This window comes from Spea bombifrons, chromosome 2 (genome assembly GCF_027358695.1).
Source record: "Spea bombifrons isolate aSpeBom1 chromosome 2, aSpeBom1.2.pri, whole genome shotgun sequence".
Lineage (NCBI taxonomy): Eukaryota > Metazoa > Chordata > Amphibia > Anura > Pelobatidae > Spea > Spea bombifrons.
In genome coordinates this window covers 65786588-65930766 of record NC_071088.1, presented here as the reverse complement: position 1 = coordinate 65930766, position 144179 = coordinate 65786588, and the positions used below count along the sequence as shown (strand labels likewise).

General features: G+C 37.8%; 1 protein-coding gene across 1 annotated transcript; it reads right to left on the bottom strand.

Moving 5' to 3' along the window:
- Window positions 1–28464: 28464 nt before the first annotated feature.
- Window positions 28465–89893, bottom strand: TBX4 (T-box transcription factor 4). The gene is made up of 9 exons (XM_053454582.1): window positions 89576–89893; window positions 81164–81319; window positions 65122–65216; window positions 46956–47075; window positions 43060–43207; window positions 31920–32072; window positions 30660–30748; window positions 29932–30176; window positions 28465–29512 (listed from the first exon to the last, which is right to left on the bottom strand). Exons 2-9 carry the CDS (start codon window positions 81314–81316, stop codon window positions 28896–28898), a joined length of 1620 nt encoding a protein of 539 aa, XP_053310557.1. The 5' UTR covers window positions 81317–81319; window positions 89576–89893; the 3' UTR covers window positions 28465–28895.
- Window positions 89894–144179: the final 54286 nt, after the last annotated feature.

Here is a 144179-nt window from a genome sequence, read left to right as displayed (position 1 = left end):
ACCAGGGCACTCACAGCGCACATTCAAAGGCCAATGAACGGATTTCCCCTGCATGTGGATCAAATCAGAGTTATCTTATAATTGACTGTTTACAAGAACAGGCTACTATGTAATGGACTAGATATTAAAAGCCTTAAGCATTTAAGGCCTGTTTCCGTCTTTGTTTCAGAAAACCTTTAATGTTAAGAGGTATTTTACAAGTGAAACAGCTTATCTGCATTATTCTGATATACAATGGATTTTGATTCAACAGCATGGACTCCTTAATTTGTTTGATGATTAATGATGTTCATCGATTAGTGAAATACATGGAGAACAGTCCCAAATGGTGGAGTAAAAAAAACCATTTCATATGTTTTGTGTAGTGGGCATCCTACTCATTATTCTGGCAGAAACACTGGAGTGTGTATGCTTTTTAGGTTGTGTGTTCCCTAGTTTGTATATTTTGAATGCGCGTATTTGCTGGCTCTGACCAAACATTAGGGTTGAGCTGCCCCTCCTGCTACACAGGTGGCTCATTAATTGTGTCCAGAGAAGACTTGCTTGAGAATCTTATTTGGGTTAAAATGCAGTGGAGCTCCACCAATTCTGCTCCTTGGTAAGGTAAACAATACAGCCATGAAAAATTATATATGGCTCGCCAAACTTGGGGTACTTTGAAGCAGTGGTGGTGTAAACATGTGTCTTTTGGTATGTGTGTGTGTCTGGTTGTGTTAGTTTGAGTGTCTGTGTGTGTTAGTATGTGTAAGGTCAGGTTCTGGATCTGCTCTTGGTGCCAGCAGACTACATCCCAAAGCATGCAGCGTCTCCTGGCATGCTCTGTGCATAGAGCAGTAAGAAGTGGCAACAACGTATTTCCAGCCTCTCTCTCTCTCTCCAACCAAGTGGCCATCATAAGTGGCTGCTTTATCTTTATATGGTAGTGTGCCACTGTTTCTGATGGTTACCTTAGCAATGAGGCTACCACGATTTAGGAATGATTATAATTTTGTTGCCTAGGAGCAATGCTGGCATACAAGTTTTTTTTTTAATTACACACAGTCAGATGTGCTTTTACCTAGGTATGTAAGCGGCTCCGCATGTAATGTAAAACGGCCATTTCCTATATCCCAATGAAACACACTGCCCAAAAGTGCTATTCTTATTTCTTTATTTTTCATTCAATGTCATTCAATTGCCATTTAAACTGAGGTGAGGACTTAAGGGTGTGCCAGATCATTGCTGAGTAGATGCTGAAAAGGTAAGATATGATGATGATGGTTGTACCCTTTAAGTGCAAAGTGGGTAGACAGATAACTTTATTCAACAAGAAGGTTCCACTTTATATATGCATCCATTAGTATTTTAGATTAATTGCAACTCCCATTTACTAGAAGGAGTACTATTACATTATATATTAGGTATATTACACCGGAACAGGGAGTGGGAGTGCATACATGAGCCTATACCACCACAAGGCTTATTTTACCTTGCATTTGGGTAGGGGAAGAGGGAAGCGATTGCCCCACCGTTTGGTTAATTAGGACCTTGGGGACCTTCAGATCAGTTGTATTTTTTTTTTGTTATTATTATTTATGTAGGGGACGTTGTCTTTTAACAAGTTGTGCAAGTTTAACATGAGGAAATGCAAGATATTATTCAACTTGGCTGCCTTTGCCTATAACTTGTGTGACATGTGACTTCAGTTGAGTATAGTTGGTCGTGTTACCCCATAATCCATTCACTTGACTTGTTAGAGAACAGAACCAAATGTGTTTATTCATACACTATTTGTTACACATGCCTAGAAGCACATTATCAGATTATTCTACACTCATTAATAGACTTGGGTGCCGGCCAACTCTTTGCGTTCTTCTTCGTGTTTGTCTTCGTGGGAAAAAATCTTCGTATTCCACGAATCTTCGCCCATTACTGTGTTCGGTTCGGGTGAACATTCGTGTACGTTCTTCGTGTTCATTTTTTTACGCAGGATTTTAAAGGTTCGTACGAGCAACTCTATTGGTCGCCGGCAGGGGCCTCCTCTGCCATCAATCAATGAAGTGCAAGTGCAAACTCGGCCTGGAAGACCAAGCGCTAAAGGTTTGTATGAACATCTGAGGCGGCAGAGGATGGCGCCTGATAATGCAGGTGGAGTCTGGAATGCAGGCAACGCAACCGCTACTAATCAAGAACCAGAATCAGGGGTAAAGCAATAGTCAGCAAGCCTTAGGAATAGCCAGGGTCTGGTACATGGAGAGTCAGCAAATATATATATATAACAACGGCAAGAGGGTCTAAACGGCATAATAACTGAACACTGAATGAATCTCAGTGCTCAGTTTTTAAACTGCCCGCTAGTGGAACGCCACGCTCATGGGCGTGACGTCCCGTTATCTTCGCAGCATTGCAGGGGTTAGTAGGAGCGGAAATCCATAGGTTCCTCGTCAGGATTTAAATGTCCAAAAATAGCGACTCTATTGGTCCCCGGCAGCGGCCTCCTCTAGCATCAACCAATTGGTTGATGCCAGAGGAGGCCCCTGCCAGCAACCAATAGAGTCGCTCGCACAGTCCTTTAACTCCTGACGGCGAACCTACGGATTTCTGCTCCTGTCAACCCCTGCGATGCTGCGTTCATTTCTTCGGTATTCGGCTTAACAACAAAGACGCACCATCTGTGTTCTTTTTCATGTTCGCCTGAATACGAATGCACAAGTCTACTCATTATTCTGACTTTTATGGCTGTGATAGCCCACAAACATTCTGAGCTTTTAGAAAAAACATGACTGTCCCTTCTAATGAGGGATACCTGATATGGACAAGCCTATTAACAAATCAGATGGAACACCTGCTACAAAACCACTGCCCTTTATTCTGATTCTCACAAACATTTTAAGAATATAAGAGGATTTGAAATAGGAAACTAACAGAAGCTAATTAACATGCAGGGTTTGACACCCTTTGCCACAGATCTCAGCTTCCCTGATGTAAAATAATGTCTTACTTTTAAACCAAATATCTCCAATATAATAAAATAAATTAGAAAAAAACATGGTGCCTTTAAATTAAATAGAATAACAATAAACCATTTATGCAGTGACTCTTCACTTTGAGATTTACTATGAATATATAATTTAAGTATATCTTGAACCCCTTACATAACCTTGTTGACAGTACTCATTATGCCTCCATCAAATAGTGTTTGAAACAGTTTGGGATTAATAGCTGCCATATTACTGAAATGGTACTGTCCTTAGACTAATAGCTAAAGAGACCCTGCTTATTTTGGTCTAATTGATCCCTCAAAAGCAACTGCACTGTGTCATATAAAACTAAAACCTTTCAGGTTGTCCTTTCTGACCCCGCTAACTTCCCGTCCCCACTTTGCAGTGACACTAATGGCTCTGCTACCCAAGAGAAAATAAAAAAAGAAATCCATTGTCGTACATCTGATACTGTGTAAGTATGATTGGTATACGATATGAATGCTTTCAGTTAATATTGCCTCCTAAAGGGTCTGGGATATTCATATTTCTGACTTGTTCCAAGGGCAAAATGATGAGTAATACATAGGTTATGACATCTTATTGGGACGTACCCAAATACAAATGTATTTTAAAATCTTTGATGTGAAGGGTATCAATAATACAATTTGAATAGGATATTGTTGGGCTAGAATGTTTTTGAGCTTTATTTCTCAGTTAAACCAGGGGCATTAGCCATACTATTGAAGTTAAAATATTTATTAATATCATTTAAAGGCTAATACAGGAGGTCTCCATTCATACATCAGGCTAAGTTCCAGGCAAAGCTGAAATAGATAATATAAATGAATTTATGTTCCTGACTGAAACTCTAAGGGTATACCCACTTAACACTTCAAATTAGCATATATATATATATATATATATATATGCCCCCGAAAATGACCCTCACAAAGCAAGGGGGGGCGAGAATGAAGCAAAAAGCTCAGAATTTTTATCCGAAATTCTCGGGCCCTCTCAATCACACTCTCTCTCACGCTCTCATCCTCGTTCAATCTCTCTAAATGTTTCCCTACCATCTCTGTCAACTACTTGTGTTCTGCTGACCACTTTCGCATCTTCTTGTCCATTATCTTCTCTCTTCCACCATCTGTCTTTTATATTTTATCTTAGTCCGCATTCCCGCAGACATAACCTGGTGCAAATTTCCGCCAAAATGGTGGTGCTTTAGGGCAGAAATTTCACAAACTGACTTGGCACCTTATGACAGTGCTATGTTTATAATCACTGAACTCTACAGTAGAACCCATTCTACTGCCAATGTTTATCCATGAAGATAGCATGCCTATGTGCTTTATTTTAATCAAATGTTAGAAATGGGTGTGGTTGAAATACCTAAACTCAATAATTAGGAGGGGTGTCCACAAACCTTTTGCCATATAGTGTATAATCCCTTTTTCAGAGTTAGAATTGGAGGAGGAACATGTTACTAAAACAAAAAGAAAAGTCAGAAAAAGCTAAAATCTCCATTATTCCTTCCTGCTGGTTGTAGTTTCACGAGTGCCTGCACTGTGGATCCTCCTTCCTGGGTCTGTTGAGGTTACTAAGGTTACTTTTAGGACCTCCATCACCCACAGTGGGATTAGTGGACCGCTTCAATAAAACCGTTAAAAAGCATGTTAAAGCAACTAATTGAAAAGGATGGGAAAACATCTCCTATTTCTGCTTTAAAGATATTGATTGACATTATTCATCCTGCGGTCAGAGGAGGTAATACACTTAGCAGACTATCCCAGAAGAAGTGTTTTGGATATATGAATTGCATTCACAACATCCTGATGATATAAACCCTCAATTTAATGTCTTTTTTCTAATTATTATTTGCAATATTTTTTTATTTATTTTACTATGTAATATTGATATTTAAGTATTTTCATAAAGTTGGCCTTGATGAGGGATATTTAATATACTGCCACAAATTAGGCATGAACCCCCAATTTGATGTCTCATCTTTTTTTCTAATCATTATTTAAAAGTTATATTTATTTATTCATTTTACAATATAGTATTGGTATTTAAGTTACATTATAAAGATGGCCTTGATGACCCCAAATGGCCACAAATGATCTATAACTGTCTCATAACTTTATGATACATTCCAGTAGAAATAATACAGACACATTTTAAATTATTAAAATCATATACCGTATTTGCTCGATTATAAGACGACCCTGATTATAAGACGACCCCCCATATCTGAATCTTGATTTAGGAAAAAAAGAAAAAGCCTGAATATAAGACGACCCTAAAGGAAAAAAAGTTTTACCAGTAAATGTTAATTCATGTAAACAAATTTTTTTTTATAAAAGCTATGATTGAGAAAAATATTTTGGTTTTATTTCCTTCTATTTTCCAACCTGCCCCCCCCAGTTATGCACATCTGCCCCAGAAATGCCCTATACCCCCTATATGCCACTGTGCCCCATTATATGCATTTAACTTTCTAAATGCCACTGTGCCCCATGATATGCCTTTTAACCCTAAATGCCACTGTGCCCCATGATATGCCTTTTGACCCCCTATGTGCCACTCTGCCTCCAGAAATGCCTTATACCCCTATATGTCACTCTGGCATTGAGGGGGTTAAAAGACATATTATGGGCAGAGTGGCATATAGGGAGGTTTAAGGTATTTCAGGAGGCAGAGTGGCGTATAGATAGTTAAAAAGGCATTTCTGGAGGCAGAGTGGCATTAAGCGGTTAAAAGGCATTTCATAGAACACTCTACCTCCAGAAATGCCTTATGCCCCCCATTTAACACTCCCCCCCCAAACTTACCGGTGCTTCTGACTCCCCTGTCATGCAGCCGGGCAGCGTGTAGACAACTTACGCTGCAGCCGGAAGGAGGTGTGGCTAACAGCGGGGGTTGTCTGCGTCCATCGCGCAGACCTTCCCCGACTGTCAGAGAGAATTCCCCGCACCGGTGCAGGGAACTCTGATCTCTGACAGCCGGGGAAGGTCTGCGCGATGGACGCAGATAACCCCCGCTACTAGCCACACAACTCCTTCCGGCTGCAGCGTAAGTTGTCTACGCGAATCGCGTAGACATCTACACGCTGCCCCAGCTACACACCGGGGACTCAGAGGCACCGGTAAGTGGGACGCGGCGGGGAGAGACAGGAGGATCCAGGTCCCCTGCAGCTGCGGGGGATCTGGATCTTAGTCGTCTCATGGTCAGACCTATTTGAGGTCTGATTATAAGACGACCCCGATTATAAGACGAGGGGTATTTTTCAGAGCATTTGCTCTGAAAAAAACCTCGTCTTATAATCGAGCAAATACAGTATCTCTCTCTAGATTTTTCACATTTACATAAATTTAAGTATTTCAATTATAAAACCTTTTTACTTCTATCCATAATGTCATTATAGTTTTATTGTATTACTAATCATTATTCACAATACTATTTATATTACATATTTTTTTACTTATTTACTCATTAATCACATAAGACTTTTCTATATGTTTTTACTTTATTTTCAATATATTTGATTCATCATACATTATTTATACAACTATTCATTTAGATTTGTGAGTGGATATTTTTTTCACAGCTCATTAGTGCTAATTTAGTGTAGTTTCCACTTTTTTTTGTATCACCTTATATCTGAGTAGCACATTAAGCAGCCCCCTTTCAGTGTAGATGTTCCTGAATTGGACAATCAAGCTTATGATTAAGCACCTATGTGCGAAACAGGTCTGAGTCCTTTTTGTATACTTTAATAATAAAAGAGATTTAATACTTTCTTTGCTGTTGTTGACTGGCTTTGTAGTTTACTTGTCTCTGTGAAGCGTGTGCCTTCTTGGCGAAGGGGTCTGAATCATTGCCTTCAGTTTGCTAAGCACCACCCTCTTTCCTTGAGGACTTGGACAATTACTTGGTTTGGAGAAGCCTGCCATTTGGCAGCACACATGGTGAAAGTGGTTAGAGATGGGGACTTTATGGGTTTGCATTGCACAGCACATATAATACACCTGATGGTTAGGGCAGCTATTCTAACTGACGGGCAGTGAAGGTTGTCAAAAAGTGCCTTAAAGTTACTGGGGACATTAACACCAACGTGAAGGAAAGCCTGCAGCTGACGGAGGAACGGAAGAAGGCAGGTCTTTATCACCTGCTGGTACTGCACTTTGGACATCATGGAGCATATACCAGAGCAGAGGCAGGCTCTTCACTTCTTGTCTTCTGAGCAGAACATTAGGGTGCCCAGCCCATTGGAATGAGGGTAATGGCCATTAATGGGGCAAGTGTGGCAATCTTGAAGCCACTCAAGCATGTGGCTGAAAATTAAAGTCAGAGCAGGTCATCCCATTACTTACCTACCTTAACCCCTTGGTGACAATTGACGTGCCAGGCACTTAACTGGCACGTCAATTGTCAACTTAAGACTGGTGGTAAAATTAGTGCATGAAAAGAGTTAAAATAACATTATTTGAAATACCCTGGGGTGTCTAGTTTTCAAACATATATGGTTTGATAGGGGTAAATTGAATTGACCAAGATCAAAGATGTCCCTAATAAGACACTGGGGCAGAATTCCAAGTTGAACAACTGAATTGTACATGTCCCAAATTTTGTTTCAAATATTTATAATTTGAGGGGTAAACTAAATTGGCTAGCTTCAGAGATATCCCAAACAACACAGGTGCTGGATGACCACATGTCAAAATTTCAATTTGAAAAAGGCATACCTTCCAAATACAGCCTTTTAGCCCCAAACAACCTGGTAAACCCATGCATAAGTGGTATCACTGTACTCTGGAGATGTTGCTGAATACATATTGTGATGTTGTTTTACAATGACACATACCAAGAGCAGTAAATTTATACCTAAAGTACTAAGTGTGTGAAAAAAAAATAATTTAATTTAGAATTAGTGTATGGAAAGGGTTAAAATACTAGTATTTGAAATACCCTGAGTTGTCTGGTTTTGAAACATACATGGTTTCATGGGGGTAAAGTAAACTGACCGGCTTCAAAGATGTCCCAAATAGGACATAGGTGCAGTATGACCAGATTTGAAAGAAAATGTTTTTTTTTAAATAGCAATATGCTATTGTACTTATTTTCCTATAATTTGCATAAAACATTGGGTATTTCTAAACTTAGGACAAATATTAGATCTATGTCTAATCTTTCTATATCAGATAATATCATCTATTTCACAGATTTTTTTCATTAGCTTTTGTAAGATTGTTCAAGTAAGAAGTATTTTTTTTCTCAATTTTCACTTTATGTTATACTTTTTAATAGTAAATTATATAATAATTGTATCTAAAGAAAGCCGATCTTGTCCTGAAAAAACAATTCATAACTTGTGCGGGTACAGTAAATGAGAGAGAAGAAAATTACAGCTAAACATGAGCACTGCAGAAATGTTAAAAATGTGTTTGTCATTAAGGGGTTAAACCAAAAATGCCTGGAAGGTAAGTGAACTTCAAAGGGGGGAGAGGGTAGATAGTGAGACATGGGGAGAGAGGGTAGATAGTTAGGAGGGGGTAGATAGGGAGAAGGAAGTGAGACGGGGGATAGGGGGTAGGTAGGGAGAAGAGGGTAGATAGGGCAGAAGGGAGTGAGACAGGTAGTAGATAGGGAGACGGGAGTGCTGTTTCCATGTGTTGTTTATTTGATCTATACCTTCAGTGCTGAGTTTACATGTTATTGACAGTTGAAGGGAGTGAGAAGGGATAGATAGGGCAGAAGGGGGTAGATAGGGCAGAAGGGAGTGAGAAGTGGTAGATAGGGCAGAAGGGAGTGAAAAGAGGTAGATAGGGAGTGAGAAGGGAGTGAGAAGGGGGTAGAAAGGGCAGAAGGGAGTGAGAAGGGGTAGGTATGGCAGAAGGGAGTGAGAGGGGGTAGATAGGGCAGAATGGAGTGAGAAGAGGTAGATAGGGCAGAAGGGGATAGATAGGGCAGAAGGGAGTGAGAAGGGGTAGAAAGGGAGAAGGGAGTGCTGTTTCCATGTGTTGTTTATTTGATCTATACCTTCAGTGCTGAGTTTACATGTTATTTTCAGTTGATCTATACCTGCAATGCTGGGTTTGTGTGTTATGTTGATTTAGACCTGCAATGCTATGTTTCCATACATTATTTATGTATACCTGCAAATACAGGGTTTTTATGTCTTATTCAGTTGCACATGCTGTTTCCACGTGTTGCTGTTTCCATGTGTATGTTTATCACGGTAGTTACTTCAAAGAGATACATATTATTAGTTAAAAATGGATGTCTAACGCATATATATATAGGGTTTTCTCTGTGACAGGCAACATACTCAACCCCCAGAGAACCCACCTCTCCCCATATCTGTTGGAGCAGATGGCTTTCTTAAAAGTCAAGTTTCCCAAATTAGCTTACCCAGCACTCAATATTCAAAGTGAGTGAGTGAGCTTCTAGTTCTGCTGCTCCTTGCTCAATTTTCTTCTCTATCATTTAGTGTACCCACACAAGTTATATATTGTTTTTTTGGGACATGAAGGGTTTTCCTCAGATTTTTTTTTAACATATCATTTAATTTCCTATAAAAATTGTTCACTCATCAACAAAAGCTAATGACAAAATCTGCTAAATAGATTCTACTATTTGTTCTGAGTTTAGAAATGTTTTTTATGTTTTTTTTTTTTTTGCATTTTTTGCAAGTTGTAGGGCAATAAGTAAAAGAAATGTTTTGCTATTTCAAACCATTGTTCATTCTGCCCCCTGTGCTATTTTTGAAAACTAGACACCCCAAGGTATTTCAAATGCTGGAATTTTAACCCTTTCCGTACACTAATTCTACTACCACCCTTTGCCAAACATTGTGGTAGTTATTTATTTTGTATCTTTCTTTTCACACAAATTGTACTTCAGGTATGAATTTATAGCTCCTGTATTTCTCATCATCACGGGATTGTCCGTAAAATTATTTTTTTCCCTATAGGTTTTCACCCTTTTAATTTAAAGGATTAATTTGATTTGATTTCTATTGTCGTCTATGCTCTCCAAAGGCTGAAAGGAACGAGACAACCCCCGTCACTCCATCTGGACTGGAGGTCACCTCCACAAGGGCACAGGAGCCTCAACCCTCCAACCGACTCAGGGATCCACTGATGATGACATATGTGCACGTCCACAAAGTCTTTAATGGCCGCACAAAGGATAACCAAGAGTCCTAATCTGGGCACCTGTACCAGATGACTCTAGGACTGCCCACTCCAGTGTTGGGACCTCTACCTGTGAATGACACCTACACGGGACAAGCCAGGTAAGTCAGGTTCCGCTTGGAAGCACGAGTCCACATACATGTCTACGTCACTAACCCAACTAAGAGAAAGGTTTTTTCCATCTCATTCCATAATCACATGCATTTCCAGCTCCATTCTGAGACTAGAAATAAGAATGGTCACTCCCTACTACTTGAGAGCACCATTCAAAAAAGTCTAGTAACTGAATATGTATGCCCTCTCCCAGATGGATAACCAGTTCTATGACACCCTCAAAGCATTGCTATAGGATGTCCCTCGCTCGTCATATGTGTTTGCAGGGGATGTAAATGCAATCTTAGATCCATTCTTGGATCAAACAGGACTTACCACAGGTGGTTCATCCTATCTGAACTATAACGACTTTAAAGACCTGGTAAACTTGGCTGGCCTGGTCTTGTGGATGCTACACCCCTCGACCAAGGACTACTCATTTGTCTCACATCCACACACATAATATATCAGAATTGACTATGTCTTCCCCAGCCAGCATGTGCCACTAACAAAAAAATCACAAAACCACGTGGTCAAACCATACATAAAGACCAAGTAACAATGCCCATGTAGGTGAAGTGGAGGCTTAATGATTCCCTCATATCCTGAATGGAAGTCCTACCATATCTCCAACCCACTCTTAATTCGTACTTTGTGAAAATCAATACTCCACCATGCAGCTGCACACACTCCGGCAAACACACAAGGCACTCATGAGGGATGCAGCCAAGCGTCCTACTTGAAACAGGTGAGGGAACATGCCAAAGGAAATCTCCCAAGACAAATAATTGCTCTCGAGAAACAACATAAGATTTCTTAAGATAGAGCCACCTTTGTACACAAAGAAGACCCACGGGCAGCAACACCTTTAAATGCATCACTGGGTATATTCTTCTTCCTCCTTATTTTTGCTGCCATTTGCACCCACCCATTTCCCAGCTCCTGTCCTTCTTTCCTCTTACATTACTTAATATTTTTAACACGCGCTATTTTGTTATCCATGTGTAATGTATTCATTCAAAATGTCCAAAATATTTGCTTTATGTGAATACAAAATGATCTGAAAACCCCCAAAATACACACTTTTTGTGTTTAATTACATACTTACCATTTGTGATCATAATACTTAAAAAATATTATCTTATAATAACTAATAATAAAAATAATGTATTTAATAGTATAGAAAGAAAGGCTAAATTACATACACTCAAATTAAATAGAAATTATTATTATGATTTATTAATGATATTGTTTAGCAAAGTAACATGAGTTGGTGGCTTTTACACCAACTTGCAGTGCTTCCTTTCCCATTTATTTTGTTAGATGAATAGTCTGTAACTCCCCCATCATAAAACCTTCTAGGGACTGAATGGAGGAAATTAAAGGATCAACAACACCAAGGGACACAGACAGGATTGTTCCAGGCTGCAGCCAGTACCCTAGATGTACAAAGGAAATTACACTCATCGAAAGCTGATGATGCAGAATTTCTGCTGATGATTATAAATATAAAATTGATGATTCTGACTTATATCATAGCATGAAGAATACTTAGTTTAGGTAATATTTCACATTTCACCAAATATGACTAGGTTTTATTAAGTTTGTTTTGTTTTAAATCAACCAGATTTATAGGACATCTTGTACAAAGACAGCAATGTGTATTGCAGAACACATTGCATCCAAGGTCAAAAGGTACTGTCACAAAGATTTGAGAAGTAGTCTACTCTAGCATGATAGCGTGATCAAATATTATAGATAAACATATAGATAAATGCAAGGTGGCCAATGGGAATCTCATTATTTCATGGTAGCAACTCAATGCATATATTAGAGTATATGATCTAAAAAGTATTTTGGAGTTATTTGTTGTACATGCTAGGCACTACCAGAAGAGAGGGACTTGAGAGTAATTATTTCTAAGCGTAAGTAGGCAATGCCACAAATCGTCAGGAAAAACAAGTAGAGTGATTAGTTGTATAACTAGAGCCAGTAGTAACATTAGATATTAGGCATTAGAAGAAATGGTTATGCTACCGTACAGAGAACATATGTAATGTTAGTATATTTCACTTTACTGGGGGGGGGGGGCGTGGTATTAGATAAGCGAACCAGCCTTTCAACAGAAGTGATGGAGGTTAACACAGATAAGGAATGTTAACCTGCATGGGATAGACATATGGCTATACCGAGTCTAAAACAAAGACTGATTAAAGAAAAAAAAATTCGTTTTTAAAGCAGCAAGATGGGCTGAATGATTTGTATCTGTTGTCAAATTCTACGTGTCTCTGTGTCTATGTTTACTATTGCAGAAAACACTGGTTTTGCATTGTATCTCTCAAGAAAATGATTTTTAAGTTGGTTGGCAAGTATAGCATGACTAAGAAAAGGCATGACTTCTATGATGATTTCTATGATTAGTAGTGGCTGTAAATAAACTGCTAAATTACAAAGGATCATTTTAATGGCAGTTCCTCATCTACAGATTTTCTCTTTGTTTGCCTGAATGATGGAATGATGACAGAAACATGGCCAACAACTAGATGTGACAGGCCGCATGTTACGTTTTGGGCAGTGGCCCTGCTAAGGGATTTTTTCATTTGATGTATGTTTTCAACCATGATTGGGATGTTTCCGTTGCAATGTATGAGATTGTATTGTTGTCTCTCAACTGTCTTAACAGAAAAGACAATGATAAAATGTTATAGAAAAAAAATCAGTGATGTAGTAGATTATTCAGGCATTCTGAAACTGAAGGTGATTCGGCCAGCTTCACTTGTAGCCTGCTTCCCATTTATAAGCTACTAAGTGGAATCTGGTGCAATGGAGAGAACTAGAAGAGGTCATTGATGTGATTGAGAATGCACTAGAGTGTAATCAATTCCTGACCTATTATGACAGTATTAGTAAATATCACCACAGTCTATGAAATAAACACATTATGTAGACACTCCATATGTCTTTTCCAAGTTCTTTGGCTTGTGTGCACCCATTTATCTGACAAGTTTGAATTTGAAAGCTAACAATTAAAAAATGACCATGTCTTCAGTTCATACATCAGTGTGGTTAGATCTACAAAGCCTGGGTGTAATTTACACTAATGCAAGTACTAGAGTATGTTAACTAAGGAGGGAATTGTTGGAATCGAAAAAACTTCTACAACCATATCATCCTGTGGACACTTTTAACGTAAAAGGATATCCCATAAAATAACATTGGTGATTTTGCTAACATTACACCTCTTTGTGAATATACCCCATTGTTCGGAATTAATTGACAAAATATCAAGAAACTGCTATTTTATATATTTAAACATCTACTATTGCCAATTACACACTGTAGGTGGGTGTGGTGCTATAATTGTGTGGTTGTAATAGAAAATAACAAACACAAAAAGATGAGAAAAATATATATATGAAAAAATCTCAACTCAATGTATGGTGAAATATACCAATAATAATGAACAAGAAAACAATAAACAAAAAAAAATGATTTCTTATATGATACTGATATTAAATAAAAATATATACAAAAAAAGTCCAAATAAGGTAGAAATGAGTACTCTGATATTAGCATTATCATACCAGAAATTATATATATTAGAATCACAATAGATTTGGTTGAGATTTTTTCATATATACCGTATTTCGTGCTGACTATTTTTGTGTTTGTTTCCTATTTGATTGTGGGTGGGTTTTTTTGAGGTTTCTAGCAGTTTTTATTTTGTTTGGAAATATTACATGTAACAGAATGTAAACCAAAACATTAAAAGGGGTATAACTCTTTCCTGTACCAACCTCAATCTGAACACAAACAAAACAGGTAAAGTTATCTCGCCATTGGATGCAAGGCTCTAATGGTCCTTACTTTGAGTAGACCAAAAAATAGAAGATAGAAAACTAGAGAAAAATAAGCAATAAACAAATACGCACTAAGCAAATAATAAAGAAATACATATCGTGTATTTTGTCTGGGAGTGAGCATGAAGCCTGAGTGAGACGAGTGTCTTCTTACGACAACTGAGAGGACTTTCTTTGTGTATTTGCAAAAAGTTTAATACTTGAATTGACCTGGAATTAAGGGACTTGTCATGCAAAGTAGGCAGCCCTCTTCATCACCACTTTAACCTTATCATTAGCAGAAGAGTTGAACCCTAATTTCAAGACATTTTGTGTATTGTTTACAGTATATTCCAATTTTACAGTTGTCCTATTGTGATGCATGAACATTACATTTTTGGAAGAGTTGGTGAGAACATTGAGTGGGCAAAATACATAATATGTGACATTATTCCAATGTCTAATAGAAATAAAATACCAAAGTAAGTACTACATTGTAATATGTAACCTATGCTTTGCAGCAGTTTCATGCCTTGCTGAGACATTGTGAAGGCAGTCACTACATGGGTGATGCCTTATTTTCACTGCAATAAATGATGTGGTTAACAGGTGTGTTGGGTGTATTTTAATTCTTCTTTCTATATATTGAAAATGTATAACCTGCCCCTTTTCATGCTGTATATCTTTGTTAGCCAGATATGCACACAACCAAGTATACTTGGTCTGATAGACTGAACTAGTTTTTTTGGAGGTATACAGGCCTTGAAAACGAATAGTAAGATCTGTGTTTTGAAACCGTGTTTGTATGGTAACATGAGACTTACTTCTGTACAACGTTGAGTCAAGAAATGTCATGATATATTATTGAAACACCTCGTATGAGTCATATGAAATAATCTTAGCATTACTGATAGGTAACATATGAACACATTAAGACTATTTCACAGAGCTTGGATTAATAACTCCAATGTGATTTGAATAGCAGATACCCTATGATCGCACATGAGCCTGAAACATGAATTTTGTGACACTAACCAATTACCCAGTCAGCGCTTTGCAGTGTTGCTAAATGATTGAAAATCAGTCTACACTCAATTGTGTGAGAGAAATTTGAGACAGATTTAGGTATTTTTACTTTTCAGAGGCTGTGATACTGTATTTATAACAGTTGTCAGATTATCACAGCTTGTTGAATTTTAGATACATTGGCAGACAAAGAGTTTTAATATTGATATCTCACTAGCTTTGGTTACAAGTTTCACAGATGTGTCTTGCAGGGGGATAACTTCCAGGAAGAAAAAGAGATGTGCACATGTGATTCATGAGTCACTTCCCTGAAACATTTCAATCTGTGTAAAAAAATATATATAAAATGTTAAACCAATATATACAGGTATACCACAGACTCATAGAAACAGCAGTCATAGAGATAATGGAGGGCTTGATCACAGTAAAATACTTTATAAACAGAATTTTAGTAGCGTTCATGGTATACCATACACAGTATGTTTCAGAGTACATAACACAAATTTAAATTGATTTCTGTTTAACATTTCAAATTAAATTTTGATTAACCACCTCTTGAACAAATGTAATTTGCACCCTATAGGCCAAACTTTCTTTTCAATTTTAAGCATATAGCAGCACTATGAAAGGATGTTGATCCTGGTCAAGATAATAAACGTAGTCAAGGCTAAATATCCTGTACAATTAGTAAGGTTAGTTGCTGGTGATTAACCTGTATAGTAAGGGTAGCAAGTAAATAAATGGAAATCCGTCCACAGGAGAAAGAAGTAGGGTAAGCAACCAAAGGTAACTGGGGCACAGGCAGGAGACCGGGATAAGGAATATAGACTTGAAACAGGACAAAAAAAGGTAAGGGCCCAGAACTAAATGCCTAGTCAGATCACACCACCTTAAACAACTGAACATACCTAAACAGGAACACTTTGACCTATAGCACATGCTTACTAAGAGTGGAGCCTTTAAAAAGAGCAGAGCACACACCACTATGCAAGGGCATAACTAGAAACCACCGGGCCCTGGAGCAAAAAATTGCCCTAGGTCCCCCAACTTCAACAGCTGGTCTGTGTCATCATTGCCCCCACACAACTGGCCCCCTTCAAACATACAACAAATGTAAACACTTTCACAAATTACACACACTTCATCATACTCACTAACACTTACACAACTCTTACCCCACCTACACAATTACACATCCATGCTTATACAAACACACAAGTACACATCCATGCTCACACACCCAAGTACAAATCCATTCTCACACAAACACACAATTATACATCCATGCTCATACACACACACCCAAGTACACATCCATGCTCACACACACACAAATACACATCCATGCTCACACACACACATCCAAGTACACATCCATGTTCACACTCCAAATACACATCCATGCTCACACAAACACACAATTACACATCCATGCTCACACACACAAGTACACATCCACGCTCACACACACACACACATAACTACACATCTATGCTAACACAAAGATATAATTACTCATCCTTACTGACACACACATCTATGCTCAAACACACACAAGTACACATCCATGCTCACACACACACTCACACACACACTCACACACAAGGACATATCATGCTCACACACGTACACATCCATGCTTACATACACACAAAGTCCACATCCATGATCACACATACACACACAAGTACACATCCATGATCAAAGCCTGGCCTTGTGTTTGTGTTTGGGTGTCGGCGTGGCAGAGCCTGACCTGGTGTGTGTGTTAGGGTATCGGTGTGGCGGAGCCTGTCCTGGTGTGTGTGTATTTGAGTGTCAATGTGGCAGAGCCTGTCCTGGTGTGTCGTTGTAGCAGATCCTGTCCTGGTGTGTGTGTGTCTGGGTGTCGGTGTGGCAAAGCTTGTCCTGGTGTGTGTATTTGGGTGTCAGAGCCTGTCTTGGTGTGTGTGTTTGGGTGTCAGAGCCATTCCTGGTTTGTGTGTTTGGCTGCCGGTATGGCAGAGCCTGTCCTGGTGTGTGTGTTAGGGTATCGGTGTGGCAGAGCCTGTCCTGGTGTGTGTGTTTGGCTGTCGGTGTGGCAGAGTCTGTCCTGGTGTGTGTGTTAGGGTGTCGGTGTGGCAGAGCTTGTCCTGGTGTGTGTGTTAGGGTGTCGGTGTGGCAGAGCCTGTTCTGCTGTGTGTGCTAGGGTATCGGTGTGGCAGAGCCTGTCCTGGTGTGTATATTTTGTGTGTCAGTGTGGCAGAGCCTGGTGTGTGTGTTTGGGTGTCGGTGTGGCTGGGCCTGTCCTGGTGTGTGTGTGTGTGTGTGTTTGGGTGTAAGTTTGGCAGAACATGTCCTGGTGTGTGTGTGTGGTGTGTCAGTGTGGCAGAGCCTGTCCTGGTGCGTGTGTTTGGGTGGCAGAACCTGTCCTGGTGTCTGTGTGTTTGGGTGTCGGTGTGGCAGGGCCTCTCCTGGTGTGTGTGTTTGGGTGTCGGTAATGCAGAGCTTGTCCTGGTGTGTGTTTGGTCATCTGTTTCCTGGCACTTAACTTTCTGAAGGAAAAAAATTAACAAGGTCATTTTTACGTATCCAGAGATAAAACACCCTCCTGAATTTGTAGTCTCTTCAGAGGACAAAACATCCTAGGCCCAGAAATCAGTGAGAGGAAAAGTAAAGGTATTGTGTTATTTACTCTATTTTAATAAACAGATCTTATCACAAAGGTATAGTTGCAGGAACTTGGATGGTGGTTGAGATTTTCAGAGTCTGTGAAACCCAATTTAGGGCTGCGTGTGGGTACAAGAGCTCAACCACAAGATAAAATATATTGGGCTGGTGTCCAAATGTTTCCAGGGCTGCTTTTCATTCCCTGTCCGTCCCTGGTGCCACTATGTCACTTGATGGAACAAGTCATAAAAACACAAGTCATAAGTAACACCACTGAAATACCCTGTGGTGTCTAATTTTCAAAAATACATGGTTTGATAGGGTAAATTGAATTGGTTAGCTTCTAAAATGTCCTAAATAGGACATGGATGAATGCTGACCACATGTCAAAATTCAAAGTTGAAAAACTGAATTGTGCATGTCCAAAATGTGGCCTTTTAGGCCTCAAACAACCCGACAAAACTATGCAAGGTGGTATCACTGTACTCAGGAGATCCTACTGAACACATATTGGGATGTTGTTTGGCAGTGATATATACCAAGAGCTGTAAATTCACACCTAATGTACAATGTGTGTGGAAAATAAGCAAATAACTACATGGGTGCAGCATTACCATATTTGGAAAAAAATGGTTTCAAAAAGGTAATGTGTTACTTGTGCTTATTGCCCTATAACTTGCAAGAAAAAGTAAAAAAACATAAAACATTGGGCATTTTTTGAATAAAAGTTAGATTATTTTCTTTGTTATAGTAAATTAGATGATATGATCAAAATAATAGTATCTAAAGAAAGCCCTCCTTATCCTGAAAAAAAACCAATATATTTGTGTCAGTACACTAAAGAAGAAAAAAAGAAGAAAACTATAGCTAAACACAAACCGTTAAAACAGCCTTGGTCACAAAGAGTACACAATTTAAAAAAAAACCCGGGTCCTTAATGTGTTAATATGAGTAAATATTACTTAATGTCAGGAAAACTTCACTGAGAACGTGGAACAGCCTGAAGATTCAGGGGACACTTTGTTACCTGGTAGTCACATCTTTCTATAATACTGGTTACTAAAGCTAAACATATGCTTTATGTGGAGAGGAACAAATGTAATCAAACCAATAAATCTTATAAAAACTACCTAGCAGAGCATAATTATTATTATCCAAATGAAAATTAACCATGTATGTGCCTGTAATGAAAGCTGTGCATTAATTTACTTCTGCAGACAAACCCTGATTATATTATAATTTAGTGTGCAGGAGAAGTGACATGGGTACCAGTACAAACAATATCGTGTTATAAATGTGTAAAATTTTTTTCTACCAACAAATATATATAAAACTTAAATACTTCACCTATTTCACCGCTGCAACCCTAGAACAGCATTCTCTGGATGCTGATATCAACAAAACACTTCCACTTAGGGGCGCTCGTGTTAATTCGGGAAGGAAAAAGAAAATAACAATAGTGTAGCCAGTTATTACTGGTTACTGTATTTTTATTTTCTTTTTCCTTCCCGAATTAACACGAGCACCCCTTAGTGGAAGTATATTATAATTTAGGAGCTTAGGGATGCACCATTAGCTTTGTATTGAAGGCACTATGTACCCGCAAATACAGGATTTGTATGTCTGATTCTGTTTATTTGATATATACCTTCAGTGCTGAGATCACAAGTGAATTTCAGTTGATCTATACATGCAAAGCTTGGTTTGTGTGTTAATTTGTTAATCGGCAGCAGGGACTAATATTAATATATATCGGCAACTGGGGCTAATATATATGGGCAGCAGGGGCATCAATACACAAGGGGCAAAAACACTAATGGGGGTATAAACGACAATGCAGTATGAAAAATCCATCCTGATGTAGACGCCTTTGACGTAGATTGTGTCTTGCTGTTTGTGTGTTTTTGGTTATCAGTGTAGCAGAGCCTGTCCTGGTGTGTGTTTGGGTGTTGGTGTGGCAGAGCCTGTCCTGGTGTGTGTGTTCGGTTGTCAGTGCGGCAGAGCTTGTCCTAGGGTGTGTGTTCGGGTGTCAGTGTGTCAGAGCCTGTCCTGGTGTGTGTGTTTGGATCTGGGTGTGGCAGAGCCTGTTCTGATGTGTGTGGGTGTCTGTGTGGCAGAGCCTGTCCTGGTGTGTGTGTGTTTGGTTGTCGGTGTGGCAGAGCCTGTCCTGGTGTGTGTGTCTGGGTGTCGGTGTGACAGAGCCTGTGTTGGTGTGTGTGTTTGGTCATCTGCAGGGGAGGGCTGGCAGCCTAAGGCCTGGGGGGCAAGTCAACTGGCCCATTGCACCATCAAAGCGGCTGCGAGCGACATTGAAAGTGGCCGTCGTGCGGCAGTCACTCCACCAGCGCCTAATGAAATTAAAGTGGCCGGCGTGCACACACCGCATGCCTCAGCTCTTCATCACACCCCTTTTAAGACGTGGGAAGAGGAGCTGAGGCATGGCCGTTGGGTCTGACAGCCACATGATGCAGGGGCGTACCTAGAGTATTTGGCACCTGTGGCAGACCCTGTATGTGGCACCCCCCCCCCCACACACACACACACTCTAAAACTGCATAGTTTCTATGGTTAGGCAAACATTGACAGAGGTACAGCAAAATTGTTATCATTATATGCTTAGGGATTACGCGGTACCACCGTCAATGTGTGCCTATACATTGAGCCAGACACTGACAACCCCTATCACTATATACTAAGCCAAACATTGATGTGGTGTAGGCTTACCACTTTAGTGACTGGCATAGTATATAGTAGGGATGCACCAAAATGAAAATTCTGGACTGAAACTAAAAATTCAGCATTCACTTGGCCAAAACTGAAAAAAAAACAAAGAAAAACTTTAAAATACTTTATTAAAAGTAACACCAAAATTAGACAAAAAAATCAACAACAATATTAACATATATATATATATATATATATATATATATACACACATATATATATATATACACATATATATATACACATATATATAACAACAATCACATAGGATCACATAGGATAGGAGTGTGATTGCTGTTTGCAATTATATATATATATATATATTAATACTGTCATTGAATTATTCTGTCCAATAAAAGTGTTAACACACCGAAGTTGGACCAAAAAATAAGTTATAACAGCAATCACACTCCTATCATGCCTAGGCAGCCACTACATGCTGGAATCTGGGCATGAAAGGAATGTGATTACGGACTCCCTATGCCAAGCTATCCCCCAACACTTACACATCCATGCTATCTGAAACCCTCATTCACAAACATTCAGCATAACACCCATCACTCTCACACACTTACATTCAGCATAACACCCATCACTCTCACACACTTACATTCAGCATAACACCCATCACTCTCACACACTTACATTCAGCATAACACCCATCACTCTCACACACTTACATTCAGCATAACACCCATCACTCTCACACACTTACATTCAGCATAACACCCATCACTCTCACACACTTACTAATCCACTCTCTCCTACCTTTTCTTCTTTCACTCTCACTTTTCCTCCTCTTCTTCTTCTTCTTCTTCTTCCTGTCCTGTGCACTGAGCGCGGAAGGCGGTGGACGTGGCTTCAGTGTTGTGCGCCGGGATTTGACATCAAGTCCCGGCGCACAGCCACAGTTGCTGCGCGCATCGTTTCTGAAGGCGTGCCGGCATGGTGGCACCCCTCAGATGAGCGGCAGCCGGGGCGGACCGCTCCCTCCCCCCCCGCCAGATACGCATGACGGCCGCATTCAATCCTGCTCGCGGCCGCTTAGTTTTTAACTTTGCAGCCACAGCCGCATTGAATGCTCGTCTGCCGGTCGTTCGTCCGGCCCACCGGCCCGGATTTAAGGCGGTCTGGGGGGCAATTGCCCCCCTGCCCCCCGGCCCAGCCCGCCCCTGGTCATCTGTTTCCTGGCACTTTACTTACAGTAGGAATTATTTAATTTATATTTATCCAGAGATAAAATGCCCTCCTGAAGTTGTAGTGACTTCAGGGGACAAAATGTTCAAGGCCCGTAAAATAATTTAGTGGAAAAGTTATTTATTGTGTTATAATATTTATTTCAAGGATTAGTCGCACTCTATTGTGGCTTCAGGCTTCCCATGTTGAATGATCAAGTATTATTTTAGTCCAATAACAAAGTATAATTCCATAGCACATATATATATAGTTTTTTCAGTGGAATGATTTAATGGTGGAAATTACGAATGCCCCCCCCCAGTTTGACTGTGGTATCTTGTGTGCCCGCCCCTATATATTGTTTCTAGCGTCGCCACTGAATATGTCTAATCTGTGCTCCTGGTACAACCAGATACTTTAGTTTTCTGGTTCACATCAGGAAGATTAAAGTCATCCATGATTATAACTTCACCCTTCAATGTCATGTTAGCTACTTCCTCAATTAGTAGATTATCTAACTCTTCTACTTGCCCAGAGAGTCTATAAATCCCACAAATACACAATGAAACACAAGGTGCTTCCTGTTAATGACAGCCAGGATGAAAGATCTTCAATTATGTATTGATACATTCATACAGGCACGTGGCTTACTGAATCTGCTTGCCACTTCAGGTCACTACTACTCCAAAAAGACCAGAAGCACAAAGCACTTTAACAAAGGCACACAGTAGAGCCCTGTGTGGGACTGCTTTTTAAATCCCGCTCCCGCCCGCTCCCGCCCGCTCCCGCTAATTTTTTTACCAATCCCGCCCGCTCCCGCAATGTGGGTGTTCCACTCCCGCTGCCGCCACATTCGTTGCCAATCCCACCCGCTCCCGCCACATGTGTGGCCAATTAAGCCCAACCTCCTTACCTGAACTGCAGATTTCCCGCACAGTCCCGCAAGGCTGCCCTTGAGTTGCTCCCTCACAGCATCTCTTCTCTTGCTCCACCCAGGAACAAGGCGGAGTCACGGGAAGTGACGTCACATCACGTGACTCCGTTTTGTTCCTGGGCGGAGCAAGAGAGGACACACTGTAAGGGAGCAGCGAGAAGGCAGCCTTGCGGGACTGCACAGGATTACCGGGACCTGGAGGTACAGTGCCTGACACAAATGGGGGGAATGGTTCTTATCTATAGTCATATGTTATGTCTCTAAAACATCTCTAAAATATGCTTTGCTTTCTGAGATATTGGATACACATAGCAGGGTTCCAAGGTGTGCATGCTGGCTGGTGCTGGAAGTGATTCTGGGGACAACAGGAGGATACTGGGTGTTCTCTGGGAGTTACTACAGCTCTCTTGGTGAACCCGTTACAATGTCTATCAGCCGTGTGGCGGGGTTATGGGGAGGAGCTCCTTAGCAAACCCCATTTTCTATCATCTCCTTTAGACCAAGGTTCATTAGCTGCAGATGTGGCGCCTCTGCCCTGGTGCATTACAGACTGCATTACAGACTGTCCCGGGGAACTACTGTCACTCTGGGTCCTGACTCCGGATCACGTTGCCCAAAAACATCTTTGAAATGACACTGGCACCCTCTTCCCAATCCAATCGGGGGAGGGGATGTGCCCAGAAGCTCCTCAATGTTGCAGAAGTTCCCTTGTGGTCATGTCCCTGTCCTGTTGTCCACAGAGAAGCAGACGAAGAACAAAGATATTTGGAGCAATGGACAAAAACAGAAGAAACAATAAGATGTGTGCATATGTTTGTGGGGGGCAGAACAGAAGTTACAAAAAGCAAGAAAAATGAAAAACCAGACAAGCAAGATAGAATAAAAAGGAAAAAAGACAGAACACCCCCCGGTAATGCAGGGGCTGCGGAGGCTTCTGTTACGCCAGTGAATACAGAGAAGGGACCCTTCCTGTATAATTGCACCAGGGCCCAAAACTCCTTAATCTGGCCTTGTACACATTTAGATGGTTTGTATGGATTGATCCCCCAGGGTAAGAAAAGTGATACAGCCACATCAACAGCCATAGATTCACAAGTCTTAAGACACAGATTGATATTGTGCATTGTTGATCTACGTAATGACATAATTGTATTGGCCAGTAGTGAGTGGGATTGATATTTATGGATGGAAGAACTTGGCACCAAGTTGATTTGTTTGCAATCAACAGATTTGGCTCATGTTTTATAACAACCTGAACTTGAATTATTTTTTAATCATTTTTATCTTATTTAAAAGTCAAAAGTCCTTCTAGGAATTATTCACTTAATTATTTAATCAAAATTTTTCAGGGTTGTGGGTTTGACATATATTGTGTAATTATTTTTTATTCTATTTTGTTGCCTTAGATATCTGTTTGTTATTTGGGAAATCAAAAGCTAGCTTGCTTTTTCAACTCTTAAATGAACAAATGATTCATTTTGCTAAACAAGTTTGAGGCTATGAAAACTTTCTGTGACTCACTTGGTGGATACATACTCAAAGACTGTCATTGAGAGAAATAAAATGAGATATAAAAAAACCACACATAAAAGCAGAAGACAGGAAAAATCACATTAGCAGTTTAGCAGCCAAAAGACTTACTGCACAAGAATTTGGATTGTAGACTTAGAGCCCATAAATTGTTCAAAGGAGGCTGGCAGTGGTAGTCTAGTCGGGTGTTGATACAGTGTCATTTTGACAAATGAAACTGTGCAGTTTCCTCCTAAAAAAGGCCCGTATTACTCTTGTACAACATTATTGAGTATTTTATACTCTTCAAGATATCCTTTTAATTGCTGCTGCTATGTTACCATATATCACTAAGATATATTTGATGTACTTTAACACTTGAGATCTTATCTACAGCAGAAGAAATTATTTTTACAGGAGAGAAGTCTATCATTTTCTATTTTTAACTTTTTTTATTCCAAGCACTGTTTGTTCAGGAGGTTTTTCCACCCGTGTCTTTCTTTGCATGTTCTACTTTTTATGGCTTTCTGGGGTTTTGGCAAGTTCACTTTATTCTTGAAATAACGCAGCGTACGTGATCTTTACAGGATTGGCGTGAACTTTACTGACTTGTTCCACAAAACGAAAGGACACACAATGGCATAAATGAACAGCTCCTCAGATCAGGGTTAAACTCATTACAGGAAGTAACCAAAATAATGGGTTACATGTGTATTTAAAGCATAGGCTGCTGGTTTGAAAATAGCATTGAAGAAAATATGCATTCCTTAAAAAATAAGGCCCTTTGGTAGAAAGTATTTTTGTAATGTTGTTAGAATAAAGGTAAAATTACATAAATATAATTTAAAATGCGTCTGGGATGCAGCTTTACATTTATTTTGTGGTTCAAAGCATAACACATTAACCAAACAATAACACATTTGAAGCCATGTCTTTGAGGTCTCTGAGCCAGAGACCAAGGCTTCTTACCTGCCCAAAGTGGTTGACTCACAAAAGAAAGAGAAAGCTTACATGAAACCATTCTCAAAAAGGTTGCACCAACTCAATGTATCATTTACTTACAGTTAAAAAATCTGCTATTTGCATTCATGTTCAAAGAAGTTTATAGTTTCATCAAATCACAGCAGAACCTATTCTCTTTCTCCACAAATCCGTCGTCATTATTCTGGCCTGGTTCACAGAGAAACGGTTGAAGAAAAAAAACACGGGTAGAAGTGAAAGAAGAAAGAGTAAAAAAGTGGTCGACGGAAAAGGTAGGGAGATATTGAGCGAGAGTGTGTGAATAAGGGCATGAGAGACCGTGAATGTGAGCATGAGGGAATGTGAGAGAACATGAGAGAGTGTGTAAGAGTGAGAGAGAGCATGAGTAAGTGTGAGTGAGAATGAAAAACAACGAAATGCAATAAAAAATTTGGAGCTCTCTGCTGTTAGTTTCATTGGGGTCACCTCCTCTTGAAGAATGTACAAAGAATGTCAGTAAAGAGAGAAAAGAGCAGTCAAAAAAAGAAAAAACAAATCAAATTTAAGGAAATCAAAGTTAGGGTAACATATATTATACAATTCTGCGAAAATGTTTTTTCCTCTTTTAAACGATGACCATGTATAGAAGGAAAAAAGTTACTAGATCAATTCATGACTCATGCAGGAGGTCACAAAAGAACCCTGACTAAGGTGTAAAGGACTATAGGCCACACTTGCGTCAGTTAAGATCTGTGTTCACAATTCCACAATAAGAAAAGAAAATGGCATGCATGGGAGAGTTGCAGTGCGAAAACCGCTGCTGACCAAAAAGAAGATAAAGGCTTGTCTCATATTCGCCAAAAGTACATCTTGATGACCCCAAGACTCCTGAGATTATATTCTCTGAACTGATGAGTGAAAGTGGTCAACATGCTGGTGGTAGTTTGAGGGTTTGAGAAGAACACAAGCAAGTCCACCTCTGAATGGCTCAAAAGAAACAAAATTAAAGATTTTGAGTGGCCTATTCAAAGTCTTGAATCAGATTGGGATGTGGTGACATGACCTTGAAAAGGCAGTTAATTCTTGAAAACCCTCCAATGTAGCCAATTTAAAACAATTCTGCCTAGAAGAGTGGGCCAACATTTCTCCACAGTGATGTAGAAGACTCATTGGCATTTATTACAGACGTTCGATTGCAGTTGTTGCTGCCAAGGGTGGCACATCCAGTTATTAGGTTTAGGGGCAATTAATTTTTCCACATGGGTGATATAGGTTTTGGTTAACTCTTTACCTTCAATAAATGAAATGATAATTTAAAAACTGCATTTTGTGTTTATTCATGTTGCCTTTGTCTTATAAAATGTCTTATAAAATGAAAATTAGTTGGGTGATCTGAAATATTTAAATGTGACAAATAAGCAAATATAGAAGAAATCCAGAAGGTGGCAAGTACAGCAATGTAAATTAGCTGTATTTGAGAATGAGAATGAAACCCGGTGCACATGGTATTAGGGCAGGAAAGGGTTAACCCAGCAAGGGTTAGCACGAGGAAGGAATGCACAGGGAATGTGACTGTAGGGGGAAGGGGACAGGACTATAAAGCCCCTCTAAACACATGTGCGGGGGCAATTACTAAATACCACAGAAGCAGTTTAACGCCCACCCTCCCCCTTGTTTTTTGTCTATGCGTTTCCATGTTGGCTGGTGTTTTCTTTCCCCCTTTCCCTCTCTTTTTTCTGCTTCTTTTGCAGGGTACATTTTCTTTGCTGATGGCGGAGGAGTTCCCTGGAGAAGTTTGAAGGATAATGGGAGTGGAGAGTTGATTACGCAAAAACTTAAGGTGGAGCTCCCCATATCCGACCCGCGGTCATTTGGACGATTGCTGGAATCCGGCAGAAGGGGTAGTGCGCCATTATCTGTGTTTAGGATGGGAACCCTCAGTTGATTGTTTGTACACAGATGTACAGAAGACTGGATAGTATTTATACAGAAGTATTATTAAAGTGGTTTTAAATAATTTATAAGATGTTAAATAAATGTCTCAGCCTTTTCTAAATCCAATCCTGCTGGTGTCTCACTTTTATTTCTGGGTATGGGCAGTGCAAAGGTCATGAATGGTGTTATTGAGTTAAGTAAAAGCATGATATACAAATCACCTTACTAGATATGGCCATTGTCACAAAAAATAACTGTTTCCCTGTGATAGGATTGGTAGTATGGACATCCACAGCCCTTATAGAAATAGTTTTACTAAGAGTCCCAAAACACAGGGCAGTAGCAAATTTAAAGCACAGCCCTGCTGGAGGTCCTCTTCTGCTGCTTCCCCTTCACACATTCTACCTGCCCTTGTATCTATCAACGTATCACATCTGTGGCTCGCAGTTCCATCATTGACTCTTTGTATGGGGAAGTACAAGGCTTTTTTGTGACACAGAAGTAAAGATCTCGATTCCTGCCCCCCAACTAAACACTATTTTGTCAGAGGAGCACAGGGATTGGACCCTCCCTGTGATCCCTATAGTTATGCTTAAAGTCAGTGCTTGGGCATCAAGGTTTGAGGGATTCCAATGAAGACACCATATTTCTTTTATTGTGAAATCTCAGTACATTTACTTTATATTTTAAATCCATTTCGTTGAATACACTGGTCATGTGGTAATAACTTATGAGCAACAGAAATGTATCTAGATTCTTGTTTGTAGAAAGAGTCAGTAATAGGCAGCTCTGTGGTAGACAACCCAGTAAATGTCCATAGGCCTCAATGACTTCAACAATCCTTGTCACAGTACCCTAGTCTGAATACTTTGCCACTGCCTAAAACCTTAGGCATCCATAAAGTCTATATTAGACTTTTTCCAAAAATAAGATAATACAGTTTAATGCCTTTTATATTGAACACGGTAGTGACTAGAGAAGCCTGTAACCACTTATGCCCTTGCCACCACTGTATCACAAGAAGTGGTGTTCTTCATGAAGGGGAACCAAATAATAAATTAAACACACGAACATATAAATGAAAAAAAATAACAGTTCTAGGCTGGGAAAATGACTTAAGCTAATGATACCATCCTGGGAAAGTGTATAATTTATCGATGTAAAGAGTGATGGATTGGAAAATGAAATCTAGACTTGCTGTCAACATATAATATTTATAACTGCACATAATTAATAAAGATTACTGAAAGGCAAGCATAGACATTACATAATAAGTAAAATGTTTTATGTTCTGATAATATAATTTCCATGCTTTGTAACAAAAAAAAGAGACAATTCCATGTTTGGTTCTAGTTTGATTTCTAATAACATGTTTTCTGATGTACATAAATGCTATTTTCATGAAGCCATAGTTTAATCTCTACATCAATACTTGTAATAAAAAATATTAAATAGATGTCTTTGAAAAAACCCTGGTAACTTTTATTTTATTAAGCATCTCATTTGTAAAAGCAAAGCTTCATTTGACATGTGGCCTGCATTTGTGATAGATAGATAGATATATATATCTTTATATATACATATATATATATGTATAAATAACTATTCAGCATGCAAAGATGTAGTGATTTCCCACATTGTATTTTGTATTCTACTTAACAACTGAATGCATGTTCTACTTCCGTAGCTGTCTAAGTTTGTCCTCAAAAATGCCACCTGTATGGAACATTTTGTCCAAGTCTAGAATAAAAAAGACAGGTGTTCTCTTGATCAAGCATTCTCACATAAAGGAGTTGCTGAGGTGCAGGATACCCACAGGTACTAACAAAATAGATGCAATTGTTCAGGTCAGTGGAGCATAGCTCTTATGCAATGTCCCTAGCAGTAGCAGTCATCCATCAGTCCAGTTTTCCACAGTGCCCATTCCTGAGTGATACTGTAGTGAGGTTTCCCTGGATAGTGAAAAGCTTTGTGAATACAGAAACTCATTAGCAGTGTTTATGTGGGGGGACGGAGGCTTTCTTTCACAAAGTGAAGGGTGAACTCTCTCTCTAGGGAAGGATGTAGGTGGAACTCTATCCCGGACTTGCGACTGTGAAAGCTGATTGTAGACACTAAAATGAGATTCACTTGATGGCTGTGATCCTTGGCCGGGGATCGCTGGAAGACGAGGCATCATAGTGGTGGCTGTAAAATGAGTGGGGAATGGCTGGTATGGCACAGTTTCCATTGTTTGAACACTGTAACTAGTGTAAGGAGAGACAGAGGTCCACATGTTGCAGCTAAGCGGAGGTGGTGGTAAATCTTCAACCCCTGACACACCTGCAATTTCGGCTCCTGAAGTAGAGTACATGCATGCATCCCTTGGTGTCACATCATTGCGATAAGGTGGACTCAACATTTGCTGATCATATGGAGGAGGGGATCTAAAATAATGATCATCTGCCATAGATGAGGAAGGATCTAGATAAGAACGTTTGCAGGGAAGGTCAAGGTGACGTGCACCCTCTGTAAAACACACACACAAAAAAAACACATAAGCAAGCACATTTAAAAACAGAATACTAAGACTCAGTCTTCCTCTGTTTTGTTGCAAAAACATAATTCGTTCAACCAAATCTTTGTTGTAAAATGCACCCTTCAGTTAAAGGCTCTTTGATGCCTGACGCGAGTGATGTTTGTTTAGTGATGAGTGTGCCCATGCTTTAGCCTGAACCGGACTTAACAGTCTTTGGATAAGGCACAGAGTATGGTGTGCATGTATGTTGTCATACAGAGACAGTATAACGGTACCTTATATACTTATGATTGCCTACATTAAGCATTCAGCATGTTTTCCAGACAAGATTTGCTTCTTTTTCACACAGCTATGTACTGTACAGAAAACAATGTGGGAATGATTTGCAAAAAAATCAGTTTAACTCTACCTCTTCTTTTGAGACAATGATAAAACAGTCCAGAGTCCCTCTGTGCTGCGAAGGTGTTGAGTGGCAGGTCTTGAGCATCTGGAGTTGCAAACTGCATGTGTGCTCCATTCTCATACTGATAATGCTGCATACCTTGGTGGCTGCTGTGAAGTGCATTAATGTCTGATTTGCCAGATAGTTGCCCTGGATGACTTGATACAAGTCTTTGTCTCATGATGCTTTTTGATATCACTGGATATTCTTTGCTGTAGTAAAAAATGATAAGCTGTTAAAAACACGTTGCTTTTGCAATAAACAAAGGTTAAACATTATTGTGGAGATGGGTTTATTGTTTGGACTAAGATTCTAGATTTTTTTAAAAAACATAGCTAATATCCTGTTGTTTTATACTGAAAGTATGTCTGTTCTGATAAGATGACAATTGTATTACAGGGAGCATAACTTTGAAAGACACTGAATCTTAAGGGTCAATCAAAATGCACAAGTACTCTTAACTCTTAAGCTATTAGTGATAGACTGACTTGTATGAGTATTCATATTATTGCTTACTGCATTTATTGCTATCCCAGCAGTGCTGGACTGGGGTGGTAAAATTGTCTGAGGCACTTAAAGTGTTTGATCAGAGGAATTCAGCCTCATGCTGTACTTTTACTGGCGGCACAGGCCTGCATTTAGTACCCAGATATCAAACCAAACAGCAATATGCTATTGAGATAAACCAGTAATACCTTTGCAGACGGGCGACACGCAGGTCACTATCATCACTGCCTCTAAATCCTTTGGCAAAGGGGTTGTTTTCAATTTTGAGTTGGGTTATCTTAAAAAAAAGGAAAAGAAAGGGTTTAGACAGTGCTTTGTATACTAGGTTCAGAAGTGAAGTAATCTTCTTCACCATATTTATAGTCTATCCCGCGTAGCTCATTCTATATCGGCACGCTCAATGTCTAGTGGAGAGTATTGTTTGTGCATCTTTTCTACTGCAATTTTACCATTCACATTATAATAATAATAATACGAGGGGTACACCGGCAGTGTTAGCATAGGAAAACAGAGTGTGTGTAGTAGAGACCAAGGAGGTCTTTTAAAAAAAACTCCCTAAGTTGCGGTTTGGATGTGCAGGTATATCACTTTCATGGACAGGCCAATGTTTTCACCGATCTTGTGCGGTGTTCAATTTGTTCCTTCAGCTCATAAAAGACTGAATAAAAAAGGGAACAATCAGTTGTTGGCATATATGTTGTTTATACCACCTACAATTTCTCTGCAATAATCAATAAGATAATAAAAATAACGTAGTTGATAGTAGGAATCTCTGGTGTCTACCTCAACTGTCTCACGTGTCCCTTCCACCTACAGATATTTTAAAAACTGATAACTATAACGCAAACCACGTGCAGTTCTTTAATAGGCACATTCTTCATACGTTTCAGCATATACATACGGTGTAATTACTTTTCACTTGAGATTTATGGGTGAGATTTACTGGTCATTATTAGAATTTGCCCTGCTCCCCTTTGAGTGACTATATTGAGTTTGCTGATTCATTAAAAACAGAACAAAGGGTGCCAAGTATTGAACTATTTAATTTTCACATTTCCTTGTACACTGCATTTTTTCACTCATTTTGATATTGATTATTTCAAATCATGTGAGCAAAAAAAAATTTTAATTTGAAAGCACAACACTATTTTAAATATTGACCTAAACAAACAAAAGGACAGCAATTATATTGATTATTATTCGCATTATTGTATTTGGTATTTCTGTCCCTACAGTTATGTTAATTAAAGGAAAGTGCATCTGAGTCAACTTGTTTCTTTGCAGATGTGGATTCGTGGTTTGCCTATAAGTAAGACCTCTCACAGAAAACATGCAGTTTCTGGCCAAGAGATAGTTTGCTGTGTTTGGGTAAACTGCTCTCCTTTTCATACGGACACTAGACAGGCAGAATCATTGCTTTGTCCCAGTAGGCTGCCTTGACGACTCACCTTGTGGTTTTGATATGAGGTCACTGATATGAATGCGGTCTCAGAAAACACGTGCGTGCAGAAAGCAGTATTCTTTGAACCAAAGGCATTGTTTTCATCTGCTTTGACAATATGGAGCCTCGGTTGGTATTTGTGCATCGAATTCAAGATAATCTGAAACAGTAAAGTACACTAATTTATGTGCTGAGCAAACATCTTGTGTTGGTTAAAGTCAGTTGTGATGTTAATGTCATGAATAAGCTTTAAATGAAAGCCTCTGAATTGAACCTTATACACACAACACTTTCTAGTACACACAGTAAAGGGACTTTTTCACATAAAAATAATTTTAATACTTAGATTATGTCATTTTGACCATGTACCACACGAAAGCTGCAGGGAGGACATCTGTTTGCCTGTTCAGACGATGCACTACTTTGTATCAAGCATCCAGGCCACCAAATGTCCTTCATGTGGGGCAAATGTGGCAATAACATGAGTAAGTATTATTTATTTAGTTAGATTTTTTGATCTAACCCTTACAAAAAAATTACTGCAGTTTTTCTGAAGTAATACTGCTATTTTTTGGACATGAAAAAACTGCAATACTGCACTTTTACTGCAGTATTACTGCACATTTACTGCAGTTTTACTGCATTTGCACTTCACTGTACTGCAGTTTTACTGCAGTTATTTTTGTACGGAAGTACAAATGCAATAAAGCTGCAGTACATTGAAGTACAACTGTAGGTTTGCGATATAAAAAAAAAAGTGCGGTAAATGTGCAGTAAAACTGCAGTACAGTGAAGTACAAATGCAGTAAAACTGCAGTAAATGTGCAGTAATACTGCAGTAAAAGTGCAGTATTGCAGTTTTTTCATGTCCAAAAAAATAGCAGTATTACTTCAGAAAAACTGCAGTAATTTTTCGTAAGGGAAGTGTTTCAAGATATATACATTCGGCTAGTAGCTAATAAAGCTACAGGAGTATGGGGATGGATATAAGGGCGAGGGACCCAACTGCCATAATAATGCATTCTAACAATAAAACACAACAACAGAAACAACATACAGCAGTAAGACAATAACAAGAATATCACTGAAGCAATAACACATTGGACTGGGTCCTGTTACATTTAAAAGTCTGGAGCAGGGCATGTCCTAGGTTTTCTAGCACTGTACCACCCCCTTTTGTATGCATTCAATATCTAACAAATGGAAGTACCTTGTGGTAGCACCTCCACCAGCTCAGCACCAAATGTAGGCCCTGCATACATACCTGGGAACTCTCCGGGCTTGCCGGGTCAAGACCCGAATCCTCCCGGGAGCTGGAGCAGGGTCTTGACATGCCCCGCTCCCCGCCCATTTTCCATTTAAATGGGGGTGTTTCCCGCTGACATCGGCGGTAACGCCCCTGATGTCAGCTGGACCGCCCACTGGCATCAGGGGAACTCCTACCAACGTCAGCAGGACCTCCCACCGACGTTAGTGGGCAGTCCTGGCTGCGTCCCGCAAGGGAAGGCTCACAGTAGCCGGAGCCCAGAAGTTCCTATGCCTGCATAGGAGTTGTTGCTTCTTCTCCAGATAAAAATATATCTCTAAAAGAAAAAACATTTCCTCTATAACACCACTGCTAGCTGAATGGATTAAACTGATGACTGCAATGATGGCACTGACTAGCTGTTGAAGTTGGGGGGTCCGGGGCCGTTTTTTTTACACAAGAGCCCAGTGGTCATCTTCCTTGTATGGGAGAAATATTTTGTTGGCCTGCTGAGAATTTTCATCTCCTCAGATTTCTCAGATTGGGGGTTAGATGACTATTTGTTTCAGCTTCTGGAATGGGCAGCGTCATTCTATAGATTCTCCATCTTTGTATATTAGTTTCTGATTGCAGAAGGATACATTACATAATAATATTGGCCATATTGTACATTATAACTTAGATCTTAGATTATTCAGTATGGATAATTTTGTTCTCTTATCCAGATAAATGAATAATTAAAAGTTACTAATATTCAGATTAATTCCCATGTTGAAGTGCTTAGTGTATAAATTGTGTTTGCTATAGCTATGTATTTCATTTCTATTCATCTATTTGAATAAACATCTCAACTCTATTAATAATTAGTCTTTCTAGTTGATTAACTACGCTGATAGTTAAATTGATTATTGTCTGTTTTATCTATATTGCATGGTGATTTAGTAATTTCATGAACTTCATAATTTTATTGTCTAAAGATTTGATTTCATTTATACTAATTCTATTATCTCATAATTCTATTATCTCATACTTTCTATTGTTCCTGTTAAATCCTTTGATTAGACAACCTATTATTGTTGTTCATTTACAATATCGTGATTTTTATAGTGTTGCTTATCCAGATGTTGCCACTGCTCTGTTGCTATTCTGCGTGTATATGCTTTCTTTTTGTTTTCTTGATCTAAACGTGATTGTTATTGTTGTACAAGGCTATTTCTTTAAATTGATACATGTAAAAGAATTTGGTTAATGATTTAGTATTAACAGATATCTCATAATTCTTGACACAATTCACATCAGTGAATATACCCCCATATCTTCACCCCATTCACTACTGGGAGATGAGCACTACTTAGCTGTCATACACAGGGTTAAATACTATCCCAATCAGTTGCAAAAACCAACATCTATGCAATCAGCTTTTTGAAATTTAATTTTCCAGTTGTTATTATAAATAGTCAAACGTAACAACAATAAAAAAAGGCTCTTCTGAGTATCTGTGTCCAAGGCTAGGCATAAGCTGATGACCATCTGGCCTCAGGAAATGACAGCCAAAAATACGTTTTTGGCTATCCAAGCTGTAGTAGCAGCATTATTTTTAGCAGTGTACTCTCTTCCAACTGCATAACACATTCACACTGGAACTGAAAACGTTAATCGGATTCCAGTACTTAGCAGGTCTGTGGTCTGAATATAAAATTGTCACCTTTACCTAAGGGCATTCTAACTGCCATTAATGAGTTAGACACTCAACCTCTTTGTTAAATTGGATAGCACTGATACATTTACATTACAATAACTTTATTTTGTAGTTGTGCCTATAGTTGATAATAAAATTAATAATAACATTTTAAAAATATCAATTGACAATCCTTTATTGTTGTACTTCCCTGCTATAAAGTGTGTGTGTTTTTTTTTAAATCACTTGTGGTTAAAAGAAGTGGTGAAAGAAGCTATGGTTGCTTCCATCTCTAAGCAACAGTAAAATTAACAGCTAAAAATATATAACTCAAAAATGTGTGCAATTATGTGGAGGCAAATTGTTGAAGGCCTTTCTCAAAATGGGTAATTCTAATTGGAAAATGGAACCTGAAAAATATTTCAGATCAGGTGTAAAACCTTTTCCCACAATGAAAATATTTCTGGTCAGCTTCACCAGATGTGGGAAGGTCCCATGGAGCCTCTCCAGCATGTAATACCATATGAAAAAAAGACGTAGATAGATTTTCAAAAAGTTAGTACAGTAAAACAGTATCCTTAGCTAGGTGTTCCACTACATCATCCCACTCCTTGGATGGAAATTCTTATTATAGTGCATGGTCAGATATTTCAGTTTTGGAAGTTTTCCTAACCCAGTATTGAAACACATTGAAATAGCATATCAGACACAGGGTCCTTGACCACACATTTCCCTAGAACATGGTGAGGGCAAGGATGCTGATTTAAGTCTGGGGGGGTCACCAAAGAGTTTTTGATTTGTAAGTATTGCTAGTGAAGAGTTGAGCTGAGTCCCCATGTTTTTATATCCCTTATTGTAGTCATACTCTGTGTCCACTGGGCAGTGAAAGTTTGATATAATACATCTATTCTGGCATCAAGAATTGTACTTACACAATTAGTGTGATTTCCTGAGTTGCTGCCAGCATAGAAAACACCACTTCTGTACTAAACCAGTAATTGATCAAAATGAATATGCCAATACACTCGTGTTATCATATGGTGCACTTGTGTCTCCAAACTTTTATGGTAATGTGCATCCTGCAGACCTAGTGATTGTGAGTTAACTTTGTGATAGCATGTACTTGACCATTACAGCTATATGAGCTTGTTTCAAAACCATGGGCCAAAAAAGAAGACCACCTGGCTCGCAATAGGTGTTCCAACTCATCCTAAAGTTGTTCAATTGGGTTATGGGGCACAGTCACAAGTGCCACAAAGATGAATGGACAGAATTGTCTAAAATGGAAATAATGGACCTAGCCCAAACCGATTCAATTATGCCTCCTCCACCAAACTTTACAGTAGGCATAATGCACCCAGGTAGGTAGCGTTATCATGGCATTTGGCAGATTCGTATATCAGATAGTAACGCATGATTTATCATTCAAGCTGATGCTTGGGGTTGCGCATAGTGATCTTTGGCTTGTGCACAGCCGTTCAGCCATGTAAATCCACTTCATGTGGCCCCTGACGCATAGTGCTTGTGCTGATGATGTTGCTTTCAGTGGTAATTTGGAACTGATGCTATGTTCTTCAGCACTCAGCAACCCCACTCTGTGAGTATGTGTGAACTATCTTTTCTTGGCTGAGCTGTTACTCCTAGACATTTCCACTTGAAAATAATAGCCATTACAGTGGACTGTGGCAGATCTAGCAGGGAAGAAATTTCACAAAATGACCTGTGGCAAAAGCGGCATCCTATGACAGTGCCACATTTAAGGTAGCTGAGCTTTTCAGCAGGGCCCCATTCTATTGCCATTTTCTGTCTATGGGGATAGCTTGATTTTCTCTACCTGTTAGTAATGGTTGTGGCTGAAACACCTAAACTCAACAATAAGGATGGGTGTTCATATACATTTGATCATATAATGTCTCTTTATATTTCTCTAATAACTTACATTTCTCAAGATTTGTTAGGGAACTGATTTGTAGGAGGGGACAACAAATCGTCTGCAAACACGAATAATCTGGTGTCACTTCTTCCTGGCACCAGGAAATGTCTAGTGATGTCAGAGTTGCTTCTAAGAACTATAGGCAGGGGTTTCAGAGCCAGAGTGTAGATCAGTGGGAAAGAAGGCACCTCTGCCTGGTCCCATTCAGGATCTTAAATGAAGAAACAAACTCTGCACTGACAGACTGACACTGAATGCAATTAATGCATTACGAGGACTGCTTTAAATACATGTTATGGTATGTGAAATACTCTGGCAACTATGCAGTTATCCATATAGTTTAGGCATTATATGTGTACCCCAGCCTTCTGTCAGAAGTTAAAGTCATCTGGTCCCGTTATGCTATGGTAATCTGTATTAGCTCATTTAATTTATACAGAAAAACATCTGGCATAAAGCAAAGCAGAATGTATATATATAAAACTTGATTGTGGATATTCTGTTGTTGTGTACTTTCTTAAAGAGATAGATCTGTAATCATACAAAAATCATTTGAGTTTTAAAAAACAAACTAAAACTAAAACTAAAGTCTGGCATTGGTAGTTACTCATTTACCTTCTAAATGTACATTTTATTGCTGATATTTTCCAGATAGTGTCCTTTACTTGCTCTCTAGCAGTGGAATGATGGATTTTAAAGTCAAGTGAGTTAACTGTGCAAGATGATATAATGCAAACTAGTGATAGTGGTTTTATAATCTTCTTCTTGTTATTATTGTTATTATTAACATCAATATTTATTCACTATTACTGGAAAAAGCGAACAATACACATAGAGATAAGATTTCTTTCTTAGTATCTCATGATGTTAAATATAGCCCAACAAAAAAAATATAACTAATTTTCATTTTTGGTCTGCGGCATAGTTGCTTACTTGTTTTAAACATGTACCTTTAATAAAATGTGATGAATAATTTAGTATGAGCAATATAAGAATTACCATATATACCAATATAAGAATAACCATATGTTTATAAGTATGTAACATGAATGTACCTGTTGTGTACTTTTAAAAGAACAAAACCCCGATAATGCATGTATATTTGTCTGTTTCTAATATTAATATTTGTGAAGTACAACTCGGAAACTACCAGTCTTTGGCTTTTTCGTTTCTACAGAAAAGTAGGAGGCTATTGTATTCTCCTAATTTCCATATGGTCCTACTCTGAACTGTGTCAGCTGTAAAACAAAGTATTTCATATTTTTATTTAGTAGCATATTCTTTTTAATGGTGGCATCATTTTCATTTTGATATAATATTGTTACACCTAATAACTGGACACTGATAACTAAATGTCCACCTAATAAGTAATAACTTTTTATAATTGTGCACACTACAATACTACAATAGTTTGTGTGTATTTCAACATTTTGCATAAACAAGGCTCGACAAAGTATCCAGTGTTGTCAAAATCTCATGTTCAACTTCATATTTTTTTTTTTGATCATATGCTTTTGAACCATAAGTCTTTGTTGCCTGAAAGCAAATGTCATTATGATTTGACCATAATGGGGAAAGATCAAAAGGTCAGAACCTAAGCCTCAGTGGACTCATGTACGCCAGCATACAAAGGTCCCACATCATGGAACACAAATCATGTAATAACCTCACCTTAAGCATAAATGCCACATTTACCACATAAATATCTGCAATGATTTATTAATCATTTCCTTTCCCTGCGACTGAAAGTTGATGAGCCCTCAGTCTGCTTTCCAGATCCAGATTACTAAATGCCAAGAAATAGGTTTGAGCAGCTGCAGATGAACTACAGGCCCAAAATACATCATATATATATGAAGATTTTTAGGTAGAGAGATGTGCAGGAGAGGGGTTGTAATGGCCTGCTCTAGCACAACTAACCCTCAATTAAAAATACGACTGAAAATAAGATTATTACAAAAGCTTAAGATAAAAGCAACATAAAATACAATTTAGAGAGCTCCACCAAAGATTATTCTAGGGCAGGATAAACATCATAAACATAAACACTCATATCCAGGTCCACAATTATTATTATTATTATCTTTTATTTATATAGCGCCAACAGTTTACACAGCGCTTAAATATCAAACCTTTTTTGGTCTTTCCAACATATTATTTGTTTCAATTTTGTTTGTATCAATCAAAGTTTGTTGTGGTGAATAGGACAATTCTCAAATTTTGTACTAGAATAAATGTATGTGTAAGTATAAGTGTTAAGCCAAATATATTTACCAAGCCAAATATTATAATACATTTACAAGTAAATTCAGTTAACAATATCTAATCCAAAATTGAATAGGCCTTATTGTTTGAATAATTTGTACTGCTTGTTCAGTAATCCTAAAGGAAGCAAGAGCTAGTGGTGTGGTAGTAGTATATATGGGCTATTTAACTGAGGCTAGCAAGCTGTGGCGGCAGGGCTAGGGAAGAGGTTAGCCCCAGTCTTAGGTGGGAAGTAGATGGGGAGAGTGTGTGGCCAGACTTTAATTCCTAGTTCAAACCTGGAGAGTTCCCAGGTATGCTGATTAGGAGATGTTGCTTCAATGAGTAAATGTACTCATCGTGCAAAACAAGGTATTCTGTTATATAGAACAGATAAATATTGTTTACAAACAACAAGTATAATTCATTCAAGATACCACTGATTTCAAACTCATAAAATGTGCATTTATCGAAACCATTGACTAAGGGATACTTATTGTCTGCCAACGTTCTAGATAAATAATTGTATAAAATGTATACCTAAAATAGTAAAAAAAAAAACTAAACAAAAAAAACATGACTTGGCAAACGTAAGTACATAATATGTGATGCATTAAATCCTACAAGCAACATACATGAAAATTACCATTATTGCTTCAATAAAGTTAGTATTTATACTATAATATGTTTCCATTGCATTTTTCCACTTATAGTCTGCTATAATGCCAAACAGCTTTAATTCTACTTTTTGGTTCCTGAAATACAGGAAAGTTATATTTTTATATCTTTCTAATGCCCTAGGCTGCCATTTTCTACCATACTGAAAATTCTACACCTCTTTCCTTTGGGAAGCATTTCAGATTGAAAGTTTTGGCATGTTAAACTTAATTACTGTACCAGATAAAGTTATGAAGTTGTCTATTTCATTACCTTCCAAGTACGAATTAATATTTTCTAGAATGAATATAATAAAACAATGTAACCTGCAGATTTGACAGCACAGACTGCTAGGCAAAACAGATAATGCAGCCGTTGAGGGCAAAGTAACAGTTAGTAGCGGCTCTATCGGCTCTATAGGATGGACCAACCAGATATGTAACATTCTTTTAGTGCTTTAATTGTCTTTTTCTTTAAAAAAAACACCCATTTACATTTTTGCTCATTAATTGTCCCAATATAATTCAGGAGAAGATTTTTTACAATTTGCTTCTTTGGTCTCCACACAAATATACCTTAGCATGCAATTTTAATTTTTTTGGGAATGAGTATGGTGAGGATGTTGGGCAGGTTATGATGAGATACCCACCCTGCCTAAGCTACCTCCATAAAACAGGGCCAAGATGCATAGACTTGCAGGTTAGTGAATAGACTCCAATGTAACATAGCATTGCATTGATCCAGAAGGGGCAAAAGCACAGAAAGACTGCTATTCGTTCAATGGGAAGTCACAACAAATTACACCATGTATACCCTGAGCTGATGCCAGCAAGTTTTTATCCAACGATTAACACCAGATAGTTATTTTTCAGGTTAACATGACAGAGTCACTTTAAATGCACAAAGGTGGTTTGCCAGCATTATAACCTGCATCTAATGTCATAATCAGAAGTATATCTGATATATACTGCAGTAGTAATCCTCGATTAGTAATTATGGCAACTTTAGAAATATATCTTTATTTAATTACATTTTCAACTATTTTCCCAGTGTCCCATAGAAAGAAGGTACATTTCATACATACCTCATTAAGATTTATTGGGGAAAAGGGGGGATTATTGTACATTTCTTGTGCTATGACTACAAATATTTTCTCTTAATGGTGAAAGCTTAACCTTTCACTTTTTGGAGGAAGCTACAGTTCTTCACTGAACACTGCTGTAGACTGATCATGATTGTTGGATGCGTGCCTATCTGCAGGAATAAATTTAAATCACTGGGCTCTACATAATCTCGTGTAGTGGGGAGGTGATTAGGAGGTAAAGGAATTTTCCATGCCCACATGTTTTCTGTCTGAGGAATACATAAATATATTACAAATGCAGCATAAACATGCTTTATGATAAATAGGAACTTGCCAGGAAATACGTACAACCAGCTTGAAACTAACTGAATAGTAGCTCTACATTTTTGAGCTCTTGCCCTGGCCAAAGAGAATCTCTGCCTCCACCCCTGGGCTATTTGCCATGCAAGAGATGTGTTTTTGGCCCAACATATCTCCTGACATGTGATCATGTCAACACTGGTCAGCTTGAGCATTGGCTTTGCATATGTTCTATGGAGGGTCTAACAAGACACCAATACACATGTGCACAAAGCATTCCCATCTATTCAATGACAGCTCTTTCCTGCCATTGATAGGTTGCTTGAAATGAATGGTGCAAAACATCAAAACATCTCCCATTTTAAATTCAATAAATGTTATATTTTATAAGCATTTATTGTTTAGGGGACTGTGTGTGACACCGTGGTGTCCCTTTAATAATACTTCAACGACTGGCTTATTATTGAGAACAACCTTAGTATCGAGTTCTAGCTGGTTCATGAAAAAGGCCCATCATAGAAGGTTGTAAATCTACCTTGGATTTCTCAATCCAAGAGACCTTCCATATGGCTAAAATATCAATTCATTAAAAAAAAAAAAAAACTCCACATGAACAGTCTCAGGCTAGTTTTTTTCTCCTGTAATCTCTTTCAATGCACCAAGAAACAGATGCCAGCATTGGGTGTGTTTGTTCCATTGCAACTGTCCATTCCTGGTTTCACTCACACACATATAAGACATTAATAGTCTTTTCTTTTTGGAACAGACATTATTGAGTTTATTAGTGAAATTATTTTTGCTGTTTCCGATTAAGAAATATTGTTGACATCCAATTGCTAGACATTCATAACATTTTGGTGAATTTAAATTGTTTGCATAATTAACAACTTTAAAGTATTTGTACCATTGGGAGGAATCAGAGACTATTTGAAGGATACATCTGGAGTGTTGAGCAAGAATAGGCTTCATTCAAAGACGTCTAAAATGTAGACTTTTTACAGAAAACATCAGCATACTAACATTATACTCACAAATTAGCAATCTAGGGCACATACACATTTAGCATGAATATCCCATAAACACAGTAAAGAATATGTTGCTTCCATGTCCTAACAACTGCGCGTATAATAAGTTCAAAGTAAAATGTCAAATGAACATTAGCCAAGCTCATTACATACGGCCAGGAGTGTTTTTATGTTTGTGGATATTTGTTCTGCTTTTGGGGTAATAATATGTATCAATCTATATAGTTAAGTTCTAAAAAAAATATTATGTTTATGTGTCAGATGTTAGGATTATAAAACTTCCAATTCAGCTGCATATATTTTAGCAAACGAGTAGGCCATTTTGTTTTGTTATACTACAGTCCATATGTTGCCATTAAAAGCATTAGAATATCACTCCTATACTGTGTTTTTTGTCTCTCAGCCCCTAAGCAGAGTTTTTTCTACGGTATATATAAGAACCTTTGTGTTCTTTTAGACAAAGTTTCTTAATGCCTGGAATACACGTTCAAAATGTACCTTTTTTAGTCACTCTAATACTCTGCGTGCTGCACTGAATTGCTTAGTAGAAGGGTTGAGCTGCCTCTGTTTAATACATAACTAAAGTGAGGAAAGGTAACAAATCGTCCAATCTTCCCAATTGCTATTGCATAGCAATAACAGGCATTTAAAACATCCAGAACTACCCAGAACAAAATAACCATACAATTCAAATATATATATATATATATATATATATATATATATACATATTCTGTCTATGCTTGTGGTTGCATTCTATATTTAAGAGTTTCATTTTTAGTCTGTTGAATGTTAACAGTGAGGATTAACTGGAAAGACTGACAGCGGCAGAACTTATTGGTGCTTTTGCACATTATGGCATTTAAGTGGCAAAATGCAGCATAATAGCAAGAGAATAATAATGGAAGACAGCGGAAGGGTTAAAAAAACGATTTACTTTTGCAATTCAGATAGTAGTAAAATATTTATTTTATTCTTACATGTCCAAAGGGGTCAAGGTGGTTATTTGTCAGTTTCAGTTTTTGAAATGAAACCAGTTGTCGCATCCAATGAGCTCCAGTAGCAGGGGAGTCTGGGTGAACATACAGTCTACCAGGCATTGCCGGCTCTGCTTTCCCAGCCACCATCCTGCAATGTAAAAAAGGGTTATTCATTATAACAAATAACAAGGCCTAGGTAAACGATGACATGTAGATTCCCCCCATCTATCTCTCTCAATGTTAATGGTGCTATCATCTCCCCATCTACTCATGCACGCTGTCTTGGTGTCACCCTTGACGCCGGCCTTCCGTTCACACCCCATAATCAGTCTGTCTCTAAAAACTGTCGCCTCCATCTTAAAAACATTGCCCGCATTCGTCCCTTCACAGCATGCCACTAAGGCTCTTGTCCATGCCCTGATTATCTCCCGTCTTGACTACTGTAACTCTGTCCTAGCCGGGCTCCCTCTTAACCGTCTCACCCCTCTACAATCCACCATGAATGCTGCTGCCAGACTCATCTTCCTCTCACATCGCTTTACTAACGTCTCTCCCCTCTGTCAGTCTCTTCACTGGCTGCCTGTGCGCTTCAGGATTCATTTCAAAATCCTCACTCTTACTTTCAAAGCCCTTCACAGCGGTTCCCCTCCCTACATCTCCTCACTCATCTCTAAATACAATCCTAACCGGTCTCTCCACTCATCCAATGATCTCCTTCTATCCTCTCCTCTGATTTCTAGCTCTCATGCCCGCTTACAAGATTTCTCAAGGGCTGCCCCTATCCTCTGGAATGCCCTCCCCCGGCCTATCCGTCTCTCCCTCTGCCTTTATTCCTTCAAAAAATCTTTCAAGACCCACTTCTTTAAGGACGCTTACAACATAGCACACTAACACCCTCCCATATTCGTTTAGCTCACCTTTCCTAGTCCCTCTCCTGCAATACTTACACTAGTGTGGCTGGTCCATCCCTAACAACGACACTTTTACCTATTGTGTAATACACCCTAAATCCCTCTAGACTGTAAGCTCGTTTGAGCAGGGCCCTCCTCACCTGCTGTCTCTTTTAGTCAATGTTATGTTACATGCTACTTGTTATGTCCTGTCTACCAATTGTACAGCGCTACGGAGTTTGATGGCGCTATATAAAACAATAAATAATAATAATAATAATCAAACATTAATTATACCTTATAAAAAATGGAGGGAATTAAATAACATTTAACACACATGCTATGGATAGCTAACAAATCAGATCTTCTAACCCATTATGAGAAGATATTACAAAACGGACTACAATGCTTTAGGGATGATTAAGTTGAGTCAGCTGCAGCTGGTTCTAGTTAAGGTTGGCAGGGTTCTTTGAAGCAATCTGGAAACTTAAATGCAAGCAAAGTGCTTGGTGTGACTATAAAGAATAAGTATGTTGTGGATGTCTTTTTCTATATATGAATTTGTGAGCTTCCAAGTAAGCAATGGGTTCTGGCATGGCATTTTAAAGCTTAGCTAAATAGCATAGTAAATGTACTCAATATTATATGTTATTGGATTTAGGATTTTTAAAAAAAAATTATAAATGTATAAATAAATTCTTATGTGCAACTTTACATGTATTGCTTAGGAAAATTCTTTGAAAACTTTTGTAATTTGAAGGATAACCGGGAATCTTTTCAAATCCACTTAAAGGAAGAGCGACTAAAACCTCCAAAGGAAGTCTTCATTAGAGCCATACTTGCATCCAGCCCCTGTTTGTGTTGAAGATCCTTAAAAAAGTTGTGTCAATTAAACTGGAGGCTCATCCCTCAAACAATAATACTCAGGTCCTTTCCATTCAGGTTTCAAGAGACACCACTGTACTGAAATAACTCTACTCTGTATGCTGATATGGTGTATACTGCCAGCTAAATTTGACACAGTTGACATGGAACCAATGACTCATTTAGCCAAAGTACGAGAAGTCCACCCACTCGTCCACATACACAGGGACCAAACAAGGACTGGCTAAGCCCATAGTTAGTGGTTACAAAAGTCTGTTTTGCTATTTTAAATAAGCATGATATGGCTGGGGATGTCAATAAATCCCTTAGATAACATTGCGATTTGGATAATACACAACTATCTCTGTTTTTACCCTATCTTTTATTTTTATGTATCAAGGGCCCAAATTTGTATTACAGATGATAAGCAGTTTTGTTAACAGATTCTGAGCAGTTTTCAGAATGGGAGGACACACTATGTGTTGAGGTTAACCCCAATACGAATGAAGTCCTCTTTAGAAGAGTGTGATGGTAGAACCACTTACTCATAATAGGTTTAAGCATAAAATATTAAGTAGCATTTATATAAAGAAGATGATGCCTGTAGGTCTCTAATCCTGTACTGTACCTTTCTAACTTCTATATCATTCATATTTTGTTGTTTACTGATATACTGATATATATGCTTATAGTTTGTGAAATCACAGTGAAACAATAACTAAGGAGATTATCCAAACCTTCAGTGACAGAATCTGGTTACAGTGAGCTGTGAGGGAACTGACAACTCATTTTAATGAGCTGGAAAAAATATGTCACGGTGTATAGGGAAATGCAATAAAAGGAAGCCAGGATTTTGCATATTATTCCAAACTAGAATTGTTTCATTTATACCATAAAACTGATATGTAATATGTCATTTTACATTATTTTATTTGGAAATGAACACAGTTGCATGCATATTATATATGTGCATAATACATCAACCATACTGAAGGAAGTTCCAACACAGTTTTTCCCAGCAATAAAGCCAGAGTTAAAGCATTGAGGTTACATTTTACACATCATTGCAACTCACTGCTTGTCCATTATATTAAAAGCCAAGGGTGACGAGAAGCACATATATATATGTAGTAGGGTGTCCAACAAATCTGCTCACGTTCTAGTAAATAAAATAAGTGGAAAATATATAAGTGGGTACTTAAGAACAAACTAGTTACAGTTAACAAAAAGCATTTTAGGAAAGCTGAAACCCTAAATGGATTAAGGCAAAAGGACATCTATGTCTAAAAAGTGTATTCTGGTGAAGTTCTAAAAATGGTCCTATCACCAAAGCAACTAAGTGTAATTTGACTCAAAAGTCATCGGTTTACCAAATCTTGTATGGTCAGTACAGAAAATAGTACAAACGCACATGGGAAACTTTTCAGCAGGCTTCAACTTTTCTAGAAGATGATTGATAAGATATATATTTTTGTATGCTAACAAAAAAGGTAATTTTAGTGTTTATGAATGAAGCCAAAAACTAAAATAAAAACATACATACAAAATAAAGAGAACAATGAATCTGTTGGTTAAATAATTTGACATTATATAGACAATATAGTTTGGCATATGTGGGTAAATTTATTGATGTCACAAAAGATGCCATGGTGCCCAATGCTCCTTCCAAAGGTACTGTAATGCCCCAATGCAAGAGACGAGTCATTAGATATAATGAGAGGAAGTTTTACTTTACTGAGAGGTTGGTAGGTAAGTGGAACAGCCTCCCATTTAAAATGGTAGAGGCTAATACAGTGAGGGGATTTAAACATTTGTGGTATAGGTACAAATCTATCCTGAATCTAAAACACAAGACCAATAATTGATTAAGGTCTTTACAGCACGAAAAAAGGGCAGACTAAATGGGCTAAATAGTTCTCATCTTCTGTAAAAATCTAGCACAAGGCATTATGGGCAGCCCTGCCAAAATAAGTTGAAAAGAAATCTTGGGACCATCTCAAAATAATTGTTGGCCCCGACGTCTAAACATTTTGATCATTTTTTTTATCTTGCTACTATATGCCTAGTTGTTTTTATTTGACACTCACTCAAAACATTTATAAGTTTATAGGTTTTCTTTCGTATTGGAATGATGTTGCTCACCATTTGTTGTCACAGAATTTGTACCGATGATCATCAGCTGGAACAATGTCTATAAGGAGAATGTATTTGGTCTTGGGGTTCATTCCAGTTACTTTCACTTTGTAACTTGGGAACATTCTCCTATGAAGAAAAGGCAAAAAATATTACCACAAGCAATACCTGTTTTAGGGGACATTTATTTGAACAAAAATAATTTATATTAGTTATACTATAAAGAAATAATGATCTGAATGTAATGACACTTAAGTAATCACCATACTGGTGGATGATAATTACTTAATTTGTGTGATTTTGCAGTTTAAGACATGCTATAACAATTCATATTTTACTTGTTTACACAAAATATATTTTCTTACTAAACCAAGGTACTAGAATTCCAGTGCCTGTGGCCTACAAATAAGGTCTGACAAGCTAAAACTTAGAATGCCACTGATGTGATGATAGATTAAATGTTTATATATATATATTTTCCCCTCTGAATCCTCACAAAATTAGGTAAAGTGATGGAAAATCCCCTCCAAGTTTACCAATTCTGGTGTCCTGATTTCAGAAATACCTAATTTATATAAAATTTACCAGCACTTTGAGGGAAAATGCTATAAGGTGTACATTATTCTTTTCAAAACTGTAGGATTTTTACATTAGGTATGATGGGATATCAACTCTAATTTTAGACAAATAAATTGAAAATACCCACAAAAGTATATATTTTTGTAAAGCATACAATTCAGACTATTTTATCAGGGGTATGTGGGCACCCTTCATGCAGCAATTTGACCACTAATCACTGTCAAGGGTGGCCGCAGAAATTATTTTCTTTTTTTCACCAACACTTTTGCGTTGCTTCGATTTTTTTGCACAGGGTATGTGTTATGGCAGAGAAACCCAGTGAAAATTGTTTCGCTGCATCTACTGATTACGGAAATACTCCACATCCTTACTTTTTTTTTTCTTTTTAGAGGGCCATATCCATCCCTTACATAAAGTACCCTTTAGGATAGTATTTTTTATACTTATGGCTTAACCGGTTTGGGGAGGGTTATACCTTTTAAATGTTGTGTTAGGGCAATGGGATGTAAGGGTTTTTTCTTTTTTTATTATTATAATCTTTTTTATATAATTTTTATTTTGTTATTTTATTTTTTTTTATTTTTTTTTTAATTGCACTGTTATCAGTGCAGTATGGTTAGAGTTCCTCTTAGGGACCTCTTGAACATGTTATTAGTGCCAGTGATGTCACAATGACATCACTTAGCTCACTTTATTTGTTTTTATTATTATTATTTATTGTATTATTTTAGTGATTTTTATTATTGTTAAAAAAAATCACTAACACTTTTTTTTCTTTTTTTTGATTCGTGTTTGAAACATGGTTTCTCACTCTCCTCCCTGCAATCTCGCTGCACATCACACTGTGATCTCCATGCAAGCTCCCATAGGGGATATCCTGTCCTCCGATTACCTTCCGGATGACGTCAGCAGTGACGCGACCTGGAAGGGAATGCCCGATTGCGTTTCTTGAGATGCATTTTATGGACCCACGGGTACGTCTATAGGGGACTGAAGGGGTTAAACATTCCCTAATACACTATGAATGAGGCAAAATATCATGCAAATGATTATTTGTGGGAAGGGTTTGGGTATTTAGGAATAATGTTTCAGATACTGTATAATGTAGAGTGGGTGGGACAGCATTTTTAATGAAAAAAAACCCTGCCTAAGGATGGTCCTGTTGCCATCCATTCTAAATGCCCATATTGCAAAAGTAATACCGTATTTGCTCGATTATAAGATGAGGTTTTTTTCAGAGCAAATACTCTTATTTATAATCGGGGTCATTTTATAATCAGACCTCAAATAGGTCTGACTGTGAGACTGTGAGACGCAGGTGCAGGGGACCTGGATCCTGCTGTGATCACCCCCCCCCCCGCCCCACTTACCGGTGCTTCTGAGTCCCCGGTGTGTAGCTGGGGCAGCGTGTAGATGTCTACGCGATTCGCGTAGACAAATTCCGCTGCAGCAGGAAGGAGGTGTGGCTAGCAGCGGGGGTTGTCTGCGTCCATCTCTGATCTCTGACAGTCGGGGAAGGTCTGCGCGATGGACGCAGACAACCGTCGCTGCTAGCCACGCCTCCTTCCGGCTGCAGCGGAAGTGCGTGGGATCTACACGCTGCCCCGGCTACATGACAGGGAAGTCAGAAGCACCGGTAAGTTTGGAGGAGGGAGGGGGAGAGAGTGTTAAATGGGGGGCATAAGGCATTTCTGGAGGCAGAGTGCTCTGTGAAATGCCTTTTAACCCCCTTAATGCCACTCTGCCTCCAGAAATGCCTTTTTAACCCTCTATACGCCACTCTGCCTCCTGAATGCCTTAAACCTCCCTATATGCCACTCTTCCCCATAATATGCCTTTTAACCCTCTAAATGCCAGAGTGGCATATAGGGGTATAAGGCATTTCTGGAGGCAGAGTGGCACATAGGTGGTCAAAAGGCATATCATGGGGCACAGTGGCATATAGGGTTAAAAGGCATATCATGGGGCACAGTGGCATTTAGAGGGTTAAAAGGCATATCATGGGGCACAGTGGCATATAGGGGATATAAGGCATTTCTGGGGCAGATGTGCATAACTGAGGGGCAGGTTGGAAAATAGAAGGAAATAAAACCAAAATATTTTTCTCAATCATAGATTTTATTTAAAAAAATTGTTTAGATGAATTAACATTTACTGGTAAAACTTGTTTCCTATAGGGTCGTCTTGTATTCAGGCTTTTTCTTTTTTTCCTAAATTAATATTCAAATTCCGGGGGTCGTCTTATAATCAGGGTCGTCTTATAATCGAGCAAATACGGTATATAACCGCATAAATGAGTTTACTTATATTATTATTCGGGATATGTGTTATTTATTTAAAGCAGCCAACTGCAAAATTGCTTTTATCACAAAGGCAGAGAAGAGTTAAACAAATTAAATAATTAAATGGAAACATAAGTGGAGGGGGCATAATTGCTCCCCTCTACCCCATGTGCGATAGGCTTGGGGCAATAGGTCCCTCACTCTCTTCCCAATGTGAGGCTGCATAAACTTGAAATTGAGCTAAAGTAAAGACTCAAATGAACTCTTTTGCACCCCAATCATTTGTTATTTTCAAACTTCTTTAGTCATTATTGTCTATTATTCCTCCATTTAATGTTGTTTTCTGATCTAAAGCAATATAGAAACAAAATGGTTGACTTGCGAGTTTCAATAGACTCATTTAATGTTCTCCATAAATTCCAGATGTTCTGTATGTAACAATGATGGGCCAAAAAAAGGGGAATGGAGTGTGCTTGATTACTAAATGCTTTAACTTTACAAACCAAGGGAGAACAGCCCATTCCCAACATGTGCTATTTATGAAGGTGAGAACTTGCCTGATCAACATATTGTTATCAGTAAATCAAACTTGAAACATGTAGTAGAAAGTGATACATGATGCAGTGGGGAAAAAATACTTTTAGCCAATCCTAAAATGTGTATGGGAACCATATTTTTAACATTTTGAGTGCCATTCTAGGAGCTAATCAAACGTTTAACCTGAGTTTCACAAAACGGTATCAACAAAGACTAAACATATTCAGAATTTCGTTTTTTTTTTTTTAAATTGCATTGACAATGGAGATGTTTCAATAGTAGATGGACAAATGATTTACTGCTTATTGCTTCTGGGGTATTTCCTTTACTCTACGTTTCTTAAGCCGACTGCTAAAGTAGCAGGACATATAAATGTTAAGTGCTTTTTTAATGCTATTTAAAATTAAGCTTCAGCATATGGAGCTGGTGTAGTTTATCCTTCACATAGCTTGAGACATCCTTTACTGTGAGCCTTTTGGGAATAAATTAAAACGTCAAGGGTGTTCCGAAACCTTGATAGGGTGGTTTATCTTGAGTTATAATCCATGCACGGAAAAATAGAAGGGTACAAAAAACTTGAACAATAAATATTTAGGGAAATATACTTTGACTATAAAAATTATTCTGGTGGTTGCTTTGCTTGTTTTGCATAAAGGAATTTTTAAATATATTTGCTACAAGATTAAAACAATCTCTTCATGGTACTATATTGAGGGATGTGAAAAAAGTGTGCACTTGTTAGAGGCAGTAAATAAGTTAATACTGTTTTTGATTGACCATTTGTCATACCAAATAAATGTAAGAAATGTCATATCAACTGCAAATTTCCCTTGTTTGCATAGAAAACTTCAATTAATTCACTGACCTACACGAAACTTTAGTCCATAATGACATAATAGTTGACAGCATGACATTGCTACACAATCATTAATACTAATATAACAATGAACTGCATGACATAATTACTATATCGTCCTTCATATTAATGTAATAAGGGACACAATTTCTTTTAAAGCGAGTATTAAAATAAATCCTCGTTTTCTAGACTTGTAAACTGATTTTTCTATCACTACTTGTAAAATGATATCCAATATAATTCTCTTACTTCAGCTGTAACTTGGGGATGTTCCCAGGAATTTTTATTATAATAAAACAACATTTTGTGATAAAGGTTTTTGTGCCGATAAAAGTTTTTCAAAGTGGGTCTTTTCACAACAAGATAGACCATTTTAACGTCCCAATTTTGGTAAAAAATAAAAAAAGGCTCCCATTAGGTTTGTTCTTTCCAAAACCTGATATGTTTTCCTGCAGAAATTTTTACATTTGTCAGATTTGTGTCTTCATTGGTAATAGGTGCTGTGTATTTGTCGTTTGAGTGTACAATTATTGGCCATCGATCTGTTTTTCTTAATGAAATCATGTTTACAGGAAACTGGCAACAACTATTGCAAATATTTTATCAGTAGTGAAACGTAAGCACATAAGTCCCCTGTGAGTGCAGAAAATAGAAATTCTTTTTTTCACTCCAAAGCTTTTAGTATTCTATCCAAAGCTCGAAATAAAAGTAAAAAGCTGACAGTGATATTTTTATGTTAGTAGTAAATGACTATTTTATTGTTATATGACATTCGTTTTGGCTTCCTTTTTAGTTTGAGTAATATTTGTGTTATTCTTTTAATAGAAATCAAATAAAAATAACTTAAGAGGGGAAAAAGGCAAGCAAAACCAGAACATGCCATTCTACAAGGAACTGATATGTTCTTCAAAGATTAAGACCAGGGTTGACCACAAAGTACAAAGGGGATGCTATACTAAGCCCCTTTATGTGTACTAAGTGCCTCTGCAGCTGTAACCCATTGACTAGAATGGGCATTACTGGTGAACTTAACCAGCGCTGAGGAGTTTGATTAATTACACGCTCTGCACAAGATGCCCCCAGGTGGATGGAGACTTGGTGAAATCCGGTAGGATATAAATTAAGGCTCAAAAGAGGAAGTTGGAAAATGAAAGGAAGTGTACATACCACCCAGTGCAGAAAAACGCAGTATTTTTATGTCACATTGAGCGACCTACATAGAAGGTAGACTACAAGCATGGGAAGTGGAAGAACTAGAAAATTTGCTAATATAAGTCATCTTAGAACAAAATGATAATAAATATATTTATGTACTATTTATACAGAAAGCACATTTGGTTTTTGCATTGTTATATAAACTGTTGATGGAATACTTTGTATATTCTCAGGATTGGTGAGCTGGCCATTATTCACCATGTGCTCTATGAAGTCCCAAGTTTTCATTTCAACTGACATTTAAAGGAACATGGCAGCAAACTCATTTTTTTGAGCTAGGTCAGCAATTCAGACTTGTATTATTAGCAGGTACTGCATGGCTGAAGGAACACCAAGTTCAGTATTTCAATTAAGTGATGGTGTTTCAAAGTTCACTTCAATGCAGGGTTTTGTTAGCCTAGGATTCAAGCCCAGGTTTACTTCAACAGAACTATTACAATTTACATAATGCAAGCTTGCTTGTCTCCCTGATGTACAGAGGCCTGTGCCACACCAAGGGCCAATCATCCAGGGATATAGAAGGGTATTGTCCATGCAGGTATATTGCCCATTTCCTGTCCTGCCAAAACGATGCCTCACATTTTGCATACCATATATTGCATCTGTTACATTAATATTAAGGTATAAGTGCCATCTATAAATCTGTGAATAACAATGTCAACCTGACATAAAATAATATTCATATGGACTGTGGTTGATAAGTGGAGTGCCCCCCCAGCAGAACTGGTAGAGCTTAAGTGGGGGAATTGAAACTTGCATTGTAAATGGTATATGGTTCTAATGGATCTAGGCTAAGTTCAGTGATAATTAATGTGAGCATTGCTATTCATTTCTGGAAATGCAGATAGTATTGTGGATGCAACCTTTTTTAGTAGCCATAGTTGTTGATGATAGCCCAAAGATATTAACAAATTCCCATATTTTTTTAAAAAAAAAAACATCAGTGCAACAATTGGTCATAGAATTAAAAATACTTTAGTTATTGCTAACTATTCGATTATTCAGTTTGTACTATAGAAAAAGCAGAACTTTTGAGTTAAAACACAGGTGCCTCTAGTTTCTCATATGGATAAAACGATTCTTGAAAATAAATATAGGAATTTTATTTGCAATTTTGAAATTTAGGTTCTGGATCTACCTGGCAAATGAAAGATGGTTTTGTTGGGACTGTTTATAGCAATCACACTTTATAAATACTCATATTTACATAAACTATCTACAACACTGCTGCCAACCACATCATCAATCATTACATCTTACCCTCAATTACAACATTGTTTTTTTCTCTATGATAATTTCCTTTTTAATCTGACACTTGTCAGGAAAACACTAGCCTCTGATAAGAAATCCAAACTAAATCCACTGTTAGCATGCATTGAAGTCTTATCTTGTCCAGCATTTGTGGTTCCCATTGATGCACTGTAAACGTATGCAGTCTATGAGAAATCTGTATGAAATCCAAAAAAGCTACACAATGTCCTTTTCCCAGCCTTTGTCCAACACACACTAGTAATCAGTAAAATGCATTCTATGGAAGGAACCTAGAAATGGTCCAGTGCTGATGCAAACAATTCTAGAAACATCTGTGCAGAGGTGTAATTTTACAAAAAATAAAATAGCTTAAAAAATTGTTGAAATTATTTAAATCATAGTAGACAAGGGGACATTGGCTCGTCTCAACCTTCTTCCCAGTGCTCCCCTGACTATATAAACCATTAATAAACCCAAACCTAAATAAACCATTGAAATTCCATAGTTGAAAGCAGGAATGTTTAAAGATGAAAATGGATCTATCCATCTTAAACATGGTAGTTAACAAAAGCTATTCTCTTTTTTTGTATTTGAAAAATACTTAATGGTTTTAGGTTAGTTTAATGAAGTATTCATTTAATAAATATAACATTTTTTTACCGAGCTTCTCTGCGTGTTCCTTTATGAATATTTATTCATATTGAATGTTAGTGCTAGTTTAGTGTAGTTTACAACCTAATTGTTAACAGTGCCACAGTGATCGCATAATTGAGGGAAAAAAACAGAACTAACATGTACTTATTGTCATGCCATACCCAAGATGTTTGTTGAATTTAGTTAAACAGACATTTGCATGTTGTGTTAATGTACCACACTCACTTCCCCACAGTGGTATACCTAGCCTCCCTATGCCACCCTATTCTTTTTAATCACAATTGTTTTAGTCCTGTGGCCAACATGGCTTGCACCAACGTGCCTAACTCAGCACCTTGGAGTCCTCAAACAAGGATGTGTACCTTATTGTAATGACTCATGTACAGTTACTATAAAATTGCAAGGCTGTCTTATAGATATATATATCCATACCTAAATATCCCACTTTTCTTTACTTTGCACATTTTTTGTAATCTTTATGTTTTTTCGTTTTGCTCTTACAGCTTTAGAAATTTAAATTTCAATAGCTTTTTTTATATCCTGGATAAACAAAGCAAGCAACTACTGTCGTCATTTTTGAAATTCTAAATTTGAAGAATATTAGCACAAAGTTTTGTGGGAGTAGGGCTTAGATTAACACTGATTTAACACATTGATTAAATTAGTTAATGAGTTGGTATTCAATGGTTAAAACCCGAAAACATTTGAACGTCTTAGTGCCAGTCGGAGGACTGTGATAAATTTTTTTTCTGTAGCATAACACTGGATAATTTAAAATAAGTAAGACAGAATAAAAATAAATAAGTCACTCAAATGTATTACCTCTTTCATACAAAAGAGAAGCCAGTGGTATGCAAACAAATTACTTGCACAGACTATAAAACTAATCCATTCTTTGACTGTTTATTTTATTTTGGGCTCTGTATATTTTATCTGTTTTATATTCACAAATTGTTTTAAAATGAACTGTGCCATGATAAGTTCTTCTGGAGATGTCATATTTTTATAGGCAAGCTTGCTCAAGTCACTGTTACCACACACAAGCGAGTGAAATAATGCCAATTTTTATCACTTTTTCCTCTTTGCTGTTATCTCTTCCACTCTGCTAAAATACACTGAGAAGAATGTTATTTTTGTTTTTAATTTTTTTCTGGAACCTATTATTTATCTGAGTAAGACCTCCTATGGGGTTTCCTCATTCTGGTTAGGTTGGCGAGGAATATGAAGCGTTGGCATAGTCATGGACAGGTAACTGGACTGCTTTTGCAGTAAAGGTTGGTAAGATGTACAACATATTTAGTACTTGGGAAGAAGAGTAGTCTCCATTAATTCATATGTTTTTGTTATGGAGATCAACTGTTTCTAAAATATTTAATTTTTCCCAAACATATGCAAAACCATCAAATATTTTGACTTTTTGTGTCTGGATATTAAAGTCAGTTTTGGAGATGACCTAGTCTTTAAAATATTTATTTCAAAGCTAAATGTTAAATACATCAAAAGTAAATATATAACTGATAGATAACAACAGAAATGCTTTAATATATTTCAGAATAATGAATATATATTTAAGGCATTTTTTACTTCACTAACAATGGTAGATAAATAGAACAACCTTCCAGCAGAGGTGGTAGAATCTATTGCAGTGAGGGGATTTAAACATGAGAGGGATAGGCATAAGTTAAGATAAAACAAGACCATGACCAAATCAAGTTTGAGGCTTGTATGAAGGTCAAAAATGGGCAGACTAGAAGGAATAAATAGTTAAATTCTGCCATCAAATTCTGTTTCTATTTTGTATGCGCTAAAAATGTTTACAAAAATATTTGAAATACTTTTTATGAATTATACATTTGTACAACTACCACATTTCCTTTAAATGGTTAACCAGAGAACACAAGGAACTGGAAAGGGGCATTCTGTCTACATATTTATTGTAACCAATTAGTAGGCAAAGTACTGCAGGATATAGGATACAAAATGGTTTTAATGCGACCTGGAATAACCCTTCAAGAGGTCTAAACATTCTCATAAAAACTACGTAATGAAAAAATGCTCAACTGCACAGCTAAATATCCTCATCACTAACGTATAGAAATAAAATAATATAACAAAATAGAATTCCTAAATCTTACATACTATGTCTGGGACAAGTCTAACAATTCAAACACCAAGTCAGCACAATCTAAGCTGTCAAGCTTTATGATGGCGTCATGTCGTTTGGAAACTTTAATCCAGTACAAAGTAGAAAGGGTTGACGTATAGATCGTTCTTTTAAGAAAACAATATTTTATGTGAAAAACCATATATGCAATATTTTGTCTAAGGAATGTGACATTAATGGAAGGAATGGATACATCTGCAATTTGTGCGTCTATCCAATTTGTTTTGTTATTTTCTATGTTCAAATCTCAGATAAAAGAAATGATACATTTACCACAAGTCATAAATCTGTAAATTACCACCATCTCTTGATTCCTTTTATTTATATTTCAATGAATTATTTTCATATTTTATTTTTCAGCGCATTTTCATTCCTGCCTTTGATCTCAGAGATGTCATTGATTAAACTTAAGGGAATGAACAGAAAAAAAAAACAGTCAGCAAATATCTTGCCCGCCACAAGAGTTTGGCAAATTTTAACTGCTTCATGGCCAAGGCTATTTTGTATCCTAAAAGCTAAATGTAATTAAAATGTTTTCTCTCTCTTCTAACTATAGGGTACCCTTTATTTTGTCATCTGTATTCATAGCAAGGTTTGTATGGACCCTCTTACAGTCCCTTGTCACTTTAATGCCTGAACATCTGTACCAAGTGCATTAAATCTTGCACCGTGCCTAATAAGTTCACTAAGTAAGAATTCTGAGTAAGAACTCTGAATGAGAGTATCTGTAGAATACATATAATTATAGAAACAGAATGAGACCCCTGAAGCAGAGTGTGCTCAATGAATTAGAAAAGTCCTACAATTATGTCAATAAGAAACTTATTAGTTACCATGGTGTTCTGCATGTCAGTTCTGCAAACCCTGAGTGTGTTTCTAAAAGAGGAATTATCTCCACATTGTTTAAAATAGCTAGATCAATTTATTAAATCTATAATTAAGTTATGTTATATTCGTTTTGGATTTTATTATTATAACTGGCTAAAATGGCAGAACTAGCATTTCAATATGTCAATAATTTAATATTTGCACAGCAAATAACAGCTGAAATGTTTCTTAACTTTATACCATTATATTGCTGTGAACATGGGGATAAAAGTATTTCCCCAGATACACAATTGCCCTTATATATGATTTAAGCAGATTCCAGTTAGGTATAGTCGCCATGGCGACCATTCCCTCTATACAGAAAGCTGGATATGGAGAGGGCTACCATATTAGTGCCCAGGTGAAAATGGTATTCATCTAGAAAAGACTTGCAATCTCACGAAACGCAAGTTAACATACGCCATCATTATGGTACTAAGCCCTATTAATAAGTGTTAGTATAGCAATTCTTACTTTATTGTTTCTTTTAATTTTAAAACAAGCTACAATGAATATGTAAAAATATTTGTTTGTCGCTCATTTCTGGATTCTTTTTGGAAACGTTCTTGCTTCCAGTAAGGAGATCAAAGACTTTTTTTTTTAACCAAGTCCCAGTGCATTCAGACCTTACAGTCCCTTATTTGTCTTATCATTCACGCCGCTCTGCCATGACATTCTGTATACAATGTAAGGACCGTTAGCTTTGAAGTGCTGGATTAGCCCATGCCAGATTCTAGCCACAGAATAACAAACAATACAGGTTCAACAGGAGTTCCCATCAGTGAATCATTTTTCAAACCCAATTTCACTGCCACTTACACAAGAAACATTGAACTTAGAGTCTGTGGATAGATAGATGAGATTTATCTGGTGTCCCAATGATTGGTGGGTCAGACAGTTAGGAAAATTCCATTTTTATAAGATTATATTTAAAATTTCTTGGCTCACTTTTATCTATGCTTTCAGAGGCATTGTTTTATCCAACATATAAGTGGCTGGTAACCTTATAGTTTTTCTAAATATTTTTTCCATCTTTTATGTTGCTATTTCCATTTTTTTCTTTGTGTAATTGTAACCAATCCAGCATAGAATAAAAGCTTTATGTGCTATGTGGCAAGGGAAAATTTAAGTAACTATTTATTTCTGTGTGTTCTGCTATTTTGTATCCCTTTGTTCTGTATTGTTGGCTGCATCAGAAGTAATTTTCAGTGTGTGGGATACATAAAAAATATAGTATCGTAATGCTATTTCCATACAAATGGCCACAGTTTTCAAAAAAACAGATAAAGTGGTTGTTTTATTTTGTGTTTTGTTAATATCAGTAATACTGGATATTTTACACACTATATCCTTGACTGTTTAACTCTTTTTCCAGAATGTCAGACATGTTATATGTATCTCACAGTCAATATTTGAATATTATTAATAGAGTTTTGGTTTTGCAAGAGATTTTACTTCTGCCCCAGTTGGCAGTTTGTTCATGTTATCATTAGTTTTTTTATATTGTTAATTTGAATTTGTATGAAAATGATATTGATAATAGTGCAATTGAATCAGCTGTCTCTTTATGAATACAATATAACATAATATAATTTATATTAAGAAAAACATGTAGGTATACAAAATAGTTTTGTCTATATAAACCAGATAGTACTGTAATTGTCAAATATGAAGTATTAACCACAGCTTCACTAAAGTTCAATGCATTATGAGATTCGTGAGTGTAATCAATACTTTTATTATCTTCTATGTTAAAAGTTATTACAGAGCCCTGGCATGAGAGTGCGAATTATATATATATATATATATATATATATATATATATATATATATATATATATATATATACATATAAATATATATATATATATATATATATATATATATATATATATATATATATATATATACACAGAGATTTTCACTTGCACTGTGATTTTGTACAATGCCACTGATCACTTGATTCATTGACCAATCATATATTCTCCAACATATTTAATAAATCACAAGTCAAGTTATTTTACCTACACGCAGGATTCCATTATAATGAATCATGATGCAATTCTTTCAAACACCTTGTCTGATTTTCGGAGAGATTAAACAAAATTAAACTTAAGGCTGCTTTCTAAAATTTCTCTGCTGCAAATGGCAGGACAAAATTGTGACATTAAGACGTTCAAAACGCATTGAGAGGCTTTTAGTTTCTGAGTGGCAGTAAAATGCAGGATAAAATGCTAATGGGAATCTACGTGGGAATTTACATGTGGCTGATCTGTGTGCCCTAGGCATCTTGATAGGGTACAGAAAGAGTTAAAAACGGTTCATATTCAGCAATGAGATCATTCAAAATGGATGAAAGGGTATGACCAAGCATACAAATCCTCAGCTATGTCGCTCAAAAGAGAGTTTAGACATTGTGTAACTCAAAAGCATTAAGCTGCTTTTCTGGTGTAAACTGTGAGCACTATTGACCTTTTCATAGTGATCTATATGTTTCATTGGTAACATGTATGAGCATCTGGGGAGTTTTGGATTTTATAATTTTTTTAAATTCTGTTTACATTTAAATTACATTACATTTTAATTATTGAGCACCGGCAGATTCCATTAACCTATTACAACAGGTGGACGTGAAAATTAACAAACTGTAAAAGCAACAAAATATAAAATTTTGAGTAAGGTTATGACACGTTGACACTTATTAAGACATACTGGCAAGGCTGGATTAAGAAGCTTTGGGCCTGGTGCAATTATACAGAAAGGGCCCCTTCTCTGGTTTTCCTGGATTTAACAACTCTTTTTTCCCCCTCTTTTTTTCTCTGGTTTCTGTCTACCTTTGGCTGTCTTTTTTTCTTTTGTTCTTTTCTTTTCTCCATCTTTGGCAATTTCCTTTGCCCCATCTCTTTTTTCATCTTACTTGCTGACCTCTTTTCCTTACTTTTTTCATCTTCTGTGATAAGATGTCACAAAATTAGTTTGTGAAAAGTCATCCCTGTTAGAAATTCCACAGTCAACTGTAAGTGGTAGTATGGGAAAGCGTAAGTGGTTAGGAACAGCAGCAACTGCTGAAAACTGCTGAAGCGGAAAACCTTGTAAAGTCACAGAGCGGGGCCACCAAGTGCTAAAGCATGTGGTACGTAAAAGCCAAGGCTGATTCCCTAGCTGAAGACTTTCAAACTTCCACTGGCATTAATATAAGCACAAAAACTGTGAGGCAGGAGCTTCATGGAATGCGTTTCCATGGCTGAGCAGCTCCATGTGAGCATCACATCACCAAGTACAATGCCAAGGGTCAAATCGGGTGGTGTAAAGCACAATGCCAATGGACTCTGGAGCATTGGAAAGTCTTCTCTGGAATGATGGATAATGCTTCTCTGTTTGGCAGTCAGTTCGGCATGCCTTGGTTTGGTGAATACCAGGAGAACATTACCTGCCTTACTGCATTGTGTCAACAGTAAAGTTTGGAGGAGGAAGGATAATGGTCAGGGGTTGGGCTACGCCTATTCCTCCCAGTGATGGGAAATCTTAATGCCTTAGCATACCAAAACATTTTGGACAATGCTATGCTTCCAACTTTCTGGGACCATTTTGGGGAAGACCCTTTTCTATTCCAGCATGATTGTGCCCCCGTGCCCAAAGCAACGTCCATAAAGAAATGGTTGGATGAATTTGGTGTGATAAAATTTGACTGGCCCGCACAGAGTCCAGACCTTAACAATATCAGCTTTTATGGATATATAGTTGATCTTTTGGCTCCTGAGTCCTACCTCCCCTTGAAGACTTGAGTGGTTAGAAGCTCTGCATTTGGTTGAGAAATATACCAGGGAACATTCCATGTTAGGTCATGTGGGGGTCCCTGGCTTCTATAGTAGTGGCTTTGGGTAGAGCCAGGGCTGTCCATTCTTAGGCTGCTTTTAAAAGAGTTGCAAACAAGAAGAAAAGTGGGGAAGGTATGGTCAAATGCTGGTCCCCTTCCTAGAGAAAGAGCCAGGGAGTTGCCAGTTATGTCGATGAGGGATAGCATGAGGGATAGCACATCCTTTTACGGAGTGAGATCACAGAAGATGAAGACTGAGGGACCAGTGGAAATTCACTCTCACATTTTCACCATTTTTTGGCTTGAAATATGGCACTTTTTTAACCAAAAGTCATTACAGCCTTTATTGTAATGCTTCCATTCATATGTGCCAGGCAACTGCAGCTTGGGTCTGGTTGCTTCATCATGACCTCGCTACAAAGACAACCACAAGTGTTTGATACGGGGTTGTCTTTGAAACTTTTACAATGCCCTCAGCTATCTAATCTCTCCCACGTCAGCAAAAGGCATGGTTAAAATAAGGCAGTGTAGTGCTGTGGGCCTATGTTAGAACCTGATAGACTGTTAAGTTAAAGTGGTATTGCAGTTAATGCACCTTAGACAATGTGTAAAACAAATACATTTTACACTCAGTATATATTTTAAGTAATTTTAAATTAGTCATGTTTTCAATTTGTTTATCTTAAATGCTAAAGAACATACCCTCTACTAGGAAGCGTCCACATGCTGCACAAGAATTCAGAATATGACTCAGAAGTACCATGCAGATGAGCTCCTTAAAATTATATGACCTTTTGACTCTCTCCAGTTAATGTTGATCCCTTAATGCATGTGTATCTGCTTTAAGCTTTGAAGGAGACTCAAATTTAAACAGTGTGTAAGTAGGCTTCCTGTCTTTGTAGTCTCACCTTGAATTTACTGGAAAACTGTGTTTTCTTGATCTACATTTCTTTACTGTAGAAAGTTACTTTTTTCCCTAAGATCCGGTGGGAATGTAGGTCCAGAACTTATGTCGGGAATAAATCACTTGTAGGCATGGGCATCTGCAGTACTTTTTTTGGGAGGGGGTTCTTAATGTCCTTTTCCACTCTAATCCCAATATTACCTTACCTTGCCTACCCATAACCAGACACACACTCTAACATACCCAAACACACATGTATACTAACATACCAAGACATGCACTAACATACCCAGAAATAGGCATACAAACACTAACATACTCAGACACACATATACACAGTAACATACTCACACACACACTAACACACCCAAAAAGACACATTAACATACGCATAAACACACACACTTGCATACGCCCCTCCTCACACCCACTAACATGACCAGACACGTACATACACATACTAATATACTCAGACACAGACACACACTACTCACTTACCCTGCAAAGCCTCATGTTGTCTATACTGCTGCAGGGTCACTCATTGTTACATGAGCCGGTTGAACCTCACCACCTCCGTGAAATTAAGGTGACAAAGAGGTAAGTACTGCTTGTCACGTCTTTATGCTCCCAAAGTGTATTTGGCCATACTGGCCACTGGCCCTTTGAGCTTTTGCCTGGTGTGGTAGGTGACCAGTACAGGTCTGCACATGTTCAGTGGAGGTAGGCTGGACTTTTACTCCCACTGCCCTGGGATCAAATACTGCCTTGGAGGCCTAATATCCAGCTCTGATTGCCAAACCACATAGATAATAAACATGTGACAATGCAATAAAACTGTAAGAATGCTGAAAAATATAAGGATGTACTTTTAGTTGCTACGATTAGATTTTTTATCGCACTGTATTTTAAATATGACATGGAAGAGTGATTCAATTTGAATGAGTAATATTTTAACCTCCTCCAACGAAAGAATCAGACATTAAAGAGATATTAAGTGCATTTTATGTATGTTTCCACATTATCAATCATTGATTACTTTTGGCACGGCTTTACTTCTATTTGAATTGCAGCTTCTTTTGTGTTCTTTAAGACCTGAAAAGGGAGGAATACCTCCTACACCATGATCGTTAACTGCAGATGGCTGGCCATTTATCATTTTATTCTTAACTATGGATTCCATGCTTTCTTTAACTCAGAGATCTCTTTCACTGTTGATCACTTCTTTGTAATCGTTTTGTTATCCGCTGAACTGTTCTAACAATTAACATATAAAATAAATTCATGGAGGTAAGTTTCCAGGTATATATATATATATCATATGCAATCATAGCTAAAAACAGTATTAATAATAAGTTATACTCATTAAAATAAATAATGATGAAGGTCAGATAAGTGGAACATGCATTACATTTATTTAACATAATTTTGTTTATCATATACACTCTCGATGTTTGTTCTTATTAAAGACTAATTAAAGAAGATCAGCTTGAAGATTGTTGCACATACTTATTCTGGCAATGAGAAACATATAGAACCTAATTTTTTGTGGATGTCCCTCAAAATGCTCCTTACCTGCTCAGGTAGGAGTTGCTCTATCTGCCTTTTCCCTAAAAAGATGAGCTTATTCCAGCACCTCTGTTGTCCTAACTGTATATAGACAAGCAACTTAAACTACGACCATTTTTTCCGGCGTATAAGACGACTTTTTAACCCATGAAAATCTTCTCAAAAGTCGGGGGTCGTCTTATACGCCGGGTGCTCAAACTTGCCAAGCCGGACTGGAGAATCATGATTCCCCATGAAGCCCCTAAAACTGTAGCGTCTCTCTAGGGAAGGGGCGAGCGGAGAAGCCACCTCCCCTGGGCCGGTCTTCAGGGCTGCGCCGAGGTAGGTGCAAGATCGTGATCTCCCCAACTAGCCCTGATCAGCGGGCGCCCAATGAGCAGGGCTGGTTGGGGAGATCACGACCACCCTCTAACTAGCCCAACATTGGGGAGCTCGAGGTCTGGCACTTCAGACCTCGGCTTCCGTGCTCCCTAATCACTACTAACATACGCCTGTCCATACATACACATTTATACACTGCCCTCACCACACACCCCTGCCTTTACTCACACACACACACACACACACATATATATATATATATATATATATATATATACACACACACACCAGCTTACAAACACACAAATACCTACACTGCTCTTACACACACCTGACCATACAGGGCATCAATAGCCCGGCGCGTAGTGATTAGGGAGCACGGAAGCTGAGGTCTGAAGTGCCAGACCTCGAGCTCCCACAACTGGATGGAAGATAGAAGATGAGAAAGGTAAGAGATGGGGAGAAAGGGGTGTAAGTGCAGTGTATGTGTATATATGTGTGTGTAAGGTCAGTGTATGTGTATGGTCAGGTGTGTGTAAGAGCAGTGTAGGTATTTGTGTGTTTGTAAGCTGGTGTGTGTATATATATATATATATATATATATATGTGTGTGTGTGTGTGTGTGTGTGTGTGTGTGTGTGTGTAAAGGCAGGGATGTGTGGTGAGGGCAGTGTATAAATGTGTATGTATGGACAGGCGTCTGTTAGTATGTGTAGATATATATATATATATGTGTGTGTAAGGGCAGTGTATGTATGTATATGTCTGTATGGGCAGTGTATGTGTATGGACAGGTGTGTGTAAGGGCAGTGTATGTGTATATGTGTGTTTGTAAGCTGGTGTGTACGTGTATATCTGTAAAGGAAGGGGTGTGTGAGGGCAGTGTATGTCTATACATGTGTGTGTGGACAGGCATATGTTAGGGAGAGCTGACCCACCCAACACAAATGTTTTCTGGGACCTATAGAGCAATCTTTTTATTTTTTTCATTTTAATATTAAGTAAAGCCTTAAGCAGTATTACAAATGCTAACAAATTTGACTTGGTTTTCTAATAATAAAAACAATATACCACTCAACATTTCATAGGTGGACTGGCTAGTGAGTACGTTTTAGTTCAGAAAGCTAATGATGTAACGGAATAAGAAATATTTTCCACATACCTGCCAGCCTTGGTTATAATCATTTCGGTGCCAGCTTCATGAAACTTCTTCCAAAGCTCCTTTTCATGAAGATACACCTTGATATTTTCTATGGTCTAAAAAATGTAAAATGTGTGTCAACTTTTTGCCTTTAAAGACCTGTTACCACATTCCTTTGAAACATGTATAAAGATAATAAATAAATAAAAAATACATTGTGGTCCTCTCCATGGTGTTATTAATTTGATTTCAATTAATATCTTAATCCAGCAGATCTGGATTTCTATTTATAGATTCTGCCACTGGAGTGTTGCTATTTAGTTAAATATGTATTAGTCTCTGGAGACAAATGTTATTGCGATGCTAGAATCAATCACTGTTCTGTGTACCTTAATCAATTAATAGGGAAAGAAAGAAAGAAAGAAAGAAAGAAAGAAAGAAAGAAAGAAAGAAAGAAAGAAAGAAAGAAAGAAAGAATTTTACTATTTTATTGTGGATTATGAAAGAGTAGGAAAAAAAGAGACATAAACATTAGTATAAGTTTTAGTATCTCACTTCTAGCATTGCCAAGAGCTAAAATCAGAAGGCCCACCAGGGACGAAACTCACACTAGATAGAAATAAAATGCCTTTCCTCAGCCAACGTTATAAACAATATGGCAGATAACCAAAAGATGTAATGCTTATACATGTAATAGTGTGATCTTCATTCAGCTATTCAAAACTTTAGTCATACAAGCATACTGTTGCCCTGAAAGTAATCTGCTATAATCTGTTACAAAGTAAAGGTGTATGGCAGGCAATGTACAAAGTTCATTTTCTACCCTTCTTGAGATGTTGCATCATGTAATTTATCACACATACTTTTTACTCTACACATGCAAGACTTCCCTTGCATGTAGGTATAAGAAAAGCTGATTTGTTTCTGGTATCAAAAAAGAATAGTATGCAATGTAACCTAATTTAAATATCACAAATCAAAAGGATAAATCAAAACAGAGCCTGGCCCTTTACTGGTCATTTATGGAGAAAATAGCCAAATTGCCAGGTTTGTTCACAAATGAACACAAGACCACTTATGCACCAAGAAGCCATGGAACTTTATGCTATGTCTCTGGGAGGATTTTACCCATGATGTACCTATTTTCTGGAATTCCTGTCCCTGGCGCGGGTTGAGGGGTTTGCAAGAATGGGATGATGGGCATGCAGCACCAGTTCCAGGTAGCAAGAAGAAAAATAAACCAATTTTTAGTTTGCCATAGGGCCCCTAGGCACATGTAGCACAATTGCCCCTCAAAATAAATAAATAGAATTATTTTTCTAGACGGATGCATCACAGATAAGATGTAAAAAGGGCATGGTTGGGGTAATATAGCCATTATCATGTACTTCGTATGGCATCGCTAAGCTGTTTGCGTATATGTCTGTTTTCGTACCATTGTATGCAAATTATTTCACTTTTCATATTTTACATTAGAAACTCAGTCCAGGTTCACTAAGTGCTGTATATATTATTATTCATTAGTAAGTTAAAGTTGGGTAGGAGACCTACACTATATGAAAAAACTATTGGGACACATGACCATTACACCAACAGGGACTTTGATGACATCACATTCTAAGTACAATAATATGAAGTTGCCCCCCCCCCCTTTGCACGTCTAACAGCTTTCACTCTTCTGGGAAGGTTTTCCAAAAGATTTTGGAGTGTTTCTGTGCAAATGTTTTGCCCATTCATATTGGACTTTCATCCAGGTCAAAGGGGTTGAGGTCTCTGTGCGGACCAATTAATTTCTTCCACACCAAAGTCCTCCAACCATGTCTTTATGGACCTTGCTTTGTGCCCGGGGGCACAGTCATGCTGGAATAGGTAAGGGCCTTCCCCAAACAGTTGGAAGCATTGTCCAAAATGTCTTGGTATGTCCCATTTTTCCTAAAAAAGCAACTAGTCTACCTATGCCATATCCTGGTTCCTGCATTGTATATGTCCTACAAGCTCTGGTCCAAGTGGAACAATGTAACCAAGATTTCCTGCTGCAAGAAGGAAGCAGCTGTTTTGCAATGCCCTATGCAACTCTTGAATTAACCTTCCTGGAATCATTAGATATAAAACCACTAAAATAGTTGTATGTATTTAAAATCAACATGCAACTCAATGTGAACTCTAATTTTGATTTCATTATATATATATATATATATATATATATATATAAATCTGTTGTAATATTGTTAAAGGGAAAGTCCCATGAAAAAAAGACAAAATACAGTGCTGTATACAGTAATTTAGCACTGACAACAACCTGGTTTTATGTCCTTTTGTTAGAATAAAATTTATCTGCAGACCTGGAGGTAGCCATGTGATATTTTGGGTGAAATTCCCTGCACAAACACCACATTAAGCTGACTCTGTTACTATTTAGCCTTTTAAGTCACAATGTCCGACTAGGTGATTAATAATTGGCCATTGTCAGGGTTTATCTAGTAGGACTGTTTTAAGCAAAGAAAATGTTGGTTTAATCTGCTATTATTATTTTTAAAAAAATACGGTGGCTGTTTATGTTCTTTATGTTCCTAATTGTCTATAACTGGTTCAGGGATGGGTGAGGATCTTGACTTAATGATGGATACTTTAAGAGATACTGTAGATATCAGTTTATATAAGGTGAACTTCAAAATCTAATTACCCCATCTCCATGACCCATCTAAATCTTAATTGGTGTTGAAAGGGTGGTTTGTGATTTAAACATTAGCCGAAAATAACTTCTAAGCAATTTAGTGAGGTTCTCAGAATATTAATACAACAAATTGATTCATTAATTATGTCAATTTCATATTCTAAAAATATTTGTCTACATTCCTCAAGACATGTCTAAAGAACTTCAACATAACATAATAAGCTGAAATAAACACCAAGAACATGTGCTAAGAGGAAAACAGAATAATCCAGTAACAATTGAACCCATTCAATTTCAGCACATGCAGTGTAGCATAAAAAAAAACAGACATCACGTTGCTCATATACCGAATTATATGCCATTATTGGGGTTACATAGATTTATTGCCATGTCACATTCACAGTCACTTCCATAGTTAAAGCTTCTTATCCATCCATTATTTAATTCATTGCTCTATATAACACCAAATTCCAAAGCACTGTACAAATGGATATATGTTTACTATCATCCTAATATTTGGCATAGAAGTGTCATTATGTTATTATTTTACAACGTAAGTATAGATAGTTTGATACATATTAAATGCAAAAGCAAAATAAATATTTAACACCAATATAAACAGACATGAAAACAAACATCGTGCAAAGTACTCACAATACTGGCTGTACCACATTGAATGTAATGAGCTTCTGCTGTGGCAATGATATCTGCTACTATCAAAGTTTTCCTTTGTTCTTATTGGACATGCAGTGGTTAAGACATGGAAACAATGCATGCTGTGCTGCGATATCAGATAGACGCAGTAATTGTGTGCAGACATTGAAGCAGTTTGCAACCATTGTTTGGATTCGTGCCCCTACGAACTGAATTGCTAACTTATGAACATGATTTTCGCATGCAATCTTGGTGAAAGGAAAATAAATGCTGAAAGAGTTATACTGGGGAAATAAGGCTTCAGACGTGGAAAGATCTGGAAGAGGAGGGGGCAAAGTGTTACAGAAGAAAGGCTGCAAGGGTGTGAAGAAAGCTAGAAATTTAGAGAGCAGGGTGGTTCTAGGTGTCTTAGGGAAAAAAGAACACAGACTCAACCTCTAAGACAAATTAGGTACAAATCATTGGGTTTTAACCTGTGTTTTTATAAGAAGCATCCTACAAAAAACACTGTTGTCAATGTAGTACAACAGTCCCACTTTTGATTAAAAACTATTTAAACTCTACAAACCCTATTTTAATAATTATAATTAAAAATAATTTATAATTAAAATAAGTTGTGAGAAAACCCAAACGTGCTTATATGAAGACAAAATACTAATATACTTACAAGAATAGTGAGAAAAACAAGTTGTCTTTAAAATATGTGAAATTTAAGTGAGAAAGTCTTTATAATCAACAAACATAATCAATTTTGAATCAATTTTTGTAGCTTCTGCTACAAATGTTTGTGGGTAAACTTTCTTTTACAAATTTTCACAATCTTGTACCATAGACCACAAGCAATTATATGGACATATATTTCACACTTTATTAAAAAATGGAAAGAAAAAAGAATGCTCAGGAGGTTGCAGTAGCTGTGAAGGTGTTAGAACGTTTAACTTTCTCTTTATAAAAGCAATTGAAGAAATACAATAAAATATTCATTATATTACAAGCTGTTGGAAAACATGTAAATCTTTCAAACGTTCTATCCAAAGACTGTTTAAAAATGGAGTATTCTTTTTTTTTTTTTTAAATCCTACACATTGCCAATATTTTATTAAGCTACTTTGACCAAAGCTCAGTATTATTTAGCTACATTATTTAGATCCATTCTCAACCTTTCGTCGCGCATTGTCTATGTGTCATGTCCCACGCTTTTATTTGATCCATATGGAATTTGGGGTGAGCAAAAAAAGTTTGTAACGGGGTGTATCGTTTTCCTTCTTTACATCAAAAAATCCCTGTCAGCTGCCAGGTCTGTGGTTTATGCTGCATCTGATCTGACACAAATTCAAGAGAGACTTATATAAACCATTATGTGGTTTATTTACAAAAGTCATACATAATTTAACTGACAATAATGGTGTCCATAGGATACCTTGTGAACAAAGCTATAATGCTAATAAAATAGGTGTGTACTACATTTCCATAAAGGCAGATAAACATTAATTTACTTTTAAAAAAAGTTGTTTTTTAAATAGAAAGCATGTGGTCTAAATTTTGTCACGTTAAATACGGCAATAATAAAAATAAATATCACGTTTTATATTTATATATCATATACATTAAAAAAACACACGCAATTGAGTTATAAAAACTAACATATTTAGAGCTGCAAATTATTTCTCAATAATAAAAATATTAGTATTTTGCATGAAAATGAACAAAGGAAATGTCACAATAATGAGTGATATTTTACCATGGCCTTCATCAAAGGGTTAAATTGTCAAGTTGTAGGATAACTGATAGGACACATCATATGGTAAAGCAGTATAAGCAGGTTATGAAGCATACATAGGAACAACAATAATGTCTCAATTAATAACAAGCTGATTTTCTGCCATAGTCAACAACTAGGAGTTGGTCAAGTATTATGACATCTGATGACACATTGTATTGCCAGAAGGGAGGCAAACCACGACAGAGTAAAGTTAGCCATATCCGGCCCAGATAACATTGGATGAAACTTTCCATTCCATGAGAACCCCAAGCACCTCAAGCCAGGCACTCAAGGCCATAACTCTAACTTTAATAAAATATGTAACACAAATATAAAATGTGTCAGTGCTATTTATTGTTATTATATAATGAATAAGGCTTTTAAAAAAAAACTTTATTATGTTTATCATTTGTAAGATTTTTTTTTGTTTATTCCTTCTTCACTGTGAATGTTAACCATCTTAACACCTGGGTGTTTATTCTGAATGTATTCCTTAACATAGAAAAGGCTTGTGACAATTTGTGACAATATATATGGCATATAGAAGGTGATGCCTTTCTCACCAAATTCTCATCAAATTCCATCTACCCTTGTGAGTTTATGAGCTCACGCTCTCTAAATGTTTCCCTACCTTCTCTGCCAACCACTTCCGCTTCTGCATCTTCTTGTTCTTCATCTTCTTTCTTCTACCTTTTGTCTTTCATCTTCTCTCCTTTATCTTTTATCTTCTCTCTTCTTCTATCTTCGTAATAGGACATAACATGGCGGAAACTTCTGACAAAATGATAGCGTTTCCAGTAACGTCATCCTCATCTAACTGTGGTAGAGAATGTCACTGAAATGTTGCCCTAAGGTGAAATTCCAAAATCTTGGACCCTTTTGCTGCCATTCTCTCCTTTGATTGGAGTATTATGGTTATGTCCTCAGAGATGCAGATAAAGATAAAAGATAAAGGAGAGAAGATGAAAGACAGAAGGTAGAAGAGAGAATATGAAGAAAAAGAAGATGTGAAACGGAAGAAGCAGAAGTAGTCGGCAAAGAAGGGAAACATTTAGAGAGAGTGAGAGAGTGAATGAAAATAAGTACTGGCTCCCCTGAGGGTGGTTATAAGAGGCAATTGTTAGAGGTGTTATGAATATTAACCCACCGTATTGGGTGGCACTACAGTTGGTGAGTGAAATACAAATGCATAAGTCTATTACTTACATATTCAGATTAAAGATCTACTGGGGTTATGATAATCTTCTGATGGTTTCTTAATTTTTATAGTTTCAACTATGCAAATCAAGCAGCAATTATAGGATAGTGCTAGAAAACAGAATTCTCCTCAAAGGTAAATTCCCACTATAACCTGTGACGTATCCCAGCCTAGGTCGACTAGGCCCAGGCCTAGGGTGACAGGTCCAGGGTCTGTGACAGCAGTCCCACTGGTGCAAAATCAGGGTACAGATCTTCCTCTTGGGGGATCAACCCCCCTGTGTCCTGCCACACAATGAGCCGGTTATAAGGCAGATCTTTGATCTCCCCAACCTGTCTATTTCTCCCTATGGATGCTGTGCAGGCTCAGCACAGCCTCTATAGACTTCATTAAAAGGTGCTCTGTTTCCTAAAGGTACAAAGAGTCTTTATGGTATCGGAGACGCTGACCATGGAGTTGGAGGGGACTGGGTCACTCGAGGACAGCCCCAAAGGTAAATACAGCACTGACTATGACAAATAATGAAAGTACTGAGACTGAAATGCAGGATAAACAATATTGCAGCATTGCAAATTGTGCTATATTATTTGATTCCTGTGGTGGTGGAAGCAGGATCCATATAGTCACTAGATGCCCAGCTGAGAAAAATGTAATCACTACCATCAGGATCTTGATACCATGTAGAAATATTTTTTAGGCCTACAAAGATAGCTAGTGGGTAAACAAACATATAATTTCTACGCAGGAAATGTGCTTTCCTGCATTGTGTAGGATGGAGTCACGGCCAGGGCTGCCCACTGACGTCAGGAATGCACCCAATGTCAGTGGGCGTTCCTGGTGACATCAGTGGGCGTTCCTGCTGACATTGTGGGAAACGCCCCTATTTAAAGGCGAAATGTGCGAGGAGTTGGGCGTGTCAAGACCCCGCTCCCGCGACCTGGAGGTATTCGGTTGTTGACCCGGAGAGCCGGAGAAGCAGTTCACTGGGCCAAACCCGGAGACTCCCCGGGGAAGATTATCTTTGGCTGTTCATTTCTACTTCTCCACCTCCACAAATCTCAGGATTAATCAAATTAAAATCTGTACCACTGACAGTCTTCAGAATGTCTGTACTACTGAATGTTTCTGAGCTTATCTGAAGAGCCACACGTTTGTTTTGTAATGACCTGTAACTAAGGTACATATATCAAACACATTACTGTCATCATTTAGTATTATACCATCTTAACTGTGAACAGTGAGTTTACACATTGATTAATCACCATGTCAGCCCGTAACATTATCCTGAGACATTAATTAATCATATGTTTATATAAATCATTGTCAAAGGTCTTAAGGCTGTAATGGATTTCTGATTTTAGGGAAGCTGCAGAGAAGTCTATCAGGGTATGAAGATAACATTATTCCTACCAATACAGGGCTTAATTTATTCTTAATCCACTTTAGCATAATTTATAATTTTGTGAGATAACTTTCATGACTATGCCATTAGTTACACCAACATTACTCATTGGAAATATGACCATGTTTGGTTTTAATTCCAGTTACATGTAATGTAAGAACATCATACTGGATTTAAAACAATATTGGATTTTTTTTTTCTATTCTTGATTCTTTATACTTTTTAATTTCTAGACCCTTCTACTTTTCCCACAAGAACATCCTCTAAATTTCTCACCTTCAAAGGAACACTTTACCAATATTCTCATTTCTTTTATGTTTCAGAGATGGTGTCACAAGTCTGGAATTGAGGGGAATTGAGCATGTTTAGGAAGACATTTGCGCTATATATATCCATCATGGATAGGCAAAGTGTGCAAACAACAACAGTGTCAGTGGAAAGGTTTATAAGAGACCATAGAACAACATTAAATTATTATTATTATTTATTGTTTTATATAGCACCATCATATTCCATAGCGCTGTACAATGGGTAGACAGGACATAACAAGAAGTATATAACATAACAATTTGACAGGTGAGGAGGGCCCTGCTCAAATGAGTTTACAATCTAGAGGGAGTTAGGATTTATTACACAATAGGTAAGGACCGAAGGCGGGGGGGGGGGGAATGGATAGGCTGAGGGAGGGCATTCTAGAGGATAGGGGCAGCCCTTGAAAAATCATGCATGCATGAGTAAGTGTCCACCATGAGCATGAGTGGCAGCTCCTGCAGAGGCTATTCTTAATATGTCACCCAACTGTGTATAGCACTGCAGAGCATGCTTCTTCTTTATATGTCAACAATATAAATAATAAATAAAAAAAAATAAATGTGCAATGTTTTCCATTTTAGGGCAACTATTCCAAAACAAAATGGTTAAATGACACGCCAAACTCTTAAAAAGCAAGACGCCCATAATAATGAATTCCCTTTACCTCTGAAATTTCACATAGATTGTGGTTTCAACCATTTGGAATAAAAGCATCATTTTCTGGAAAAGTTTTCTAGCCATTATGACCAAGTTGGGTATTATAAATATATTTTCTCATAAAACCAAAGATCTCTTGCGATCGCTTTTACACAAGACTCGTCCAAAAATACAGTTATAAAACAAATAATTTACTATCATTGCCACAGGTGGCTCTATTAAAACCCTTTTTCCATTTTCTCTAACATTTTCTTCTTTCCAAACTACAACAAATGTTTTTAACTACCCTTTTTAAATTAAATACTTTTTTATATTTACTGATAGACATCCAAAGATGATCTATACAGTGGAAAATCATGCATGTGACCTGGTGAATGTACTCATAACTTAATGATTTATAAACAACCACATAGTTGCTTTTTTCACACAAAAAAAGAGAGAAGTATTTCATTAGGAGTGCCATCCAGACTGGTATCTATATTCCTGTTAAAAAGAAGACAGTAACAAAATATATAAAGCTTATCTGCACAATTTAAAGATTACCCACCCTTTTCCTAAAGAGAAAGGAGATCACAATGGGAACGTTTTGCAAAACAACATTACAAAGATGATAATAACCCTTTAAATATAAGCTATAAGGAGTTAGACTATATGACCAAAAGTATGTGTACATAATTGAGTTTAAGTGTTTCAGCCACACCAATTGTTAACGTCCTAGCATCACTCACTGCAGAGTTCCAGAGTTCCTCAACATCAGCACATGCACTGTGCGTTGGGAGCTTTATGAAATGGGTTTCCATGACCGAGCAGCTGCACACAAGTCAAAGATCACTATGCACAATGGCAAGTGTTAGCTAGAGTGGTGTAAGGCACACAGCCACTGGACTCTGGAGCTTTGGAAGCGTGTTCTCTGGAGTGATGAATCAAGCTTCAATAACTGAAGGTCTGATGGATGAATCTGGGTTTGGCGGACATCAAGTTAAAGCTAGTTAGTGCCCACTGTCAAGTTTGATGGAGGAGGGATAATGTTAGGGGCTCCTTTCTAGGGTTTGAGCTAGGCCCCTCAGTTCCAATGAAGGGTATGTTAATGCTACAGCATACAAAGACATTTTAGGCATGGTTTGTCGAGTTTTGTGTGGAGGAATTCAAGTGGCTTGCATGGAACCCCGACCTTAATGCCATTAAGGTATTCAAGACAGATTACATGTAATGATCAAAAACAATGTTACTTTGGTACTTTTAAAGTAATAAAAAAAAGAACACATCTCTAAGTCTAAATAATCAACATTAACAACATTAAAAAAAAGATTTGATGCGATGAAATATTATTCTAATAAACAAAACTGAGAAAAAAATGTAAGATCCAGTGTAAAAGTAAAAGGTGAAACCCCACACTGTGCAGTCTACACAGAACAATTTGTCCAAGAAATGGGAAAAACTAGATCCTCAAGAGGTATTTTTTGACACTTCATTCACTCCTACAATGAAAGGCTTGACCTAACTTCATGAAAGAAGTTACAATTCTACCTTTTGCTTACGTGAGCCAAAAAATATTACCTAGCATTTCTCAATGGAAACATAATAATTGGTATCTTTTGTTATGTCACCACTGAAATGCGTGAAGTTCAAAAATACAAAAATTGCTAGAAACGGTGGGTGGGAAAGTAAGCACGATACTTCTCAAAAAGAGAACAGCTCTTATCAAATGTATTTTCAGTTACCAATCATCTCAAACGGTAACCATGTAGCATTTACATGTTATTATTATTCTTATAGAGGCAGGTGTAGATGTGTGATACAGTGAGAAAGAAGAATTCCACAATTCGCTACAATCATCATTTAGAAATAATGTAAACTTGTCAAGTGCTTAACCCTCGCAGTTTACAGTACCTTTAAAATTGTCCAAGAGAATACCATGTATGAAAGAGACTCAAGAAAGAGTAGACGGTGTATGGGTGTGTTTGCTGAAATTGCTAAATTCTGAGCGCAGCCTGCATAGTTTTATGCCTTTGGAAGCCTTCAAAGGCAGCCCCAATCATCTGCCCCTCGAGTAGACTTGTAGGGACCCCTTCTTCAAAGTTAGACAGGCAGAAGGAAGTGTACACACAAGTATCCAAATTAAAAAAAGGGTAATAAAGTGCTGTTCCACACACAATTGAACACAGTCTGTCACAAGTGCACAAACACCCACATTGGCCCCTGTCCAATAGGAGCCCCAACACCAGCTCCACCAACCCTTCCCCCAGCCGTGCATACCGCTGCTCCTGTGGGCCGTGCTCCCTCAGTTGCAACACACTGTGATTTTAATGGACAAAATGAGCTTTTCTTTCAAAAACAAGAACATTTCTAAATGACCTCAAACTTTTGAACAGTAGTGTATGTGATGAAGTACATAAAATTGTATCTTTGCTACCCACGTCTCTTTTTTTCTCTTAGGATATAAGATATACTATCACTTTAGTGTATTACTTTGCTATATAGAAAAAGCAGTGAGCACTGTACATAAACAGTAAGAAGTGCATTCATAACTATGTTTCTTAGTTATCCAGGGCCACAAAGCTACAAGCAAGAGCCAGAAATGATTAAAAGAATGCAAAGGCACGTTACTGCTTAGTATCATTTCTTATTTGCTCAATTTCAAGAATGCAGAATGTCAAATTCCAATGAATTAACAGAATAAGAACACTTTTTTTGTGAAACAAAAATGTGTTTTTTCTATCAACTCCCCTAAATCTGCTAAATCCAAGGCCTGCTTTGGCTGTGAAGGAAATCCATAACTTGTCATTTGGAATGTGAGGGGTTAACAATCACAATAAAGTGAAATATGGAAAATGTACATATATACATGTCACTTTTTTATAGTAAATTTTTAGCAGTGTAGTATATTGTAGAAATGCTGTAACTGTAAATGATAAATGTATTTAAAACATAACTTTTATTCTGCAAAATGTATTCTAAAACCTATATACGGTATCTCCTGAGAAATAACTCCAAAGTTATTTTAAAAATTATAATTCTAGTTAACAAACATGAGTTGTAGGCAACTTTGAGGTATACAATGCTGTCAAACAAACTAAAAAATATATTTCAAATTGATTTATATGATTTTTTTTAAAGTCTGTCACTTTTGCCAGTATAACCTTGTTTACAAGTGTGATATAGTTTAATTGCTTTGATGTAGAACGGGTTTGTCCAACTTGAGGAACCTGGATGAACCACTTGTATATGCTTCTGTTGTATCACTCTGAAGACTCATATTTACTATACAGTATATGAATATATTCATATGTCAAGTAATCAATCAATAATAAATGCACAAATGAATACAGACAACCATTATTGTGTAACCAGGGCTATCTGGGGTGGTACAACCACTAAAGTTGTAAGAGGACCCAGCTGTCCTGAGGGCCAACTCGAGGAGACAACGTCTCAAGTTGTTTTTCTAAAAGAACATAAATGCTTGGCGTCAACTCTGCAGAGCTCATGATGGCATATTATTGGACCACCAATAAGAGGGGGTTGGGGAGGAGTCATCACTGGCAGAGGCATCACTAGTCTCCTGCCATGCCTTGATGACGCCTGTGTGTTGGGACTGGACGTGATCTTGCAGACATGATCCAAAAGCAGCAGTAAGGTGGCTGAAAAGCTGCAAACCAGATATAGAGAGTGCCTTCTGATATTATAATTTGTAATGATCTCAGTGTCATTTTAGACACCAAACAGCTTGTCAATTCCATTGTTGTCCCTAAACAGCTTGTCTATGCCACCAAGCAACATAATGTTGAACAGTAGATAGTAACTGTAGATTGGGCTTCGGAAAGGGAGGCCATATTCCTTTGCTGAACTTCATGGGGATTGTAGTTATAGACTGAGGTTGTGGTGGCCTTTTTGTTGTCGACTGCAGCTCCATGATATACAGTCAGCCATTACTGGTTGGACACCACATAAATTGTAGACTGTGTGCCAACCAGGTTGCATGTAACATATTTGGCCCAAACAGCTTGCCTTTGCCATCTTTATCACTTAAAAGTTTGTCAGTGCCCCACAACAGGTGGGTCTGTGCCATCTGTGACCCCAAACAGCTTGTCAGTGCCTCCAAAAAGCTTGTCTGTGCCATTTTTGCCATCAAACAGCTTGTCTGTGCCCCTAAACAGCCTGCCTGTGCCATCTTTGGTACCAAAAAAGACAAGTGGAAGAAAAAATCCTGCTGCTATGGGGTCATCTGGGGAGAGGGGGCAAAGACCATTTGTCCTGTAATTTCTGATGGTGGCTCTGTGTGTAACTATGAACACATTTGAGCAAAATAAATTTATAGATTTTTTAATGTTTTTATACTGCTGTTGAATCAAAGCTTTAACCTAATCTGGAGATAATCTCTGTCGCAATTCAAGCACATAAAGAGTAAGTGAAATAGGTTGAGTTATGATAAAAATGTGGCTCCTTCAAATTGGGCAAGCTATCATAACTATAATGCAGGGAAAAAAGTCAAAAGCAAGTTTTCTACACAAAGTCTTATTTATTTTCCTAAGGACAAACCACAAATAAGGACATGTGGCATTCCTCACAACCACTCAGTGCCATCAGTATAGAAAACCTGTATATTTTGTTGGAATGCATGTTTAAACATATTTTCTGACATGCTTTCAGTATGTCATGACTAATTTATGGGCAATGGGACTTGAAAAATGTACAAAAATCATACACACAATATCTTTTTACTAATGATTTGGTTATTTATACAACAGCCTATATATAGCCCTGAAATGCAAGAAAGGAATGGCCGGGTCTTCATTATTGTTATGCACACCGTAAAATAATTGAAAAAACATTGAAAATGCTGTTACTAATACTAATAAGGTATAGAGGAGTTTATACGCAGTAATCCACTTAGTATGCCAAGTCAACTCTTTATATCCCTCAACTTCAAAACCAAGAAGCACTTGAATGTTGTTTATCTTATGGAAAGTATCAGGGGTTATTCTAATTCTTGCATTTGTAGTATATAATATACAAACGTCTCCTCTAACGCCTGTTCGTGTCAGCTTGAATAAAATACACATTGAAATACATCAGATTCTGAATAAATACCATGTATCCAGACATTAGCCCCAACAATCAATAGCTTAACTGGTTGTTCTTAATACTACAATGTATTTGAAAGATTCATTCAGCGTTTGTAAAAATAACATATTATATATCACTTTCATCAGAAATGTATGTGTATGTGGGATTCACTCATTTTTCATTGAGAGAAAATCTACAACATGATTCTAATCATTCTATAGTGAGCCAGACACAGACAGAGGTACAGCATGGCTCCCATCATTATATAACAAGGCAGACACAGACGGTGGTACAGCATGACTCCTATCATTACATAATAGCCCCAACATGGATGGTGGTACACCATGTCTCCTATCATTATATAGTGATCCAGACACAGACAGTAGTACAGCATGACTCCTATCATCATATAGTGAGCCAACAGCTCCTTTCCCGCTGCTTTCCCGCTCCTTTCTTTGTATGCATCTTCTTGTTCTTCTGTCTTCTTTTTTCGTCCACTTCTGCTTGTGTCTTCTTTCTCCATCCACTTTTTCGTGAACCAGACCTCCCGGGGTACTTCTGCAAAAGTACAGAGCTACGGGGAAAACCTCTCCCCAGTTCCTCCGTCCATTCTTTTGCAAAAGTGCTCTAGGAGGCCTGGTTCACAAAGAAGCGAACAAAAGAAAGAAGACATGGAAAGAAGCAGGTGAAGAAAGAAGGCAAGGTAAGAGAAGAAGCAAAGCTGTGGGAAAGGAGACAGGAAAAGTGAAAGAGATCAGAAAGAAAAGGTAGGGAAACTCAGCAATCACAGACTTCACCCTTTGTGCTGTGGTTCCTGAACGATGTGTCCCTGCTATTCAGAGTGCCCAGGTGCAGTGCACCCTGTGCACCTGCCTAGACGCGGCTCGGTCTGGGAGAACAGTTACCGCGGGCTGCATGTTGGACGCCCTTGTTGTAAAGTACGGTAGTATAGATCATGCAGCAACCCTCTAACTCCATGGTCCAACATTTGTTGTCACTGATTGGCTGCTTGAAGCAGCCAACCAGTGGCGGGAAAGCATTCCCGTTAAAATGAATGGGAACACTTGCCACACATGCACACAGAGGTCTGAACAGAACCCTACCCAGAGTGTTAGCTGAACTAGCACTGGAACTGAAATTTTTGGCCACACACATCTCCTGCGCAACATTTAGCTGGTGGGGTGTGGAAAGTGAAAAATGTAATTAGCACTATGCGGCTATCATCATGGGCATCCGGATGGGTGGACAAGAGGGGGCAGGAGAGGGAGAAACAGTAGGCTGTATAGACTAGGTTAACTAGACATAGAGAGCAGAAAAAAAAACCATCTGGTAGTCAGGAGAGTGTAGCTGACAGAGAGGTTTGGCCTACTCTCTTCCTCTCCCTCTAGCTGGTCTCCTCCCCTTTAGGGACACAGTTTGCATGCTGCAGACATAAGTTTATTTCAACGAGGTATTGCAGCTACAGTTAGTTAATACTCCGGCTGTTGAGACTACATTTCCCCTGAATCTGAGCCAGTCTGTAATGTTAAGCATTAAGGGAAAGTGAGTACTTAACAACTGGAGTGCCAAAGGTTAGCTTTATATATAATTATTGATTGGTGCTGCATTTGCTGTGGAATGCACATTTCATGATTCTTAACTATCCATTTGAGTGCCAAATGTTAGCCACAATGGCTGCCACACTACAAGTGTGCTATTTTGGCTACAAACCTTTATGTCCCTTTTTTCTACTCTCTAGCTAATCTCGTTTTTATAACACATCAGAATGTTTGCTGTGCATAACTTTTCTTGACTGCAACTCCCGTAATGTTGAACAGTAGATAGTAACTGTAGATTGGGCTTTGGAAAGGGAGGCCATATTCCTTGCTTCGTGGGGATTGTAGTTATAGACTGGGGTTGTGGTGGCCTTTTTGTTGTCGACTGGAGCTCCATGATAGACAGTCAGCCATTACTGGTTGAACACCACATAAATTGTAGACTGTGGTGGCTGTGGCTAACCTTTACCACCCTAGCTACTGTAAGTTCACTTGTTGCCGGTCTGTTAGCTAATACTACCATGATCATATATTATTTATAGTAATAGGTAACTAACGTTTCCCTCCCACAAGAAAACCCTTCTCCTGAGTCAACAAAGTTAGGCAATGGGGAGGAGGTATTGGGGTGGAAGACGGGAAAGGAAGGTTGGGTATTTTATAAGTCTAAACTATTTCTGTTGTATTAACATGGTCAAATGAACTGTTAGGAGCAAAGATTAGGGCCTTGTATGTATAGTTCTTATGAGTTTTTATTTTAAAAATATAAAAGCAGTTGTGGATTACACTAGGAGGCAATTGCGTTTACCTGTTCTGGATCCTGGCTCTGTGGGCTGCTTAGTGCAGTGCTCAGCCCTGCTACTCCCAGCGCTGGGGATCCTGCGGTACTTTCCACATGGCCAGTTGATTGGGCTGTGGTAAACCCATCGTCATTTTCTGACAAACTCTTCTCTTGGAGCATTTCCTTCGTTAAAACAAAGGAATATCAAGTCATTTCATATTGTCACACACATTTAAGGTGAAAGATAAGGAGCAAAGTAAAAGAACTTATGATTTCTGTTCAACATAGCCATACCTTTAAATTAAGATCATTGTAAATTATTTCCCTGAAGATCATCATCAGAACATGGGCAGTAACTTCAAATTGCCATATGTGCAATTTTTCGTGGTGCACAAAACATAATGGTATGCATTATTTTACTTTTGATAGATAGAAACTGAAGCTTATCCTCCAGGCTGCAATATTTCCCAGGCAGACTAGCTGCTTATTTTTTTAAATTAAACCGGTCACCTTCACAATTTAGACAAATTCTAATACTGTTCATTTTAAAGAAATCTGAGTAGATATTGATCTCTTATAGAGATCACACCAAGCTGAGAACCAGTTGCATTTTGGACCATCATAGCAAGTGTTACAGCTGAAGAACTTCACATTCCTTTCTTGTAAACTATCTAGAGATTGGCATGTGTTCTTCAGTATACATCAAACCTTAGTGGACATAAAGACCTAAAGACCCAAAAGAGGCAACATCACCTTTAGCTCTAAGGCACAAGTATATTAGATAATTTTTGGCATTATTGAATATTTTGCATATTTTATATTTATACATGTCCATATACTCTATGGATGCGCCTCAGGATGTATATTGCAGTCAAAGCATCAATCCAACTTTAATTACAAGAGCTTACCTTTATACCTAGTAATATAGTGAAGCTTTATCTGCCCCTTACAGATGGAATACTTGGTGGTGCTACTACTTAGTTAAATCTTGCTGCTATGCCAGGCCTGGGTAGGATGTTTTTTTTATTCACTAAATCTTTAATATGCAATTAGGTTAGAATAAAATGTGAACAAACTATTTTTGCAAACTTTGTCTAGTGTTGAAGCAGTAGTAGATAAGAACAGTACCCGTTGATCTCCTTTCCCCTTTTATATACAAGTCAAAAATTAAAAAAATATTTACTTATATATTTAAACTTTTATTTGCTGTAGGTGTATCCATAGTTCTGCTGGAACAGCATGCCATCAGTGAACCTGGTAAAATCATATCCATACCATATCTATACAAGATCCATACAACAAGATCCATATCCATACAAGATATCCATCCCTTCAGGTTTTTTATGTGGGAAGAGACTGGTATTAGGGATACAGATGTATGCACACACTGCTTGAGTAATGGGCATAATATTCCAAAATATAAATATTTCTCAAATGCAAATTTAACTTGTTTTATAAACAAGGAATATATATATATATATATATATATATATATATATATATATATATATATAAAGAAAAATATATAACAAGAAATGCTGTGTGCATGTATAATTTGCCACATTACACTGGAGGCATCCTGGTTTCCCTGGCAAAATGGATCTCACTTTGGGCATCAGTAAGTTAAAGTTGTACTATGGACCATCTTAATTTGTTAATCAAGAGTATATGTTACATCAAAGGTATTGTCATTGACTTTGCCACAAACAACAGCACTAGCAGTGATTAATTCCCCTACATTGACATCTCATTTTCTCTCTGATGTTGATATTGGTTAGCCTAGTATCAATGCCAAATCTACTTGTATGTCAGCATTTATGTTTTTGACATTCTAAAGAGCTTCTTGTTTTTTTGTAAATATTTTGTACATTTAAATTCTCTGTTTGAAGCTCTAGAAAGTAAAACCTATATTATAGTTTTAGTTTCAAATGCTCAAATACAAATGTTATTTTGTTTTGGTTTTATCACTTTCATAAGTTTTTTCAAAAAATAAATTATAATTATTAGACATGTATTTTCATTGTTTTCAGTGCAATTCTGTTGAATTTTGATGGTAAATTATGTTTTTATTGTTAATTTAAATATACCATTGTAAGTCCGGGGTTGTTATGCTGAGGCACAATTGTAAATGTGTTGTAATATTAGGAATATCTCTGCTTATTAACAAATTCAGCAACATCTCTTTCTAAAGAGTCTATTCAATTAATCCTTTGGACCATTCATTATCCGAAGATAAAATGACTCAAGTGACACCAGATCCGAATTTATAACACACCTATATTCAAGGCTCTGTCAACTACACCTGGGCTAAATCAAAGGCAGCGCTATAAGCAAATTGAGAGACCAGACACCCCACAGCCAGTACATAATAGAAAACCAGTACGCATATCAAGCACCATTTCAGAAGTGATGGGATCGCTGTGCTAGTCACTCTGATTTACTAAAAGAGCAACGACCGCCTCGGCAGCAGAAAACATAATTAATATTAATATTTACGTGAATTGCGAAATAACACGGATATAATGAATAAGAAGCTCTTCAAACTTTCAGTGAATTCCAATTTTTAAACAGCACTGCTAAAGAATCAAATCATTCGTATTGCAATATTATTATATTATTATATTATGGTAGTAATAATAATAATAATAATAATAATAATCCGCTTATTGCCCTGTGTTGTTGCCAATTACACTTTTAGCACATATTGCTACGTATAAGATGTTTAATACGTATATCTTAAAATCAGAGATCCATTTCTATTGCTGAACAGTTTCAATATACACACAATCCGATTTAAGAATATTCTTAAATGCAATTTCCTTCTGGAAACCCCATGGAGTCATTTACCTATTTAAATGTAATGCTTATACTACTGTTATCTGCTTGTGTCCGATTGCATTTTGCTTTTAGTTTAATTACTTGGGCTCGTTTAAGGGCTTCGTCTCTTTAATAATAATTATTATAATAACTAACTTATAGAGCGCTTTATAATTGGATCAACTTCACACGTTGGGAAAGTTTGTGGGGTTGTGGTGTGTCTGTGTGTATATATACGTTGTTATGTGTGTTTTTCTTTACAAAGCAGTCTTGCCATTAAATAAAAAAAAAATACAAAATCACCAATTATTTGTATTGGAAATGCTAGGGTTGACGAGAGACCACTATAAAACTCCCTTAACTTTAAAAATTCCATATAATTAGATTTTCTTTCTCAGCAAGTAAAGTCCCACTGAGTTTAATAAAAAAAAAAAATACTCCCCATTTGTAAAAGTGGAGTCCCCCCTTTACTATAGCAGACAAGAAATTAAGATAAATAGCGCTCGCTCTGTTTGTTTTCGCACCAGTTTGCAGCTGGGCAGCGTGTCCACAAAGAGCCCCATTTATCACCCTTCCCCAGCTACAAAATAGTTATAAACCAACAAAGGGTTACTGCTGTAGTTTCATAAAATAACATGAGCCACCCCAAACATTTGTATCCCAAATCCGCAGCCCTCGGGTTATGATGACTTGGGAACATGCCTATTAACTTTTAATAAATCTTACCTCAAGTTCCCAATATCTATTCAGTGCGATAAGTATATATATATCTATATATATATCTATATATAATATAATATATATATACTGGTATATATGTGTGTGTATGATTGTAAATTGTTGTAAATATGTAATTATGAATACATAACATGTAAATATGAACATGTATATATGAATATATAAACGAAATATTTAATAAATAAATATTTTTGGAGCTGAAGGTAAAAATTAAAATGCAGTGTGCGCCCATTAACCCTGTGAAGGGTGGATGGAATTCATTTGAGTTTTCTGCAAATGGTAAGACTGTGGCTCCACCTTATTGCATTAACGTGTTTCTAATTGTACATCAAAGCATCCAGTTAATGCCAAGAGCAGACCATCTAAGCATTTTAAAGTTAAGAGCCCTATTAAATTGTGAAGTTTACACTGTTAAATGAGATGTACCTTTAATCTCTTCTTTTTTTATTTACATATTTCAAAGATATAACGTCATGGGATTTCCAGTACTTTGTGTGCTTCGTGGGGCTAACATGCGAGAAGATGTGACTTGGCTGACATATTAATTATTTCCACTTTTAATTGGACAGATTGCTTACTTGTATTCTTCCTTTTTATTCTTTAAGTAAAAAAAAATCTTGGTTATTCATTGTATAATTATCGCTGGATTTGATGTGACACAATGTCACTTGAAGATGTGTTTGTTGCAATGAAGACATTGCCTTTGTTTAGTTACACAAAGTTGTGAGTGTCAGATCTGTGGACAGGAAAGCACTGCACTGCCCAGGAATGGGTTCTTAATATGACATCAAATTTATCCATACCAAAAAAAACTTTCATTAAAATGTAATGATAAATTCTCACAATACCTTAGATATAAACTGTAAATTCCACTACCGTAATCATTACTTTATCCGACGAAATCGTTTATAAATATTTTGTTTAGAATTGATACATTATTTTTTTATTTAGGTTTCGTGTTCGACTATACTGGAGCGATTCTACACTGTGCGCTATTTATCTTCATCCGCATACAGTCTGTCATTTTATATTATTTGTCACATCACTACAGGAGCTGATTCCATAGACAAAAATCCCTGGAAAGCTGATTTGCAAGTTTTTTTTTTCGTTTTTTCTTAAATTGGTGACTTACAGTTACGTCACAATTTTACCACAGCTGTGAATTAAATACTTTTCTAGATCGTTTTCTACAAAATCTGTTTCTGCTCCAGGGTAATAGGTACTAAATACATCTATATGTATCTGGACTTTGTAAAAACACTACCTAAATTATATATTTTATTCTAGATTTATGATATATACATATTCCGTATGCCACAACTAATTCTATATTTTGTTTCGATAAAATTAGATTATCTGTATTTAATGGGGTGCATAATGCAATGCTATTTTCTTTCACATGTCTGCTGTTATATATGTATCTCACATATTTTAGTGTCTCTTTGTAATGTGTTTTTTTGTGTATGCAGTTTCGTGTTCCTGCAAACTACTAAATGTGGACCAGTCACAATGAAGCCAATGGGATTTTCAGCTCCAGCTCTTGGTTTAACAGTCTTTTTATCCATATAACAATGTGTATCTGTTATGTCATATTAGGTAGCCCCTTTTTTCGATGTATGTCCTGTACTGCGTGTGTCTTGTATACTCTATATTGTCACGGATTTATTTTAGTGAATGCAATTTCTATACCCGTTTGTGACATTTATTCTTTGGATTGGCTGTATTCCATTACATGCATCATCAAACAAGTCAGCAACTTTTGCTTGGAAATAAATGCTAGGAAATCAAGCTCACCAACTTTGCACCTTCACGTACCGATTTTATTGCCCCCTTCTATATTTATGCACACCTGGAGTCATCTTATCTGAGTCACAATACGATCTTCCACAGCATCAGGCAATGAGTTTAACATTAAATAGTATTGCCTATATATCGTTAAAGCCCTATGTATTATTTTTTTTAACGCTTTTTGTTTTAAGATCTATTACTCTAACCTTCCAGATCATGAAAAACATTATAAATAACAATTACTTCTTTGGGCTGAATTTACATGGGAGCAATTGAAATGTTTATTTGCTTTCCTTAGCTATATTTGTTCTGGTTTGGGTTTTTTATTATTATTATTTCTTATTGTTAGAGAGATATAAGAGATGCCAATCATCATGCATGAATAAATGTGTTTTATTTCTAGAATAATCAAAAGCCATATTCAGTGGTGTGTGCATGGGTTTCCAGTTAACAGGGGGTAGTGTTGCTTCTATACTTGATATAACATGATATTTTAAATCCAAAGCTGAGTATTAATCATCAAGTGACAGTACAGTCAAGCTTGTGATGTGTTGTTATCTGTCTAAACCATTTTATTCCTGTATTCATGAATGTCGTTTAAAGTGTGTTTTGTTGAATGTAACAATTCATGTTTATTTACAAAATGCTACAACTCCATTAGTAATTTTAAATAAACCACAATGTAGCGACATCAATTGCCTATTATTAAGCACATTATTCATCCTTTCCGCAGAACATTACAATAGTGGGATTATATATTCTAAACGATTAAAAATGCCCTATCCAAAATATTTGTGAAAAATGTTTACACAAATGTAAATACTTCAGCCCTTTTCTGTATAGATAGATGGGTAGATATAGATATATCGCTATATATCTATATATCTATATATCTAGATGCAGCCCCCACTTTTAATTGCAGAACAAAAATCTGTTCCAATGTAAACAATCTAAGGGCAGGCTTACAAAAGATAAAAGGGAGCTCTTTTAAACACGGGCCAGAGACTGGGGAAAAAACGATAAAGATAAGATATGACATAATCACTGTAGGACCTGGTGGATAACAGCCTGGACTTTTACTAGGAGAAGGCACTTGGCACTTTTTACTTACAGTCAAGCAACATGGCTACACACACACACACACACACACACACACACACACACACACACACACACACACACACATATATATATATATAATGATCTGCTTTGTAGAATGACTTAAGGACATGCGGTTTTACAGGTGATTTACCCCACCCTTAGGGTTAACAAAAATTCCCCCGTTGCATGACAACAACACATTTATTAGCATGAGAAAATTCAGACTCCAACGCTGGCAGTCGAATAGCTACGCAAGAAAGGCAGATTCTTCACATAATCCCTGTAATTGGAGCAACATGGAAGTTTTGCTGTTCGGGGATGTGTACGTTTGGTGAGTGAGCTGGCATTTTTTTTTATCAGCTTGGAATCCCAAAGAAAGGCCCCATCTCTACCCAGCAGTGGCCCTAAAATCAACCCCTCAGCTCCTTTGCTAATACTAAGAAGACCCCAGTTTTGAAACTCTTTCAATTTTTAAAAAGGAAATTGAATATTTTATGAAGATTTGAAATATATAGCAACCTCTGTTTCCGTTTGAACCTTCATAAAAAATAACAGTTAACATAGCCTGTCATTATTTAATCTGAGTCAGAAACCTGCCCTCATTTTAAAACAAAAATCACTTCTGGATTATGTTTGAACCATTTCTGGTTCTGGTTATTGAATGTATAGAATTGGATAATATATAGAGACACAAATGCAGGTGTAGCAAAAGATTAGTGAATTATATTTTTATGCTTTAGTTAAAGTTAATCGTGTATTTAAGGTATAAGGCTCAGATAAAATAATTTTACCAATCAGTCTCAAACACCATTATCAGCTATTAAAATAAAGGGAGTACCCAATCATATGAGTTCATTTGTTCAAACACCATGACCTTTACCATGACAGGGCCCTTCATATGATAAATATAACGACTAAGTTTTAGCAATGCACCTTCTACTATTGTAATATTATACCGTATTTGTATTTCTTATACCTAAATTAAGTATTCTGCCTTTTAATCTATATATATATATATATATTCAATATTTAATATACCAAGTTAGCTATATAAAGTGCTTGCTTTCAAGACTACCTAATCCCCCTCTATTAGGCTGCCAATCAAAATAGCAAACACTATCCAGTGTACTTGCTTCACTGTCAAAACTAAACCTTCACCAAAAGCAGGAGTAACAACACATGTGGTTTCCTTATTATATATATATATGTGACTAAAGGGAAATTATTTTTTTTGTTTATTGAATAATTAACAATGATTGTGAAATAAAGGAAAATATGCTTTATACCTTAATACAAGGGAAAATAATTAAACAAATCCGTATGTACACGACATGGTTATAATATATGTATGTTTGTATATATATATATATATATATATATATATATATATATATATATATATATATATATATATATATAAATATCTAGAGAGAGAGAGAGAGAGAGAAAGATAATATAATAGACGTCAATTACTATTTACATTGACAGTTTTACATATTATTCGAACTATATCTATGTTTATTATGCAAGTAACCTAATGATAATGAATGTATTTAATAATTTTTCTTTTAAATAATAGCATTTTTCTTGTTTTAGGTGTCTGGAATGCTAGACACTGCCAGGCCTGTATCTGATGGAAAATCTGTAAGACTCAAGTGTGAAGAAAAAGACTAGGCCATAATACATTGCTACAGCAAACCAGTCTGGCCTTAAGGATGTCAGTAACGGATATGATATATGTATGGTACCAACAGAGCAATAAATGCATTTTAGATATATATCTTAATAATAAAACCACATATTTTAATATTACTGACGGATTCGATGGATTGGGTAGTACATAATTATTGTTTGTTAAGTGATAAACTTTCAGGTATTTGTGCATAAATGGCAGTAAATTGATGAATATAGTCATTACTGCTCTCCTGAAGTCTACATATAATCACACCCGACAAAAAAGGTTTTTTGTAAAAAAAAAAAAAAAGATGCACTTACACTGTTTGCAAAAGGTCCACACTCTCTTAAAAGTTTCCCTGTATCTTTGAGAACTGAATCCAGAAAAAGGGGAGCAGCATTTCCCGGTGAAAGAGGGCTGCAGATTAGAGGAGATCCTGGTCTGGGACTTGCTGCAGAGATAAAGAAGATGGGCCGGGATCAGCCTGGGTCTGACCAGGGGTTGTTGAAATGTTCTGTGCTGGAGGATGTGGGTCACTTGGAGACCCAAAATTCATTAACGGATCTTGGTACCAGTCAAAGGACCGTTCTTCAGTGAACACATCGCGATCAGTGATCATTCAGAGGAGAGAGGAGACATTCCCAGGTCCCACGGAAACTTTTCCTTGATCTTCTCTAAAAAAAAGTTTCTCAGAGATAGAATTTTTGGCCTTCTTTCTCCCTCCCCTTTCAGTCTCCCCCCTCCTGCTGACGTTGCTGCTGTCAATCAGTCCCAGCTCTACTCAGTTCCAGCAACATCATTATTCCCCCAAACTTAACTGTTTTGGTCCTTTCCCGTGTATTACTGTGCTACCGCCTGGTGAAGATATTCACCACCTTATTTCATAACTGGCCTCTCTTCACATTTCAAGCAATAACTCATCCATGCTTGTCAGGGTTTACAAACACCCAAGGTTTTTAGGAGAAAGGCCTCTATGCAGATTAACATTTTCATTTTTCTAACCATTTTCAAAGGATCACATTATCTGTAACATGGTCCTGTTATGAGATTAGTAAAGGAAAAACATCCCTCCCAAACCGTGTAAAATCAAAATGCAGGTTTTGCTGGCAAATCATGCCTTTTTAGTTAATAATGAATAAATGGGGTATTATGTAAGAAGGAAATGTGTCTTCATCACTGGACTTGCATTAACAACCATAAAGCTTCTAGTTCTATCTATCTATCTATCTATCTATCTATCTATCTATCTATCTATCTATCTATCTATCTATCTATCTATCTAGATATATATATATATATATATATGTATACACAACATTTTTATATATAGATATATATATAAAAAATATATATATATAATTATAATATATATTATACATATATATACATATATATATATAAATATATATATATATATACATATATATATATATATATATATATATATATATATATATATATATATAACACTCGCTATGCTTTAGTATTAGTCTTAAACCGTTATCTGTCGACACATCATTTGTACCATTCCAGAAAATACAAGACTTAAAATTGTATTCAATTGCGATTTTGTCATCCAAGTTGAATTTGCATTAATGCCTTACACGAATAATACTCAATATTATATTAATAATATTTTATTTCTGCGGAGTTATGAAACTGCGTAGATACGTACCTTGAAATAAACGATCTACGTTCTGATTAGATAGAACACAAAACCCCACAGTATACATTAATATTTATATCAAACAAAAACATATATTTAAATCAATTAAATTTTCACCGAGAAAAAATATCTAATATTTAATATTCCCGACGCTTATAAAAATATTTAGAAAAAATATCTCTAATATTCTGTGGATTATCGCACTTTTAAAAATTAAATCCAAGCATCGTGTATTGTACAATGTTGTTCCAAATGTCTTCATATCTATCTATCTATCTATCTACCTATCTATTGAAAATGGTTGGAAATTTAGCATTCAATTCATAAGATTACATATAGGCAACCATTTACTAATACATTAAGAGAGACATTCAAATTTAGTATATTCTGATACTCCATTGTATGTGCATATAGGTAGATATACAAAACAGACTAATGGTCCAAATATAAATAAGTATTTTCTTTAGATTTAGACTTGGCTTGTTTTATATGTATATATATTATGTTTATAATACATTAACTTGGGGACAGAAAGGTTAATTCCTAGAACTTGAAATATGGTTTCTTAGTCAAATACGAACAATGCCATGGCTTGACTGTACTGTTGGCTCTGTATTGCTAAACAAAGCGAACTATTCAGTTAGTGCCAAAGGCTATTAAATAGCCACGCATCTAGACGGTAATAAATAAATATTTTGGAAAGTCTGCGGAATGTCATACTATTGCATATAACTGCCCTTCTAAAGTCCTGCTTTTAAGTATACCATGGAAATGGGGAAAACTCCGGGAAGTGTCCAGCATAGCTAAGGTGAACACAGAATATACAGTGCTAGCATATGTCCTTCTTTTTTCTCAGCTAGTCTGAAAGGTAGATGGTCTTTCCTCTTTGGTTGATCTGTATCAGAAATATAAAAAGAGCCCGAAACAAACACATCCTGCTTCCATTAGCTTCATTACGTCTACTCAATGTCACATCATTCCTGTTGACCCTTTTTGTGATTACCCCTCTTCCTGGTTATACACCTAGGCTATTATGTAGGTATATAACCAGCATATATGTTATATATATATATCTATATATATATATATCTATATATATAGATATATAGATATATAGCTATATATATAGATATATAGATATATATAGCTATATATATAGATATATATAGATATAGATAGATGGATATATATATCTATATATATATATATATATCTATATATATATATATATATACACACACACATACATATATATATATATATATATATATACACACATACATTTATTTTACGTTTATAAATCCACCCTAGCTAGGGGAAGCCTGATACATTTTTATGGAAGGCAGTGTTCCAATCTTCTAAATTAAATTTAAAATAGTTCATTATTCTAAATTGTCATATTTATATATATATATATATATACGCATTTTCTTGCATGAACATATATATATATATATATATATATATATATATATATACCGTATATATATATATATATATGAATATATATATGTAACATATATAATTAAAAATGTTAAGGGCGCCTTAACGAATGTTTTGATATTTCACCAATGTATCGGTTTATTTGCACTAAAACAAAGTCTCTTGCAAAATGTGAAAAAATACACCAGGGAAATTGTGTTGGTTTCTATTAATTTTATATTTAGAACAAAAAAAACCTGCTAGATACGGCGGGTAGATTCAATCGATCCATAATATTTAATACTGTTAAAAACAATAAACGTGTCATAATTAAATCACGCCCTTGCTAAAAGTGCATCTTAGTAATTACGAATTTTATCTCAAATATCCGAAGCAAGAAAAATAATATAGTTTAATAATATCCTAATTATTAACAGTTAATAATTACGGACAAACAGGTATTTGGTATGTGTATCGCAAGTAGCATTTCCATCTAGGTAATAGTCATCAGGTATTAGAAGTACACGATTTAGGCGTGTCAAAATTATCTATTTCTTGAAGGTAAAATAACCAAGCAATACTATTGCCCCCTTCAGTAAGAGGATTTACAATTTCTTATTGGATTCTGTGGAAATGTTTTTCACGCGTATTCTATTAATAAATAGATTCGAGACTGAATGTAACATTCTAGAACAAAAAATAAATGCTTTATATATGCCTTCGCATGTCTGTCAAACAAGCGTATTAAAGTATACCAAATACACGCAGAAATTTAGATTCTTACCAAAATATATTGAGTGAGATCCTCTGAAATTGGCTTTTTAGGACCTATTTTTCCAAAACCTCAATTTTGCCCAGGCGACCAATTCTCCAGCATACTGAGAGTTTAAGAAAAGACAATGCCATAAAAACTACTGATTCTTTATGAGCAAGATTTTATCAGATTTTCTTGAAAGTGAGTTTAAACCAAACTCACTCCCACTGTCACGTGGTCCAGAAATTGGGAACAGAAGCAGAATAAAATATACTGGGGTCAACCTCTTAATGAACCATTTTCCCACTCATGAAAAAAAAATGGTTCCAGTGAAGATAAAGTGAAGTATTCCACAGAATGAGGAAAATCCACGTGGCCTGGTAAGAACCCCTAAAAAGAAATAACTGTACATTACAACAACTAGCCTATTTGTAAGCCCAAGTGGGCCCACCCTCCTTATATTTAGGGAGCTAAACAAAACATGAAATAATGTTAATAAGAGTTTTTTAAGAAACAGAACAAAATAAAATACTAAAATACCAATATCTCCAAATCTTAATAAATTCCATATATACACTCCAAAAGGACGCAAGCAATAGAAACATAGGTGTTTTAATTTGATTGAGATTAATAAAACACGTTGATGGCAAGGCACTGTCCCTTGGAATATCTTGGGCATTTTTGTGAACGGAACAAATTAATAAACAAATTTGTCTATAAAATAACATGTTGTGTTTATTTTGGGAACTGTTGTGAATCCATTTGTCAAAAGATCAAACATGGGAGTCCGTGAGAGAGTTTGATTTGGTTCAGCTGCAGAAGGAGAGTGCTGTGTAATTTCTTTTTTTGTGTGGATTTTTGATTCCACACTGCTGTTTGGCTTTTGGCATTTAATTACCCATCCATAGAGGACCTGCACTCACATCAAGCACGCAACCAATGCATAAGAAGTGGAAATAGTCCTCTTTGAGAGACCTATAAACCAATATCATTTCCAGAGCTTCCAATAAGCACGAGATGTCTAGTTTTTTATTGTGAAATTCTTTTATGTATTAACATTTACTCAATATGGATGGCATTTCCCCATCTAATAATGGTTCCTGCAGCAAAAAAGCCTTATGAGAATAGATACCAGGCCAACAAAGTAAATACCTATAGAGTACAGGATGTTCATTTTTTAAACATTTGCTTCGGGGAATTAAAGAGCTAAAGTATATAGAGTTGCTTTTGAGCAGGGTGATATTATATGTTGAAAGTATCCCTTTAGAGAGGAAATATTGCAATAATCACCCCTAAAATCCAACCCTTGCACCTTCTGGAAGGCTTGATCCCTCAGCAGGCTTAATGCAACATTGAGGTTCTTCTTAAATCTTGATCGAATGGTGTCATCTATTGAAGAATGTGCTCACAGATGCACACACGTCCAAATCTGATGGAAACTGTAATGCTTTGTGCCAATTTCATGTCAGCGATCATAGGGAGACAATGAGAAAAATCTGAATGGAGTCCAATCACCCACACATTTCAGTTAAACTCTAGCGGAAGCGTTTGGGAGGAGAACTGGATATTTTGATCTCGGTGGAACTATATCAGGAGAGGTAGATCTAGCTAAATGGATGGATAGATTAGATAGATGGATAGATAGATAGATAGATAGATAGATAGATAGATAGATAGATAGATAGATAGATAGATGATAGATAGATAGATAGATAGATAGATAGATAGATAGATAGATAGATAAATAGATAGATTAGATAGATAGATAGATAGATAGATAGATAGATAGATAGATCGATAGATAGATAGATAGATAGATAGATAGATAGATGATAGATAGATAGATAGATAGATAGATAGATAGATAGATAGATAGATAGATAGATAGATGGATAGATAGACGGATAGATAGATAGATAGATAGATAGATAGATGGATAGATAGATAGATAGATAGATAGATAGATAGATGGATAGATAGATAGATAGATAGATAGATAGATAGATAGATGGATGGATGGATAGATAGATAGATAGATAGATAGATAGATAGATAGATAGATAGATGATAGATAGATAGATAGATAGATAGATAGATGATAGATAGATAGATAGATAGATGGATAGATAGATAGATAGATAGATAGATGGATGGATGGATAGATAGATAGATAGATAGATAGATAGATGATAGATAGATAGATAGATAGATAGATAGATAGATGATAGATAGATAGATAGATAGATGGATAGATAGATAGACACTATACCATTGGCTGAAGTGTGAATAATTATTAATTAGGATAAGTAAATAATGAACACAAAGTGTGTTTTTTTTCTCCAGAGAGGGGCCTCAGATATTATTAGGTAGACGCCCTAATACATTCTTTCAGCACACCCTAAGTGCTGCTTTCTAACTATGTTGGAGATGTGAAGATATGGACATCTTCCGAATGAAGCCCCAATGTCTACACCATTAAATACAAACGGCTAAAAGAGAAGCAATTTACGACCTAAGGATTTGCCTTATCACGAATATAGGCCGGGTTAAAAGACAGGCTTTTAGTGTAAATTCAAGAATTTGGACACAGTTTTGAAAAGACGATAACGACTATAATTTATAGATTATGTAAACGTGTTTAAAAGGAGCTGGAGACATTTCTAGATTCAATGTGGTTTTGATTTCAAGGAGAGAACTTGAACATCTAAATAGTTGGGTTTTTTTTTGTTGTAATCAATATTTTAATCTATAGAAGAACTGAGGGCGATTTTAAACAAACTGCCATCTCTTTTGTTTTTTTTTATTGTATTAACATAATTTGATGCATTTGTGTATGGATCTCGAGTGTGTGAGTGTAGGTGCACGCTGAGTGGGGATGTGGGGATTAAATAAATTCATTATTTAAAATGATTATTTATTTATCTCAAAAGTGATTCTGGTCCAAGTTTATTGCCATAGCAACCAATGGAATGTTATTGCTGATTTGAACAGTCCATTGACTGCTATGGTGATTAGAACGCCTTTTCATCCTTTGCTGTAGAATTTTTATTTAATGCATTAACCCTTTTGCCTTTTACTGTACACATTCAGAAATACATACATGTAACATGTGCACAGTGCACACCTACCTACAGATGCACATTAGGAAATTGCCTGGGAAATTGTCTAAATTATCTAAAAAGTCATAGGATACCAATTATATCCAATATGTTAAGATTGACACGCGTATTCCGAAACGAATATAAAGAATATTCAGAAAGTGCCTTTCCATCTGAATTGCCTTTTAATTCTAGCATCTAATGAAAGCTGTTACTCCTTCTTATATCATTCTGCCTCCCCTCCTCCTCCTCCTCCTCCTCTTCCTTGCATTTCATTTGAAGTAATCCAGGGAAGCTTTGAAGGTATAACTTCCTTTTTGTAATTAACAAGTAAATGGGGACTAAAGCCTTAGCCAGCTCAAATAAGTCAATTTACTAGAAGAAAACCAAATTTGATTGAATTTTTTTAAAAAAATACATTTATTGGTGTGTTGTGTGTTTTTTTTCTTGCAAGTTGCCCCCTTCACGTTTTCCATCAAACCAACCAACTCAAAACACATCGATACACCATTTTTTACACAAGTTTTGTTTAGAAATCGACAACGTAGTCCATGGCGCTGTACACAAGGGTTTCAAATTGTCATCTGATGGATATATGATGTAGAAAGCACGGATAGACTTTGACTTCCAGTGTATAAAACAGATATGAATTGATGTCAAAATATTAACTGTGTATTATTATATATTAACCACTTTCTGTCTTAGGTTGTTCAGAGTAAGCCTATATTAAGTGATCAATAACCAGTGTTCGCCATTATATGAGAATAACTGTTTGTTTTACCGATTGTCTTTTAGTTGATGTATATGATGTTTTTAAAATCTAGCACTAAGACAGGAGGTGTTGAATGTAAAATAATGTGCACACGTTAACCCATTCAGGATCCAAGACATGAACCAGCTCAAAGGGTAATTCTGCCTTTAAATTTATTTTAAGGCCCTTTAGCTACTGGTGTTCATTGATCCGATGGTGCTGCTTTACAAATCTCAGATGTCCTAAAAAAAAAAACTCATTCTTTTTTTTAAGCATTACAAAAAAAAACTTAAAACACGTATTATATGTAAACAGAGCAAGTGACTGCATACAGAAACTGTCAAATTTCCTCTCTTTGAACTTTCCCTTTCAAATTCCTATATAGTGATTGAGAAATAAACTGAAAATGTTCTTGATCCCGAAGCCAAAAATATTTAACAGCATTAATATGGTTCCCACTACTAGTAAATACTACCGATTGCACGTTATTTTTCAAACACAGAGACAGGAGGTTTACGTCTATCAGATTCCTTGTAGAAAGGGAATTCACAAAAATTAATCCTGTTTAAATATGTAATGTATTCCGTTTGGTTATTTGTACTGTGATTATGATCATATTTTTTTTAACCTTGCCAGGACTCGAAGTGCTATCTTGGTCACTGCGTTAAATATATATTTATTAAAATAAAACATTTATTTTTTAATAAAAAAATTAAACTACAAAAAAATATGGAACCGTTAGGATCCCACGACCGTATATTGGAAAGGGGCAGCTAGCATATATATTACCCACACTAATAATTAAAAAAACATCAACTAATGTTAGTCTTTATTTGTTCAGAGGAAGATAGTATTTTTGTTGCGAAATCTGCTTTAATAGCGCTAGAATTCCACAAAAGTCTCCATTACATAACATTTATTTCTATAGCGCTGGCAGATTCAGTAGCGCTGTTACAAAGGGGACAGGGAAAATATTTAAAGAAGACAATTTAAAATAACATTAACACACGTTAAAACATACGGGGAAGAGGGGTCCTGCTCTTGTGAGCTTACAATCTATTCTCCCCCGAAAAGCATTGCTCCCCAAATAAACTGTTTAGTAGTTTAGTACCAAACAATGGTCTCTCTGTGTGTGTGTGTGTGTGTTTACCACAATTGCGAATTGTTAATAACATGATAAAAATAGTTCAAAGCAGAACCAATAAGGCGATTATTGTTACAGGGTGTTGGTTCAAATAAGACAGTGTCAATAGACATCAAATATTGCTTAAAACGCACCTTCTACATATGAAAAGAAAATGTCTGGTTAGGTACTTGCAGACATATATTCAAAAGTGGAAAGATACACATTGTGAATAGACATAGCACTGACCCCCCCTTTAATTTAGCCTCATATTGTATTAGGTTAATCAAAAGGAATGCCATTTTTTTACGTTGTCACCTTGAAGTGATCCATCATCTAAAGGATATTGAAATATATTCCAAATGGAGGATTTAAGTGTAATTTTAGAACACCTTTGCTCATTTCAGTTGGGATGGATTACCACTCCCATCACGAAGTGAGTTGTAATCCAATATACCTGTCCATACCATAGTCTGTTTTATTTAAAGTGACATTTATGACAATGACTGAGATGAAGTAAAATTGGCAGTGTTTAATAATGAACAATTTATCAAAATTCACCAGCTGAATGCATAAGGTGGTAGAGGGTTGCAGTAAGAAAAGGGGTCCAATGTGGCAACCTTTGAATATATTTCACATTTTATCTCTAACCATTTCAGTAATCAGTATGTATTCCTGGCTAAAGTTTCTTTGAATTTGAGAATCATGAGTCAGCCTTTTGTCACTAGAAAAAAGTATTATAGGAGCCCATCGTGGGACTGGCTAATTCTAATTTCATAATAAGAAGACCTCAACAGTTTATTAGAAGCAAGTGCTTTTTCTTTGGAAATGTTAACTTAATTTCACCATTTCGTTTACTGACCTGGTATCAACAGCAAAAATCTTGGCAACAGATCAGAGACTCATTAATTCAACATTATGCATTTTCGTATATATTAATGAATGAATTATGGGCACCATAAATAGGGCAGACGCAAACGCTCATGCATGAGAGTGTAATGTGTATTTGAAGAGAGCAGTTGACTGAATATTCAGATTATTAAACAGGTCTGGATAAAGGAAGCTGATTTATTCCCCCCCACACACACATACACACAGTGATATAAAAAGTAATATTATACCAAGTAACAGCATTTGTTTACAATTAAAACTAAGACAATTTTACTTTGCCAAAAGTGGTGATTATTTGGCCCTGCCACAATTTTAAAATGAAGTTTTTTTTGGTTGAAAATTTATTATTGTGGTTTTTTACTAACAAAAATGATTGATTACGTTTTCACGCACCAAGGGTATTTCGTTCTTTTATTTTAATCAGCAGGTTTTTCATTAGTTTTAAACTGCGCAATGAATTCTAATAAAATGTTGGGTTCACAAAGCAGAAATTTCAAGAATGTGTAAATTGTTAGCAAGAAAAACATGGTGAGCGAATTTTGACCAATAGTATGGAAACATTAACACATTATTGCTTGTGATCAGCACAAACGTATTAAATAATATAGTACTGTGAAATATTTAACATTATTTGTATCTATATTTACTTCAACTCATTTTCATTAGAAACACAGTGTATACCAAGACGTTACCATTTCGGTTTCCTAATTTTATATACTAACTCGTTCCATTTATAAGTATTACATTTATACAGCGCCAACATATTCCGTAGCGCTACCACAATGAGGGGAGTGGAAATTATTTATAACATTAAAATTGACAATATCCCTGTCAGTAGGCGCCTAGACATATTGGTACAGAAGGAGAAGAGGGTTCTGTCCTTGGGAGCTTACAATCTATTTGTTAAACCTTAGTTAAAACATTTAGGAATAAACAGACGCTTTCTATAGTCGAACGAATTGGAATCCTCATTACAAGCCATGTTATAAACTACTTATACAATAGATAATATAATAAGCCTTAGTGACATATATTTATTCATAGAGGGCAATAAAATATTACAGTGCAAACTGATTATACTTAATTGTTGTAAAGATTGCGCACTAGATAATTAAAACAAGTAATCGCTATTCTTAAAAATCGGTATTCTGTCAATATATTTCAATGCAATTTTTCACAGGAATTAGCCACCTGAATTGGTTCACATTTGAGCTATTTAAGAAAATTTGTCAAACACAATACATTTCAACTGTCAAATAATATTCACATCATTGGGTGTTTATGTATAAAGGTGTTACAATATTATTTACCGAGTGTTAGTCACACTGTATAAATTATTAAGCAGGCCTGCCCTAGGCAACAAAACAACCTCTTACACCCCGATGATCTTTGCATAATAATAAAATAAATATTATGATGTAAAAAAAAAAAAGGCAATTCAAAGGAATTTACAACGCTCCACTTTAAGTCCCGTACATCATTATAAATAGATTGCTTTCAACAATAGTCAGTTCCTATAACCAACATAAGGACCAGGAATAAACCGATGCAGGAACTAATCAGGTTCTTCTGAAAATTTCACGACCATAAATTCATATGCTGAGGATAATCTGTAATTTCTTAGCGCAGGAAATGTGTATTAGTTTACACACAACATACATTTAGTGTGAAGGAGTGATTCATGAAAAGCAAAGATTTTTAAATCAGCTATTAGGGGCCCTTGATGGGGTAAGAAAAGTGGTGTGTGTGTGTGTATGACTACTAGGACTACTACTCGCATCACCCTTATCCAGGCGAGGATTGTATGGCCTGTTGTCCCTCCACTATAGAAAGTCCAGATGTTTCCTACCTGACATCTGGGAAGGGGCTTTTGATCGCTCGGATCAGACCACTGTAATGTTGTTTGGGGTCTGTAGATAAGTCAAATCGCCCACAGAGACTCACTGGGCTATAATGGCGTACTAGTCAATCCATTATCCTGCAAGTCCGCCTTAGAGACTGCATCGCTGCATCAAACATCGCCCAATGGTCTCCTGTTACAGCGAGGAATTGCGCTCCTAAGGCGCATTAACGTTCTTCATAAAACAAGTCAACCTCACTTCATTACACGGTAATACTCGTTTTGGTTAGCATTACGGTCAGCAGAGCAGGGTCTGAACAATAACGGGTCAGAGCTGGATCAGGAAACGGTATCACAGACTGCTCTGGAACAAGGGAACTCACTGATGTGTGAGCCCTCCACATGGCTGGACTAGGAGCAACCACTCCAATGTGATAATGAGGGCTACACGGTTATAGTACATAGGGGAAAAGAATGGTTAATTGAAAGGCAACAACACCTGGGATGATAATAACACGTATGATATGGCTAAAGGTAGGGAGCCAAGTGTTTTGCTGACAACCCTGCCTTGCAAGGAAAAAACCCAAGAACGCTCTAGGGTTTTTTGATGCTAAATGTTTACATAGTTCTTTTTGTAGCTATGTTATTATATTAAGCTTAAGTAACTTGGTTAACTTTTGATCAACCAGTTTACTTATTCAGAACAGGTCATCACAAAACTGGCTGTGCTTTTTAGTGTTTTTAGAGGTTCACATCCTATTCAGAGGATACTACCTGCCATAGTATTTTACCGAGATCAAGTGAAGTCCTCTGCGACAAAGACTTGAGGAGTCAGATTCAGCACCACACAAATGAACTTTGTACACTCATCACCTGTCGTAGAAAACAATCAGGAAAGAAAAGCAAAAGAGACGGTCTCGTGGAAAAGTGTGAAGTTATATTCCTCAAATAGATATATATATCATCATTTTAAGAAAATACCCTTTTTATTTAGCCAAAAGTAATGGAATGACATTTAATTTTAAGTATTTTGCGGTTTGGTCGTTTCAACGTTACGAATACTTACGTTTTTCGTTGCTATATTAAATGTTACAAATATATAATTAACGAAAATCCATACAAATCCGGGGAATTTGGAATAATAGTTTCTATTCGTCCCTTTGACAAGATACTTTTTTTGCACTACAAGCTATATGTTATCAATTTCATTGAAAAGCACTAAACGCTTCACAGCTACATTAATTGGTTGTTTTCTATACCCATACAGCAAAGTAACCCGATTGACAATAAACTAATTTATTTTTCATTCTACTATAAATAAAATCAATCATTCGGTCAATCAATCAAAATCACACCTAAACTGCGCTTTGTATCAGCCAAGTAAACAACTAAAAGATACAGCATGTGACTCCTGTTGCTGTGGAGTGCAAATCCCATCATGATTAGGTAGTGTGTTTTTAAAAATGACTATTTTCTACATAACAAAATTCGATTTTTCTTTAATAATGCTGTGAAGGGAAACCCAAGATAAAGGCAATCAGAAGGATGAAGGTCTGAGAAAGCTCTTTTTTTTTTTACAGTAAATATTATATACAGTCATGAAATTATAGGTTTACGATGGCACAGTATGAGAGTAATAGGATTTATATTTGGAGTCATGGAAATGTTTGCCCTGCTATAACCGAGCTTACACACTCCAAGCCGAGAGACAGTAAGCAGGGTTCTCAGCTGAAATATAAAACAGTGCCAAATTGATAAAACACAGGTGCAAATAAAAAAAAAAAAACTCAAAGCTAGAACAAGAAAGAAAAAGAAGAAAAAAAACAAAACCCAATATGCTGGCATTTTATTCTTTGAAGAATGTTGTGTTCTTTTTTTGTACAAGTGTTACACAAAGAAACCTAATTAAAAGACCCCAGGGATGCACTCCCCTAAATGTTTGTTTAATTATGTTTGTTTTATGGATGTCCTAATTAGGGGATCTTAATCTTGATTTCTCACATTTTTACAAAACCAGTTAACAATTCTAGTTTAGCTTTTTTTTTCTATTTTTTTTATATAGGAGTAATAAATGATTTAAATGGCTAAATGGCTCACATTGCTAACTTGAGTTATTTTAAATTCCATAATGTTGGAAATGGTGGCTTCCTTTAATATTGGAACTTAGAGAAAATATAATATATACTAATTTAACGATTAACAATTGTTATTTTCTGTGTCACTACATGTAATATCAAATTAGATTCTAAAAAAAAGAAGTTCTGTAACAAAGGATATCTGTCACACCAACAGAAGGTACAGATGTATGGATAAAGTCATATTTATAGAAATTTAAATAGTATAGACCATTTTTCTTTTTTTTATGACTCATTAGTATCTCCATTCTGATCCTGCAGACTCACTTTACTAGAGCATTAGGTGCATTACTGAGGACACAATATCCAGAATGGATTTGCCATATGGGTCTGTAGGTATCACAATAAGGTATAAATACACTAAGTGCATTGTCAAGAGTGCGAGTGTGTGAAGATGCAGATCAGAGCAGATCAATGAATGCATTTTTTAAAGAATTAAGCTGGCACTTGCCATATTCTGTTGTTCTTGGTTTAAGTGCTATGAATAAAGATGCAACCATATCTGTGCAAGCAGCAGCATAACAAGCCAAATAATATGGATATATAAATAGGTATAGTATGGGGTGATTATAGCATAAAGATGGACAGGAATATAACATCTACCATGCAATTTGTTTATCACTTGAACCATCAGAGCCAAAACAAATTTACTGATATAAATATCCCTGTGCACTTAGGAATAGTAAGGGTAAAGGATGCATGAGTGCACAATGGGTCACAACAAACAAATAGTATTAGGTCAGGACCTCTAACTGTTGTGTTAGCTGTTCAAATCTATATAAGAAATAAAATGCTGCATTCACCCATTCCCAGGGTATATGATTAGTGTGCATACAAAACAGTTCAAAAAGACACTTTAACTTAAAACTGAAATGTTGTTTCCATGGCAAATATACACCCTCATGTGCAATTATTTAAAGTGTGTGTCAAAACGTATAAAAATCTGCTCACGTGTTAAACCTTGCCTGTTATTATACATTTTGTGAGATACTACACAGGGCATGGGAGTCCAGAATAATCTATAATGCTTATGTATTGCTACTTGTGTTCCTATGTTGGTCTAGCAAAAGATATCAACAAAAACTAAAGATAGAATAGATTTCAAGTACTGCAATGTTTAGAAAAGTAAGTTTTTTTAATTGATCTCACAATACAAGTGTTTTTTCACATATGGAATTCACACTACTTTCCACTAGGGGAGTGCTGGCAACATTTGGCCTAGGGGGCAAGTCCATCCTAATGCCATATCTACACAGTCATATCTACACAGAAACATACTGTTTGACAGCAGATAAGAATTGCAATTAAAAATCAACCCATTGGCTGCTCAATGTAGCTCAATTACTACATTGCCTTTCTATAGAACTTTATTCACCCATAGACATCCACACATAAATACATTCACACACACTCACATAAACATTGATCCATAAACATAGATCCCAACTCCTACCTGTAGATGATCTCTATTCCAGTAGCTGCAGGTTGATGGCTAGGGGATCCTCACATAGTAACTGTGATTCTTGCCTTTTCCTTACAAGCAGATAGCCATGCAGCTTCCGCTTACTGACTGCAGCATGTGACTAAAGAGGAAGCTTCATACAGGCTGATCATGTCACATGATAGGAAGGTGACACTGCCATCACTGATGTCCATAATGGAGTCTGTCTGTGTCTCTGCAGATATCCCTGAAGCAGGAGAGGGCCCCCATACACCATGTGGGTCCCCATCTGGGCTCCCACATCACCCAGCACAAGAAGTACAGTATGTATGATGTGCAGTGCATCAGGGAGAAATGCCAAGTGAGTCTCAACCTATGTAACCCCTGCGCATCATAGGGAAGGAGGATGATGGCCTGCTAGCTGATGTCAACAGTGATCCGAGTGATCCCGTTTTGGTAAGATTAGAAACTGGTGACTACAGAAACTGTTCTGAAAAATGAGAGAGTGACTTTTGGTCATATTGAAAGAGAGTCATCAACGGAAGGATGGCAGTAGTGGCAAAAAAATTAAAGAGCCATAGATGTATGATCCTCAAGCTAAGTTACTTGGCTAGGAAGAGATATAGAGGAGGCAGAGATTGGACATTGGTGATGTCAGCACCCTACCTTATGCAGATATAGTGATCCATATCCCTCTATGATCTTTCATTATTACATATAATAATGACAAAAATGAAGTAATACAGTCTGAACTGGATGTTACATCACATGGGGAAATGGTCAAACTGGAGGACTGGGAAGCCAAGTGGCAAATTTGATTTTAATGCCAGCAAATGCAAAGTTATGCATTATAGGAAAATAAATAAATGTGCGAATTATACTTAAAGTGGGTTTGTGTTAGGTAAATCATTAAATTAAAAGGACATGGCAATAATTGTTGACCATAAGGTTAGCAACAATGTTAAACGTCAGCGAGCTACTGCAACGGACAGTAAGATACTGTCAAAAAATGGGTATTGACTCACATAAGTAAAGTATAATGTATAAATCAATGTTAAGACCACACCCTGGATATGCATGTCTAAGCACCTGTTCTTCAAAAGGCCATTATAGAGATGGAAAAGTGCTGAATGGGGCTACAAAGTTTAAGTTAAGAGGAATAAAACACCTTAGGTATGAATTGAGTTTCTTTACAGTAGAAAACAAGGCTTCTTAGATGAGATGTGATATCATTATACAAGTATATATAGGGACAATGCTAGCCGCTCTCTGGTGGCTGTTCATTAATAAGAACAAAAGAGCATCCAGTCAGACTTGAAGAAAGGACTTTTCACTTAAAACAGCAAAAAGGGTTTTCAACTGTTGGAGTAATAAGAACTTGTGCAATGAAACAGAAATTGTGCAATGAAAGTCAATAGATGCCTTTAAATAAGGGCTAGATTTTTTTTTTTATCGAAGAAGGACATACAGAGATATATTTGGTTAGAAAGACAAGACTAGTCAAGAAGAATTTTGGGGGGACACAACTGGATATGACTTCAATACGAACATGAAAACGAACACGAAGGGTGTGTTTTCGTTGTTCAGCCCGAATACGAACATGGCGGCGGCAAAACGTAGACGAAGACAAAGACACACAACACGAGGAATCTTCGTGTTCGTCTTCATCTTCGTCTACTAGTCTCCCTGGTCCCTTTCCCATCTAGCCTACCTTATCTACGCAGCATCGCAGGGGTTAATGGAAGCAGAAATCCGTAGGTTCGCCGTCAGGAGTTAAAGGGCCATGCGAACAACTCTATTGGTCGCCTGCAGGGGCCTCCTCTGACATCAACCCATTAGTTGATGCCAGAGGAGGCCCCTGCAAGCGACCAATAGGCTCACTCGCACGGCCCTTTAACTCCTGATGGTGCAACTTGGCCGGCAGAGACCACTGGTCTCCCCGCTCCAACAGTTAAAACTCTGTACGAACGACCAATAAAGTCGCTTGTACAGACCTGTAACTGTTGGAGCAGGAGACCAGTGGTCTCACCCGGCCAAGTTGCGTCACCAGGATTTTAAAAGTCTGTACGAGTGACTCTATTGGTCGCCAGCAGGGGGCTCGTCTGACATCAACCAATGAAGTACAGGTGTACAAATGCACAGGTGAGCCTGCCTAGTTATAAGGGCAAGTCTTTCCACTAAAGTTGGAACGGTCCGTTGAGTTGTAAAGGTAGCTTGATTGACATAACTCAAGACCACATAACTAAGCCAAAATACACAACTTGAATACTAGGAAAAACTCATCGAGTACTATTGATATTGGACATCACAAGTTGGGTCAAGTTGCTGTTCAGTTATTGTTATCCTTCAACTCCAATGCTCCTGAATTGCAATTGACATCTGCTGAGTTATACTGTCCTGCTATCTGGTTTCTTCTTATCATATATGCTGATTGAGTTGGTCTTGCAAGTTTATCTTCAAGTCAGCCATGAAAGTCAGTTAAGTTACGCAACCTTCTAAAAAGTTCAGAGAATATTGTTGATTTTACTGCACTTGGTTCAAGAAAAATGTATTTATTTATTTACCTATTGTAAAACACCACAAAATATGATGGCACTGTATAACTCAATAATAGTAAAGATTAATGCAGGCAAGGGATGAATAACTGCGTTGTGCTTAGTAAGTGTTGCTCGTTACTGTACATGACTCAAGGGTAAAATCTTGCACGTATTGTATATTATCAAATTGCCACAAAAGGTGGCTTTCAATTAATGATGTCATGCCTATTTCTCCATTCTTCTTAAGGTGGTGGTTTAGTCATTTTTAATCCAACTTCTATTGCTTACTACATCAGTTCCTATATAAAGTTCTACCATAGTGCACAAATGGCGCCATTGTTTTCTTCTATTGTTATGATTTCCATCATGTATATACATAATAGCTTATAGTAAGGCTGAAGGAAATCCTTGTAGACTAGTCTGTACGCACTTACCGCTTTGCACCGTACAGGAGGAAATGCAAATGTGTATCACTGCCATCACACTGTAGGAACTCTGACTTCTCGTGGTTTCCATTTAGATCTGTGTCTGACATTTTCAGTTTCCAGTTGGTGACCACAAATCCTGCATTTAGTAAGAATCAGACTGTGCTTTTGGCATGAGATATAAGTGCAGTATCCTGCCAGCTTATACTCTCTCTCACGGATTTTTTCACTATTACCTCTTTTTCTGTTTTTCTCCCTACCTCTCTATCCCTTTCCATCTCACACGCCACCCCCAATATGATACTCTTTTTTTTGCATGCCAAATCCTTATTTAATTTTAATATAGGCCATAAAAGCCAAAATAATCAGTGTCACAATTATGACAAAACCCAATCCCTGCTTATGCCAGAAATATCATAGCTTTTCACATGGTTTCGCCAGCGATTCACATACTGCCTAAAAGGATAACACTACAGTTACTAAAATGAACAAAAAGAAAACGTATAAAAAAAAGAAAACCAGTTAAAAACATTTAATGTTGCATGGGAGTATATTCTAACAGAAATTAAGAAAAACAATGCTGCACTTTATCAAGTTATACCATGTGTTAAAAGATAATATACCCTTACTTCTGACTAAGGTGAGGGTCGGAGAAACATGTTCATACTACAATGTAGCTGCGTGAAAAATGAACAGAACATGGTGGTTAAATTACCAGAAGGCACTTTGAAATAGCAAATTTCATAATCAGCAAACAATAAAATTAGAATATTTTAATATATTTAATATATTTAAATATAATATATATATATATATATATATATATATATATATATATATATATATTGAATTAGAGGTGTAGAATTATATGTCTTCCAGCATTAGATGGTATATATGAGAACATTAAAATTATTTTACATTGTTTTTTTTAGCTTGATCTTTCCCTCTTTGTTAGTTTTTCTACTATATGTTGAAAAAACAGTACTGGAAATATACAACATTTAAGTATGTATACTGAGGTATCCTCACAGTCCTTCTGTAGATATATCTCACATTAAAACAATATCTCTTTATTTATTTTTTCACCAGTCTAAATTTATCATCAGAAAAATATTTTAGAGTGCCTGATGTAAATCAGGTATGTTGTGTCTTTTCCTGCTTTTGTTTAATGTTTTTCACCTTATGGTGAATCCATCAAAATGTTTTGCCCTCAACTGCAGGGATAATGATTTAAATCGATCCCTATTGCTTGATAAAACCTTTGGCAGTCAGCGGTTTCAGTCTCCACATACAGCAAGCTTATGTTGCCTGCTAGGTATGGAAAATATATATTCTGTACATTTAACCAGAATGTTTTCACAAGTTGTGGGCCTTTTAAGAAACAGGGTTGTTTTTTTTATACTTAAGAGAGAAAAAAAAAGTTAAATGGTGTTTCTGTTGGATATCAGCCTTTTAATTTCATGCTTTAGAACACTACATCTTTTTAAAACTGTATGCACTAAGAACAACATTGGCTTCTAAAAAATACTTTTAAGAGTACGTGTATTTACTGGGTAGAGTTCTGGTCTAGGGAACTTGTAGACGGGTGGTTAAATCATAGGGCTGGATTGATATTCTCTGAACCACCATCTTCTTGGGTGATCTTTCCAACGTTAAAAGTTAATGCAATTTGTTTAAAAAACAGGGCCTCAAGATATGTGATCTTCAGGAAATTTCTGTTTTACATGCAAATATTTATCATGAAGCGTTTACATTACCATTAGAGAGTGCAGAGCATTTAAGACAGCATTATATTCAAGTTGCAAAGGTATGGTTATGTTTCTTATTGTCGCCACTAGTCAATATTAATTAATATATTGTGACATTATGACATTTTTTTCACAAAGTTAAAACAATGCATGCAACTATTTGTGCATAACAAACCAACTCTAATGAATCCATACTGCTAAATGGATAAAGAAAATTTGCTTGTAGGAGGTGTGGGTTTGGCTCTAGAGCAGCTGATACAAAGCTACACTATCATGATTCACACTCGTTGAGCTGTCTCAACAAGTAGGCAGATGAAGCAGACAGAATCTAAACGAAGCAGAGTTAGAGGGGAAAGCTCTGTTGCGTGGTGTTTACAAAAGTAGTGGATATCTGATTTTCATTTACGTCTTAATGCAAGTTTTTAGTTATGATCAAAACTCTGATGGGGGTATAGTGGTATGGACACTGTTGCAGAGGGTGGCACAGGGTTATGCACATCGGGCGAAAGAGGCCCTCACCTGCTTCTGTCTAGTCACCCCTACTGATGACGCTATATAAATAAATGTAATGTGTAATGTGTATAAATGTGGTGTGAGAGGGAGTGTGTTAAAATGAGTGTCCATGTGTGTTAGTGAGTATTAGTGAGTGTATGTGTAAGCATATGTATGTGTGTTAGCTTGTGTAAGTGTGTTTACATATGTGTGCCAGAGTGTATGTTGGATAAGGGCAAGGGGCAAAGAACGCACAGACCAGCTGTTTGGGGGACAGAGATGGCACAGACCAGCTGTTTGGGAGCCCTGACAAGCTGGGGGGCAAAGATGACACAGCCGGGTTGTTTGGGGGTTGTGATGGCACTGATAAGCTGCTTGGGGGAAAAGCTAGCACTCACAAGCTGTTAAGAGGCAAATGTGGCACTGTGGGTCATGTTACTTGATGATGTTAGGGGGGACCTGGCCTTTGTGGTTTCTTGTTACTCCCCGGGTCACATGCCTCCTTTCCTTGGATTAACGAAAGTCAAGGATCCACTGCCCTTACCATCTAAATCTGCAACCAGGAAAGGTAAGAAAATGGTGTATATTATACAACAGAAACAGACGAAGAAGGAAAATATATCAGGGGAAAAAGACATGGCAGGTATGGAGGAATATACGACAAAAAAGGAGGAAAGAGATGGCAGGCATGGAGGAATATAAGACATTAAAGAGGAGATGGCAGGCATGGAGAATACAAGCCAAGGGACAGTCATTTCAAACCATAGAGCTGAGACCATATGTTTTAGAATGTCTTGCATCATATCAGTAACATCTGTTACCATAGATATATGTGTGATGTAAATTTATATTGGAGAGCTAAAATCTCTGATTTAAGGGTTTTTATTTGAATTATTATTGTGGGTGATAAAATTCATCAATATTACCAAACATATAATTTGTGGTCTTTGGCTAGGAATTGGTACAGAAAATTGTGGGGTATGTTGTTTCTATATTACCACAGCAGAGAATGTTATATTTACACGATTACTTATTTCTTCCCCAAAGCTGTAAAGATAAAATTAAAAAAAGTGAACATGTTTGTATTGAAAGTGATGATGTTGAAAAATTACAATATTTGTGTTAAATGTGAAATAAAAAATGGGAGAAATTGCCAAAGGAACACATTTTTGCATGGAATGGGTCACAAAAGTAATTTAGATAATAAGGATATTTGAACTTTAGAACCTAAACACTACTTTGAAATTCCAAAATGTATTACACACCTATTAAATTGTTTCATTCAAATCTAACAAAAAACATGTTGTCTATAAAAGAATGGGAACGCAGGAAATATGGCTTCAAGTTTTTGCCCAAATTAAAACACAACACAACATGGTTCTAAACAAATGTTCCAGTAGGCATATCAAATAAACATGTTTTTTTGGAGGGGGGTTAATTAAATTCATCATCATCCTTGTAAAGAAACAATACAGACATTACTGTTCTTTAACTATTGAGGTGGTGCTTGAAATACAGTTCAGTTCAATTTTGGTACCTTAAAAATAAATTAGCAGATCCTTGGAAATATCTTAACCTGTCACAGCAAAATATAATGAATCACACCATAGAACTCTGGTGTGTGTAAATAAAAAATGCATTCAAGAACATAATTAATACAATCACATGAATGTACTGATATTAATATATTATTATATATATTAAAGTAGAGGCATTAGCAGCAGCAAGAGAGGGGTGATTATGACGCTTTACAGATCTCTGGTCAGTTTTCATCTAGAGCATTGGGTACTCCATCTCCAGAAGGGTATTGACATATTGGAGCGTGTTCAGAGGAGGGATACTAAATTGGTGAATGGTTTGTAGGATACAAATCAGGAAAGGCTAAGGGATCTCAATATGTGTAGATTGGAGGAAAGAAGAGAGGGGAGATGTGATACAAACACTAAAACATACAGGAGGGAAGTTTATTTCAAAGAAAGCTACATTTTAGAATAGGAGGTCATAATCTAAAACGAAAGGGTCGGAGATTTAGAGATAATGTAAGGAAGTATACTTTACCAAGTGGGTGATAGAGAAACGCAATAACCTCGTATCAGAAGTGCTAGAAGCTAGCAGAGCAAAGAAATGTAACCATGCATGGGATAGGCATACAGTTATCCTGAATCTAAAACAAGACCAAGGAATGATTAAGGTCTGAGATGTGCCGATTGGTTCTTATCTGCCCTGTTATCAACATATTTAGACCTAAAGTAAATACATATTAGAAAAGCTCACGCTAGGCATTGCAAGCGTAAATATTGTAATTTAGAAGGCTGTGTCAAAAACTGATTGCTTGGCTCAAAAGACTATACAAGGACATTTCAGCTGCAAACGCGTCATAGTAGGGAAGGCCCTGCCTAGCCTATAGAAACTGGATATTTCCATCAAATAATGTAAATCCCTTTTGTATACTTTACCTTCTTCCTAAATTTTCCAAATACATACAAGGATCAACATTTATTAGTTAATCATTTAGGAACAAAACTCCATAAGAACCAGAACATTGGCACTGTCATTGATATTTTAAATAAACCCTTAAAAGAAAACACATAGATTTTATATAATATTATAGTATTTTAAAACTTTTAAAACATATGTTATTAGTCCAAAGTCATATTTGAAAGAGACTCACCAGAACAGACACAAAGTGCACAGTATCATTGCAAGATGCGTGCAAATGTGTGACAACAAGCGCAGCCATGATCCCAAGTGCGCACACCCTGAGATTAGAGACACACCATGCTTGCGTATGCACAATTCTACAGAATAACATTTTTGTGTTAGTGATGGCTGTGGAATGTAGCAACCGGAACAAGAGGCTGCCGCCGTGGGACTGATAGGTGAAATGCAGGACTGTGGGACTCCTGGCAGTCCTACTTTCATCTTGGATTTGTACTTGAAAAATATTGTATTAAGTAGAAATAAACAAGTCCACTTTTTGTGTAGTCTAAACACCTACTTGTTAATGTCAAAGAGGTTACAAAAATGTATCTTGAGTTCGGTGAATGGTAACAGTGATATATTTTACTATTTTATTTGCATTGGAATGTAGAAGTGACCTTCACAGAGTATTTAGCTGGGATGGAACTTTGGCATGGAAGAGGAATAAACACTGCAATAAATTTAAAACATTTTGCTCCATTTCAAATGTAAAGTTGGCATTAATAATGCAAGTAATGCTGCACAGAATTTTACGCAATATGAATGTACCGACAAAATGCTGTTTTATTAATTTATTTTTATGAAACTATACAGTATGTTTTAACAATTAATCTATGCATCATCAAACTACTTGAGGCCACTGGTGCACAGAATTATACAATGTGAAGACTGCCCTGTGCAACAAGTGGCTATACCGGAATCGGCTGTCATGGAAAGCAGATTGGATTAATATTTTCTATATCTTTCTTGACATCATCAGGCTTTTTGGTTGTACCAAGGGTCTATTGACCATTTTTGTTAGTTTTAGGTGTGACCTAAAGGCATAGTACAGTCATTGTGCCTCTGCAGTGGTGCGTCTGCCAGGAGACCCTTACACACATTTGTTGCATTTGAATCCTTTCAGATTTTAGTTTTGAGCCTCCCATAAGGCTATTTTTCTGGGGAAACAAATTTTTTTTCCTCTACTTCATAAAACTTAAATAATAAATATTTACAAAAAACAGTCTTCACTCAGAATTCTCATTCCGGCACAATGCATTGTCCTGATTTGAGGCTGCCCAGGACCCAGGACTTAAAGCCCCTTTGTGGGACTGTCCTGGGAAATCCGGGACATGTGGTCACCCTAGACCAACTCTGTGTTTCTGTGGCAGAACTATAATATAAGCATATTTACCATAAAGACCTCTTGCAACTGCTCCCACTAATGGATGTCAAGATTGGGCACCAGCAGATAAAGAAACCATGAAGCACACATGAAAAAACAAGCAGATTTATGCTTTTGCATAACTGCACAGAGGCAGCATGCAAGCGTAAGAGCCTCTTGAGCCCTATGTCAGGAGTGAAGGTAGAATTTAGGTTTTTAATTCAATACACTATATGAGCAATATTATGTAGACACCTGACCATCGAATCTATATGAGCTTGTTGGACATCCCATTCCAACCCCATGGGCATTAACAGGGGCGTACCTAGAGTATTTAGCACATAGGACCGATCCTGTATGTGTCACTTCCCCTACAAAAAAATTCATGTTGGCAAAGAATATTTATTTCACAAATTTGTAAAGTGTATGTCAACTGGAAAAAACTAGAAATCTATAAAAATAATTATCCACTTATAAATAAATTAAATAAGTTTAACTAAATAACATTTACTGAACAGATATGGTACAGCGGTCTTTTTACCGGAGGCATTAAGTCCTAACATATTGTCATTGACATTGACAGTAGCGCAGCATAAGCCCTGTCACTGTACGCTAAGCCAAACATTGATGTTGTAGGCCTCTGCCCCTAAAACAGCCTGCCTGTGCCAATTCTGCCCCTTAAACAGCCTACCTCTGCCATCTCCGTATAAATTTCATCCTCACAGCATTGCCCCCAATGATTAATTGGAGGTCATGAGAACCACCTTTTATTTTTTGAAATATTGTTAATTCTCTTTTTTTAAAATGTAATTGTTGCCAATGCATAAGCACTCACAGCTTAGTGAATAGACCCCATAGAGTGATTCATCACATATTCTGTTCTATCCATTATCCAATATTATTCTATACACTGTACTCTCCTTTATTTGTTTTCATGCAGCCTAATCACTCTCAGATACAGATTTACATCACTGATGCCTCCGGTAGAAAGACCGCAGGTGTTTCCTACCCCCTTCGGTAGAATGAAAAGAAAAACAGATGGAACAGTGGCGTACCTAGCGGGGAGCAGGGGGGGTGCTCCGCACCGGGTGCCGCTCATCAGGGGGGTGGCAACTTGCCGGCACCGGGCTCCCCTCCAGAGACGGACAGTTGGGGAGATCAAGGATCTCCATTTAACCGGCTTAAAATCACTCAAGGGAGCCGGAGGTCTGTAAAAGACCTCCGACACCGCTCCCTTGCAATGCCCGCGGCAACTGCTGCTGTGCGCCAGGGTTTGTTGTCAGATCCCAGCGCACAACACTAGAGCCGCGCCCACCGCCGTCCGTGCCCTCTGAACCGGAAGGAGACAGAAGAAGAGCGAAGAGGATGAAAAAGGAGCTGACTGCTGTTAGGAGAAAAGTGACAGAGGAAAGGTAGGAAAGCATTCAGTGAGAGTGGATTAGTATGTGTGGATTGGTATGTGTGGATTGGTAAGTGTGGATTGGTAAGTGTGGGAGAGTGGTGGGTGTTATGCTGTACCATTTCCAATGTCTTTTTCATTATATAATTATGCTCTAAAGTACATCATAACTCCCATCACTCTATACTGTACTCCTGAAAGGTAACTGAACTTCAAAGGGGGAGAGGGTAGATAGTTAGGAGGGGGTGGATAGGGGGTAGCTAGGGAGAAGGGAGTGAGAAGGGGTAGATAGGGCAGAAGGGAGTGAGAAGGGGTAGATAGGGCAGAAGGGGGTACACAGGGCAGAAGGGAGTGAGAAGGGGTACAAAGGGTAGAAGGGAGTGAGAAGGGGTAGACAGGGCAGAAGGGAGTGAGAAGGGGTAGATAGGGCAGAAGGGAGTGAGAAGGGGTAGATAGGGCTGAAGGGGGTAGATAGGGCAGAAGGGAGGGAGAAGAGGGTAGATAAGGCAGAAGGGAGGGAGAGAGGGGTCGATGGTGAGAAGGGGGTAGAAAAGGGGGAAAGGTAGATAGTGAGAAAGAGGGTAGTAAGTATATTGGAATAAATAAACAGTGAGAATGAGTGAAAGAATAAATTAATGTGTGGATGCATTGTGAGAATGAGGGAGATAATTAATAAGTTTGTGAGAATGCATTAATGAACAGTGAGAATGAGTGAGAGAATAAATGATTGTGTGAATTATGTGAATGAAAGTGTGAATTAGAGAGTGACTGTAAAAGTGTTTGTGTGTATGATAGATGTATAATTGATTTGTGATCTATATTTACTCAGTTAGCCAATAAAGGTATCATTCAAACTCCACTTGTCTCCTGTAATTGATTTGTGGAAAGGCAAAGATGGCACTAGCAGGATGTTTGAGCCTTGGGGACCAAGATGACACAGGGAGGGTGGTTATGGGACAAAGATGGCACAGGCCGGGCTGTTTGGGGACAAAGTTGACTCATGCTAGGCTGTTTGGGGACAAAGTGTGTAATCTGGGTGCTGATCAGGTTCTATGTGGGCAGTGTGGACGCCAGGGTTGGCTTTGGGTTGTGCAACCTATCATCTAAGCCTGTAGTTTTTTACCTTTTGCTTATTGCTGAGTTTTTATGTGACTTCCAGTTGATCTATACCTGCAATGCTTTGTTTCCATACATTATTAATGTATACTTGCAAATATGGGATTTGTATGTCTGATTCTATGCCTCCAGTGCTGAGTTCACATGTGAACAATAATAATAACAATATAAATATATATATATATATATATATATATATATATATATATATATATATATGATTGCTGACAGCAATCACACTCCTATCATGCCCAGGCAACTAGTACATGCTAGAACCTGGACATGATAGGCGTGTGATTGCTGTTAACAATCATATATATTAATATTGTTATTTATTTTTTTTCTCCTATTTTGGTGTGTTACTTACTTTAAATAAAAGTGTTAGATTTTTTTTTCATGGTGGGGGGGTCATATTCGGTTTCGGCCAGGTAAATGCTGCATATTCGGTTTTAGTCCAGAATTCGTTTCGGTGCATCCCTACTACTAAGCCAGACAATGAAGTGGTAGGCCTACACCACATCAATGTTTGGCTTAGTATATAGTGATAGAAGTTATGCTGCACTGTTGTCAATGTCTGGCTCAATGTATAGTGATAGGGATTACGCTGTACCACCGTCAATGTCTGCCTCAGTATATAGTGATAGGTGTTATGCTGTACCACCGTCATTGTCTGCCTCAGTATATAGTGGTAGGTGTTATGCTGTACAACCATCAATGTCTGCCTTAGTATATAGTGATAGGTGTTATGCTGTACCACTGTCAATGTCTGCCTCAGTATATAATAACAGTAATGCTGTACCACCTTCAGTGTCTGCGCCAGTATATAACGATAGAAGCTATGCCGTTTTAAAGTGTGTGTGTGTGTGTGGGGGTGCCACATACAGGATCTGCCCCAGGTGCCAAATACTCTAGGTACGCCCCTGAGATGGAACACGCTTGAACCTTCTTGACTCACCATTGACTTACAGCAGCAGCATTTTATGGCTTAAAGAAATTCAGACTAGGTTTGGTACTGTAGGACCACCAATAGTAGCACTACACCAATAGAAAGACACACCTAACAGCATTCTATGGGAGTGAATTTCTCAAGAAATTAGACAGTTTGTATGAATTTATCCCTTAGATAAAGGAAAGTAATAGAGCCACAGTAGCAGCAATGGTTCACTGGCCAGGTGATCCATCAGAGTAAGTAAGGTGATAGAAGAGCAACAGTAGCAGTGGTACACTGGGCAGGCATTGACAGGCAGACATATCCGGTCACATGGTATGGGATTTAATTTCTCCATAAATTAGACAGTTAGTATGAATTGATCCTTTAGAGTAAGGAAGGTGTTAACGTGGCAGCAGAAGCACCAGAGCACTTGTCAGTAGTGTGACCACATATCCTGTATTGCCAGGTGACACTCTCATAATGGGACTTCAGGTCGCGCAACGCATTGTCCTGGAATGAAAGCTCTCAGGTGGCACTTAACATTGAAAATTATTGAGAGGACTGGCTCAATTCATTTTCAGATGGACCTAAAGATTAATTCAAAAGAACTTAGCCCACCCACTCAATAATTCTTGTGGGCAGTGCACGGAACAGCAGCGGGACCCGAGAAGATCAGCAAAATGACAGGCTGAGTGAGATTGGGGACAAGGTTGGCACTGGGAAACTGTTTTTTGGGACAATGTTAACATTGATAAACTGTTAGGGGACAAGGTTGGTACTGATAAGCTGTTAGGGGACAGGGTTGGCACTGTAAAACTGTTTTTTGGACAAGGTTGGCACTGATAAGCTGTTTTTGGGACAAGGTTGGCACTGAAGCTGTTAGGGGATAAGGTTGGCAATGAGAAGCTGTTTTTGGGATAAGGCTGACACTAGAAAACAGTTTAATTGGGCAAGGTTGGCAATGGGAAGCTGTTAAGGGACAGGGGGACAAGAGGACAAGGTTGGTACTGGAAAGCTGTTTTGGGGACACGGTTGGAACCCAGAAGCTTTTTTTGGGACAAGGTTGGCACTGGGAAACTGTTTTGAGGATAAAGTTGACACTGGGAAGCTGTTTTTGAGAAAGGTTGGCACTGGAAAGCTGTTGGGGACAAGGTTGGCATTGGTAAGCTGTTTTGGGGGACAAACTTGGCACTGATAAGCTGTTAGGGGACAAGGTTCCTCTCCCTCTATCTGTTTTTTTCACCTTCACTCTGACAGCTGCTCCTTCCCAGGCACAGAGTCCCCGTATGCTGCAGACACAAGGTTGTTTATTTTAAACATGTATTGTAGCTAGGGTGGGTTAATACTCCAGCTGGTGAGACTACATTTCCCAATAATCTCGGTCAGTCTGGTATGTTAAGCATCAGGGGAAAGTGAGTACTCAACAACTGGAGTGACAAAGGTTAAAATCTACCTTACGTACATGTGCACAGGCCCTGTTTTCATTTTCTAATTGAGTTGGCTATTTGTTTAACACTTATTTTATAGTGCCTTTATCCAAGATGTTTTACAAAGGTTAGAGAGACATCAAAGCATAGGTCAAGAATTGTAATAATGAATGATAAACAAGAAATAGAAATGTATAGTCTCACACGATACATAAAAACAAAAACATTGAGGATAGTGGCTGTTTTGTTTTTATTTAGATTAACTATTTTGTAGTCATACAGCAGTTTCTCTACCATTATTTACAGATCTAAATTTTGGCCGAAAGGTTACACTTTATTGGAAGGAAATTGTAAAGAACACAATAAAAAGTGCAATCAACCAAGAAAGTTAAAGCAATGCAGTAAAGTCCCCCAGGCCTATGTCCCCCACTGTTGAGGACTTATGTCCAACAAGATCCCTAGTGCTATAAACAAAAATAATGAGAAGTAATGATCAAAATATTCGGCAAACGGAGCCATGACAAAAGTAGGTAAAATCATTACTAGACGTATACAATCCAATCCCCACCTACTGTTTTATTTTTTTACCATTTTGCTCTCCAAGTATAGTCTTTATCAGTTTAGCACTTAAAGTGTCTGTATTCACTTTAACAATAGTATATAGTGATGTTTAAGGCATTTCTGTTAAAACTGACAATTGTGATCTAACATGAAAAGGAATGTGGTTCAGGGGAAAAAACAAATCCATTATTAAAAGTCATAAGCAATTTATTATTATACTTCCTTTCTAAAAGTGGATTGATGTTCAGTTTCAAATAGGTTAAAATTTCTGTACAAATATTTTTGTTTTCACAATTAAAGGTGTAGTATCACTCAAACACATTAAGATTTTTTTGCAATTTATTAACTATAAGAAATCATCAGCCTTTAACTAATGCAGTACTATTATGGGACAATAGGGCATATTTATGGAGAACATCCAATTAAATGCTAATTGTGGTGTAATTTTTATCCAGTGTTCTCTGCTCATAGAAGTTATTTTGCTTGACTGTGGAGTAACCAGAGTTGAGTTTTTTTAAAATTCCTGATTCTATCCCTTTTTGTGAAGAAAATCTTTATTACAGTTACCTTTAACTGACGCGAATCTAACAGAAAACATATTCATTCTCACTTACACTCTCAATTACTCTCTCAACCTCTTTAATACTATTTATCACGCTCTCTAAATATTTCCCTATCATCTCTGCCAATCACTTCCACTTCTGCCTACCACTTCCGCATCTTCTTCTTCATCATCTTCTGTCTTCTATTTTTTTTATCTTCTTTTATCTTATCTTTTTATCTCTTCTATAATCAATGGGCTATCTTCTATCTTCATCCGCATCTCCACAGATATTACCTAGCAGGAATGTCCGCTAAAATGGAGGGCTTGCAGTGGCATCCTCTCCCTAATCCCCTCATACTCCAATTGGGACTCATCATGTATAAGACTGCCCATGTTATGTCTATGATAAGACACATTTGGGTAACTAACTGAGTAACTCAGTATGTCATCACTTTGTTTTCTAACAGAAAAGCTCAGTAACAACGGTACTGGTTTTATTAACGGCAAACTGCCCACTTACCATTTTGAAATGCACGATTGCGCGATCGGGCATTCCCTTCCAGGTCGCGTCACTGTTGACGTCACCCGGAAGGTCATCGGAGGACAAGATATCCCATGCATGGTCTGTCCAGACCCTGCTGGGATATCCGATCGCTCCGATGAGGCACAGACACTGGGATCTCTATGCAAGTCTGTGGGGACTTGCATAGAGATCACAGTGTGATCAGTGCAGGGGGACCGCAGGGAGGAGAGTGAGAAATCATTCATCACATGTTCAAGAGGTCTCTAAGAGGACCTCTAACACTGCATTTTTTTTAAAAAATAACATAAAAAGAAAAAATTAAAAAATACAAAAAATAAAATAAAAAAACCAAAAAATATAATAATAATAAAAAAGAAAAAACCCTTACATCCTATTGCCCTAACACAACATCTAAAAAGTATAACCCTCCTGCCCCCATTCACAACCCCAAAAACCGTTAAGCCATAAGCATACAAATTCTATGAATAATGTACACCTTATAGTATGTTCCTTATAAGTGTTGGGAAAGTATGGAAAATCTATATAAATTGGGTATTTCTGAAATCAGGACACCTGAATTGATAAACGTAGAGGGGATTTTCCATCACTTTACCTAATTTTGTGAGGATTCAGAGGGAAAATATATAAAAAAAATTAGTTTGTTTTCTAATTTTCGCTAGTTTTTACTAAATTTCTCATCCTAAATTTTCAGCTAATCATCCTACTATGATATCAAAAGAAAGCTCTATCTCTCCTTGAAAAAACAATATATAGTTTACATGGGAAAACTATTCACAGGAAAAAAGAATAATCGCTGAACCGACATACCGCAAAAATGGCAAAATTGCTCCGGGCTTTGAGGTACCAAAAACCACTGGGACTGAACGGGTTAAGTAAGGTTGAAATATATATTTGTCCCAACCCGTATTCAGTCACGGACAATTGTATGTCAGTATTTCTAGTGTACACCTAAAAAGGCAGTCAAGGTAAACATTTCTTTATTCAGGGTTGCTTGGTACCCTTAAGTGAAACAATTTATACCCCAAATGTTGTTTACAAAGATATTTTTGATATTTAAGAATTATCATCATGTCTACTGTGTCCGCAATACAGTGGGCTTCATAAATTAGGAAAATGTATATAAAGAAGTTTTTTTGTGTGTGATAATTCAATTTAAAGAGTGGCCCAGGTTACCGACAAAATGTAGTACAGTTACATTTTGTTTTGGGTATAAGTGAAGCCAGTTAAAGATGCTTAGATGTGGATAAAGAACATAACTAAGGAGACTAATCAGTGCCCAAGAGAAAAAAAAAATTCTGTCCCATCTTCACTAGTAATAAATTGTAATTCTGTCGTGAAAAGGTAAACAGTATCCAAAGGTTAAAAGAAAATAGCAAACAACAATTAGCATGTGCAAAAAATTAAAACAACTTCACCTTAAGCACCTTTTAATGTTCTTTGTTCAATGAAATAAACAACCATAATTGAACTGTAAGCCTGTTTCTTAATCATCATATACTATTCTAAGATTACTATTTAAATTACATTACATTGGCTAAATGTATACACAAGGTTAAATAGTTAGGGTTTGTTATTTGTCCTCTGGATGTTGAATCACTTACTAGTGAGTATGGTTTTTGCATGCTTTTTTTAAAAAAAATCTAGATTTTAGGCAATCTACTGAACAGCATATTATTTCTGCATTTACCCATGATTTATTTGACAGGTGCAATGACATACCACTTACCCACATTTAAAACCTAAGTAGAACAAATTGCCAATGCCATCATTGGTGGCTTGAGGTTGGCTTCTTACGTGTCCCCTTTTATCAACTAAAGTTTCAATACCCATGGGTTAATGAATCTTCAAGTTGCTTGCATTTTTATGTTCTCATCAACTTGTCTCTCCTAAAATCAAGAGTATGCAAGTTGATTTGGCTTTCTGCAAGTGTGAGTTGGAAATAGTGAAATTCTAAGTGCTGGTCATATGTACTTGCATTTTAGTGAAGCTGAATGAGTCATGTGATATGCATGACTCTATTACATGCTGTGGATCATCTACATCACCATAGTTTTGTTGTTTAGGCCACCTAATGAGAATCCCAACCTACTCAGTGACCTACTTGCCACACCTGTTACAATGCTATATATGTGACCCAAGACCCAAGAATTTACTAAAATGCTTCAAGCCACCATTTTTAAAGTTCTTGAAATTTAGAGAACATGAAACTAATTATTAATTATTGTGCATCGACAGGTCTCAAGGATCAAGTGCAATACATGTTGCTAAAACCTTCAAGTCAGGTGACAACCTAGTCTCTTTCTACAAAGAATAAGTGGAGTTCTCCTCAGGGGCAGTTTCTTTGTGATCTCATAACAACTTTGGAAAACATGCACTGCAATAAAATACATCTTTTAATGTAAATAGAATTGTGGTTAGATACCATTTTTTATGTTGAAAATGTATTAAAAATGTTCTAAGGTTACAGAAAATGAAGTACTTGTATATTAAAACTAATGATGTCTGTCTAGCTTTTTGGGTGGCCATCTGTGATTGTTTATCACCAAGTATTTCTCTATAGGTTCTTCTCAGATGTCAACTGTCTGGATAAACAACACCCACTCTGTTCTCTAACACAGCTACGCTTGAATAGTGAGTCAGCCACAAGTCGTTTTTTTTCTGGAACACAGTCTACCTTGGCATTGAAACATGAAATGCACCAAGTGACAAAAAGACTGGATAGATGCCTTGTTGAAACCTTTTGATCTAACAATCGCATGAAAAATTACAGCAGAACAAATTCACATGAAGGACTTGCCTATAAAAAAAACCATCATGTTTTCTTTTTTTGCTTGGTTCATTGTCATTTAGTCAACATTTTTGCCAAAATGGAAAACTACGAATGCTTTTTTTTAATATACTTTTAATACTTACTTTTCCATGAAAAAAAAATCAATGACGCATCTTGAATAGTTAAGAAATGTTATTATATTCAAACATTACAGGGAACAAAATGAAATTCACAACTAGGTGAAACCCACAAATGTTTCCTTGGCCAGTGAAAAGCTGTGGAGTGAATATGTTTTTTTTCTCATAGGCCCAGCTCTAAATGTAGCTGTCACATATTATGACTATGTTCACTTCTGTAAGTTATCCTCCACTCTAACATATGTAATATAATTTAACTTTATAACCTTCTTACACCCCTCTATTCAACTCACAACCCAATTTCTCTCTCCCTATGCCAGGGGTGTCCACGTTTTTCTGCAGCGGGCCACTTCACCAGAAATCTATGTGTACTCAAAATTCACAACAATGTGCAGTATTATTAATATGCAGTTTCTATAATAAAATTGTAATAAAAAAAAATAGTCACTTGTGACAGATTTAGGCCACTGAAATTGACACTGACATTGAAGTGTCACTAATAATTGATCGGGTTGCAATAATTTTAATTTTATTCATAATTTGTCTTTTTTTCTCTTAACCTTGGATGACCCCTATGGGAGGGGGATATAAAGTGGCTGTCATAATGATCAAATCAGTCCTATTGGTCAAGATTGATGGGATCATTATCAGCCCACTCTTAACTTACAGCAATTGACTTGGAAACACCTTTAATTTCCAGGTTATTGCTGCTGAAGACATTTTTCTCTTTCATAGGAGCACAGCATGGACCATGTTTTGTAGGCCATAAATATATATACTGTTCCACAAATATCCACCCTGTCCCCTAATTTGCCTTACAAATCTAAGGGTGATGCTTCACTGGAAAAGGTGGTTATGATCCTGTCCTGGCTTTGAGTGCTACCGGTCCCCCGATCAGCCTTGGTGCCATCATTACCACCAAACAACTTGTCTGAGCCTTCTTTGACCCTTACCCCCCTTCAAACATAGAAAACCCTAACACCCAAACTCAGACCCAATGTGGTCTTTCATAAGACCGAAACCTGACCGGTTCCCACCTGCCAATATTTCTAATCACCTCCTCGGGAAGGCCCCATCTGGATGCCTCGATCGCTGCCCCTATTTGAAAAAGAGTGAGAATTGAAATCAGATGGTGTTACATTAAAATGACAAGGCATTAAATAATTTTATGAACTAGAAACAGGTTCATAAAGAAGCAGACTGTGGAAGGTAGAGGTGTAGCAGACCCGGCCTCTACCCCTGCAGCCTGGCACTGATCAAAAATATTTTTTTAAAAGCTAACAAAAATAAGAGAAGACCCCTTCCATGATGGGAAGGGTGCAGCTACTGTGCTTGATTGAAGAGCTGCAGCAGGCTCTGGACAGAGCTTGACCGGTGGTCTAGAAGCCCCAAGACTTTAGAGCCTGCGTCTGTATTGCCCACTTGAAGTAGATTCTTCATTAATGTCCCCAATTTTTCCTTGCAGCCAAGCATCCTCCCTTTTAAGAGCAGTTAGATGTATCCAGATTACCTGGATGACATGATGGAGGCTGAACAGGAAATTTGATGAGACACCAACAGGAGGAATCAACAGACATTATATACTGCAAAATTGAGGCCTGAAGTTTAAATAATGCCCGATGCTGCCAACCCTTGGATGGCTTGACAAACCTTAGACTGACCCTACAGCAGGCCATAACAAGGACCAATAGCAGACGCCCCCCCCCTACACCTCATCCTATAACATATGCTCCCCCCGGTCTAGGCCCTGTTATGGAGCCTTTACTGCTAAAAGATACCATCCAGGGCTGTACTAAATGATGGCTAGCAATATAATGGATACACCCATTATAGCCTGTGACTAGAAATGCTTTTAATCGTCGAAGAGAGTCTAGAACATTTACTTCAATACTCAAAGTAAACATGAATTTTTCAGTACAAACTGTGTCGCCAAAAAATATCACATCGACAAATCTACAGTGAAAAGTTTCCAAATGTGTCTACGACGATTTAACTGACTCAGGTATTATGCCAATTTATAAGATGGGCTCTGTTCTCTTTTTCTTGTAGGAATGAACATAGCTGCTTCACGTGGCAATGTTTGTCAATCTCTCTAAAATGTTTCATAAAGCAGTCTAACGCATCTGGAAAAAAGATAAATTCAAATGAAGTCCTGCAAAAAAAAGTCTTACCTAATGAAGCTGTAAAAGTTTTAAGATTGGCATTGTTAGAGTGTAAAAATATCTGCCAAGGCTTTTAACAGGGTTTGAGGAGGCTAATTCAGCAAACCCCTGTCAGTGCCAATATGGAGGCAGCTTACTCTAAACAAGGAAACATATCACAACTTTGGTTTACCATTTGACCATGGAAGTCTCCCGCAGACAAAAATGTATCTGTGGCTACAAATAAAATAATTCACTCAGCAACACCCTACCACTCAGTTAAAATCATTCTGTGCACACTTGATACAAATAAATGAAAGTTATGTTATGCCTCTTAGTACAATTATAGCAAATCTGGGGGGTAGCTACTGAGCCAGTTTGCCACTTTATACGCGGCTGCATAATATACTTGCGTATGTGCTCATAATTTAAATTACATAGCCAAATTTTTTTTCTTTGTTTTCCTTGCTTCTCTCTCCCTTTTCTCCTCTCCTTCTGTTTTCCTTGTCCACTCTCTCTCTATCACCTACATTTGTTTCTCGCCTGTTCACTTCCTTTTCCTGCTCTCCGCACTCCTTTTCCCACCTCTACCCCCTTCATCTGGCCACACCCTTCTCAATTGGAACCTACCTCAGAGCTGCCAGACAGCTGTCTCAAAGCACCTTTAACAATAGATGTATATATTAAGTAAAAATCAATCAATAAATTTGCTTAATTAATTAAATCAATGACTTAATGTGATTATTCATTATGGAGCTGGATGGGGTAGATCAGAGTGGAGGCGGTGGATCAGGACAGAGGGGGTGGGTAGGGGCAGGCCAGAGCAGAGTGGAACTGGAGGGGGGTCAGAGCAGAGGGGGCTAGAGAGGGTAAGTAGGAGTAGAGGGGAGCAGAAAGGTACTGGGGGAGGCTGGTCAGAGTGGCGCTAAAGGGGAAGGGTCAGAGGAGGCAGAGAGGAGCTGGCAGGGTGGGTCACAGTAGAATGGGGCGTGTTAGAGCAGAGGAGTACTGAAAAGTTCTGAGAGGATGAGAGGGGAGCTGAAGGGGCAAGTCAGAGCAGAATGGTGGAAACGGGACATGTCAAAATAGAAGAGAATGGGAGGGAGTAAGTCACAGATGGGACAGGATGGGATGAGCGGGATCTGGGGCGGCGAGAGGAGGGAGAGGGCAGTGATGTGTAGCAAAATCAACAGAGGATACTTGTCCTTGTGGGGTTCTAAGCACTGATCAAGACAGGGTCTAGACAGAGTACATCATTGCATTCTGATTGGACCTTACTCAGGAAAAGGCTGGTACCGTCTGGCCTAGGGCAGAAAAAGCCAAGTGGCCCCATCAGTCCTTTTACACATAAACACTCATGCTAACATACATGTACATATATATCTATATATATATATGTACTCATACTAACACACACATACACATGGATACTAACACACACACTTACACATATGGTTTCATGCTAACATACACACTCATGTTAACACAGACTCCCTCTAACAAACACACACTTACACACTCATGCTAACACACTTACACATGGACACTCATGCTAACACGCACACTTACACTCATGCTCACACATACACACTTAAGTATTAACTCTCATGCCAACACACACTTACACTCTAACATACATACATACATACTTACATTCTCACTCCGTCCCTAACTTTATCTCTCTCACCCTGCCTCCCTCTCCTCACCTTCTCGGAGGCTTCTCCTCACCTGTTTGCACAGTGTATGCAAGCAGCCAGACTTTCATAGCTGGGGTCAAAATTAAATATATCATATTATTTAACTTTCAACTTTCAGTGTCATTGATGATGGCATTTGTGATGTAATCACTTTGTCATTGATGATGTAATGTTTAATGTCACTACTATTTCATTAGCAAAAGCGCATGGGGGGCAACTTAATTTCAAACTTTGCCTAGTATTTACTGGCTTTTTGCTGTTTAAGATATAGATCCACTAACAGGAGCTTGCACAATGGGGAAACAAAACAAAACATAATAGTGTAGATTGTACAGAAGGCATGCTGTGCACTATGTGTGTGAAGGGGACGGAAGCAGTCACACTCTTAGATGAGGCTAAGGCTGTCTAGGGCTCTCTAGTGTGTCTCTCAAGTTTTTTGTTGTATAGTCCAACTAAGGATTTGGGTTCTTCACAAGTGTCCATCAGTTCACTTAGATCCAAATTTGATGTTATGTCCAATGATGTTACGATTTTTAATGAGTGATGTTTGACCAGGTTCTGAGGCTGGGGTCTGGTCCATTGTGATACAATGCGTTTGGAATGGTAGTCTGACCACACAACTGGTGATAATTCTAGTCCAGTGTCAGGTGTGTAAGGTAAGAGACCCCTGGAGACGTATAGGCAGAAGGGGTTACATGACCCAGCCATGCACTCAGGAAGGAACTGGGGGAGGATTTGGGGTCAAACATCGGTCAGCGACTCAGTATCACCTGGGTGGGATTTATTTTGGAGGGAAAATATACTGTATAAATTTATGTGAAAATAACCATATTTATTATTTCAAACTCATATACAGAGGAGAGAAGATTCCCGCCCTCCCTCCCCGAGTCTAGGAGTTCAGCGGAGGAATGCTGCATTGGATTGCGTTGGGATCTGGCGGAGTGATCCAGAGGTCTTTAGACCTTGATCTAGTTTGTGGTATGGGCATACATTCATGTTGTGTTAGATGTTAGTTGTTAGAGTGATGCCCATACAGGTTTTCTACATTCAAGGTGTTTATTGCCCCGACCCATCGTGTCCTGAGTTTTACAACGACCGGTGGTATCTGGCGGGGCTGGTGTCGTCAATAGGACCATTAAGTTATGGTCGGTTCAGTTTTAAATTCAGAGTTTTAAGACGTGCACATTTCTTTAATACTGTTAAATTTGAAGTAATAAACAATGTCGCGGCATTTAGTAAATAAATGCCGTGGCCAATTCTAAATCCAATGTGCCTCCGTGTCATTTATTTGGTGTTCGAACAGTTTATACACAGTGCCGTAATGATAATGTGTAGTGCATGGGTCAAGCTTAGTGCAGAGAGACACCACGCGAACAGCAGATGCAAAGACAGTGTTTGGAATAACAGCAATGGTTCTTTATTCCACTGAGCAGTAAAAGAAGGCAAAAAAGCATAAACAGTAGTGTATAGAAATCTGTGGTCTGGGGTAGGAGAATATCAACAAAGTCCATAAACAAGCCAAGGTCAAAGTCCAGTGAATCCAAAAACGAGTATATCAGCAATCGGGTATCAGCAAACGGTTATCAGCAAAGTTCAGGAAGGCACTAGAACAATCAAGTAAGGAGGCATAGGTGCTGTGGGTTTAAATAGCCTGCCAGGAGATAGCCCCTCCCACCGGCTTCAGAGATCCTCCCCTCATCTGTATACATCTACGGAGTAATGACCCATCTGTCACTACTCACCCTGCCCCTAGCCAGCGCAGGACACGCCTCCCCGCCATCACTCCACGTGTGGCGTGCCTCTGTAACTGCTACTAACGAGTTAAAGCGTTACCCTTATAAATGCTGATTGGTCAGAAAAAACCCACAGGTTATTGGACCCATCAATCATGGACATAACTATCAATGAGATCATGCCCTTTGGGTACTTCTACCTATCAGTTATTTATATGTACCATCCTACACACAGTTGTAAGACACCAAAACATGGCAAACAAATTAAGAAATCTTAATGAAATTTCAGAGATTTTGCAATTCATTTTTGCTTGTTTTGTTGGCCTCCTCGTTATCAGAGAGTACAAATTTGAATGCACAAGTCTACTTGTTAGTTCTTCCACTTACTGAGAGAAGTTTACCTATATTTAGTAATTAATATCTATAGAAATATTTGTTTCTTCGTGTTCATATATATACTAGGCTAGCCTATAAATTAAGACAAAATCCCTAAATATTTCCTAGCTAATCTACCTGGTCCCTTCCCCCCATACAAGTCAATATCTGTAGCCTATCTTAAGTCTTCCATAGTATAGCAGGGGTCAAAACAGGTTGATACAGATTTAAAGGTACGTAAGAGCAACTCTATTGGCGGGGGACTCTTCTGGCATCAACCAGTGAAGAGCAGCTGCCCTTTCCCATTAATTATTTAGTGTGAAACAGGAGAAAAAGAAGAGAAAATGAATGCGAAGAGCGTATACGAATATTCACCTGAAACGAACATGGGCACAGGCGAATATTCGTAGAAGATTTTTCCTGAGATTTTTTTTTTCCGAAGACGAACACAAAGATAAACATGGAGACTTTGCGGGCTTCCAAGTCTACTATTGAAACAATCTAAAGGAGATGTACACACACATATATATTAACACACTTCTAATGATATACAGAGGACGCATAAATAACCCACCTTTGTAGGTAGGTCCTCTTCAGCCACCTCAGCCTCCATCTCTCTCCTCATCTCCAACTCCTGCTCCTGTACGTCTAACTCCACCATCTGCACCTGTCAGGCACCTCATCCCCTACATCTCCACCCTAACTGCTCCCTTAAGCCATTTTGCCCTCTGACCTCAATTTATATGGCCCCTTCTACCACCCCACCTGCCCCTTCAGACCTAATTTCCTCATTTCCCTATCTGCACTCTTCAGTCACCTCAGCCCCTACATATCAAGCCTCATCTGCCCGCTTCAGGACCCCTCGACTGCTTTCCTGCTACTGATTTGTTGCTTTAAGCCAGGGCTGCCATTAGAAGGATACAGCAAATTGTGCTATAAGGGGACCAGTGTCCATCTGCACAGGCCTAAATTCGTTGTGCCTACCGGTCTTACCTTTTGCACATGCACGCAGCAGGAGGCATGAGGTAACGTTAGTGACCCTCGACAGCACTTATACCGAACCTACACGAAGCATAACAGGTAGAAACAAACTGGAATTCAGAATGGAAGTATCAGCACAGGAGGGATGGGCACAAGGTGGAAGATGGGTATGGACACTGGGGTTTCTACAGAGAAAAGTAAACACTGAAGTGAAGAGGGGCAGAGGTGTATCGATATTGAGAGGGGGAGCATATGATAACCAGGTTTTCCCTTTAAATTATAGTTTTGGCCCACTTGCAAATACATAGGGGTATTCTGCTGCAACCCCCTCAGTGCTATTGCCTTTTTTCATATCCCCAGCTCCTAAGCTTGCAGGAAATGTGCTCAGCTGAATTATGTCTAGAATTCACAGGACTAAAAAAATATAAAAGGATTTAAATAAACTTATTAGGCTCAATTGCATTACCTATGTCTTGGTCAGAAAATACAGAACGGCCATGATGAACATACCAATTAAATTCCCCCCAGATAAAAAGCAAGGGAACAGCCATGCTCAGCCAAAAATGCACATAAGCAGTAAATGGCCATATCACTTAATCACAACCACAACGTGTGTGGTGAGGATGTCCAAACCACTTAACCACCAATTAGATTAAAGGAAAAATACAAAACCACATTGGAGCGTACCGTTGCCACAGCAAATGCTAATATCAGCCAATTCTGGCATGGGAAAGATTGCGACAACCTTTCCAAATAATCATTGGATTGAAATAGATTATTGCCAAGACTTTGTTCACAGAAACTGAAGTATATCAGCATTTCTCAACCACTAAACAACTTAGTACACATGCCAACATGCCTCTATCGCTGTCATGTCTGCCCACATATTCTGCACCACATTGAAATATACGCTGATGCAAACTAGTGATCTTGAGATCCTCTTGTATCCATTTTTGGAACCCTGTCTTGCCTATGTAATAACAGGTGTAGTTATCAAAAACAATTGTACCTCTGTGGATTCCATTACAGCACCTTCCACGTGATACAGACACCTGCTCACATGTGATACTAGGGGTTGTTTAACCATATATTATTGAGGTTTATCAAATTCTTGTTAACAAAACTAAATGTTATTACATACGTGTATGCTGAAATAAAATAACAATGAAATGAAAGAATTATAATTACGTACAAAACTGTTGGAAAGGATACAATGAAATTAATTTTAGAAATAATCTCTATTTTTTTTAACTGCATGTCATCCAAAGACATAGTAATACTAAAATAAATTTTATCAGAGCTCCAGAAAAGAATCCCATATCTGCGTGTCTATGTCATTTCTATTACAAAGCCAGCATATGTTCATTTGGGCGTTGCAGGTACTGTAAAAATAAATGCCATTACTCAAACAGCCAGATCAGTTGATTCTAAAAGCCACAGGCCTAGTGCAAATTTAAACACACCCAAATCCCATGATAGATAGGCCTAAGCATTCTAGAGTGCTGAAATATTTATGGCTCTCTTTAGGCCATGGAACAAGTGTCATATACGGACACGATTGGCTTCATTTTATGAATGCTGTAATTCAGGGATTTCTATGGCAATCGCATCATGGGTTTAAGTGTGTAGATTTTCAGCAACTAAACGCTTTATTTTTTTTTTTCTCTTTATAATTTTGGCATTTGTAATAGGTGGTCCTGTTAGAATTACATTAGATCAGTTACAGATATGAAATGTCTAGGTGACACGCGGCAGACAGGTAGCTCAATACCTAGAATTATAGTGCAGTGCAGTTGGTTGAAACAAATGTGTGGATCCAGCCAAGAGAATGAACCTGTAAATATTCCTCACAACTGACTCACATCTCTGTCTATAATTCCACCAAAACATCCCCAGTGAGACTTATTGTTTCTGGCATAGGATCCATTTATAGAAATCTTTCAGAGAGTGTTTATATACCATATTATTGCCCTATATAGTAGAAAATAATTTATACTTGAAGGTGCACTGATTATGATTTTATGAAATAATTTAAGACAAATAGCAAAAATAATATATACCGGTGATGTGACATTTATTTTCTTTACAGAAATTAAGGGGGTAGTAGAAGCATTATTAAACACTCATCTACACACACCAGACAAGCCAGAAGGCTTGTTTTTTTCCTCAGAAATCTCATGGTGCTGCCACAACCACAAGGGATTCTGGGTAGGCGCATACAGATAAGGTTAACAAATATCACCTTTTTGCCTCTATATCCACTTAATACATGAATCCCTTGAAAGTAATTGCCCACTATACAGGACAGCCTTTAGACCAAACTCGGGTAAGAGGTGCAGTAGCCAGATCACCACTCATGGACAGCTGTTTCGTCCTTAATGGGACTCGTCAGCATGAGGTTGTGATACTGGCTTAATACAGAAATTGTCATAGTACATTAAGCTGTACACCACACCCTTTATCCCAGAGTAAGTCAGAGCGTATAGTATTTATTTTACATATTATTTATTTTTGGTTTGACAGAAAGTTTTTTTCTTCAGTCACACATATGGGACCACGTTCACATCCGGTTATACTAACCTCTTTACGAGATATTGGGACTTTGATTGTATGTTTGGTGTTAAACCAGGTGCTCTATAAAAGGTTCATGGGTATTGGCAAAATAAAGATGTGGAATATTTAGATAAAGTAAAAAGAGGCAGGTACTATGGGCAGAGAAAATGTATTTTATTCATTGGAATATAAGACCTATGCAAAACAAAATTCTATAATCCTATCAATTATGCAATACAACAGATTGCAGTACTAAGAACATTGAAAGTGGGAGAAATCTTACTGCCTGTTGGAGTCATGATAAGGAGGGATTTTTTTAACCTTCATCTGAAACAACATAAATAGGTATATTTTGGAATGGTTGAATTTGATTCATTTCTTTTTTCAACCCCATTCACTATGCAACAATGCTAATCTAAGATAGTAAAACATATAAATTAAAATCACTGGGATATGCTGAATAAGGATAACGTGTAACCTGATAGACCTAACATCGTTTATAGAAGTTCTGTAATGTAGGATTCAGTCTAACTTGCAGATTTTCAAAAAGATATACAAAAAAATATGGCGTGGGTTATTACCATTGTAATTCCAAAGCTTATAAAAGCATAAAACATGCAGGGAGTTAAAAAATAGGTATTCAGGGGCACACTAAGATGGGTGACAAGGTGGTAATCAGGGCATCCAGCTAGGTGTGAGTGTGAACTGCAGTGAAAACAGGACTGTGTGTGAGGTAAGAGAATGTGGGACAGAAAAACAGGGAGTTAGAACTATGGCAGTTGCATGGATGAGGGGAGTAAGTGAGAATGTGTGTATGTATGCATGTGTGTGCACATGTATAATTGTATGGTGTTAGTGTGAGTGTGTTACTACATGGCATTAGTGTGTTAATGTGTTTGCAGTCAGCACATGTGTGTGTGTGTGTGTCGATGTTAACAGGTGTGTATGTCAGCATATGGTCAGGGTGTCAGGGTGAGTGTGGGCTTAGTGGTATGGGAGAGGAGGGAGATAGTGTGTGTGTATGTATAAGTGGATGGTGTTAAAAGTGGATGAGTGTTAGAGCAAATTTGTGTGTTTATATGGGCGTGTATTTAGTAGTTATCTAATATATTTAGGGAATGTATTTATTACTAAAATGTAATGTATTAATAAGTACCGTTTTTGCAAATGCTATAAAAATACCCCTCGTTTTATATAGAGGTCTGACTACAAGACTAAGATCCAGATCCCCTGCGGGCATTGCGCAGATGTTCACTGGCTGCCAGAGAACCGGGCCCTGGCGCTGCAGGGAACCGGGATACTTCTCCCTGGCAGCGGGTGAAAGTCTGAGTGATGCATGCAGACAACCTCCACCCCTGCTTGATAGGTAAAATGTCTTGAGCTGAAGTCATATGCATCAGGTCCGAGCATCTCTGCAGTGTTGAAAAGTTTGGTGAATGAGGAAAATGAGTATGCCAATGATTCAATTTACAATGCAGAGACACAAGCATATGGTATGGGAGGGATGATTGTGGATGTGGTTTTAAAGCCTTATTATATTTAATCAAGTAAGGGAAATTAATTATTTTTAATAAGAATTTACATATGGTTGTACTGCTGCAGACTGCCATGATGACTCAGCTTCTGCCTTTGACGTTGCTGCAGCATGTAAATATAGTACTTGTCCAGGCCGCTTGGCTGGGTATGTGGAATAGACCATGGTAACGCAGTGGCAGATGGTGTAGCACTGACTGCTGCAAAGGTGTGTAAGGCAAAAATGTGGACAATTGACCATCACACCTATATGAGCTTGTTGGACATCCAATTTCAAAAACATGGCAATTACAACTACTAATAACCTCCATTTTTTTAGGAAGGCTTGTGATGGAACCCTCCATCACTGGGGCCACTGGAGAGGCATGAGAGCCAGCCTCCTCCCTATTGACTATGAGCCCTGACTTTGCAAAGACTTCTGTGGATACCCCCAGCAGTATATCATCCCATCACTTGCTGAGGGGATTATCTCTGGCAGACAGCCAGGATCTGCAACCAGAGAGTGACCATCATTGTTTTAGTTTAATGTTGTATAAATCCGTGTCTCCCACCCTGCCCCAGTTCCACCACTACAGGCATTTACCCCAGCCATCCCTGGAACTGATTTGGGCCAGTAATAGGCAGTGGAGGTTGGGACCCTATTGTATTTTTAATCCCGTTGCGGCCCCTGTTGTATCCCAATATCTTGTTTTATGTTAATGTGTGTTTTGCTGGATATATCCAGCCGTCTGCGTCTAAAATAAATCAGTTCTCCTCTTGTTGTACCTAAAGACTAGTCTTGCCTGGTTATTTGGGTACTGGATAGCGATATCCCTTTACTTTGCTTGGGGATATTCCTTACAGGTTACGGGGAATTATTGTCCTGAAGGGAGAAGTCGCTCTTGGCGGAGAGGGACAACCTGAGGTCCCTGGTCGGTCCGTCACAACTGGCTGACAGCGGCGGGATCCGACTTCTCCAGGACTGACATTGAGACCAGTCTAGTCTGAGGGACACTTTCTTTCCCCCGGGAACTATCTCCAGGAAGGAGAATGGAAGTCAGCTACGCAGAGCTGACCCAGAGGAATTGTACCCGGCTGAAGCTCTGGAGTGAGGTTCTCCACTTGGAAATTAAGTACATGGGGAAAAGCCTCCCAACATTTGAGGAAAGGTTTTTGCTCCAGCGGAAGTTGCTGATACCGTTCCTGGGGAAGCAACCAAAGAGGAATGGGTGGCTGAACTGGAGGTGCTGGTCCAGACAGAGCTGAGGTTGGACGATGGATATCGGGCTCTGTGGTGGTACGCAGCACTGCTGTGCCCGGGGCTGGAGGATAAAGGTCCTACAGAGGGCTATGGCTTCGGCGGCCCGGGATTACTATTGGAAAGTATAGAAAAGGATCCTGACTTCAGAAGTGCAAACTTGTAGGGTCCAGTCAGGCAGCCCCAGAGACTGTGGTAGTGAATGGGACTGCGGTCTCCACGCCTGGGTCCCCAGAATGCTGGGCAGTTGGCCCAGATCCCCACTCCCCACCAGAAGCGCTGGCATCAGGGCAGAGTGCTGCTGGTCTCTGCCCAACCTTCCCCCTTGTCCCTGAGTCTGACCATGACGCTCCTGCAGTGCCTGCTCAGACCAACCTAGCTGAAATACTGACAACAGGAGAGAGGCAGGACGGCCCCTCTCTACCAGCACTGGAGGTGCCTGCAAACCCTATAGAAGATCTTTCTCCAGGTCAGAGCGCAGCTGGCCTCTGCCCTTCCTCACCAGACGTCCCTCCACCAGAGGATGATACAAAACCAGCACTGGGGACTGTGGTCATCACCTGTGGTCCCCAGAAATGCTGGGCAGCTGGCTCGGATACCCAACCCTGGATTGAAGGAGACCCCGCCACCCTGTAGTCTCCCCAGTGGCTGAGAAGACTCCAGAGAGAAGGTGCAGTTCTCTCCAGCGGAAGTTATATTTTTCAGGAGAGGCAGAGGTCAGACGGGTGAGTACTGCTCTTGGAGGGGCAGATTGTTTGGGACACCAGTTTTGGGAGGGCATTGATTTGCCAAATGAATTGACTGACTACGGAGTCAACCCGTTTGGGGTCTTCTCCTAGGTCAGTCCCATTCGGAAGGGGGAGAAATGTGACGGAACCCTTTATCACTGTGGCCACTGGAGAGGCCTGAGAGCGAGCCACCTCCCTTTTGACTATGGGCCCTGACTTTGCAAAGACTTCTGTGGCTACCCCCAGCAGTATATCATCCCATCACTTGCTGAGGGGATTATCTCTGGCAGACAGCCAGGATCTGCAACCAGAGAGTGACCACCATTGTCTTAGTTTAATGTTGTATAAGTCCATCTCCCCCACCATCCCCCAGTTCCACCACTACAGACATTTACCCCAGCTATCTCTGGAACTGATTTGGGCCAGTAATAGGCAGTGGAGGTTGGGACTTTATTGTATTGTTAATCCCGTTACTGCCCCTGTTGTCTCTAGGAGGCAGATTAAGGGGGCAGTTTGCATCTCAATATCTTGTATTATGTTAATGTGTGTTTTGCTGGATATATCCAGCCGTCTGTGTCTAAAATAAATCAGTTCTCTTCTTGTTGTACCTAAAGACTAGTCTTGCCTGGTTATTTGGGTACTGGATAGCGATGTCCCTTTACTTTGCTTGGGGATATTGCTTACGGATTGCGGGAAATTATTGTCCTGAAGGGAGAAGTCGCTCTTGGCGGAGAGGGACAACCTGAGGTCCCTGGTCGGTCTGTCACAAGGCTTTCCACATGATATTGGCGTGTGTCTGTTTATGCCCATTTAGCCAAATAAAGCATTTATGATGTTGGATGAGAAGGCCTGGCTCACAATCAGCATTCCAATTCACCCCAAATGTGTTCAGCAGGGTTAAGGTCAAGACTCTGTGCAGGCCACTTGAGTTCCTCCACACCAAATTCTTCAAACCATGTCTTTACAGAACTTTATTTTTACATGGGGCACAGTCATGCTGGAGCAGGGAAGAGCCTTCCCCAAACTGGTTCTACAAATTTGGTAGCATACAATTGTCGAAATAATGTCTTAATATGCTATTGCACTAACGTTACACTTTACTGAAACTAAGGGGCTTAGCCCAAACCCAGAAAAAAAAAATATTAATCTGAGTTTCGAAAATAACCATTTATTGGTAGGATGACTGAAACCTAGAAAGCTAAAAGTTAGGTAGAAAGGAGTGCTTCCTGAGGAGTCTTAGAGTAACTAGAACACATACCATTACTCCAGAAAGCCCTGGAGTTACGCATTGATTCAAGGGCTACATGACTGAGCATGGTAAAGGCATTAAACTTTACATGCTGCAGGATTTATATTTTCAGAATAAGTAAAAGTAATATGGGTAGTAGCTACATATTCTGTTCTAGAAAAGCCCTGCTAGTAAGCAGTCATAGAATGGCTACTTTATGGAGGTATGAAACAGTAATGAGATCCAGAGCACATAGTTTACCATGGGGGGGGGGGTAATATTCAGTAACAATCCTGGCAGTAAGCAATGATAAACAGATTGCTTTACAGAGAATAGACAAGGCATTAACATACAGAATACAGACTTTTTTTAAATTTGGGCTAAAATCCTGAGTGGCACATAGGAGGGATAGGCTTGTAAGTGAGGTCACGCTATGCTATAAAAGGAAGCACTGGGAAGGCTGTGGTGCGGGTCCTTGAGGTTTAACATTAGTGCAGGGGTCTGAGGTACAGCTAAGTAGGCACTAGCTAAATAGCTAAGTGCACGGCTCTCAATGGATCGTGACCATGGAGGTTAGCATCAGGGCTGCTGTGTAGGGAAGGAATATATTCAGTGCAGTTCAGCCAGTTCAGGCTAACAATTTGGTCATACGCTAAGATGGTCATGTTTGCTAAATAAACAATAAAACTCTTGCAGTGTTTTTATAAACACTGTGGTCATTATAATCCAGCATGCCTCTGTGTCTTTATTATAGATTAATTATATGTTGACATGACAGTCATGTTATGCCTACCTAAAAAAAAAGATACTAATAAACAAAAAGTAAAAACTGCACCTCTAGCGAATAGAAAGCAGCTCCACACCTCCTAGTGCCCCACTACTAGAACTAATATCAACAACCAACAACAAACTGTGAAATGTACCCACACATGTAGAAAATGATAATCACCTCCGAAATATGTACAAATCTTGATATGATATATATATATCCGATTGTGTATACATACATTAACAAATAAACAATAATAGTGTACACAGTGTAAAACAGGTAGTATTCAACAACACTGACAGAACAACCAAGGAAAAGAAGAGAATATCAGTAAAACATGAATTCACTCATAAAAAGTGTAAAATCTCTTACGCGGAAGAAAGCAGCAGCGTATATATACCAAAAAGCAGCGTATATATACAGTCCTCAATCGGCACCGTCACTGTCAGTCCACAATCATAATTCAATACATCTTCTCTCCTTCCCTGGAGTCAAACATGAGAACAAGTATGTCTTGTACAGAGAATTTAGTAGACAAATACTCTGTCTACAAAAAAACAGTGGAAAACAGACAGCAAATTCTGTAGTTACATTGTTATACTTTATTTTACATTTCTTATTGTGTAGCACTTTGCAAAAGAATTACATAAAATATGATAACTTGACAGACAAATCAGTACAGTAAAGTAGGGTAAAGAGAGGTCTGCTATTTAGATGGAGCAGGAGACAGAAGAAACAAAAAATATGGAGCAAGCAGGCAGAGACAGTACCACAGAATTTGGATTTGAGGGTGTTAGGCTAGGCTAGACTGGTTGTATTGACGGGTCACAGGATTAGTCTCAGTTAAGCAAATTTTAGGGGTTTTAAGAGCTTCCATTGTTGGTAGTACTCTACAGCCATAAATAATGAATGTATTAGCTACTGCTGCCTCTGGCACATGATGGCCAGTGACCAGCAACTCTAAACATAGCAGTTGTGTACTTCTCTTGCTTCTGTACACATAATGATCTGCACTAAAAAGCTACTTTAACCTAATTAATTTTTTTTATAATAAATCTATAATAAATCTATAATATCCCTTATCATATTGCATATATTATATATTTAATATTAAAATTAAAAGCTCTTTTTGGAAATACTTATTTTAAAAACAGATCTGTATGTCAAAATATGGCAGTAGCAGGCATTATTCCTTTTCTTGATTTTTTCTCCCCCACCCTTTCAAATGTTGAGAAAACAGCTCTTAGTGGGTCTCTTATACGTATTTTGCTAATTGTAATCTGTAAAGTGCATGGCATGCATTTGGGAGCGGACTTGCAATGACAATTTGCCCTTACACTTAAAGGAAAGCGGCCAATAAATCACATGACTGTCTGCATCCAACACAGAGACCTCCTAAAGCACTGGCCACAAGCAGCAACACCAGGCATTTGTCTGACGAACCCAGTGGATGAAACTGCAATGTTTGTAAAAGGGGCAGATCCACTTAAATCGGGGTTGTCCAACCTGCGGCCCTCCAGCTGCAGCAGGACTACAACTCCCACAATGCTCTTTCAGCTAAGGACCTGGCGGAGGAGTATGGGAGATGTAGTCCTGCAGCAGCTGGAGGGCCGCAGGTTGGACACCCCTGACTTAAATGGTTTATTTTAGTTGTATTCAAGTTTGACCACTGCTGCTTTCATGTTTTCAAAGTTTTAATGTTGTAATGTTGATATGAAACATCACTTATGTGTATATCTATTTTTTTCAATAAACCTTTGCTGTAGACAGTATTACATAAAACAAATAATGCTTATTCTAAAAAATAGAACATTTGTTTGAATCCAGAATGGAAATCTGACGAATATAATATTCAAAAATGTTATATGCAGAGGTATCTTTTCCCCTTACATTTACACCATCTGTGCTATGAGCTAACGCCTAAAAGATATCTTTAATGATTTCTAAATCCTTCTCATCCCATGCAGACAAAAATATATTTTCTATATCAAGATATACATTTTAAAAAAAATGCTTTATGCTTTCAATATATTTTCAATTTACAGTTAAGGTAAGTAAAATACTGATTGTCATATATATTTTACAACTTGTCTCAACTATAACCAGATTTCTAAATCTGGTCAATAACTTATTGTACGAATTGTAGACAAGTAATATATGTTTCCCAGTAAAGGTGAATGTTACTATCCCAGGAAGTGAGATTATAAAATATCCATAACAGTTGACACATACTTGTTGAGGAACCAGTTGCTTCCAAGAATCATGGGATTTGATACTTAAAGTCTTCAGGTCCAGAATTCTTTCAAACCTGAAGTCTAGAACAATGTTGGTATTTTTAGCATGCCTTGTTCATTTAAATTGTTCATTGTAACATAGTTTTTTTTTATAATTTCTTTATTGGTCAGAGAAGTACAACCAAAGTTGGAATCAGCGTGCATTATGACATCAATCAAAGCAGGGGCGTAACTAGAAACCTCAGGGCCCCGGTGCGAGAATCTGTTGAGGGCCCCCCCACCCATCTATCCCTTTCTCACGATCTCCCCTCTCCCTACCTAACCCCCCTTCTCACAGTCTCCCCTCTCCCTCCCTACCCCCTTCTCACAGTCTCCCCTCTCCCTCCCTACCCCCCTTCTCACAGTCTCCCCTCTCCCTCCCTACCCCCCTTCTCACAATCTACCCTCTCCCTCCCCCTTCTCACAATCTACCCTCTCCCTCCCTACCCCCCCTTCTCACAATCTACCCTCTCCCTCCCTATCCCCCCTTCTCACGATCTACCCCCCTTCTCACGATCTACCCACTCCCTCCCTACCCCCCCCTTTGTAGGTCACTTACCTACAAAGGTAAGCCGGCATATGACGTCATATGCCGGCGTTCAGCAGTGAAGCGCCGGCACCCGAGACAAATGCCTTACGCTCCCAACACTGTACTCTGGGCAGCGCTGAGGCAGGCGGCGGCGGCGACGGCGACGGCGGCGGCAGCAGCAGCAGGGAGCAGAGGCATCCTGGATTTCTGTCAGTCAGTGGGGCCCAAGAGTTGCCGAGCGGTCGTTTTCAGCAACCGCTCGGCACCCCTTGGGCTCCCCTGACTGGCAGAACTCCAGGGCCCGGTCGCAGTTGCGACCCCTGCGACCCCGGTAGTTCCGCCACTGAATCAAAGCAAATACAAATAATCATAATAGTAACAACACAGACACACCGATGGAATGTATAATGACATGATGATACCATACATCGATAACCGTACAACCAGCCAAGACCCACCCAGACCCAGTTAAGGGACCTATACACCGAAATGGAAAATCCCCACCCCAGCCCTGCCTCACCTGTGAAAAAAATGTGAATCGCCTCCGTTTTGAGTCAGTTAATGAAAAATCCAGACGTCTTATGAAACTCTTCGCTTCGCTGAAGCTGAAGCTGAAGGAGAAGAGGCATCGCTGCATGGGGGGGGTCAGATAAAAACAACAGAAGGTCGTCCGCAAAAGCAGCAACCTTCAACTCAGCAGTTACCACCCGAATTCCCAAAAAATCCACAGATCGCTCCATGATACGAATCAAAGGCTCAATTGCCAAATTGAAAAAAGTGGAGATAGAGGACACCCCTGACGCGTGCCTCTTCCAAAGGGAAACCAATGAGAATTAATATTATTCACCGTGACCTGAATGCCTGACCAAATTAGCCAGCAGCCTACCAGACCTATTCCCACAACGAAAGAAAGCATTGCATGCATAATTATGAGAGAGCTGAGCCTTTTCAGTTGCTCAGGCCTCATAAAGCAGTTTAATTTATTTGTAAGTCTTTGCCGTAGTCGGCATATTAAGAGTCTTATGGGCAGAGTATGCCTGAGAAACATCTTTGGTCAGCTAGGCAAACTGAGCCTCAACCTCCCCCCTGTGTCTCGCCATATACGCAATAACATGTCCTCTCATTACCAGCTTAGATGCACCTCAAAACAAATCAGGATCATCCAAGTGCTCATGATTATCATCCACATAATTGTTCCATCTGCTAACTAGAAAAGACCTAAACGTCTCCAACTGATACAAATAAGTTGGAAATCACCAGTTACGGGAGGTCAGGTACGGGGTGGTCAATCTGACTTCCATCCAGATGGGAGCATGATCAGATATCACTATCTGACCAATATGAGCACTTAACAGCCTATGCAAAAACATGTCTGGAAGGAATAAATAATCAATTCTGGAGAAGGAGTCATGCGGGTGTGAATAAAAGGAATACTGCTTATCAATCAGGTTAAGATATCTCCAAGAATCCCTCAGATGATGGTGATCCAGCAATGGGGGAAGACCGAGTAGATGACCCAGTGACATCCACAGTAGCATTAGCCACTAGATTAACAACATTTAGTGCAGAGATCTCCGTAAGAAGTTTATAAACATCAGCTAAAAAAGTGAGTTGGTTAGAGGTCAGGGCATACACATTAACAAACGTGAAGGTCTCTTTCAATAACTTAGCTCGGAGGATGATATATCTCCCCTCCTGGTCGTGAGGCAATCGCTTTAAGAGTAAAATGGAAACCCCCCTAGACTTTTAAATATACATAGCGGAGTAACAACCGCTACGCCAAGGAGCCTTTAACACGTTTCTATCAGGGTCACACCAATGAGTCTCTTGGAGGTAAGTAACATCTGGGTGCAGATGCTTAAGATGGGTGAGAACCTTTTTCTAAAAAAAACGTAGGGAGGACAAAGAAGTATTGTCATTACTAGATTGTGTCATAACAGTAAAAATACTCAACAAGGGCCTTCATCCAATGCCTCTGGAGACCCATGGAACAGCAATGTTTCTAAAATCTGGGGCCCAGGAGAGTCCCAGCGAGTCCTCCATAGCACCTATTGACCAATGCACGTCGGAAAGCATGGAAAAAAAAAACTTCTCCCATTTTGTATTTTTAAACCAAAACAAGGTGTTGACAACCACATGCCTAAGAACAGAAACAAATTAAAAGAAAACAAAAACATAAACAAAAAACAACCAATAACACGGAATAACACGTAGTAAAACTAGGGTGGCATATTATCAAAAGAGAACAGGCAAGACATGAAACATCACCACACCCTTCCCGCTCATAGATCTCTTTGCTTAGGTGAGGTAGATGGAGAGGAATGAGAAAAAGAGCGAGAATCAGTAGGGGAGGGGCCCCCTGCAGAGGAGGCAGCTGCAGCATTCCCTTGAAGAAAATCCCTGGCCACATCTGGATTCTAAGTTTGGCCGGGTAGAGGAGAGCAAACTTCACACACTTACTGTGGAGCTCAGAACAGATCCCGGAATACTGCCACCATTTAGCCGAGACTGCAGCAGAGAAATCCTGGAACAACAAAAGTTTGTGATTGTTGTATTGCAGATATGCATCTTTCCTCTACACATCCAAGATCTTAACTTTGTCAACATAATTTAGAACATGGAAAATTATTATTATTATTTATTGTTTTATATAGTGCCATCAAATTCCGTAGCGCTGTACAATGGGTAGACAGGACATAACAAGTAGTATTTAACATAACAAATTGACTAACAGAGACAACAGGTGAGGAGGGCCCTGCTCAAACGAGCTTACAGTCTAGAGGGATTTAGGGTGTATTACACAATAGGTAAAAGTGCTGTTAGGGATGGACCAGCCACACTAGTAAAAGTATTGCAGGAGAGGGAGTAGGAAAGGTAAGCTAAAAGAATATGGGAGTATGGGAGGGCGTTAGTGTGCTATGTTGTAAGCATCCTTAAAGAAGTGGGTCTTGAGGGATTTTTTGAAGGAATAAAGGCAGGGGGAGAGACGGATAGACCGGGGCAGGGCATTCCAGAGGATAGGGGCAGCCCTTGAGAAATCTTGTAAGCGGGCATGAAAGCTAGAAATCAGAGGAGATGATAGAAGGAGATCATTGGATGAGCGGAGGGACCGGTTAGGATTGTATTTAGAGATGAGAGAGGAGATGTAGGGAGGGGAACCGCTGTGAAGGGCTTTGAAAGTAAGAGTGAGGATTTTGAAATGAACCCTGAAGCGCACAGGCAGCCAGTGAAGAGACTGACAGAGGGGAGAGACGTTAGTAAAGCGATGTGAGAGGAAGATAAGTCTGGCAGCAGCATTCATGGTGGATTGTAGAGGGGTGAGACGGTTAAGAGGGAGACCGGCTAAGATAGAGTTACAGTAGTCAAGACGGGAGATAATCAGGGCATGGACAAGAGCCTTAGTGGCATGCTGTGTTAGGAAGGACTGATGCAGGTAATGTTTTTAAGATGAAGGCGACAGTTTTTAGAGACAGACTGAATATGGGGTGTGAAAGGTCGGAGTCAAGGGTGACACCAAGACAGCGTGCATGAGTAGATGGGGAGATGATGCC

Coding starts and splice junctions, on each gene's coding strand:
- TBX4 (XM_053454582.1), bottom strand. CDS start 81,316: ATGCTCCAAGAGAAGAGTTTGTCAGAAAATGACGATGGGTTTACCACA. Junction 43,208..46,955: donor AAATTCTGTGACAACAAATG/GTGAGCAACATC, acceptor TTTACATTGCAG/GATGGTGGCTGGGAAAGCAG. Junction 32,073..43,059: donor ACCTTGACCCCTTTGGACAT/GTAAGAATAAAA, acceptor TTACTGTTTCAG/ATTATCTTGAATTCGATGCA.